This window comes from Mus musculus, chromosome 8 (assembly GCF_000001635.26).
Source record: "Mus musculus strain C57BL/6J chromosome 8, GRCm38.p6 C57BL/6J".
NCBI classification, from domain to species: domain Eukaryota; kingdom Metazoa; phylum Chordata; class Mammalia; order Rodentia; family Muridae; genus Mus; species Mus musculus.
In genome coordinates, this window is record NC_000074.6 from 74,464,371 (window position 1) to 74,608,549 (window position 144,179).

Here is a 144,179-nt window from a genome sequence, read left to right on the forward strand (position 1 = left end):
GAGTGGTTGTACTAGCTTGCAATCCCACCAACAATGGAGGAGTGTTCCTCTTTCTCCACATCCTCGCCAGCATCTGCTGTCACCTGAATTTTTTATCTTAGTCATTCCAACTGGTGTGAGGTGGAATCTCAGGGTTGCTTTGATTTGCATTTCCCGGATGAGTAAGAATGCTGAACATTTTTTCAGGTGATTCTTAGCTATTCGGTATTCCTCAGGTGAGAATTCTTTGTTTAGCTCTGAGCCCCATTTTTTAATGGGGTTATTTGATTTTCTGGAGTCTACCTTCTTGAGTCCTTTATATATATTGGATATTAGTGTAGGGCATGGTGGCACACACCATTAATCCCAGCACTCCAGAGGCAGAGGCAGGTAGATTTCTGAGTTCGAGGCCAGCCTGATCTACAAAGTGAGTTCCAGGACAGCCAGGGCTATACAGAGAAACCCTGTCTCAAAACAACAACAACAACAAAAAAACCAACAACAAAAACAAAAAACCATAAACAACAAAAAAGAGGATATTAGTCCCCTATCTGATTTAGGATTGGTAAAGATACTTTCCCAATCTGTTGGTGGTATTTTTGTCTTATTGACAGTGTCTTTTCCCTTACAGGAGTTTTGCAATTTGATGAGGTCCAATTTGTCAATTCTCAATCTTACACCACAAGCCCTTGCGGTTCTATTCAGGAATTTTTCCCCTGTGCCCATATCTTCAAGGATTTTCCCCACTTTCTCCTCTGTAAGTTTCAGTCTCTGGTTTTATGTGGAGTTCCTTGATCCACTCAGATTTGACCTTAGTAAAAGGAGATAGAAATTGGTCAATTCGCATTCTTATACATGATAACCACCAGTAGTGCCAGCATCATTTGTTGAAAATCCTGTCTTTTTTCCACTGGATGGTTTTAGCTCCCTTGTCAAAGAACAAGTGACCATAGGTGTGTGGGTTCATTTCTGGGTCTTCAATTCCATTCCATTATTCTACTTGTCTGTTGCTATACAAGTGCCATACAGTTTTTATCACAAATGCTCTGTAGTATAGCTTTAGGTCAGGCATGGTAATCCCACCAGAGGTTCTTTTATCATTTTGAAGAGTTTTTGCTATCCTAGGTTTTTTGTTATTCCAGATGAATTTGCAGTTTGCCCTTTCTAATTCGCTGAAGAATTGAGTTGGAATTTTGATGGGGATTGCATTGAATCTGTAGATTGCTTTTGGCAAGATAGCCATTTTTACTAAATTGATCCTGCCAATCCATGAGCATAGGAGATATTTCCATCTTCTGAGATTTTCTTTAATTTCTTTTTTCAGAAACTTGAAATTCTTATCATACAGATTTTTCACTTCCTTAGTTAGAGTCACGCCAAGGTATTTTATTTTATTTGTGACTATTATGAAGGGTATTGTTTCCCTATTTCTCTCTCAGCCTGTTTATCCTTTGTGTAGAGTAAGGGCAGTGACTTGTTTGAGTTAATTTTATATCCATCTACTTCACTGAAGCTGTTTATCAGGTTTAGGATTTCTCTGGTGGAATTTTTTGAGTCACTTATATATACTATCATAGCATCTGCAAAAAGTGATAATTTGACTTCTTCCTTTCCAATGTGTATCCCCTTGATCTCCTTTTGTTGTCAATTTTTCTGGCTAGGACTTCAAGTACTATGTTGAATAGGTAGGGAGAAAGTGGGCAGCTTTGTTTAGTCACTGATTTTAGTGGGATTGCTTCCATCTTCTCACCACTTACTTTGATGTTGGTTACTGGTTTGCTGTAGATTGCTTTTATCATGTTTAGGTATGGACCTCAAATTCCTGATATTTTAAGACTTTTATCATGAACGGGTGTTGGATTTTGTCAAATCCTTTCTCTGCATCTAAGGAGATGATCATGTGGTTTTTGTCTTTGAGTTTGTTTATATAGTGGATTAGTTGATGGATCTCCACATATTAAAGCAACCCTGCATCCCTGGAATGAAACATACTTGGCCAGGATGGATGACTTTTTTGACATGTTCTTGGATTCGGTTAGGAAGAATTTTATTGAGTATTTTTGCATCGATAATCATAAGGGAAATTGGTCTGAAATTATCTTTCTTGGGTCTTTCTGTGGTTTAGGTGTCAGAGTACTTGTGGCTTCATAAGATGAATTGGGTAGAGGACCTTCTGCTTCCATTTTGTGGAATAGTTTGTGAAGAACTGGAATTAGATCTTCTTTGAAGGTCTGATAGGACTCTGCACTAAACCCATCTCGTCCTGGGCTTCTTTTGGTTGGGACACTATTAATGACTGCTCTATTTCTTTAGGGCATAAAGGAATGTTTAGAACATTAATCTGATCCTGATTTAACTTTTGTACCTGGTATCTGTCTAGAAATTTGTCCATTTCATCCAGGTTCTTCAGTTTTGTTGAGTGTAGCCTTTTATAGAAGGATCTGATGGTGTTTTGGACTGCTGCAGGATCTGTTGTTATGTCTCCCTTTTCATTTCTGATTTTGTTAATTAGGATGCTGTCCCTATGCCCTCTAGTGAGTCTGGCTAAGGGTTTATCTATCTTGTTGATTTTCTCAAAGAACCAGATCCTCGATTGGTTGATTCTTTGAATAGTTCTTCTTGTTTCCACTTGGTTGATTTCACCCCTGAGTTTGATTATTTACTGACATCTACTCCTCTTGAGTGAATTTGCTTCCTTTTGTTCTATAGCTTTTAGGTGTGTTGTCAAGCTGCTAGTGTGTGCTCTCTCTGGTTTCTTTTTGAAGGCACTCAGAGCTATGTGTTTTCCTCGTAGAAATACTTTCATTGTGTCCCATAAGTTTGGGTATGTTGTGGCTTAATTTTCCTTAAACTCTAAAAAGTCTTTAATTTCTTTCTGTATTTCTTCCTTGTCCAAGGTATCATTGAGTAGAGTGTTGTTCACCTTCTATGTGAATGTTGGCTTTCTATTATTTATGTTGTTATTGAAGATCAGGCTTAGTCCATGGTGATCTGACAGGATGCATGGGACAATTTCAATATTTTTGTATCTGTTGAGGCCTGTTTTGTGACCGATTATATGGTCAATTTTGGAGAAGGTACCATGAGGTGCTGAGAAGAAGGTATATCCTTTTGTTTTAGGATAAAATGTCCTGTAGATATCTGTTAAGTCCATTTGTTTCATAACTTCTGTTAGTTTCACTGTGTCTCTGTTTAGTTGCTGTTTCCACGATCTGTCCCTTGATGTAAGTGGGGTGTTGAAGAATCCCACTATTATTGTGTGAGGTGCAATGTGTGCTTTGAACTTTACTAAAGTTTCTTTAATGAATGTGGCTGCCCTTGCATTTGGAGCATAGATATTCAGAATTGAGAGTTCCTCTTGGAAGATTTTATCTTTGATGAGTATGAAGTGCCCCTCCTTGTCTTTTTTGATAACTTTGGGATAGATGTCAATTTTATTCGATATTAGAATGGCTACTCCAGCTTGTTTTTCAGACCGTTTGCTTGGAAAATTGTTTTCCAGCCTTTTACTCTAAGGTAGGGTCTGTCTTTTTCCCTCAGATGTGTTTCCTGGAAGCAGCAAAATGTTGGGTCCTCTTTGTGTAGCCAGTCTGTTAGTCCTGGTCTTTTTATTGGGGTATTGAGTCCATTGATATTAAGAGATATTAAGGAAGAGTAATTGTTCCTTCCTATTATTTTTGTTGTTAGAGTTGGCATTCTGTTCTTGTGGCTCTCTTCTCTTAGGTTTGTTGAAGGATTACTTTCTTGCTTTTTCTAGGGCATAGTTTCCATCCTTGTATTTTTTTTTCTGTTATCATCCTTTGAAGGACTGGATTCATGAAAAGATATTCTGTGAATTTGGTTTTGTCATTGAATACTTTGGTTTCTCCATCTATGGTAATTGAAAGTTTGGCTGGGTATAGTAGCCTGGGCTGGCATTTGTGTTCTCTTAGTGTCTGTGTAACATCTGTCCAGGCTCTTCTGGCTTTCATAGTCTCTGGTGAAAAGTCTGGTGTAATTCTATTAGGCCTGCCTTTATATGTTACTTGACCTTTTTCCCTTACTGCTTTTAATATTCTATCTTTATTTAGTGCATTTGTTGTTCTGATTATTATGTGTTGGGAGGAATTTCTTTTCTTGTCCAGTCTATTTGTAGTTCTGTAGGCTTCTTGTATGTTCACGGGCATCTCTTTCTTTAGGTTTGGGGAGTTTTCTTCTATAATATTGTTGAAGATATTTGCTGGCCCTTTAAGTTGAAAATCTTCATTCTCATGTACTCCTTTATCCGTAGGCTTGGTCTTCTCATTGTGTCTTGGATTTCCTGGAAGTTTTGACCTAGGATCTTTTTGCATTTTCCATTTTCTTTGATTGCTGTGCCGATGTTCTCTGTGGAATCTTCTGCATCTGAGATTCTCTCTTCCATCTCTTGTATTCTGTTGCTGATGCTCGAATTTATGGTTCTAGATTTCTTTCCTAGGTTTTCTATCTCCAGAGTTGCCTCACTTTGGGTTTTTTATTGTGTCTACTTCTCGTTTTAGGTCTAGTATTGTTTTGTTTATTTTCATCACCTGTTTGGATGTGTTTTCCTGTTTTTCTTTAAGGACTTCTACCTGTTTGATTGTGTTTTCCTGTTTTTCTTTAAGGACTTGTATCTCTTTAGCAGTGTTCTCCTGTATTTCTTTAAGTGAGTTATTAAAGTCCTTCTTGATGTCCTCTACCATCATCATGAGATATGCTTTTAAATCTGGGTCTAGCTTATTGGGTGTGTTGGGTTGCCCAGGACTGGCTGAGGTGAGAGTGCTGTGTTCTGATGATGGTGAGTTATCTTGGTTTCTGTTAGTAAGATTCTTACATTTGCCTTTAGCCATCTGGTAATCTCTGGAGTTAGTTGTTATAGTTGTCTCTGGTTAGAGCTTGTTCCTGTTAGCTTGTTCCTGATTCTGTTAGCCTCTATCAGCAGACCTAGGAGACTATCTCTCTCCTGAGTTTCAGTGATCAGAGTACTCTCTGCAGGCAAACTCTCCTCTTGCAGGGAATGTGCACAGATATCTGACGTTCAGGCCTGCCTCCTGGCAGAAGAACTTTGGGAACATCCCCATCCCCTGAGCTCTGCTGTTGAATTGAAGTGTGTTCCTGCACGACCTAGTTTTAGAGGTCCTGGCCATTTTCAAAGCAGTTTTATTGATTTAGTGCTAGCTGGGCAAGCTTTGACCCTAGCTCATCTTCAAAATTTTTTAAATGTGAGTCATTCATTCCTCAATTCGAAGGATTTAATGTCAAGTACAAATGCATAAACATTTATGGTATATGTTTCCTGTTTATAGAAATTATCAAGGACCCTAATCTCACCATTAGGAAACTAGTTAGCTTACTCATCAGCTCTGTATACTGGGACTCAGCTAGTCTTCACAAAGCATCTAAGGGGGGAGGGGGCAGAAAAGGTGTCTCTCTTGGAATGAAATATAAATGTTCCCACCCTGGTCAGGTTAGTCTATACCATCAACAAGCACTGCCTAAACCTGAACCCCAGCTCACCCTTCATCCAGGTGCCCTGAGTAGTTACAATCTGAAACTGTAAGTGGTGATCTCAAACCTACTGTTTTTACCTTAAATAATGTTAATGATATTTTCTCCATGCATGTGACATATGGTCTATATATATAAATATAAAGTATTTCTCAAAAAGGGGGGGGGGCTCATTTTTCTACTTTTCAAAGGCATTTATTGCTCTAGTTCCTGGGCATAGTTTAAGCAATTGTGATCATATCATATACACAATCTATAAATCTCCTCTTTACATAAGGACATAACATTAGTTCTTTCCATTTTCTTTGAGGGTCTTTATCAATGCTATGTCATAGGGCTTATCCATAAGTATTACCCAGAAAAATAGATCACCAAATATTAGGGGACACAGAGGCTGGCTAAAGTCCACTGAAAATGATAACTCTAGAGACTATATTCCTGGAAAAGGATTATGAGAAAAAAATACACAGATGGAAGCTTTGAATTTTATATTTTGGCATGTATTTTCTTAGGCAGAGTTCAAGTCCTGAAGGGAATGAGGAATCAAGTTCTCAACACGGTCCAGTGCTTCCTCCCAGAAGAAAGCTGGATCAAAAAGCTCCCTGCCAGACCAATTGCTGCCAGCATCTCAAAGCCAAGGACAGCAACTTATTCAAATATTTTGCTTTAAAGTCAAGTGAAAGTCAAGCTTTAAAAATAGCATGAGGCATTTTGCAAACCTAATTAGGCTCCTCTAAGATGCTCAGAGGCACACTGAGTACCATGAGCCAGATTTGGGCAGACGGGAAGTAGGAGCAGGAGTAAAATAATCCACCTGTGAAGTTCCAAGCAGTAGAAAACTGAGCTTTGATGGGTCTCAGTGGGACAAGGGATAGTCTTCTGACTACCAACTCACCAGCCTGAAGGAAAGCAGAGGTGAGGCTCAGGGACAGCCTTTGGCAAGAGATGTTACCCGCAGAAAGTGTGTGCTGTGTTCTGCCTCTGTTAGTCTCCACACTTTAGCAAAAATAAAAATAAAAGTAAAGTAAAATCTCCCTTCTCCTCCTCTCTCTTTCAAGAGCAGTCCTGTAGACTACCATATCTTACTGCTTCTTTTTTATCAGAGGCAAGACTCATGAAAACCTCAGCAATGTTACTACAAGTCTGTGTTATTGAATGAATTCTAGCCAGATGCAGAAATCCTTCTGGAAAGAGACTGCCTCGCAGTGACTCTCCTCTAGCAGTCTTTGTTACATATTTATTTCAGTGTTTCTCAGTTCTTCATTCTGAAAAAGCTCTGCAGCAGATTTCACAACACACACATTCAACACTTTTATACAACACCCTTTAAGAGATGCAAGACAAGAGACTAGAGAGATAAGAGTGTTTGCACAAACATGAAGAGTTGAGTTTGAATCTCTGTTCCACACATAAAAAGCCATATATTGATGTATATGTCTGTAATCCTAGAATTGAGAGTCAAAGATTGGTGGATAATAGCTTGCTGGCCAGCCTGACCATTGAAATATCAAGCTTAGATTCAAGTTCAGTGAGAGATCTTGTGTCAAGGGAATAAAGCAGAGAGCAATAAAGAAGTCATCCTGTATCCTACTCTGGCTTCTGCATGCAGTCATACATCATCATACTCATGTCCATATACCACAAACACCATGCACACACATACTACACAAGATTAATTTTATAGTAAAATGTGTTAAATGATTTGGCACCATAACTTAGCATATATATTTCCTAAGTGGAAAAGGAACTCAAACATCATAAAACTTCCTGCTGAATCACAACAACTAAATCACATGTAATATAGCATGACAAACATGAATAAAGAAATGACTATTTGTAAATGTGTGGAAAGGGTTAAAGGAATACACAATCAACAGCAATACACCTTGAGGCTGTTAGATGAAAAGCAATGGTTGTCCCTGGAAGTAGTGAGACATGTGGCTAGTTAGAGCAAGATGTTTCCATTGGAGACATTTATTAAGGGAAAGCAGCCATTGACAGACTATGACCTCAAAGAAAAACAGGATGCTAAATAGGCAAAGATGATAAATATTCCAGCTCTCTCACCTCCTACCTTCCAGTCTTCTGTCAATAACTGCCATTGCCTGAACCCAAAAGGAATCCAACAAGACCTAGAAGTTAACATCATGGTTCACAGAAAAACGATGGAAGAGTGAGGAGTGTATCTGATGAAACAAAGCAAGAAAGTACAATCCATTCACCCACCATCCTCACCTTGTCCCTACTTCATTTGGTTTTTACATTCTTGTGATTGAGATGGAAAACCTGTGTTCTGACCTGACACAAGACACCAAATTCCATATTATAGAGTCAGTGACAATGCCCATTCAGTCATATTCCCACCTTAAAACTAAAATATAATTCCAACAGTATACTTCCTATAAAGTAGTAGGAGAAGGATGAACTCAAAGAAATAATTAACTCACCTACATGTTTGTTGTTATACTTCACAGTTCTATAATTTCACCAAGAATAAATTGATAACCACTTCTTCCTTCTCCCAATATTAATATCACACTTACTATCTGAAGACTATCTCCTATATGTTCAACAAATAGGAAGACTTAAACCCTCATCCTCTAGGACAGTGGTTCTCAGCTTTCCTAATGCTGTAACCTTTTAACAGAGTTCTTTATGTGGTGGTGACCTCTCCCCAAGCATAAAATTAATTTCATTGTTACTTCATAACTTTAATTTGCTACTGTTATGAATTGTAATGTAAATACCTTATAAACAGGATATCTGATATGTGACCCCTGTGAAAGGGTCATTTCACACACACATACACACAGCCAAAGGGGTTGTGACCCACAAGTTGGGAATCACTGCTCTAGGACCTTAGTCAGTAATCATCTTGATTTATCTAACTTCAATTGCTTTTCCATTGCTCAAGCCTTTTGGACAAGGCCATACTAAGAGGGTGTCAGAAAGTTACCTTGAGTCTTAAAGTATCTCTAATTTAGTTCTTTTGGGTAGTGGGGCACAATGGATGTATGCTTGCTACTTTGTTTGTTTCATCATGTGTTGTATGTGTATGAAGTTGCCAGAGAAGCTAGAGAAGATCATCAGATTCTCTGGAACTAGAGTTAGAGACCACATGGGTTCTGGGAAACCAACCTGGGTTCTCTGTAAAAGTAGTGAGCACCTTTAACTGCTGAGTATCAGACTTAACTGCTAATATCTGAGAGAGCTCTGCCTGCTTTTGGTACTTTTGCCCTGGCTAAGCTTGATGTGTTAGGAGGATCCTGCCAAAAAGGCCAGTCAATAAAGAAGCACATGGGATAACCAAGGTCTCTAGTCATACACACATAAAACTGCTGAATCCCACATGAGCAAACTTACAAGAGAATCCTTTCCCAGCTGGGTCTTCAGATGAGGTTCCCACTCCAACATATAGTGATTATGGCTTCAGGAGAGTCCCAGAAACAGAGTTGACTGATAAATGCTTGTGGTTTCAAATTACAAAGGTTCACCTTAACCTACTATATAGTAACAGATAAATCAAAGACAAACTATAGCCACTTGAGTGATAGATGACACAGGAAAACTAGGTAGTTGATGCTGGAAGATGTTCTAGAAGATTTTAGAAATGAAACATTTTTAAAGGTCCTTGGGTAATGGAGAATATGCCCTCATAGGAAACTTTGTAACTCCACCATGTATGTGTTCCTGGCTATAACTCTCTTACATACTCTTTATTATAGTCTTTTGCCATGATGTACCTCCATGGAGGTACAAATGCCAGGGCTTCCTGATTCTAGATTTGAAATTCCAGAGCTAAGAATCAAAATAAATATCTGATTGCTTCATTATTAGCATTCATAGGGTATTTCTTCATATTGATGCAAAGCTGACTAACATGGGCATACACTCACTCCATTCCATTCATCTTGACTCACACATTTGAGCTTGTGGAAGAAGGCAGTACTATAAAGATTTACAACATATGTTGCTTCCTGTAAGTTCAAATCTCATAGGATCTTTTCTTAGTTTGCACCTAAAGTGATATGTGTTGAACAGCCATTTTATCAAGGAAGTTTCTCCTCACAGAAAGAGCCCAAAGAGTGCAAACCCAAAGATATATTTATTTTATCATAAAATTAGCTCTTCATTCTGAGGCACGAAGTATGGGCCACCACGGCAATCAACAGTGCAAGACAATTCAAATGGTTGAAAGAACCTAGTAATTTGTAACTAAAAAGAGAACTTCAAACAACAGGGAACTGTGTTCTACTTCTCAAGAACCCTTCATTGTGTTGGTGATACACTTCAGTGTTATGATTCTTACCTGGCTCACATATGCCTCTGCAATCAATATCCAGACTTAAATATTAAAAGCACCCTACCTTTTTTGTTACATGCATTTTACATCTTCAGTCCTAGCAATTGCATCTGATATCTCCCCTGTCTCTTATCTGCTGATTTCTGCCAGCAGCCAGAATAACTAGCTCTGTCCAGTTAGATTTCTTTTGCTGTGAGAAAGACTAGGCAAACACCAAGGGAAAAGGAAGCAAAGGGCTTATTTCCTCTGACAAATATAGTGATAATTTAGTCTTGATATGAGTCCATATTACAGGAGGATGTCAGGGCAGGATCTCAGGCAAAGCACCTAGAGGCAAGAACTGAAGCAGAGACTGTGGAGAAATACTCTTTATGGGCTTACTCCCCTTGGCTTGCTCATTCTGCTTTCTTTTACAGCACAGAACCACATGCTCATTATTGGCACTGCCTACAGTGGGTACAAGCCTCCCACATCAATTGTTTATAGAGAGTACCACAGGACCTCCAATCCATTGGGGGCATTTTCTAACTTGTGTCAAGTTGACAAATAGCTTACTATTGTAATCTCTAGGCACTAAAACTGCTCAGTGATTAGGTTAGGGTCATCAGATAATGTCCTTCTCTATCTTCACCCTGTGAGAATAGATTGAACCTTGGATCTGGTATACACTAAGTAGTGCTTCACCACTGAGCTATAGCCCCAGTCTATTTTTACTTTTATTTTGGGACAGTATCTCATTAAGTTTCCAAGTCAGCTTTGAGCTCAATCTATAGTCATGCTGGCCTTGACTTTATAATCCCCCTTTCATATACTCCTAAGTAGCTGAGATAATACTAGTTCCTATACCCCAATCTTGTGCAAGATAATGTTTGAATGATTGTGGTCCCTATAAGTTTATATGTTTAAATACTTGGTTCCCAGTTGCTGGAACTCTTTGGGAAGAAGTAGAAGGCATGAGGTTGTTGGAGGAAGTGTGTCACTGGGTGGGCTTTCAGGTTTTAAAAGAGTCCTGCAATTCCCAGTGTTTTCTCTCTTTGCCTTGTGCTTGTGGATCATGATGTGATCTCTCAGTTTTTAATTTGTAGCACCAACATGGACTCTAATCCTTTGAACTGTAAGCCCAATTAACTTCTTACTTAACTTTCTTGTATAAGTTGCCTCTGTCCTGGTGTTTTATCACAGCAATACAAAAGTAACAGCGGTACTGTAAATTCAAGAGTAGACAACAAACATTTTGGAAGTACTGCTCATAACCATAGATATATCAAAAAAAAGGAAAAAATATAAAAAACAAGCAAAGGTTAAAAAAAACACAATGAGAATAATAGAATAAAAGTTCAGGGTCTTGCCAAGCATTTGACCATCTGTATTGTGCACTCCATTATGTAAAGATTTGGAACAGGGCTCTGGACAGGACAAGGAATGGGCCTTAATCAGGTCCTCAGTCTCACTAATATAGCCAGTTCAGGTGTGGCATGGAGAAAATTATGGGAAAAAAATAAGATTTGGGTCTGAATCATACTAGAGAATTTATGTGGACTCTTTCCAGCATGGCCCGCCTTTTCCACATGTTCTGAGCCACTAGAGGCTGACATTTGTGGACAGTATCCTCCTGACTCCCTGCCTCTGACTTCCCAATGACTTTGGTCAGTTGTAAACACTGGCAGGGGATGGATGCATTTCAAGAGAAACATTAGATCATTGATTTCCTGTAATTCCTCCAAACTTGATCTCTACTTAGCAGCACCTTTGTATATCTCTACTAGTTGACTAAGACTTTCCTATGGTTTCAACTCTTGCCAGCTCTGGTATTTTTTCTCATATTTTCCTTTCTCTACCCCAGAAGTGATTACAACTTACTGCCCTGAGTAGTCTTAGGTGTTTCATCCTCTTTTGTAGATGCTCTATATCTCTGTTTAAGTATTTGTAGATGATTTCTTCTTTAAACTTTTGGTCAGGTCTCTCACTGATTCTGTACCTGTACTATAGCCTGTCAAATCGTACTAATAGGTTGGATAGCTTACATATCTCATGAGTATACTGAAGTCATCGTGGCTTCATATAGAACCCATAGCTTTTTTGTCCTTTGTGCTAGATAAGAGCATAGGAAGACAGAGAAAGGCACTGAGACATATGGCAAAGGAATTGTTGACTGACCTAGCTGAAGACTTGCCCTCTCTGAGAGGCCACCTTCCCACTATATGAGATACTTCAAATAATGAGTTCCTGGGCTGTCATTCTTTTTAAACCTCTTCTTGTGTTCCTGATTAAGTCCAGACTGCCATTCTTGTCACCCCAAATCCTCCCAGTATCAACCTCAGGGCAAAGCTATAGTCTAGGCTCAGACCTCTCTTTTTTCAGGGATTGTGCTCTTAACAACCAGAAAAGACAGTGGGTAAGGCCTACCTACCACCCATAATTAACATCTAACTGTTGTGTTCATAATTCCTACTTTTTCTGAGAGCCATAGACTTCAGAGCTTTCCCTTCCCATCTCCCATTTATAATGAAACTCTTTTGACAGGTATCAGTGATCTCTCTCTCTCTCTCTCTCTCTCTCTCTCTCTCTCTCTCTCTCTCTCACACACACACACACACACACACAAACACACACACACCTCATCTCCCTGTCTTTACTTCCACAGGCTAGGATTACATCCACACACTACCATGACCTACTTTTTTTTTTTTTACAAGGACTTAGATCCACATACTTACAAAGCAAATAATTTATCAGATGAGCCATTTCTCCAGCCAGTATGCTGGAGGCTCAACTTATAGTCTCTTATATTCCAGGCAGTCTGCCTCTGAACATGAATCACGGAGACCATGGTAAGAAAAATCACCCTGCCAAACAATTAGTTGCTTCATTAACCACAACCAGGTTGAATCAAGGAAGTTAATTAAAGATGGTGGCCTTACACTTTTAGAAAGGAACTGCAAAGGCCACAAGTTATAGTCATAAGCAAGACACAGTTAAGTAACCAGCCTATGCCCTGTGCGTTCTCACTCATCCCCAGAAGCCTGATACGTCTTAAAGGGGAAGAACTTGCTTTGATTTGAAATGTCCACCTCTGGTACTCACAAAACCTGAGTGTTATCTGAAAGGAAACGAAATAGAGGAGACATTAACTGTGTGGGTGTGAGTATGTATATGTGCATATGTCACATAAGTGGACCCAAGGAAGCATATGACTATGTGCAGAACAGATACTAGTGAGCATCGAGCATTAGCCTGCAGTCAAAGCAAGCTTCACTCGATTTTTTCTCAGGACTGATGAACAGATTGGATACTTCAAGGTCCCCTGTGGCCACAAATTATACTGTGCAATTTTGACTTGATTTAAAATCACATGGGAGTGGGTGTGTTTACAGGAGAGTGGTTAGTTCTGCAAAACAAAAACAAAAAATGCACATATGAACACATACAATAACACAATAGCACCTGCTCGTTCCTAAACTACCAGCTCATCCCAAAACACCCATGTTGATCACCATCTTGTTATTGTCTTCATTTACTCTCTTAACATGATCCATTTTCAGACTCTGGCACTCTAAAAGATCTTTTCTAAAACTTTTTATTTGAATCCAAATGAATTCAAGTTCTAATAAATTTCACCTCCCAGCTAAATAAGGGCATCTTCTGCCTTTCCTCTCTGCAGGGCTCATTGGGACTCCTTGCAAGGAGTAGACCATAGGCAACGGTACCATTGTGGTTGCCACCCCCCCATCTCTCACAGACCTGGGCCTGCAGGCTTAGAATCAGCCCCTTTCTCCCTACACTCACTAGGCCCATTCTCAGGATACTTCAGAGAAATCAAAAATAACTCCTCATCAGAAAAAGAGTGCAGGCCCCCTGCATGAATGTGGGAACCTTTGAGAATGGCCTTTACAGCTTCAAAGCCCCCATGGTGAGTAAAGCCTCAAAGCGGGGCATGTCAGCCTTTGAAGATTTGATGTTTTTAAAGCAGTGGTCTTAACCTTTTTCTAGGTCATAGACCCCTCTGGAAACCTAATGAAAGCTATGGTGTAACATGCCATTTAAATCCACAAACTTAATGAATGAGTCACCAGCAATTGCAGGGGTCCATAGACCCAAGAACAAGAATGTCTCCCTCTAGTGTCACATTTTTCCAAGTCTTCTCTGAAAGACCCCAATGAGTATTGATCCATTTGATCTTGTTTCTGAATATTTTCCTGCTCCCATTTCTTAGGACTATGCTATATCCATCCATCCACATAAAGCTGACATTTAGCAAGAGGTTATGATTTTGGCTAGTTGCTGCAGTCATTTAATCTTTGAAAATTTCATATGTAGATACTAAATTTGAGGCATTTTCACCAACTTTTTTTTCTTTTATCATCCCATCCCACTGAACCTTCTTCCTCCACAACAAACTTCTTCCTGTATTAATCTATATATCCTTTTTGATTCATAGAACTTCAGTGACAGGTGTGGCTTCACAGTCCTAGGGATGATGATAAGGGGTAATGGACCCCTTCCATGCAGGTCTTGTGCTGGCAACCAAAGCATTATTGGTTCATGTGTATAATAACTATTCATGTCTCAAAGACACTATATTATAGCACTCATCCACAGCCTCTGGCTCTTTTGCCACTTCTAGGATAGTCCCTGAGACTTTGGAGGTGAGGGTGTGAAAGAGATGTCCCACTTAGGGCTGAGCACTCGACAGACACTCAGTCTCTGTGTTTTTACCAGTTTGGTTTTTGTATTAACCACTGCTTATTATAAAAAGAATCTTCTCTGATAAAGGCTGAGAGTGGCACTAAGCAATGGCTTTAAAGTATTTAAAAGGTAATTTGACACCATATCTATTTAGTAAAACAACAGCAATAGGTTCTTCAGCCAAGTCTTTGAACTCCCCAGCCACAAGTTTTTGGCCAGGTTTACCACAAAAGGGAATTCACCGGGTAAAGTAGAGGCCTTTCTACTGCTGATGTATTTTTTATAGTAGCCATTTATTCTCATTAGTAGTTGCTCTTGTCCTATAAGTGTATTTTGAATATTATCCCCACATGTATCACTTATTTATTTGTCTATAAATCATTCCACCCAACTACTCATTCATTTTCCAACCTGCCATTTTTTTCCATTTTCTATTAGCTCATTTACATTTCCAATGCTATACCAAAAGTCCCCCATACCCACCCACCCCCACTCCCCTACCCACCCACTCCCCCTTTTTGGCCCTGACATTCCCCTGTACTGGGGCATATAAAGTTTGCAAGTCCAATGGGCCTCTCTTTGCAGTGATGGCCGACTAGGCCATCTTTTGATACATATGCAGCTAGAGACAAGAGCTCCGGGGTACTGCTTAGTTCATATTGTTGTTCCACCTATAGGGTTGCAGTTCCCTTTAGTTCCTTGGGTGCTTTCTCTAGTTCCTCCATTAAGGGCCCTGTGGTCCATTCAATAGCTGACTGTGAGCATCCACTTCTGTGTTTGCTAGGCCCTAGCATAGTCTCACAAGAGACAGCTATATCTGGGTCCTTTCAGCAAAATCTTGCTAGTATATGCAATGGTGCGTTTGGAAGCTGATCATGGGATGGATCTCTGGATATGGCAATCACTAGATGGTCCATCCTTTCGTCACACTTCCAAATTTTGTCTCTGTAACTCCTTCCATGGGTGTTTTGTTTCCTATTCTAAGAAGGGGCAAAGTGTCCACACTTTGGTCTTCGTTCTCTTGAGTTTAATGTTTTTAGCAAATTGTATCTTATATCTTGGGTATCCTAAGTTTCTGGGCTAATATCCACTTATCAGTGAGTACATATTGTGAGAGTTCTTTTGTGATTGGGTTACCTCACTCAAGATGATGCCCTCCAGGTCTATCCATTTGGCTAGGAATTTCATGAATTCATTCTTTTTAATAGCTGAGTTGTACTCCATTGTGTAAATGTACCACATTTTCTGTATCCATTACTCTGTTGAGGGGCATCTGGGTTCTTTCCAGCTTCTGGCTATTATAAATAAGGCTGTTATGAACATAGTGGAGCATGTGTCCTTCTTACCGGTTGGGGCATCTTCTGGATATATGCCCAGAAGAGGTATTGCTGGATCTTCCGGTAGTACTATGTCCAATTTTCTGAGGAACCGCCAGACTGATTTCCAGAGTGGTTGTACAAGCTTGCAATCCCACCAACAATGGATGAGTGTTCCTCTTTCTCCACATCCTCGCCAGCATCTGCTGTCACATGAGTTTTTGATCTTAGCCATCTGACTGGTGTGAGGTGGAATCTCAGGGTTGTTTTGATTTGCATTTCCCTGATGATTAAGGATGTTGAACATTTTTTCAGGTGCTTCTCTGCCAATCGGTATTCCTCAGGTGAGAAATCTTTGTTCAGTTCTGAGCCCCATTTTTTAATGGGGTTATTTGATTTTATGGAGTCTACCTTCTTGAGTTCTTTATATATATTGGATATTAGTCCCCTGTCCGATTTGGGATAGGTAAAGATGCTTTCCCAATCTGTTGGTGGTCGTTTTGTCTTATTTACGGTGTCTTTTGCCTTGCAGAAGCTTTGCAATTTTATGAGGTCCCATTTATCGATTCTCGATCTTACAGCACAAGCCATTGCTGTTCTATTCAGGAATTTTTCCCCTGTACCCATATCTTCGAGGCTTTTCCCTACTTTCTCCTCTATAAGTTTCAGTGTCTCTGGTTTTATGTGGAGATCCTTAATCTACTTAGATTTGACCTTAGTACAAGGAGATAGTACTGGATCAATTCGAAATCTTCTACATGATAACAGCTAGTTGTGCCAGCACCATTTGTTGAAAATGCTATCTTTTTTCACTGGATGGTTTTGGCTCCCTTGTCAAAGATCAAGTGACCATAGGTGTGTGGGTTCATCTCTGGGTCTTCAATTCTGTTCCATTGGTCTACTTGTCTGTCACTATACCAGTACCACGCAGTTTTTATCACAATTTCTCTGTAGTACATCTTTCGGTCAGGCATGGTGATTCCACCAGAGGTTCTTTTATCCTTGAGAAGAGTTTTTGCTATCCTAGGTTTTTTGTTATTCCAGATGAATATGCAGATTGCCCTTTCTAATTCGTTAAAGAATTGAGTTGGAATTTTGATGGGGATTGCATTGAATCTGTAGATTGCTTTTGGCAAGATAGCCATTTTTACTATATTGATCCTGCCGATCCATGAGCATGGGAGATCTTTCCATCTTCTGAGATCTTCTCGTTAGATGCTGAGAAAGCATTTGACAAAATCCAACACCCATTAATGATAAAAGTCCTGGAAAGATCAGGAATTCAAGGCCCATACCTAAACATGATAAAAGCAATCTACAGCAAACCAGTAGCCAGCATCAAAGTAAATGGTGAGAAGCTTGAAGCAATCCCACTAAAATCAGGGACTAGACAAGGCTGTCCACTCTCTCACTACCTATTCAACATTGTACTTGAAGTCCTAGCCAGAGCAATTAGACAACAAAAGGAGATCAAGGGGATACAAATTGGAAAGGAAGAAGTCAAATTATCACTTTTTGCAGATGATATGATAGTATATATAAGTGACCCTAAAAATTCCACCAGAGAACTCCTAAGCCTGATAAACAGCTTCAGTGAAGTACATGGATATAAAATTAACTCAAACAAGTCAATGGCCTTTCTCTACACAAAGGACAAACAGGCTGAGAAAGAAATTAGGGAAACAACACCCTTCTCAATAGCCACAAATAATATAAAATACCTAGGCGTGACTCTAACTAAGGAAGTGAAAGAACTGTATGACACAAACTTCAAGTCTCTGAAGAAAGAAATTAAAGAAGATCTCAGAAGATGGAAAGATCTCCCAACCTGTCATTTTTTAAGCTTTCGATGACCTGAGAACTCTCCCATGCCCCAGGGTCTGGGTAGAAGCAGGAAACAAGCCAAAGATTCCCTGCCCATGTGTCATTCTATTTGAGCTTACAGTGCACAAATAAAATAGCAAGTATGATATGATGGACTCAAAACTGTTTAGGAAAAGACTAACAAACCTTCTGAAAGCATGCAGAAAGAATATCAATCCCAGACTTGGGAGGAAGAGCTAAAGAGTACTTTCTGAAGGTACTGGGAAAAAAGAATGAGTAGGAGTTACTTAACGCAGATGGTGAAGAATATACAGCTGTCCAGCAGCTTGGCATTATCCTGAAAGTAAAGATTAACTTTGGACATTAAGAACAGTTATAGTGGCACCGCCAGCTCCAGGCCACCTTGGGCATGAACTCAGCAGACCGTCCCAAGGTCTGCAGAAGACTCTTCACGCCACAGGCACACTAGCAAGCCCAGGATCTTGGAATCACTGGTGAGTGGAACACAACATCTGTTCCACACCAGTCATAATGGGCCTGTGACAGCAGGAACAAGGACATGGGAGCACTGCCTGACCAGCACCTCTATCTAGTTCCTACTGATCAGTGCTGGTATACCTTGGTTTAAAACACACCACACAGCCCCACTGTCCCCAGAAGAGACACCACTTCCATGAGCTGTAACATGCCCAGAATCTTAGGATTCCAGGATACCAGGAACTTGGTCACACCAGGAACTCAGGACCTCAGAGGAAGCCTGACTACCAAGAACTCTGACACACCCAGAATCTCAGGTTCACAGGATCCCAGAATCACAGGATCACAGAGAAAGCTGGACTTTGAGGAGTCCTAAATCAACTGGGATTATAGGAAGGACAGGGTCCACTCAGATATATTGAGGGTAGCAAGCATGTGAGGTAATCAGATGGCAGGAGGCAAAGATAAGAACAGAAGCAACAGAAACCAAGGTCACTTGGCATCATCAGACCCAAACTCTCCCAACATGGCAAGTCCTGGATACACCATCACACAAGAAAAGCAAGATATGGATCTGAAGTCACTTCTCATGATAATGATGGAGGACTTTGAGAAGGAAATAAATAATTCCATTAAAAAAATACAGGATAACACAGGTAAACAACTAGAAGCCCTTAAAGGGGAAACACAAAAATTCCTTAAAAAGAGTTACAGGAAAACACTACCAAATGAGTGAAAGAATTGAACAAAACCATCCAGGATCTAAAAATGAAAGGAGAAACAATAAAGAAATCACAAAAGGAGACAACTCTGGAGATAGAAATCCTAGGAAAAAAATCAGGAACCATGGATGCGAGCATCAGCGACAGAATACAAGAGATGAAAGAGTGAATCAAGGTGCAGAAGATTCCATAGAAAACATGGAAACAACAATCAAAGAAAATGCATAAAGATCCTAAGTCAAAACATCCAAGAAATCCAGGACACAATGAGAAGACCAAACCTATAGATAATAAATATAGACTTAAAGGGCCAGTGAATATCTTCAACAAAATTATAGAAGAAAACTTCCCTAACCTAAAGAGAGAGATGCCCATGAAAATACAAGAAGCCTAGAGAACTCCAAATAGACTGAACCACAAAAGGAATTCCTCCCAACACATAAAAATCAGAACAACAAATGCACTAAATAAAGATTGAATATTAAAAGCAGTAAAGGAAAAAGGTCGAGTAACATATAAAGTTAGACCTATCAGAATTACACCAGACTTCTCAACGAAGGCTATGAAAGCCAGAAGATCCTGGACAGATGTTATACAGACCTTAAGAGAACACAAATGCCAGCCCAGGCTACTATACCCAGCAAAACTCTCAATTACCATAGATGGAGAAACCAAAGTATTCCATAACAAAACCAAATTCACACAATATCTTTCCATGAATCCAGCCCTTCAAATGATAATAAAGGGAAAACTCTAACTCAAAGACAGAAATGACACCCTAGAAAAAACAAGAAAATAATCCTTCAACAAACCTAAAAGAAGATAGCTGCAAGAAGAGAATCACAACTCTAACAACAAAAATAACAGGAAGCAACAATTACTTTTCCTTAATATCAATGGACTCAATTCCCCAATAAAAGGACATATACTGGCTACATAAACAGGACCCAACATTTTACTGCATACAGGAAACCCACCTCAAGGAAAAAGACAGTCATTACCTCAGAGTAAAGACTGGAAAACAATTTTCCAAGCAAAAGATATCTACAGAACATTTTATTCTAAAACAAAAGGATATACCTTCTTCTAAACACCTCATGGTACCTTCTCCAAAACTGACCATATAATTGGTCACAAAACAGGCCTCAACAGATACAAAAATATTGAAATTATCCAATGATTCCTATCAGATCACCACACACTAAAGCTGATCTTCAATAACAACATAAATAATAAAAAAAAAAAAACATATTCCTGGAAGCTGAACAACACTCTACTCAATGATGTCTTGATCGAGGGAGAAATAAGAAAAAATTAAAGACTTTTTAAAGTTTAATGAAAATGAAGCCACAACATACCCAAACTTATGAGACATATGAAAGCAGTCCTAAGAGGAAAACTCATAGCTCTGAGTGCCGCCAATAAGAAGCCAGAGAGAGCACAAACTAGCAGCTTGACAGCACACCTAGAAGCTCTAGAACAAAAGGAAGCAAATTCACCCAAGAGGAGTAGACGACAGGAAATAGTCAAGCTAAGGGCTGAAATCAAACAAGTAGAAACAAAAAGAACTATACAAAGAATCAACCAAACGAGGAGCTGGTTCTTTGAGAAAATCAACGAGATAGATAAACCCTTAGCCAGACTAACTAGAGGGTACAGGGACAGTATCCTAATTAACAAAATCAGAAATGAAAAGGGAGACATGTCCGCCTGGCTTGGGAGGAGGCCTCAGCCTCAGGAGCAGCGGTCACCACCTGGGTTCCGGGACTCCGCGGGACCTAGGAAATTAGTCTGAACAGGTTAGAGGGTGCGCCAGAGAACCGGACAGCTTCTGGGACGGGCGGAAGCAAAGAGCCGCTGAGGCAGCACCCTTGGCGGGCCGCAGACAGCCGGCCACCATCCGGACCAGAGGACAGGTGTCCGCCTGGCTCAGGAGGCGGCCTCAGCCTCAGGAGCAGCGGTCACCATCTGGGTTCCGGGACTCCCTGGAACTTAGGAATTTAGTCTGCACAGGTGAGAGTCTGCACCACAGAAGCTGACAGCTTCTGGGAACTGCCAAAGCAACACAGCTTCTGAGAGAGGCCCTGTTTTGGGCCTTCTTCTTCGACCAGGAGGAGGTCCAAAAACAAGATATCTGAGCACCTTCCCTGTAAGAGAGCTTGCCAGCAGAGAGTGCTCTGAGCACTGAAACTCAGAGGAGAGAATCTGTCTCCCAGGTCTGCTGAGAGACGGTAACAGAGTCAACTATAACTACTAACTCCAGAGATTACCAGATGGCGAAAGGTAAACGTAGGAATCCTACTAACAGGAACCAAGACCACTCACCATCATCAGAACCCAGCACTCCCACTTCGCCCAGTCCAGGGCACCCCAACACACCCGAAAACCTAGACCTAGATTTAAAAGCATATCTCATGATGATGGTAGAGGACATCAAGAAGGACTTTAATAAATCACTTAAAGAAATACAGGAGAACACTCCTAAAGAGTTACAAGTCCTTAAAGAAAAACAGGAAAACACAATCAAACAGGTAGAAGTCCTTACAGAAAAAGAGGAAAAAACATACAAACAGGTGATGGAAATGAACAAAACCATACTAGACCTAAAAAGGGAAGTAGACACAATAAAGAAAACTCAAAGTGAGGCAACACTGGAGATAGAAACCCTAGGAAAGAAATCTGGAACCATAGATTTGAGCATCAGCAACAGAATACAAGAGATGGAAGAGAGAATCTCAGGTGCAGAAGATTCCATAGAGAACATCGGCACAACAATCAAAGAAAATGGAAAATGCAAAAAGATCCTAACTCAAAATATCCAGGAAATCCAGGACACAATGAGAAGACCAAACCTACGGATAATAGGAGTGGATGAGAATGAAGATTTTCAACTCAAAGGACCAGCAAACATCTTCAACAAAATTATTGAAGAAAACTTCCCAAATATAAAGAAAGAGATACCTATGAACATACAAGAAGCCTACAGAACTCCAAATAGACTGGACCAGAAAAGAAATTCCTCCCAACACATAATAATCAGAACAACAAATGCACTAAATAAAGATAGAATACTAAAAGCAGTAAGGGAAAAAGGTCCATACAAAGTACCATACAAAGGCAAGCCTATCAGAATTACACCAGATTTTTCACCAGAGACTATGAAGGCCAGAAGAGCCTGGACAGATGTTATACAGACACTAAGAGAACACAAATTCCAGCCCAGGCTACTATACCCAGCCAAACTCTCAATTACCATAGATGGAGAAACCAAAGTATTCCACGACAAAACCAAATTCACACATTATCTCTCCACGAATCCAGCCCTTCAAAGGTTAATAACAGAAAAAAACCAATACAAGAATGGGAACAATGCCCTAGAAAAAACAAGAAGGTAATCCCTCAACAAACCTAAAAGAAGACAGCCACAAGAACAGAATGCCAACTTTAACAACAAAAATAACAGGAAGCAACAATTACTTTTCCTTAATATCTCTTAACATCAATGGTCTCAACTCCCCAATAAAAAGACATAGACTAACAAACTGGCTACACAAACAAGACCCAACATTTTGCTGTTTACAGGAGACACATCTCAGAGAAAAAGATAGACACTACCTCAGAATAAAAGGCTGGAAAACAATTTTCCAAGCAAATGGTATGAAGAAACAAGCTGGAGTAGCCATCCTAATATCTGATAAGATTGACTTCCAACCCAAAGTCATCAAAAAAGACAAGGAGGGGCACTTCGTTCTCATCAAAGGTAAAATCCTCCAAGAGGAACTCTCAATTCTGAATATCTATGCTCCAAATACAAGGGCAGCCACATTCATTAAAGAAACTTTAGTAAAGCTCAAAGCACACATTGCACCTCACACAATAATAGTGGGAGACTTCAACACACCACTTTCACCAATGGACAGATCATGGAAACAGAAACTAAACAGGGACACACTGAAACTAACAGAAGTGATGAAACAAATGGATCTGACAGATATCTACAGAACATTTTATCCTAAAACAAAAGGATATACCTTCTTCTCAGCACCTCATGGTACCTTCTCCAAAATTGACCACATAATAGGTCACAAAACAGGCCTCAACAGATTCAAAAATATTGAAATTGTCCCATGTATCCTATCAGATCACCATGCACTAAGGCTGATCTTCAACAACAAAAAAAATAACAGAAAGCCAACACTCACGTGGAAACTGAACAACACTCTTCTCAATGATACCTTGGTAAAGGAAGGAATAAAGAAAGAAATTAAAGACTTTTTAGAGTTTAATGAAAATGAAGCCACAACGTACCCAAACCTTTGGGACACAATGAAAGCATTTCTAAGAGGGAAACTCATAGCTCTGAGTGCCTCCATGAAGAAACGGGAGAGAGCACATACTAGCAGCTTGACAACACATCTAAAAGCTCTAGAAAAAAAGGAAGCAAATTCACCCAAGAGGAGTAGACGGCAGGAAATAATCAAACTCAGAGGTGAAATCAACCAAGTGGAAACAAGAAGAACTATTCAAAGAATAAACCAAACGAGGAGTTGGTTCTTTGAGAAAATCAACAAGATAGATAAACCATAAGCTAGACTCACTAGAGGGCACAGAGACAAAATCCTAATTAACAAAATCAGAACTGAAAAGGGAGACATAACAACAGATCCTGAAGAAATCCAAAACACCATCAGATCCTTCTACAAAAGGCTATACTCAACAAAACTGGAAAACCTGGACGAAATGGACAAATTTCTGGACAGATACCAGGTACCAAAGTTGAATCAGGATCAAGTTGACCTTCTAAACAGTCCCATATCCCCTAAAGAAATAGAAGCAGTTATAAATAGTCTCCCAGCCAAAAAAAGCCCAGGACCAGACGGGTTTAGTGCAGAGTTCTATCAGACCTTCAAAGAAGATCTAATTCCAGTTCTGCACAAACTTTTTCACAAGATAGAAGTAGAAAGTACTCTACCCAACTCATTTTATGAAGCCACTATTACTCTGATACCTAAACCACAGAAAGATCCAACAAAGATAGAGAACTTCAGACCAATTTCTCTTATGAATATCGAAGCAAAAATCCTCAATAAAATTCACGCTAACCGAATCCAAGAACACATTAAAGCAATCATCCATCCTGACCAAGTAGGTTTTATTCCAGGAATGCAGGGATGGTTTAATATACGAAAATCCATCAATGTAATCCACTATATAAACAAACTCAAAGACAAAAACCACATGATCATCTCGTTAGATGCAGAAAAAGCATTTGACAAGATCCAACACCCATTCATGATAAAAGTTCTGGAAAGATCAGGAATTCAAGGCCCATACCTAAACATGATAAAAGCAATCTACAGCAAACCAGGAGCCACCATCAAAGTAAATGGAGAGAAGCTGGAAGCAATCCCACTAAAATCAGGGACTAGACAAGGCTGCCCACTTTCTCCCTACCTTTTCAACATAGTACTTGAAGTATTAGCCAGAGCAATTCGACAACAAAAGGAGATCAAGGGGATACAAATTGGAAAGGAGGAAGTCAAAATATCACTTTTTGCAGATGATATGATAGTATATATAAGTGACCCTAAAAATTCCACCAGAGAACTCCTAAACCTGATAAACAGCTTCGGTGAAGTAGCTGGATATAAAATTAACTCAAACAAGTCAATGGCCTTTCTCTACACAAAGAATAAACAGGCTGAGAAAGAAATTAGGGAAACAACACCCTTCTCAATAGTTACAAATAATATAAAATATCTCGGAGTGACTCTAACTAAGGAAGTGAAAGATCTGTATGATAAAAACTTCAAGTCTCTGAAGAAAGAAATTAAAGAAGATCTCAGAAGATGGAAAGATCTCCCATGCTCATGGATTGGCAGGATCAACATTGTAAAAATGGCTATCTTGCCAAAAGCAATCTACAGATTCAATGCAATCCCCATCAAAATTCCAACTCAATTCTTCAACGAATTAGAAGGAGCAATTTGCAAATTCATCTGGAATAACAAAAAACCTAGGATAGCAAAAACTCTTCTCAAGGATAAAAGAACCTCTGGTGGAATCACCATGCCTGACCTAAAGCTTTACTACAGAGCAATTGTGGTAAAAACTGCATGGTACTGGTATAGAGACAGACAAGTAGACCAATGGAATAGAATTGAAGACCCAGAAATGAACCCACACACCTATGGTCACTTGATCTTCGACAAGGGAGCTAAAACCATCCAGTGGAAGAAAGACAGCATTTTCAACAATTGGTGCTGGCACAACTGGTTGTTATCATGTAGAAGAATGCGAATCGATCCATACTTATCTCCTTGTACTAAGGTCAAATCTAAATGGATCAAAGAACTTCACATAAAACCAGAGACACTGAAACTTATAGAGGAGAAAGTGGGGAAAAGCCTTGAAGATATGGGCACAGGGGAAAAATTCCTGAACAGAACAGCAATGGCTTGTGCTGTAAGATCGAGAATTGACAAATGGGACCTAATGAAACTCCAAAGTTTCTGCAAGGCAAAAGACACCGTCAATAAGACAAAGAGACCACCAACAGATTGGGAAAGGATCTTTACCTATCCTAAATCAGATAGGGGACTAATATCCAACATATATAAAGAAGTCAAGAAGGTGGACTTCAGAAAATCAAATAACCCCATTAAAAAATGGGGCTCAGAACTGAACAAAGAATTCTCACCTGAGGAATACCGAATGGCAGAGAAGCACCTGAAAAAATGTTCAACATCCTTAATCATCAGAGAAATGCAAATCAAAACAACCCTGAGATTCCACCTCACACCAGTCAGAATGTCTAAGATCAAAAATTCAGGTGACAGCAGATGCTGGTGAGGATGTGGAGAAAGAGGAACACTCCTCCATTGTTGGTGGGATTGCAGGCTTGTACAACCACTCTGGAAATCCGTCTGGTGGTTCCTCAGAAAATTGGACATAGTACTACCGGAGGATCCAGCAATACCTCTCCTGGGCATATATCCAGAAGATGCCCCAACTGGTAAGAAGGACACATGCTCCACTATGTTCATAGCAGCCTTATTTATTATAGCCAGAAGCTGGAAAGAACCCAGATGCCCCTCAACAGAGGAATGGATACAAAAAATGTGGTACATCTACACAATGGAGTACTACTCAGCTATTAAAAAGAATGAATTTATGAAATTCCTAGCCAAATGGATGGACCTGGAGGGCATCATCCTGAGTGAGGTAACACATTCACAAAGGAACTCACACAATATGTACTCAATGATATGTGGATATTAGCCCAAAACCTAGGATACCCAAGATATAAGATACAATTTCCTAAACACATGAAACTCAAGAAAAATGAAGACTGAAGTGTGGACACTATACCCCTCCTTAGAACTGGGAACAAAACACCCTTGGAAGGAGTTACAGAGACAAAGTTTGGAGCTGAGATGAAAGGATGGACCATGTAGAGACTGCCTTATCCAGGGATCCACCCCATAATCAGCATCCAAACGCTGACACCATTGCATACACTAGCAAGATTTTATTGAAAGGACCCAGATGTAGCTGTCTCTTGTGAGACTATGCCGCGGCCTAGCAAACACAGAAGTGGATGCCCACAGTCAGCTAATGGATGGATCACAGGGCTCCCAATGGAGGAGCTAGAGAAAGTACCCAAGGAGCTAAAGGGATCTGCAACCCTATAGGTGGATCAACATTATGAACTAACCAGTACCCCGGAGCTCTTGACTCTAGCTGCATATGTATCAAAGGATGGCCTAGTCGGCCATCACTGGAAAGAAAGGCCCATTGGACACACACACTTTATATGCCCCAGAACAGGGGAACGCCAGGGCCAAAAAGGGGGAGTGGGCGGGTAGGGGAGTGGGGTTGGATGGGTATCGGGGACTTTTGGTATAGCATTGGAAATGTAAATGAGCTAAATACCTAATAAAAAATGGAAAGAAAAAAAAAAAAGAAAAGGGAGACATAACAACAGAACCTGAGGAAATCCAAAACATCCTTATATCCTTCTACAAAAGATTATACTCAAAAAAAAAAAAAAAAAAAAAGATTATACTCAACAAAACTGGAGAATCTGGATGAAATGGACAAATTTCAAGACAGATTCCAGTAACCAAATTTAAATCAGAATCAGATTAATGACCTAAACTGTCCCATATCCCCTAAATAAATAGAAGCAGTTATTAATAGTCTCCCAACCAAAAAAAAAAAAAAAAAAGGCTAGGACCAGATGGGTTTAGTGCAGAGTTCTATCAGACCTTCAAAGAAGACCTAATTCCAATTCTCCTCATACTAATCCACATAATAGAAACAGAAAGTACTATACCCAATTCATTCTATGAAGCCACAATTACTCTGATACCTAAACCACAGAAAGACCCAACAAAGAAAAAACTTCAGATCAATTTCCCTTATGAATATTGATGCAAAAATACTCAATAAAATTTTCACTAACCAAATCCAAGAACACATCAAAATGATCATACATCTTGATCAAGTAGGCTTTATTCCACGGGTGCAGGGATGGTTTAATATATGGCAATCCATCAACTAATCCACTATATAAGCAAACTCAAAGACAAAAGCCACATAATCATTTCCTTAGATGCTGAGGAAGCATTTGCCAAAATCCAACACCCATTCATGATAAAAGTCTTGGAAAGATCAGGAATTCAAGGCCCATACCTAAACATAATAAAAGCAATCTACAGCGAACCAATAGCCAACATCAAAGTAAATGGAGAGAAGCTGGAAACAATCCCACTAAAATCAGGGACTAGACATGGCTGCCTACTTTCTCCCTACCTATTCAATATAGTACTTGAAGTCCTAGCCAGAGCAATTAAACAACAAAAGGAGATCAAGGGGGTACAAATTGGAAAGGAAGAAGTCAACATAACACTTTTTCCCGATGATATGATAGTGTATATAAGTGACCCTAAATATTCCACCAGAGAACTCCTAAACCTGATAAACAGCTTCAGTGAAGTAGATGGATATAAAATTAACTCGAACAAATCAGTTGCCTTTCTCTACACAAAGGATAAACAGGCTGAGAAAGAAATTAGGGAAACAACACCCTTCACAATAGTCACAATTAATATAAAATACCTTGGAGTGGGGAGGGGATAGGGGATTTTCAGAGAGAAAACTAGGAAAGGAAATCACATTTGAAATGTAAACAAAGGAAATATCTAATGAAAAAGAAAAAAAAAAAAGAATGGTTATAATGTTCACATTTGAGTTTCCCTGACCTCATTTCAGCTGTCTACAGGATACAATGTATTGGAGGAATCAGGACTCAAGATAAAAAACTAGTGAGAAGTTGACACAGTGGTCCACAGGGTGGCCTATATTTGAATAAAGGCAGCAGGGCTGCAGGAGCTTAGGTACCTTGAGAAGATGTTGAAGATAGGTATGATAATGTGTGATTGACTAAGCTATATTCGAGGTTGAGGAGTGATACTTTATTTTGTGGTTTAGACAAGTGTCTAAGGGCATGATTTGAAGATAATAGAAAAGAATAAAATCTGCCAAGGAGGCAGTGAAAGAGATGAATGCAGCTTGGATGTGATGAGCTTGAGAGGGTTGCCTGAAAGATATTCAAGCAAAAGTTTCACAATTAATTATGTCTAAAATGCAAGAAAGACCCTCTAAAATCACAGACTAGGGGATCTGCTTTTAGCTCATAATCATTAAAGCCAGTAATAGAGGAGTCTTGGCATAAGTTTTAAGAAGGGGATTGCCTTTTATGCTCCTTTGGGAGCATTTTGAACATTCAGTTAAGTATTTTTCTGCTGTCACTGGATTGGAACCTGTATCTGGGTACAAGCTAGAGGGACAACAATTCTGGACATATCTGGGTACAAGCTAGGGGGACAACAATTCTGGACATATTCCCAAATGATTCTGTTTGTAGATATGCATTGTTACTTAACTTCATTGTGCAAACACCAGAGAATATTAATTAGAATGGCAATGACATAACAAGACAATAGCACCCAATGGGGCATCAACTGCCACTGGCCCATGCTTAATTTTACATTGCACAATTGTTCATTGGATTCTCTAGGACTGCAATCACAAATCTATAGATCTATAGATCTACAAAGGTAACTCTATAAACATAGTTCACACATACCCCAGAGTGGACTTCTATGAAGTCTTGGATTCCATTTATTCAACTTCTCTCCCTGATATCTCAAAAGCAGCTCAAAGTTAAATTGTCTGAAACTTCCCTTCCTCTCAACAGCTAAATGCTCAATGGCTCCCGCCTACAAGGATAGCAATTTGGTGCCACAGCTTCCCAGATATCCTCAGATTTTCACACACACGTATGTGCACGTGTGTGTGTGTGTGTGTGTGTGTGTGTGTGTATTTCACAACTTAATTTTTATATACATCAGGAATCTTTATGGCTCTACCATTAAAATACCTATACAATTTGGCCACATCTTCCTGACTTCATTCATCATATGTTCTAAACCAGACCAGTTCTCTGGCAGCTTGTTGATATCAACAATGACAATAAATGCTCTTATCATTCAAGGTCCTGTCTCTCCCAGGACTTTAAATCAGTACATTTGTAGTAAGAAGGGGAAAGGAATCTAGAAAGTACACAATGAATTGGGGGATCCAAAACAGTGACTTGAGTCTCCAAACACCTCTGTACTTCTAGGAGCAATTGTAAATTTTGGGACAGTCTCTGCATATGCCTAGTCTTACTCACGTTAACCTTTTTCATTGACCTTGGTTCCACTTTCTAAAATATAAACAATCAATGCTTCCCTTGCTTACACACATGGTCTCAAAGCTGATTTTCAGTCCTCAATCGCTATACTTCCTCTTGCTGACTCATCTCTTTCATTTTCTCATTGGAATAATGTCCTGACTCTTTATCTCTTCCTTCTATGACATAGACATAAACCCTTTCTGCATCAGCTCAGGCCCATACATCTTACAGCACAGATCCTAAAATATACATACAATTCTGAGTGCCGCATCTCTGAGTGGGAGTCAAACACTGCCTGGAGTCTTGTGCATTTCTCTGTCTTCTCATGTTCCATAAGACTGAGTGCTAGCCTTTCAGCAATGTGAAGTCAGGGCTGGAAAGGCCACAGAGCTTTCCAAATGACAGGCTGAGCTAGCAGAGTTGAAAGAAATGCAAAGAGTCTGAGACTAGAGCAGGAAGCTGTGCAGTGAATAGAGCAGAGCCCACTGTAGCTCATCTGAGACCCCCATCCAAAGCAGGTTAACCCACATTCAGTTGAAGCTGCCTTACTTTCTACACATTTGAACTTGGATCCAAGTGAGGACTCAGGAGGAGTCCTTCAGTTATTCATTTAGATTAAACTAAAATCCTCCTATTTGTACATCTATAACACACTTACAGTTTTTTAAATTAAAAAATTATACAATATATTTTGCTTGCTCTCTCTCTCACACACACACACACAAACAAACAAACATAAACACATACATAAACACACACTTAAAAATGATAATAAATAATAAACCAATAAGACAAAAATGCTGTTTTACTTACAAATTCTTACTTGGCACTTTTTCCTGTGTGTTCAATTTAATTGTTTAGGTTTTCTCCCACTGCTGCCTTCAGGGAGCCATCAAAGAGACTCAAAACTTATTTCCTTCCATATCTACCATAGCACAGAACTCAGTGCTTTCAACTTGTTCACCTCCTCTTATCAGTTGTATTAAGCTGAAACAAGTGGTACTGAATTAAAAGGCACTGTTAAAATGCAAATAATGTACCTGGGCTTTGCAAGACATTAAGGCCCCCATTAAAATCTTGGCACAGGGTAATTTATTGGATCAGCTAAGAACCACTCAGGAAGCGCTGAAGAGTTGAAACATGGTAGACATACTGCAGACTCCAGAACACCTCAAGAGAGAGGAAGAGGAATGGAGGATTTGGAATGTACACATAAATCCAAACCACCATGCTAAGGAATGAGCAGTGCTGGCCCTGATCTAATAATAATTAAGGGAACATGAACTTGGAAGCCAAATAAACTGAGTTCTAGTTTTAGTTCTTCCTTTACTGGTTCTGTGACCTTGGGATAGTGAATTGAACCCCTGAACCATCATTTCTCCTAAAGGGTTGAATGGGTCTGTAGCTTAGCTTTCCCTAACCCAAGACTTTTTATTGTGATCAGCCTCACGTGCTTCTAAACATTGTATAGACTGGTGCCATGGAGAAAGAAGACTCTTTGAGCCTTAGCCAATGAATGAAAGCAATAATGAGGCACTAGCCTGATGGGTGCATGAAAGTCAGCTGACTCATTCTCCACCATTGGGTGTGTGTGCTCACAGATATATGAATGCAGCCTACTGAGACTCTTTTTGTTGTTCACAGGTATATGGTTTCAGAGCTGATCTTTTTTTTTTTATTGGGTAACCATTTAGGGTGTTCATCCCTGGGAGAGCCAATTCCCCCTCTCTCAGCAGTCGTTAGGTACCTGTATTTCTTTACCTAAGGGTGTGACCCCATTATATTACCTCCTTTTGAAAACTCTCTACAATCTTTCTACAATGAGTACTTCCACTCACAGTGCCTTAATGTCTAAATATGTGGAATAGGACTGAGGATATCACTAAGTCAGTAAAGTCCTGTGCCACAAACATATGGAACTGAATTTTATCTCCAGAACCTACATTAAAAAGTCTTTTGAAAAGCCAGGCAAAATGTCAAATTTGCAAACCCAGCACTGGGGAGGTGGAGACAGACAGACATGTGGGACTGACTCTCCAGCTGCTTTAGTCAAATCAGTTAAGTTTCAGGCCAAGAGACCCTGTCTCAAAAAAACAAAGACAGACAACAACTGAGGAATGACATTTATTGTTGTCTTCTGACCTCCACATCCATAACATGCACACACACACACACACACACACACACACACACACACGCACACGCACACGCACACGCACACGCACATGCACACACTCATGCATGCACCCATGAGATGGATATTTCATGCCCCCTCTCCACTTACAGCTGAGATTAACAGAAAACATGCAAGCACCTTGCACATCTGAATCAGATCTTCCCATTTCCTGTTGCTAAGACACCTAATGCCACTTTCACAGACTTTTGCCCAGAAAAGAAATCACTTGGCATCTAGCCTTCACTGAAATTTTCCTTTCCAGATGAATTTCTCACCCAGTGAGACATGAATTGTTTTAGATGAACTCTTTCTTACTCTGCATATGGACTTGAAGGGAGGTCTGCTTTATGCACTCAGGCACCCCTGTTTGGTTCTTTCCTCTAAAGAAAGAGATAAAATGCTTGCATGAGCTCATACATCTCTGTAAGCTGCAGTAATAAACAGTCCTAGCCAAGGGCTAGGCCCTGGCCCTGGGAGGTGTGCATGCGGCCCCCACAGACCAACTTTTCAACTAGACATAGTATTATTTTCTTTATAATGTTTTTCTGGATTCATGGGGAAGGAAGAGCTGTGACTCAATGGAAATGTGACAGCAGTTACAGTTCAAGCTATAAGGTATGTCTGTTGTCTCCCCAAAAGCTTGTCTGACTGTATAGTTTTACAAAGCAAATGTCCTCAATAATGACTGATGGGTGGTTTCTCTTGCTTGAATGAATGGGCAGATTTGATGACAGCCTTGTAAATGTACACTGACTGTATATATACACTCACTATTGTGTCAGACCAGTCTGAATTGCATGTGGCCCAACTGCCAGCCTCTGAGCCCTGTTGACTCTCTCCTTAAATACATCCCCTGATATATTACTCTTTTAAAGCAAGTCTTCACTCCTACCAGCTGGAACAAACAGCTATAGCAGCACAGCTTGCCTTGCATCTTGAATCAAAGATGGGTGGAGAAGAGACTGGAAGCACAATGTGGGAAGGTATCTGCTTGGAGAGAGGAGGGAGAGAAACCAGAGCATGTGGTACCAAGGACTGGCTGGGATGCAGGGGGAGATGACATTAAAAACATAGATTACAGTCAAGTTGTTGAGAAACACAGTTGCCCACTGATGTGGGTTATTCCTTTTCGTTTTCTTTTTTTCTTTTCTTTTCTTCATTTTATTAGGACAACCACTGAAGGTGTGAGAGGAAAGAAATTTGTCATCAGTGTGGTTTCTGTGCAAAAGACAGATTAGAACACAGACTAAAAGCTGTGGGAGTGCTTACATGTGCTCAGTTTCTTACTCGAAAGAAACAGAAAGAATGTAAATCAGCCCAACATGGTTGTGCCTACTATGTGATGGGCATTGTGCTGATGGCCTGCAAATATAGGTGAATTGTGTTGAGTTTTTAACCCTAGGAAGCAAAATGCAATAGAAATTCTTATTCAATAGACACAATTATACACTTAAACTCTCAATTAAAAGTGCTTTTAAAAACAAAGGACAGAACTTACAAATGACAGTGCTTGCTAAGTACTTTAACTGGCCAGAAAACACAGAATCTACATAGTGTTACTGTACTGATTTGTCATCCAATGGCTACAAGACAGATTCTGCAACTCCAGATGCTACATAAAGCCAACCAAAGACCACATGCATCCCACTGGTCTTTTCCTAGTTCCATGGGCATCCCTGTTTGTTAGTATGACTAGAGCATGAATATCTAGTTTCCCTAGCCTACAAACCAAAAGGAATTCCAATGAAAAAAAAAGGTAGAGGGAAGGGCTTCCATACAGTCTTACTTGTAAGCACTTCCCTGACCAATTTTGTCTCATAATATTGATCAATTGATAGAATAAAAAGTGTTTTCTTAGCATGAAAAGAGCTGTGGGTTTGATCCCCAGAACTGTATATAGTACAGTAGAATATTGTCTATCTCTATCAGCATCTGATTCTCTATCTTGGGGGATCAGAAGGCCAAGGCCATCTCAGTCACATAGTGAATTCAAGGGCCAGTCTGCGGCACATGAAATCTGTCTCAAGTGAAATTAAATTCTCCACTGTAAAGTGGGAATCATTTCCAAATTTATGGACAATAAAACTGAACCATGGAATTGTATAACTTGTGCAATGAGACTTGAATTTGAGAAATAGACATAAACACACCCCAACTAATTCTATATTAAACTGCATTTGCCTGAGGGGAATGAGGTAGGCAAAGAGCTACAGAAACCTAGAGAAAGAAACCAAGCAGGGTTGTAAGCGAGGTCCGGCAAGCAAAGAGTAGAGCAAGGACATGCTGAATATGTGGTCCAAAGCCCTGAAAATCTGAGCTGTTCTATTATTGGGGAAAAACAAGAAACCAGATGGTAAATGCAGGGTATCTTTCAAGAAACTGGATAAGATCAAGGCATTTATTACACTTGAAGTGGTGTCCCAAAGCTGCCTACTTTCCTATCTTAAAAGAAGCCAGGTTCACCCCAAAAATTTGCAGTTATACATAGTGAAAGGATTATTGTCTACCTAATTAAGGTCATGAGTAGAGTCTTATGCAACCGTTGGTAAAAAAATTGTATGTGTCTCCTTCCTGAAGGGCTCTAGTAGGCCCAAGCATGGCAAACATGGCTCAGATAGACCTTTCTCTTCCTCAAAATCTGTCTGCCTTGCTAAACTGTTAAATTAGATTTCTAAAGGTAACCAGAAAGGTCTATTCCCTTATTTAGCCACTTCCTTCTCTTGAAGCTGACCACCAAGGTCCAGCTATCTGAGTACTTAAGTCCTGCAACCAAAAACCCCTTTTGGCTACCCTAACTAACACGCTCAATCAAAATAAACCAACTCATCCTAACAGGTTTCCCTGTTTCCCTTTATGAACTACTATTTGTCTATGGGTCATATCTGCTTCTTCCCTATTCAAAGGCAGTCCTCTGTCCTTCCAAGGCCAATATCCTTGCCCGTTTCCCTTGCCCCATTTCCCTTCTCCCTCATCCTGTCTTTTCTCTTTGTCCTCTATTCCCTGCCCTTTTGTTCCTCTGGGGCAAATAAGTCTTCTTTGTTCTGAAGACTTGGTCTTGGTGTATCCTGTGTTGAGGCCTGTCCTTTCACCTCCAAAAGGGTGTGCTGAAAGCCCTTATGAAATAAATCCTAGGTCCAGGGTACATTATGTCAGGATCACTGTGGATACATGGATGGCTTCCATAGCTCCCTGGTATCACAGCCTACCCAGAGCTATACCTCCCATGCTAGGGTACACTAGTCATTTGTTTATTGCTGTGCCAAAATGTCTGACAAAGTCACTACAGGGAGGAACAGTTTGGGACTCATGGTTTGAGGAGACACAGTCCATCAAGGCAGAGCAGGTCTGGCCACAGGGACATGAGACAGCTACAATTAGGAAGCACACGGAAAAGAAAGCTTGAGCATCAAAAGCTTTCACCTTTACATTCATCCAGGATAGCAGCAAGAGGGGTGGTACCACTCATGTTCAGGGTTAAGCCTTCCTTTCTCAGTTAAATCTCTACAGAAAGCCCTCACAGGCAAAACCAAATGGTTGTTTCCTAGGTGATTCTAAATCTACCAAACTGAAAAACAACATTAAGCATAACCTGTGGGTAACTTCTAATGAGTAGCAAGATTGCCACTCAATATAATTACTGCATAGTTAGAGGCTGGAACTCCCAGTCAGTCAGAAACCTGCCACTGACTATTTTGTTATGGTTTTCATACTTACAGCCTTTGTAGCCTTCTTAAGCCCCATGTATAAACCTAGACAACATCTTCAGTAGGAAAACATCCAATCCCACGAGCATTAGGCAAGCCTAATTGGAATACCCAGGCTTCCTGACACCCTTCATATCTGGACATTGTTTCCAGTAGGTTACATGTACAAAGGCTCCTTCATAACCTAAAAATAAAAATAAAATAAAATGAAGCTCCTCCCTCATAATAAATTGCTGTATTTAATATTGAACCAAGTGTAATGAGCAAAATATATGATGTCCTTAGAGATGCTTTCAAATCATTATTCAAAACAACATCTGGTGACTATGCACATGTATCAAATAACAACCATGAATTTGTGAGAAACTAGATCTATATGTTCAATAGATAATCCTAAATCATTCAAGGCTGTGAGAATCCCCTTTTAAAAAGATATTTGTAGGTTCCAAGCAATGCCTGACCTCCAGTTGGAAACCACAGCATTAAAATATCTTTACAACCTCCATAGCAATGAAATCTCTAATTTTTATGGTATAGCTCATGCAGTAAAGCTTTATGGACATGGGTCTTCAGAGTAAGAAGACTGTTTACAGAGTCTTCAGTGAACCAAGATCTGTGTCTCATAGGAAAAGCAGGGAAGCTCACGCCAGGACTTGAACAGCAAGAAATTTTGATTTTAAGCCATGTCCAGGAACTAGCATGGCTTGAGAATCTTTTCCTTCCTCTAGCAGCTGAGCTCTTAGCCCACCGACTGAGTGATGCTTAACCCCCCATGCTCCTCACCCCCCACTGCTTTACTTTTGACCCTTTCCCAGCCCATATGCTCCACCTGGCACAAGATTTCAGGTTCCAGGGTAAGGGGTGATTTGTCTTTCTACAAAACAAATACACTCAAAGGGAGAAGAGAAGCAAGTAATAAATAATCTCAAAGTGGAAAGCTACTGTGGAAGTTTGGAGCCAAGAGAGAAAAACAAAAACAAACCCCCAAGAAAACATAAAAGTTCAGGATGATTTATTTCATAATTTAAAACCCAAAACCGCCTTTGGGTGGTAGGACTTGTTTGCTCAGTTTTACCCTGGAGTGGATCATATATAGCTAAGTTATATACCCTTGGAAAAAGCTGGGCTTTTTCTAGTGGGAGCACTAAGATGTCATTAAGCCCAGCACTGTGTGGCTGTGCCAGAATCAAATGTCCTTTGAAATTGAGAGCAGCAGCAAGAAAGCCTCAGGGCTATGCTAAGATTCCCACAGTCTTACCGAGGAGGTGGCAGGGAAAAAAAAAATGGAAGGTGAGGAAATCACTTTGAGCTTAGGAGCAGAGCACAAGAGAGATAAGGACAAAGATTATAAGTTGAGGGTTTGCTGGGCAATGGGACAGAGGAGTACAATACTTATGGTATTGAATAAATTGAATTTTGTTTTCCAGTGTGATACATACTGAGTGCAACCACAACAAGCCCAAACATGTATCAGTTATCCACAGGCACAACAACACAACATAACAAACAGCTCCAAACATGAGGGACAAAGAGATAGTAAACAGCGTGTGTTTGTTTGTTTGTTTGTTTGTTTGTTTGTTCATCTTACAAGTCTAGAAGTCTGTTTGGGCTGTGCTTAGCTGGTTTTCCCTTCATGTCTTGGTCCTGTGGTGAGTCACTGGGGATTGGCGATCTACAAAACTTTCATTCACATTGTTTGGACATTGGCTTGCTACCAATGCAGGAGGGTTTCCTGGGCTTGTAAGGCAGTGATGGCAATATTCCCAGAATATAGTGGAAATAGAAAAAGCTGAGTCTGATGGCCAGCCTGGATTCAAACAACAGAAAAATAGGTCCTATCTCTTGTCAAGAGGAGATGAAGAGGCAGTTGGCCATAGACACAGGTGTAGAGAGAACTCAGGGACGGGGGTGCATTTTCCCATCAATATCCCAAAAGAACAGCCTAACTGTCATTGACACAGAGGAGAAGAGACCTTTCTTTATCTGTGGATCACAGGTTGAAGGTGAAGATCTGTTTATTAGAAGGCAGAGACCATCTCACAAGAAAAGAATGAAACAGTCCAAGCTGTCCATTGATAAAGTGGTTAATAACCAATATTTTGACATAATAATAACTACTAATGTTAATTGGCTGCTTGTAATGCTGCTGGAGATTACAGAAACTGATCATCCCAACAATGCTTGGAAGTTCCCAGTAAGCATGTGGTACTGAGAAAAGCTGCCTGGCTGAGAGCACAGTACTTCCAAATTGTGAGCCCAGGTATTCAGCCAGTACCAACTGGAGCATGAAATGTTGTTTTCTAGTTTTCCATCACACCAAATCAGGTGATGGAAAAACTAGCAATAATCTTGTCTAATTATGGGGTTGGTTAGTTCTGACTTCCACAGGAATAAACACACTAAGGACTGAGGGAGTTTGTGTAAATGACCTGCAAAACTCAGATTTTGAGTAAAATACAGATTTGAAGGCCACTTTAGTCCACAGTCCACACCCAGGACCATACATGATCGTGCCTCATTTGATCCATAAGAGTCCTACTAGAAAGAAGGTAGCATTTCTATCCCACGGATGAGATATCCAAACTCAAAAAAGTTAAGGAATTTGGTGAGAGACTTTAACATGCCAGCACTAAGAAACATTTAGTGTCCTTTCACCTCAAACATCTATAAATTGAACAGGCTGAAATGTCCTCCAAGCCAACTATTCGTGATGTGACCAACCCCCAGTGGTCCGAAGTAAGATAAAGCATTCACATGGTTTTCTGGGTGAAAATAAGGCTCTAAAGCCGGGAAAGATCTGGATAGGACATTTAGATTTCTCTTTCATTATTTCCATGATGCAGACTGGAGACTTCTAAAGAGCAGCAGAGTCTAACCAGGGAGCCTGATGTAAAACATGGGCTCTGGAATGCACTCTTCTTTTTGAGAGCTGTTAAAGGCCTGCTGTATACACAGGCTATGGGATGTATTCTCTTTCCTGGGGAGACAGGGACCTTCTCAAATCTGTTGCACCATTCTGTTGACCTCCCAAAGGGATTCTATAGAACAGTGGTTCTAAACCTTCCTAATATTGCAACCCTTTAACATTGTTCGTCATGTTTGCGGTGACCTTCAACCATAAAATTATTTTCAGTGCTACTTCATAACTGTAATTTTTCAACTTTTGTGACTTGTAATGTAAATGTCTTTGTTTCCTGATGGCCTTAGATGACCCCTGTGAACAGATTGTTCAACACCCCAAGAGTCTAAACCCACAGGCTGAGAAGCACTACTACAGAAGATAATTTAAAACAAAATGCCCATTTGACAAGAAGAATCAGGTGGAAAAGGCACCTGCCATAAAGTCTAATGAACTGAGTTCTATCTTCAGAATACATGTAAAGGAGAAAGGAGGAACCAATTCCACTGAGATGTTCTCTGGCCTCCACAGATAAATAGATAGATAGATAGATAGATAGATAGATAGATAGATAGATAGATAGATAGAAATTTTAAATATCCATTTCTACGTGTTAGACTCTCCAACATGAACCTGGAAGACTCAGATTAACAGAGGAAAGAATGAGCCAACAAAGGCCAGTTTTTCCAGAAGTAACACCATCCACATCATTGAATCTACTGTCAACTCTTGTTAAATCTGACATGGCAGCCAGAAACTCCAGTGAAGTTTGGCATCTAACTCATCCCTGCTCCACCATACACCTGCTTCTGCTCTGGGTATATCAAATACAATGTAACCAATGATGTTCCAAGTCCCAGGCTATCAACCAACTGCACCACTGGCCAGATGAGAGCTAAGACCTCTATCTATAATTGGTTTTCTCCATCATAAAGTAAGAAAATGCCATCTCCCAGGACCATATTAAGAATCTAATGACCAAAATCAGAGGGTACAAAATTTCACTTAAAAAATTGTCTTTGAGAATCATTACATTGAAAACTATATTTAATAATGATGTAACACACATTTCACAATTGCTAAGAGATATTTTTAATGTTCACACTACAAAAAGTAAGTGCGTGAAGATGTGAAGTGCATGAAGTGATCATTAATTTGATTTAATCACTAATCTCTGTACATATCAAAGCACACTGTGAAAACACAAATATGTATAGTCAATATTTGTCACTTGAAATTTAAGGAAGTTTAAAATTATGAGATGATGCAGTAAAAATGTGCTGGCAATTAGTAAACATACCCTTAATTTACATCTCCAGTCTGAGCCTTCCCCCTCCCCCAATTTGAATATATCCACATCCCAACCTAGGCTCACACCAGCCAGCTATACACTCATCTTTTCTGCTGGAGGCTGAATGGGCAGCTTCAAAATAATGTGTCCAGCCAAATTGGAGTGGCACACACCTAACACCTTGTAACTGGGGAGGTAGAGACAGGAAGGACAGCAGTTCAAGGCCAGCCCTGACACATAGTGAACTTGAGATCATCAAAGGCTTCACGAGAACTTGTCTTTTAAAAATAAACAAAAAAGAAAAACCAAACAACCCCCAACTAAATAGTGATTCCCACTGTTGTCCCAAGGCTTTCCCAGTCCCACTGGATGATAAGACCAGCTTTTCTTGGTCTCAGATTAAAATCCTGACTTTTAGCCTACAGTGTGGCTCAGTGGGTAAGTGTACCTGATCTGTAAGCAGAAGGATCTGAGTTCGAATCCACAGCTCTCATGTAAAATATTGGGTGTGTCTGTACATTCCCTTAACCCCAGCACTGACATTGTCCCCAGACCAGAGGATCCCAAAAGCACACTAGCCAGACAGCCTAGATGAAATAAGCTTCCAGTCCAGTGAAAAACTGTCTCAAGGGAATCAGAGAGAAAGAGAGTGCACAATATAGCAAGACTCCTGATGTACTATTCTAACTACCACATATGCATAAACTGTGCACATTCATAAGCATGCACCAAATATCACACACACACACACACACACACACACACACACACACACACACACACACACAACACACTGAACTCACATAAGCTGCCCCAAAAGGACAGCCCCTCTTGTCACATACAGAGAGCAAATTGCCTCTGACATGTAATTTAAAACCTGAGACACCTGGATATAAAGTCTTACTCAAGTAAATGGGATCAAACATCAGGGCATTTCCACTCTAGCAAATGGATATTCTGGGTTTGCTACAGACTCACAGCCCATTCCAGTCCTCTCAGACAGTCGCCCTAGGGGGAGAAGACAGGTAAATTTGAAATAGTTGCTATCCAGAAGGTAATGACCTTACTTCAGGCAGGCGACCACCAATCCTATCAGTATCTCACTTTAATATCTAATCAGTGAGAAATTTGCCTCCAATATTCCATTCTGAGTCACTTCTATCCAAAGGAGTTACAATCTTCTTATGATACCCTTACTCTTGCAAATGTGAATTCCACCTGAGCTCACAAGGCTGCTAGACTTCTGGGGTTAATTATATCCGTGAAGCAGTGGATAAGGACTGCCTTTGATGTGAATTTCCAGTTGACTAATTAGTCTCCATGTGACCTTGAACAAGTTTGTTAGACTGTTGTAGTCTGAAGGTGGTGTATATTCCCTTTAGGCTCCTGTATTCAAACATTTGCTTCCCAGCTGGAGGTGATATTTGGGGAGATCATGGAGCCTTGTGGGTAGAATGTAAAGCTTATGGAGGTGGGTGACAGAGAATAGAGTCACTGCAGTCCTGTCCTACCTGCAGCTCAACCTTTCTTCTTCCTGCTCAGCACCATGTAGGAAGCCATCACTCCCAGTTCCTGCCAACATACAGTGAGCTGCCTCAGCCGTCATAACTACTTTACCCTGACGAACTCTATGTTCTGAAAAATGAGCAAAAATAAACTCCACCCTCTGCTAGGTATTCTGCCACAGCTATGAAAAAGTAACTAAAACATAACTTTTACTCAGGTCCATTTCCCATCTGTAAACCGAGTATATCAAAACCTGGTATACATCATGTCTGCACATTCTAGGTAGATGCCCTTTGGCTAGCAAACCTGACTTCTCTAGTATGGAGGTCTTTCCCCTATTCTTTCATTTATGCTTTTTCCAAGATCTCCAAGGTATCAAAAGAGAAGCATTTAAGCACAGTACCTAGCACACAAGAGCTCACATAATAATAAGCTATAATGATGTAATATGATCAATGCTAAAAGAGGTGGTGACCAAGCACCCTGAAAAGACAAAGGAGGAAGTCACTGAGCATAGAGCCTGGGGAGATGACAAGTAGATGTGACTTGTGAATACTTCTGATTAGTAATTTGGTTGGGGTCAAACAAGGGGCTAGGAGAAAGGATATTCAAGATGTCCTGTGATATTATGGTGTCTTATGCCCATTATGATTATAACTCTTTAGCCTTCAGCACTGAAATCCAAGAGATGTTCTAAGCTTACACATGTGAAGTAAGCAAATGTGCTTTAAGGGCTCCAGGTCACCATCATGGGCTATCTATCCTAGCATACCAGAAGTTTGTTTTGATTCACATTCAACTTTTTGGAAGATTTTCACTGGAGTTGCCTGTGACTGTTTTCTCATTCTTTGTGAAATAATTTAAGATTTAAGAAGGCATTCATTAAAAACAAGGGATGACATTTGCATAAGCAATGAATTCTCTTGTTTCTGAAAAGATGGTGTTATTTTCATCTACACATATGGCCTTAAAACCTTGCTGTTTTAATGCTACCTTCTCTGACCAACCTAATCTGGCAAGGTAAAGCTTAGTAGTCAAAGTTAGATATTAGAGAAACATACGAACTGGCTTCTAAAGAAATAATAGACTGACTTACAAAATCTCTAAAATTCCTGTGTTGATGCCCTCTTCCCAAAAATGGAGGTCTAGATACTATCACAGGAATTGAGCCCCTAAACTTCAAGTAATGTCTCTATAATAGAGACTAGAACAGAGCTCTTGCATGATACACACACACACACACACACACACACACACACACACACTCACAAACACCTATATATGGAGATATATGTCTATCTCTCTGTCTCTTTCTCAGTCTCTCTCTGATTCTGTGTCTCCTCACCTTCCATCCTCTCCCTCCCCCCTTTTAAAAGTTGTAGCAAGAGGACCCTTATCTGCAATGAGTAAAAGGGACTCTCTACATAAAACTGAATGGGCCAGCACCTTGACCTTGAAATTCCCAGCATCTGGAATTATAAGAAATAATAGCTGCTGTGTAAGCTATCAATCCAGGGTATTTTGTTCTTGCAGCTTGCGTTAAGCCAATTATGTTTGCAAAGACACAAGCGCCTGCCCCGCCCTTTTCCATCAAGAAATACTGAGGATGTCTCAGATCTTCTGGGAAGATAAATCTGTGAAGATAAAACCATTTTATTTCTTGTATTTTTTTCATGCTTGGTCACTAGGCTACTAGGTGGCCTTAACTTCTAAGTGGTCCTAGGAAAGAACTGGTCTGTAAGCTATCAATGCACCCTCAAAATGAAGGTACATCCCCTTACTAGAATGCAAGGAAATGGCCTGGCCAGAAAAAAAGGTTCTCTAGGGACAGAGAAGAGATCTGGACCAGCTGTCATGGGAGATGCCTAGTTAGAAAAAAAGTATGAATAGCTAAAACTTCATTTAATAAAAGAAAAAAGTTTAACTTAGTCAAAGCTCTCTTTCTCTCTCTCTCTCTCTCTCTCTCTCTCTCCCTCTCTCTCTCTCTCTCTCTCTCTCCCTCTGTGTGTGTGTGTGTGTGTGTGTGTGTGTGTGTGTGTGTGTGTGTGTGTGAGCATTTGTACGAGAGAGTCAGAAAGAGAAAGAGACTTACACATGGAGGTGAGGCATATACACAGAGACACAGAAATAGAGAGAGATAAGGGTGACAGGAGAAGGGCTTGGACTTGGTCACCTGCAAGGGGAAGGACCGGATCACAGGGTTTGTAGTATAAGTAGATTCAGAAGAAGTGAACATTTCCAGGAAAACATTCAAGAGTCCTTTCTTCTACTGGTTCTCAATCCTCCTAATGTTGTGTCCCTTTAATACCATTCCTCGTGCTGTACTATCAACCATAAAATTATTTTCCTTGCTACTTTATAACTGTAATTTTGCCACTGTTATGAATTGTAATTAGGTAACTCTGGTTTTGGTGGTTTTAGGGCCTGTGAAGGGGTTGTTTGTTGCTTCCCTCCCTCCAAAGACTTCACCACCCATAGGTTGAGAAGCACTGCTCTAGAATACCTTTAACTTGATTAAACTGTTTTCCCACTAAAACCAAGAAAGTACTGAAACTTGTGTTGGGGATATAAAGGTATTCTACTAAATACAACACGGTTCATCAATCACTGAATTAAGTAATCATCTTACTAATGTCATTTTCAAGGTCAAGCCGTCTTTTCTGGTATTAAAAACGCTAATCTACATGTACATAAACTAGTCCTCTATTGGAAATAAATGCTGTTAATTGTGGCTTGCCAATATTGGGGGCTTGGGATGACAAATTAAGGTTTATTTTCCTTTAGAAGCTGTCTGTCAGAACTTCCTCTGCCAGTCAGTCGTCATCCAGGGAGTAATATCAGATGGAAGAGTCGGGAGGGGACAGTTCTGACCAGACAATCACAGAATGCAATGTCATTGCAGGAACTCCCTAACAGGGATGTGGGTTAAAGCCTGGGTGTGTGTCCAGGACAAGGAGGACCATAAAACAGAGAAGGTCAGAGGAAGCTTAGAGAAAATCAGCCATATCAAGTGTAGACTGAAACATTCCTGTGATTTTCAAGCGTCCTTGAACTGAATAAGTAAATGGTTGACGAATTTAATATGCAGATAAATGGATGTGAGCCTGGAAATGAGAGGAGGAAGTGCTCATCCTGACATCCTCGAAGCTAAGTAACCATATATAGCAAGCTTGAGATGGTCCTGCATGACTAAATATCTTGAGAGTTTCTGACCATCCAGAAGTATGGCTAGGAGTTGGTACTTGAACCTCAAGGCCAGGTTGAAAGAAGGGGGTAAGGTGTTGAGAAAATTTAACCCAGGAGCCAGGACCACTGTATTTTTAGAAATGGTGAACCTCATAGAAACTAGTTTCCATGGCCATTAGGAACACTGAAGCCCTACCTAGGAACTGCATTTTATCTTAGAATTAAAAAAAAAAAAAGATAAAATAAAATTAAATTAACTTTTCAAGTGTGTGTGAGCTCATGTGCATACTCAAAAGTGTGTGTGTGTGTGTGTGTGTGTGTGTGTGTGTGTGTGTGTGTGTGTGTGTGTATGTGTGTGTGTGTACATGCAGATGGACACCAGGAGACAGTTCTAGGTGTCATTCCTTAGTTACTACTACCATTCCCTCTTTGAGACGTTTCTTATTGGCCTGAAGCTCATTGATCCAGCTAGGCTGACTGACTGGCAAGCCTCAAGGATCCTCTTGTCCTCACCTCCCAAACACTGGAATTACAAGTGTTTCTCCCTTTGTTTTTATATGGGTCCTAGGAATTGAATTCAGGTCCTCATGCTTACAAGGCAAGAACATTACAAACTGTGCTCTCTCCCCAGCCTCTAAAAACAAACAAACAAATCTTTCTTTCTAAGAGAACTTTTAGAATAGAATGGATTGCCTGGCTAGGAAATAAGTGACCAGTAGGTGGAGGATTCCAGAGCACTACGTGATTACAAAGTTGATCTGCATTTTCTTTTTTTTTTTTTTTTCAGTTTTCAATATGGAAATTTTATTCTGTAGAATGAATAATGAAGGGTAGACAAAATATAGAATATATAACATATACATTAAGTTAAGTGTATATAATTGACAGAAACTTAATGTATTTACAATGAGTAAAAGTGAAATTTGTGCATGTTCTCACTATTCCATAAAAGGAAGGAGCCTGTCATGGAAAGGAATGACGCATACCCACTTCCAGGCTTGTTTACCTCTTTTTTTTTAATTAATTTTTTTTTACATATTTTCCTCAATTACATTTCCAATGCTATCCCAAAAGTCCCCCATACCCTCCCCCCCCCACTTCCCTCCCCACTAATTCCCTTTTTTTTTTTTTTTTTTTTTTTTTTTTGGGCCCTGGAGTTCCCCTGTACTGGGGCATATAAAGTTTGCAAGTCCAATGGGCCTCTCTTTCCAGGGATGGCCGACTAGGCCATCTTTTGATATATATGCAGCTAGAGTCAAGAGCTCTGGGGTACTGGTTAGTTCATAATGTTGTTCCACCTATAGGGTTGCAGATCCCTTTAGCTCCTTGGCTACTTTCTCTAGCTCCTCCATTGGGAGCACTGTGATCCATCCAATAGCTGACTGTGAGCATCCACTTCTGTGTTTGCTAGGCCCCAGCATAGTCTCACAAGAGACAGCTACATCTGGGTCCTTTCGATAAAATCTTGCTAGTGTATGCAATGGTGTCAGCGTTTGGATGCTGATTATGGGGTGGATCCCTGGAAATGGCAGTCTCTAGATGGTCCATCCTTTCGTCTCAGCTACAAATTCTGTCTCTGTAACTCCTTCCATGGGTGTTTTGTTCCCAATTCTAAGGAGGGGCATAGTGTCCACACTTCAGTCTTCATTCTTCTTGGTTTCATGTGTTTAACAAATTGTATCTTATATCTTGGGTATCCTAGGTTTTGGGCTAATATCCACTTATCAGTAAGTATATATTGTGTGAGTTCCTTTGTGAATGTGTTACCTCACTCAGGATGATGCCCTCCAGGTCCATCCATTTGGCTAGGAATTTCATAAATTCATTCTTTTTAATAGCTGAGTTGTACTCCATTGTGTAAATGTACCACATTTTCTGTATCCATTACTCTGTTGAGGGGCATCTGGGTTCTTTCCAGCTTCTGGCTATTATAAATAAGGCTGCTATGAACATAGTGGAGCATGTGTCCTTCTTACCGGTTGGGACATCTTCTGGATATATGCCCAGGAGAGGTATTGCTGGATCTTCCGGTAGTACTATATCCAATTTTCTGAGGAACCGCCAGACTGATTTCCAGAGTGGTTGTACAAGCCTGCAATCCCACCAACAATGGATGAGTGTTCCTCTTTCTCCACATCCTAGCCAGCATCTGCTGTCACCTGAATTTTTGATCTTAGCCATTCTGACTGGTGTGAGGTGGAATCTCAGGGTTGTTTTGATTTCCATTTCCCTGATGATTAATGATGTTGAACACTTTTTCAGGTGCTTCTCTGCCATTCTGGTATTCCTGAGAATTCTTTATTCAGTTCTGAGCCCCATTTTTTAATGGGGTTATTTGATTTTCTGAAGTCCACCTTCTTGACTTCTTTACATATATTGGATATTAGTCCCCTATCTGATTTAGGATAGGTAAAGTTCCTTTCCCAATCTGTTGGTGGTCTTTTTGTCTTATTGACGGTGTCTTTTGCCTTGCAGAAACTTTGGAGTTTCACGAGGTCCCATTTGTCAATTCTCGATCTTACAGCACAAGCCATTGCTGTTCTATTCAGGAATTTTTCCCCTGTGCCCATATCTTCGAGGCTTTTACCCACTTTCTCCTCTATAAGTTTCAGTGTCTCTGGTTTTATGTGAAGTTCCTTGATCGACTTAGATTTGACCTTAGTATGGATCGATTAGTATGGATCAATTCGCATTCGTCTACATGATATCAACCAGTTATGCCAGCACCAATTGTTGAAAATGCTGTATTTCTTCCACTGGATGGTTTTAGCTCCCTTGTCAAAGATCAAGTGACGATAGGTGTGTGGGTTCATTTCTGGGTCTTCAATTCTATTCCATTGGTCTACTTGTCTGTCAGTATACCAGTACCATGCAGTTTTTATCACAATTGCTCTGTAGTAAAGCTTTAGGTCAGGCATGGTGATTCTACCAGAGGTTCTTTTATCCTTGAGAAGAGTTTTTGCTATCCTAGGTTTTTGTTATTCCAGATGAATTTGCAGATTGCTCTTTCTAATTCGTTGAAGAATTGAGTTGGAATTTTGATGGGGATTGCATTGAAACTGTAGATTGCTTTTGGCAAGATAGCCATTTTTACAATGTTGATCCTGCCAATCCATGAGCATGGGAGATCTTTCCATCTTCTGAGATCTTCTTTAATTCCTTTCACCAGAGATTTGAAGTTTTTATCATACAGATCTTTCACTTCCTTAGTTAGAGACACGCCAAGATATTTTATACTATTTGTGACTATTGAGAAGGGTGTTGTTTCCCTAATTTCTTTATCAGCCTGTTTATTCTTTGTGTAGAGAAAGGCCATTGACTTGTTTGAGTTTATTTTATATCCAGCTACTTCACCGAAGCTGTTTATCAGGTTTAGGAGTTCTCTGGTGGAATTTTTAGGGTCACTTATATATACTATCATATCATCTGCAAAAAGTGATATTTTGACTTCCTCTTTTCCAATTTGTATCCCCTTGATCTCCTTTTGTTGTCGAATTGCTCTGGCTAATACTTCAAGTACTATGTTGAAAAGGTAGGGAGAAAGTGGGCAGCCTTGTCTAGTCCCTGATTTTAGTGGGATTGCTTCCAGCTTCTCTCCATTTACTTTGATGTTGGCTACTGGTTTGCTGTAGATTGCTTTTATCATGTTTATGTATGGGCCTTGAATTCCTGATCTTTCCAAGACTTTTATCATGAATGGTTGTTGGATCTTGTCAAATGCTTTTTCTTCATCTAACAAGATGATCATGTGGTTTTTGTCTTTGAGTTTGTTTATATAATGGATTACATTGATGGATACTCGTATATTAAACCATCTCTGCATCCCTGGAATAAAACCTACTTGGTCAGGATGGATGATTGCTTTAATGTGTTTTTTGATTCGGTTAGCGAGAATTTTATTGAGTATTTTTGCATCGATATTCATAAGATAAATTGGTCTGAAGTTCTCTATCTTTGTTGGATCTTTCTGTGGTTTAGGTATAAGAGTAATTGTGGCTTTATAAAATGAGTTGGGTAGAGTACCTTCTACTTCTATTTTGTGAAATAGTTTGTGCAGAACTGGAATTAGATCTTCTTTGAAGGTCTGATAGAACTCTGCACTAAACCCGTCTGGTCCTGGGCTTTTTTTGGTTGGGAGACTATTAATAACTGCTTCTATTTCTTTAGGTGATATGGGACTGTTTAGATCGTTAACTTGATCCTAATTTAACTTTGGTACCTGGTATCTGTATAGAAATTTGTCCATTTCGTCCAGGTTTTCCAGTTTTGTTGAGTATAGCCTTTTGTAGAAGGATCTGATGGTGTTTGGATTTCTTCAGGATCTGTTGTTATGTCTCCCTTTTCATTTCTGATTTTGTTAATTAGGATTTTGTCCCTTTGCCCTCTAGTGAGTCTAGCTAAGGGTTTATCTATCCTGTTGATTTTCTCGAAGAACCAACTCCTCGTTTGGTTAATTCTTTGAATAGTTCTTCTTGTTTCCACTTGGTTGATTTCACCCCTGAGTTTGATTATTTCCTGCCGTCTACTCCTCTTGGGTGAATTTGCTTCCTTTTTTTCTAGAGCTTTTAGATGTGTTGTCAAGCTGCTAGTATGTGCTCTCTCCCATTTCTTCTTGGAGGCACTCAGAGCTATGAGTTTCCCTCTTAGAAATGCTTTCATTGTGTCCCATAGGTTTGGGTATGTTGTGGCTTCATTTTCATTAAACTCTAAAAAGTCTTTAATTTCTTTCTTTATTCCATCCCTGACCAAGGTATCATTGAGAAGAGTGTTATTCAGTTTCCATGTGAAAGTTGGCTTTCCATTATTTATGTTGTTATTGAAGATCAGCCTTAGTCCATGGTGGTCTGATAGGATGCATGGGACAATTTCAATATTTTTGTATCTGTTGAGGCCTGTTTTATGACCAATTATATGGTCAATTTTGGAGAAGGTCCCATGAGGTGCTGAGAAGAAGGTATATGCTTTTGCTTTAGGATAAAATGTTCTGTAGATATCTGTTAAGTCCATTTGTTTCATCACTTCTGTTAGTTTCAGTGTGTCTCTGTTTAATTTCTGTTTCCATGATCTGTCTATTGATGAAAGTGGTGTGTTGAAGTCTCCCACTATTATTGTGTGAGATGCAATGTGTGCTTTGAGATTTACTAAGGTGTCTTTAATGAATGTGGCTGCCCTTGCATTTGGTGCATAGATATTCAGAATTGAGAGTTCCTCTTGGAGGATTTTACCTTTGATGAGTATGAAGTGCCCCTCCTTGTCTTTTTTGATAACTTTGGGTTGGAAGTCGATTTTATTCGATATCAAAATGGCTACTCCAGCTTGTTTCTTCAGACCATTTGCTTGGAAAATTGTTTTCCAGCCTTTCACTCTGAGGTAGTGTCTGTCTTTTTCCCTTAGATGGGTTACCTGTAAGCAGCAGAGTGTTGGGTCCTGTTTGTGTAGCCAGTCTGTTAGTCTATGTCTTTTTATTGGGGAATTGAGTCCATTATATTAAGAAATATTAAGGAAAAGTAATTGTTGCTTCCTTTTATTTTTGTTGTTAGAGTTGGCATTCTTTTCTTGTGGCAGTCTTCTTTTTGGTTCATTGAGGGATTACTTTCTTGCTTTTTCTAAGGCATGATTTCTGTCCTTGTATTGTTTTTTTTCTGTTATTATCCTTTGAAGCGCTGGATTCTTGGAAAGATAATGTGTGAATTTGGTTTTGTTGTGGAATACTTTGGTTTCTCCATCTATAATAATTGAGAGTTTGGCCGGGTATAGTAGCCTGGGCTGACATTTGTGATCGCTTAGTGTCTGTATAACATCTGTCCAGGCTCTTCTGGCTTTCATAGTCTCTGGTGAAAGGTCTGGTGTAATTCTGATAGGCCTGCCTTTATATGTTACTCGACCTTTCTCCCTTATTGCTTTTAATATTCTATCTTTATTTAGTGCATTTGTTGTTCTGATTATTATGTGTCTGGAGGAATTTCTTTACTGGTCTACTCTATTTGGAGTTCTGTAGGCTTCTTTTATGATCATGGGCATCTTTTTCTTTATGTTTGGTAAGTTTTCTTCTATTATTTTGTTGAAGATATTCGCTGGCCCTTTAAGTTGAAAATCTTCATTCTCATCAACTCCTATTATCCGTAGGTTTGGACTTCTCATTGTGTCCTGGATTTCCTGGATGTTTTGAGTCAGGATCCTTCTGCATTTTGTATTTTATTTGATTGTTGTGCTGATGTTCTCTATGGAATCTTCTGCACCTGAGATTCTCTCTTCCATTTCTTGTATTCTGTTGCTGATGCTCGCATCTATGGTTCCAGATCTCTTTCCTAGGGTTTCTATCTCCAGCTTTGCCTTGCTTTGGGTTTTCTTTATTGTGTCTACTTCCCTTTTTAGTTCTAGTATGGTTTTGTTCATTTCCATCACCTGTTTGGATGTGTTTTCCTGTTAGAACTTCTAACTGCTTGGTTGTGTTTTCCTGTTTTTTTTAAGGACCTGTAACTCTTTAGCAGTGCTCTCCTGTATTTCTTTAAGTGAGTTATGAAAGTCCTTCTTGATGTCCTTTTCCATCATCATGAGAAGTGTTTTTAAATCTGGGTCTAGATTTTCGGTTGTGTTGGTGTGCCCAGGACTAGGTGAGGTGGGAGTGCTGCGTTCTGATGATGGTGAGTTGTCTTGGTTTCTGTTAGTAGGATTCTTTTTTTTTTTTTTTCCATTTTTTATTAGGTATTTAACTCATTTACATTTCCAATGCTATACCAAAAGTCCCCCATATCCACCCACCCCCACTCCCCTGCCCACCCACTCCCCCTTTTTGGCCCTGGTATTCCCCTGTACTGGGGCATATAAAGTTTGCAAGTCCAATGGGCCTCTCTTTCCAGTGATGGCCGACTAGGCCATCTTTTGATATATATGCAGCTAGAGTCAAGAGCTCCGGGGTACTGGTTAGCTCATAATGTTGTTCCACCTATAGGGTTGCAGATCCCTTTAGCTCCTTGGCTACTTTCTCTAGCTCCTCCATTGGGAGCCCTATGATCCATCCATTAGCTGACTGTGAGCATCCACTTCTGTGTTTGCTGGGCCCCGGCATAGTCTCACAAGAGACAGCTACATCTGCGTCCTTTCAATAAAATCTTGCTAGTGTATGCAATGGTGTCAGCGTTTGGATGCTGATTATGGGGTGGATCCCTGGCTATGGCAGTCTCTACATGGTCCATCCTTTCATCTCAGCTCCAAACTCCGTCTCTGTAACTCCTTCCATGGGTGTTTTGTTCCCAAATCTAAGGAGGGGCATAGTGTCCACACTTCAGTCTTCATTCTCCTTGAGTTTCATGTGTTTAGCAAATTATATCTTATATCTTGGGTATCCTAGGTTTGGGGCTAATATCCACTTATCAGTGAATACATATTGTGTGAGTTTCTTTGTGAATGTGTTACCTCACTCAGGATGATGCCCTCCAGGTCCATCCATTTGGCTAGGAATTTCATAAATTCATTCTTTTTAATAGCTGAGTAGTACTCCATTGTGTAGATGTACCACATTTTCTGTATCCATTCCTCTGTTGAGGGGCATCTAGGTTCTTTCCAGCTTCTGGCTATTATAAATAAGGCTGCTATGAACATAGTGGAGCATGTGTCCTTCTTACCTGTTGGGGCATCTTCTGGATATATGCCCAGGAGAGGTATTGCTGGATCCTCCGGTAGTACTATGTCCAGTTTTCTGAGGAACCGCCAGACTGATTTCCAGAGTGGTTGTACAAGCCTGCACTCCCACCAACAATGGAGGAGTGTTCCTCTTTCTCCACATCCTCGCCAGCATCTGCTGTCACCTGAATTTTTGATCTTAGCCATTCTGACTGGTGTGAGGTGGAATCTCAGGGTTGTTTTGATTTGCATTTCCCTGATGATTAAGGATGTTGAACATTTTTTCAAGTGCTCCTCTGCCATTCGGTATTCCTCAGGTGAGAATTCTTTGTTCAGTTCTGAGCCCCATTTTTTAATGGGGTTATTTGATTTTCTGAAGTCCACCTTCTTGAGTTCTTTATATATGTTGGATATTAGTCCCCTATCTGATTTAGGATAGGTAAAGATCCTTTCCCAATCTGTTGGTGGTCTTTTTGTCTTATTGACGGTGTCTTTTGCCTTGCAGAAACTTTGGAGTTTCATTAGGTCCCATTTGTCGATTCTCGATCTTACAGCACAAGCCATTGCTGTTCTGTTCAGGAATTTTTCCCCTGTGCCCATATCTTCAAGGCTTTTCCCCACTTTCTCCTCTATAAGTTTCAGTGTCTCTGGTTTTATGTGAAGTTCCTTGATCCACTTAGATTTGACCTTAGTACAAGGAGATAAGTATGGATCGATTCGCATTCTTCTACACGATAACAACCAGTTGTGCCAGCACCAATTGTTGAAAATGCTGTCTTTCTTCCACTGGATGGTTTTAGCTCCCTTGTCGAAGATCAAGTGACCATAGGTGTGTGGGTTCATTTCTGGATCTTCAATTCTATTCCATTGGTCTACTTGAATGTCTCTATACCAGTACCATGCAGTTTTTATCACAATTGCTCTGTAGTAAAGCTTTAGGTCTGGCATGGTGATTCCGCCAGAAGTTCTTTTATCCTTGAGAAGACTTTTTGCTATCCTAGGTTTTTTGTTATTCCAGACAAATTTGCAAATTGCTCCTTCCAATTCGTTGAAGAATTGAGTTGGAATTTTGATGGGGATTGCATTGAATCTGTAGATTGCTTTTGGCAAGATAGCCATTTTTACAATGTTGATCCTGCCAATCCATGAGCATGGGAGATCTTTCCATCTTCTGAGATCTTCTTTAATTTCTTTCTTCAGAGATTTGAAGTTTTTATCATACAGATCTTTCACCTCCTTAGTTAGAGTCACGCCAAGATATTTTATATTATTTGTGACTATTGAGAAGGGTGTTGTTTCCCTAATTTCTTTCTCAGCCTGTTTATTCTTTGTATAGAGAAAGGCCATTGACTTGTTTGAGTTTATTTTATATCCAGCTACTTCACCGAAGCTGTTTATCAGGTTTAGGAGTTCTCTGGTAGAATTTTTAGGGTCACTTATATATACTATCATATCATCTGCAAAAAGTGATATTTTGACTTCCTCTTTTCCAATTTGTATCCCCTTGATCTCCTTTTGTTGTCGAATTGCTCTGGCTAATACTTCAAGTACTATGTTGAAAAGGTAGGGAGAAAGTGGGCAGCCTTGTCTAGTCCCTGATTTTAGTGGGATTGCTTCCAGCTTCTCTCCATTTACTTTGATGTTGGCTACTGGTTTGCTGTAGATTGTTTTTATCATGTTTAGGTATGGGCCTTGAATTCCTGATCTTTCCAAAACTTTTATCATGAATGGGTGTTGGATCTTGTCAAATGCTTTTTCTGCATCTAACGAGATGATCATGTGGTTTTTGTCTTTGAGTTTGTTTATATAATGGATTACATTGATGGATTTTCGTATATTAAACCATCCCTGCATCCCTGGAATAAAACCTACTTGGTCAGGATGGATGATTGCTTTAATGTGTTTTTTGATTCGGTTAGCGAGAATTTTATTGAGGATTTTTGCATCGATATTCATAAGATAAATTGGTCTGAAGTTCTCTATCTTTGTTGGATCTTTCTGTGGTTTAGGTATCAGAGTAATAGTGGCTTCATAAAATGAGTTGGGTAGAGTACCTTCTACTTCTATTTTGTGAAATAGTTTGTGCAGAATTGGAATTAGATCTTCTTTGAAGGTCTGATAGAACTCTGCACTAAACCCATCTGGTCCTGGGCTTTTTTTGGTTGGGAGACTATTAATAACTGCTTCTATTTCTTTAGGTGATATGGGACTGTTTAGATGGTCAACTTGATCCTGATTCAACTTTGGTACCTGGTATCTGTCCAGAAATTTGTCCATTTCGTCCAGGTTTTCCAGTTTTGTTGAGTATAGCCTTTTGTAGAAGGATCTGATGGTGTTTTGGATTTCTTCAGGATCTGTTGTTATGTCTCCCTTTTCAGTTCTGATTTTGTTAATTAGGATTTTGTCCCTGTGCCCTTTAGTGAGTCTAGCTAAGGGTTTATCTATCTTGTTGATTTTCTCAAAGAACCAACTCCTCGTTTGGTTAATTCTTTGAATAGTTCTTCTTGTTTCCACTTGGTTGATTTCACCCCTGAGTTTGATTATTTCCTGCCGTCTACTCCTCTTGGGTGAATTTGCTTCCTTTTTTTCTAGGGCTTTTAGATGTGTTGTCAAGCTGGAACTTGTTGTCGCGTGGAACTTGAGACTGCGGTACATAGGGAAGCAGGCTACCCGGGCTTGATCTGGGGCACAAACCCCTTCCACTCCACTCGAGCCCCGGCTACCTTGCCAGCTGAATCGCCTGACACCCGCAAGGGCCCACACAGGATTCCACACGTGATCCTAAGACCTCTAGTGAGTGGAACACAACTTCTGCCAGGAGTCTGGTTCGAACACCAGATATCTGGGTACCTGCCTTGCAAGAAGAGAGCTTGCCTGCAGAGAATACTCTGCCCACTGAAACTAAGGAGAGTGCTACCCTCCAGGTCTGCTCATAGAGGCTAACAGAGTCACCTGAAGAACAAGCTCTTAACAGTGACAACTAAAACAGCTAGCTTCAGAGATTACCAGATGGCGAAAGGCAAACGTAAGAATCCTACTAACAGAAATCAAGACCACTCACCATCATCAGAACGCAGCACTCCCACCCCACCTAGTCCTGGGCACCCCAACACAACCGAAAATCTAGACCCAGATTTAAAAACATTTCTCATGATGATGATAGAGGACATCAAGAAGGACTTTCATAAGTCACTTAAAGATTTACAGGAGAGCACTGCTAAAGAGTTACAGGCTGTTAGTAGGATTCTTACGTTTGCCTTTCGCCATCTGGTAATCTCTGAAGCTAGCTGTTTTAGTTTTCTCTTGTTAGAGCTTGTTCCTCAGGTGACTCTGTTAGCCTCTATAAGCAGACCTGGGAGGCTAGCTCTCTCCTTACTTTCAGTGGTCAGAGTATTCTCTGCAGGCAAACTCTCTTCTTGCAGGGAAAGTGCCCAGATATCTGGTGTTCAAACCTGCCTCCTGGCACAAGTTGTGTTCCACTCACCAGAGGTCTTAGGATCCCATGGGGCATCCTAATGGGCCCTTGCGGGTGTCAGGCAACTCCGCTGGCAAGGCACCCCATGCTCGAGTGGAGGGGAAGGGACTTGTGCCCCAGGTCAGGCCCGGGTAGTCTGCTTCCCTCGTTACCACAGTCTCAGGTTCCGGGCGATTGGATTGGGGCAGACCCTGTACTCCACTCACCAGAGGTCTTAGGATCCCGTGGGGCATCCTAATGGGCCCTTGCGGGTGTCGGGAGACTCTGCTGGCAAGGCACCCCGTGCTTGAGTGGAGCGGAAGGGACTTGTGCCCCAGGTCAGGCCCAGGTAGTCTGCTTCCCTAGTTACCACAGTCTCAGGTTCCGGGAGATTGGATTGGGGCAGACGCTGTGTTCCACCCACCAGAGGTCTTAGGATCCCGTGGGGCATCCTAATGGGCCCTTGCGGGTGTCGGGAGACTCTGCTGGCAAGGCACCCCGTGCTTGAGTGGAGCGGAAGGGACTTGTGCCCCAGGTCAGGCCCAGGTAGTCTGCTTCCCTAGTTACCACAGTCTCAGGTTCCGGGAGATTGGATTGGGGCAGACGCTGTGTTCCACCCACCAGAGGTCTTAGGATCCCGCAGGGAATCCTATGTGGGCCCTGCGGGTGTTTGGAGACTCCGCTGGCAAGGCACCCCGGTGCTCCTGCATTTTCTTGAAAAGCATATGGGTCTTTGATGCTATGAAATAAGGAAAATCATATTCATAAGGAAGTCTAGACTGCCATAAAAAAAGATAAAGTTAAAAAAATTAGTCACTTAAAAAGCAGTGAAATTGGTGACTTTTCTAGAATAGTGAATGGCACCTGAGAAATGTCTAAGTATTACAATTTGGGGGAACTATACAATGGCTCATCAGGTAAAAGCCACCAAGCTTAACAACCTGAGCTCAATACCAGAGCCTACATGGTTGAAGGAAAGAACTGACTCCCTGTAAAGTTGTCCTCCAAACTATACCCCCCCACACACACACAACAAGTAAGTAAATAAACAAACAAACAAACAAACAACTGACAGACAGACAGGCAGGCAGGCAGGCAGGCAGGCTTGGGGCAAGAGGAGTGATATGGCTCTGCCCTTAGCATAATTTTCCCAAGACATCTCCAGACAATAGATATATCCAACCAGGGGAGAGAAATGGTAATGTCTAGAAGACATAGTAATTTTCAAATGAATTTTAATTACTTTATTTATTTATTTATTTATTTATTTATTTATTTATTTTTGCGGGATAAAGTCATGTCTGCCATAACACATGCTATTGTATGTGGAATCAGAAGACAACTAAGGTCACCAGGAGGCTGTGGTGGGTTTCTTCACTCACTGAGCCATCTTCTGTCCCCCAATATTTGTTATTAACTAAGAAGTACAAAAGTAACAGCCATGAATTTCATTCCAGTTTCTCAGTGTAGTTGGTCTCATGTCCACACTTCACTGCAAAGGATACAGGGAAATATATTCTACACCGAACAGAATCAGAAACAGGGAAATTGATGAGAACACCAGCATATGTGACCACAATCAGTCATCTTCTATTTTGTTTTTCTGTTAACATTTTATTAACTTATTAATACATTAATCATTGTGAGCTGCATTAATATTAGCATGCAATTAAAAATGTTGCTTTGGAGGAAGTTTATCTGATTCTGACCCCCAACATCTAGCATTTAGTTGTGGGCCTGGGCAAGTTAACCTCTATATGACCTGCAAATATTAAGACTACTCACTTCAAAGAGTATTGTGGGAATTCCAGGAAGTACAGTTCAGTACCTGGCAAATAGCAGGAGCACAGGATTATTGTCTGTTATTATGTAAATATAGAAAGGAGAAAACATTTTTCACATTAGAGCTGGAGAAACAGACTCCTCCAATTGTGTGAGCAGAGCCTGAAGTAATTCCTTGGTCTGCAAACAAAAGAAACAAATAAGCTTTTCTTTCATTCAAAAGTGGAGCCATGCCACCATCTGGTCTCTGTTTATGTATCAACTGGAGTGAAATGGTCGCTTTGCACCATTTCCATCTCATCCATTTTCCTGAGTGCTTTGGAAGGAGAACAGATGAGAAAAACCGTACTGTGCCATCCCTAACTGTTCTATAACATAATTAGATTCTGAGCAACTAAGCACACTCCACTTGCTGGATGGGTACCAGAGAGCTACTGGAAGAAAGATGGATCATTGAAAGGACATCAGCTCACAAATAAATAAATAAAACTGTCACCCCAACCTGGGCACCAGCTCACATCAGCAAATGGATAATCAGGAGTTTCAAACAGAAACTTTGCTGAATCAGTTTAGATTTTATGTTGAACTCTGTGATGCCTGAGGCTCCCATACACGAGTCTGGAAGACCTCCTCTGATTAATGGAGCCCAGTATCTCCTCTGAGAAGTTCAGGTTGCTTAAAAATTTAACCTACTAATTAGCTAAAGTCCTGGCTGCCTGGCTTGGTTTAAGTTCTATGGAAAGTTATGGAGTTGGCTTTGTAGGCGAGTCATGCTAGAAGCTGTGGAACCTTAGAGAGAGGGAAATGTTGTGAATGGGAACAGTTTGAGAGGAAGGAGGCTCTAATTTATTTTGAGCACCTCTTCATGTTCTAAGCAGTTTCAGTGGAATTTTACTTAAGTTTCTTTAATCCTCAAAGGAACCATACAAGGAACATGTTTTCTTCCGAATTTTATGGAAGACACTGAGGTCCAACAAAGCTAAGTGATGGGCCCAAGTGCCTAGCTGGTGATAAGGGAAAGCCAGAAATAAGATTCATGTCTGTTTGCCTTCCAAATCTAAGAGCTGCTTTTAAATGCCTTTCTGCAATTTTGATGTGAATTAGACCTGGTCCTGGAGAAACTTGTAAGGGATCAAGTGAATCACCTGAGAGGCTGAGACAATCTCAGGCAGCAGACCAAAAGTAGAGTGTAGGCAATAAGGGCCAGACAGGACCCAAGAAGGGACACTACAAGGTCCCACAGGAAGTAAGAAGCAAAGATAGAGCTAAATTTTTTTTTAATTTAAAAAACATGATATTTGGAAGACTGAGACAGCTGTCCTGTTGCAGAAGTGAGAATTTGACTGAGCTGAAGGTGTGTACACCCCTGAGTAAAGGAGCAGCACACGAGCTTGATTGGTGGAACCCAAGAAAATCACATGAGGAGGTGACAGTCTCTTTCCACATACCAGAATGTTTTTTGTCCTACCATGGACACCAACTCATTCTCCTTTCTTTCATCATCTGTCTGCTGGCTTTCCCTCCACTTCTTCTCCATGCTTTTGCCTATACTAATGCCTTCCCTTAGAAAGCCGACAAAACTCAACCGTCCTCCAAGTTCAGATGAAGGTCACTTGCTTGGACCCCTGCATCACCCATTCATTGAACATAATTACTATGAGTGGCAGGTGCTGGGGACTTAATGGTGTTCAATATCCAAACTCTGCCTGATGGAGCTTACATTCTAGTTTGAAAAGACAGAAAGAAGTCAGATATAAATTAACACTCTTCTACGTCAAATGGTTGTACATGCTACAAAGAGAAATAAGTCAGCTAATAGAGGCAGGGAGAAATAGGATAACTTAAGACCCAGTGGCCAGGGAAGGCTTCTTTGATTATAGTAGCCATGTTAGAGGGGACACATGATGGAAGTGGAATAGTGATCTATGTAGACATTATGGAAATTAATACCATCAGATGTATTCAAGAAACAAACAGGATATAGCACATGTGGAGAAAGTAGGAAGAAATGATGGTTGAAAGCACAAGGATTTTGCTGTCCTAAACCAGATTGTGTGAGTCTTCACCTTTTATATTCTCCCAATACCCTTCAGGAAGTTTGTCTTTGTATGCCCCTGCTGGGATTCAAGTTGCACTCTAGTCTAGACTAAATATGTCTGTTCTCAAAGAGGCCAAGGGTCTTAATTTATTCACCACTGTCTCATTAGTGCTCACTCACTCAATGGCAATAAGAGACAAGTTTGGAGGCCTTGGGGACAAAGCACATGAGAAATTCAGTAGCACCCTTCTGTTGTATATAGAAAGAAACAGTCTTAGTGGGCATGAGGCATGATGTCAGGTGTCCATCATAACATCCTGCAAGAGTCAGACATCACAGCATCCTGTATCTAACAAACCTGATCTACAGGAGCTCAACAGCCTCCTGCAGAGGGGTAGGCCCTGTGTATATGTGATATTCAAATTCTAATCGTATTCCAGCTTCTAGGTTCATGTTAATCATGAGCAAGAGTACCCACAGTGGGACTAAGACTCCAGGGGGATGGTAAGGTGTAGGTGAAGACTTAGTAAACTAAGACTAAGGAAAGTGGTGTGTTGAACAGAAATGAGTTATCGCATAAACTGAACAAATGCAGCTGGGTGTAAGAAAAACTGTAATTTCGTGTCCTGGTACACTCCTTCTCTCGGGTACATCTTATCCCAAACATGAGGCTACTACAATGACAGAGGCATCAGTCTTTCTGAATTGATTCAGGTCTAGGAATTACATCTGCCCAGCAGTGATGAGGATATACTGGCTTCTGGCTGCATTAAACATCCAGCAACTATAGTATAGCCTCAGGCCAGGAACTTTTTCAGCTAAGACTAAAGTACCACTCTCTTGTCTACTGGCATCTTGTACTCGGATCCTTCCTGTCCATCTCTGTGAGCTGTTAGAAGTCTCTGTCTAGGAATCTGGGCGTTGGTGGTGGATTAGACCTCATATCCAACCAATTCTGAGCCTGCAAAGCAATGTATAGCTACAAACATGAAACTGCCATCATGAGCGGAGGCCCTGCATCTCAATCTCCCTGTAGAGACCAATCACAGAATTCGTTTGGATTCTTCTTGGGCTCTCAGATCACTGCCAAGCCCCAGAGAAAGCAAGAAGGAATGTCGACTGGAGCAGGGAGTGGGAGATTCTCCTCTCTGCTCTCTGCAATGTCCCCAGAAGTATGCAGAATAGGTCTGGATCTCAAACATGAGCCTCTGAGTGCTTAGACAGCAGAAAAAAATGAAGACACCATATAGATTTTTCCTTGAAGTTCTATATGGGCAGGAGCTTAGAATAGGAGGTGATAACAGCGATGAACCTGGTAGTCATTCCTCTTTTCAGGAAGAACTCCTTTGACTCCCTATTCCCCAGTTCCTACTAGGACATCTCATGAAACAGAGACCTATCATCAAAAGTAAATCAGTTTTGATGTGGTTTAGGAGGCCTCAAGGACAGTAGATGCCATGTGAGTTGAGTCTTGAATGACACAAATGAGGTAGCCATAAAGAGGCCTGTGACAGAAATAACTCTAGGAAGATGGCCCTTCAAATACAAAAGTTCTGGGTCAGAATCCAATCATATTGACTCAAGAACATAAGAAAGCTGTCCAATATAAATGTCATTGTTGTAGGCCAACATTGGTTACTTTTCACTTCCTCCACATGTGCTATATCCTGTGCTATATACTTTTCACTATGAAGTTCTGTTACCTTCATAACTAATGACCACTGAAAATGCCTCTTGTATATAGCTCTTCATTGCTCTGTGACTATAGTATGTGGCTACATGTTACATGTAGTACATGTATCTTGGACCATAATGTAAAGTTAAACTTCAATGTATAAGAGAAAAATGTGGATGAAGCACTACATGAGTTCTATACTGGCACCCATCACTCCACTGCAAGCAGAGTGGACATTAAATGCAATGGGCCTGATGGGAGAAGGCAGGGCCTTGTATGAATTTCAGGTATACAAGTAGAAATATGTGAATGGATACAGAATGGGTTTTGGTTGCAGAGCCTTTGTGACCTAAAATAGGAGACTTAATGTGGGAAAAGCAAGAAAGGGAATAGCCAAGTGCACAGTCTCCAGGACAGAATGCTTCCCCAAAATCAGATTTTTAGCATCTTAACTGGGTTTACTATTACTATTGAATCTCCTGTGACAAATATCATTCCCTGTCTAGAAAACAGAAGTCTTCTCTCTTGTCTTTACTTAAAGCATCAGAGAAGGATTCTGGTTGTTTTGTTTTGAACATATCCCTAGCCCTCAAACAAGAAGTTTAGGGAACTATGATTTGTTTGTTTGTTTGTTTGTTTATTGGCTAGGTTACCTGGTGGAGGAAGACTGATTGGCTACTCCCAGAAACTTGCAGAATTGACTTTTACCACAGGAAGGTTGAGGGAAGCTATATTAGAGAAGGAAGGGAATGGATGCTTGGTAACAACAGATGCCAACTGCTAGTGCCACATCCTTGCCCTTAAGATGAAATACAAGCACTTTCACATGACACACAACAGCTCTTACCATCTGGCTCGGCTCCTGCCCTGCTTCATCCTTTGCAATTTTCACTAATTGTTCCCTGGTGGTACTAAACAGCCTGCTGTTTGCACTCTGTCCTGCTTGTGACTCTCCCATTGAACCCCCAGCAAGTACCCCCACTTGCTTATTAACACAAATGCCATTGAAGTAAAAATTTATGTTTGGAGAGAATGTTCTCCCTGACAGTCTGGCATCCATGGGCATGACACTTCCATTCCTTATCCATCAGATCATTTCTTTCACCTGATGTGGCCATTGTGAGCTTCTCAGGAAAACTGTGCCTTTTGTCTCTATTCCCAGCCACATTGTATGTAGCTTTGCTTGCCCCATTAACAAGTAAGAAAAAGGAAGGGAATTGGAAAGAGGAGAAAAGGAGTGGCAGGGTAAAGGGAAGAGGAAGGAATATCAATGAACAATGTATCTTTAAGATACAAAAAAAAAAAATACAGAGCCTGGAGACAATCAATGAGATAGCACACATTTCTTATTTTAAGCTTCAACTAGACTAATGTAGGTGGAAGTTGGAGATGTGTCAACTGAGGTATACACGTGGATTATTTAGTCAGCACATATTTTTTGCCACCTCCAGATGTTTCCTTTTGCCTGCACACTGATTTGGGGGTCTTTGAGATGATGCTCTAGGGACCAATTTGTTAACACATTACAAAACTGAAGACAATCCCACAATCTAGTGATTTCACTCACCCATGTAGAAAGTCTCTCACACACCTGGGGACATGTACACGGTCATAACTGCAACATAATTCATAAATAAAAAATACATATACTCTGACCAAGTTTCTCTTTACAGGAAAAGTAATAAATAAGTCATAAAATATTCATTTATGGGAATTGAACGCCAGAGACAAAAGCAGTGAGGTGGTTTTACCTATGTCAAAAGGGATGTGTCTCAAAATATGCAGAGTAGGATGGGAAGCTGTAGAAAGATACATAAACTACAATGTGAACAACACTTGCAAAACACAACACCTTATTTATAAATATGTAAATATAGAGCACAAGACTAAAATTTTTCATGGAAATGTTAAACTATGCTCAAAAGAGTGGTTATGCCTATTACAGAAGGGACATGCCATGAAAGGCAGCCTGGTTCCCAGTTGACCTAAGGCTAAAAACCCTGGCGACTCTAAAGGGACTGCAGGCATTTTACCTGGTTCCTGGACACTAGACTTCTGGCGCAAGACCGCATTAAATCTATGGATTTGTGGCCTTCAGTCATGTAATGGCAACACATGTAGCCTCAAGACAGATCTCCATTTTAATGAGGTATCTAAAGGCCTGGAGGACTTAGCCAATAAATTCTCCTTTCCAGACACTCCTCCCTGCAAAAAGTATTTAACCTCAGGCCCACCCTGAGAAAGGAGGCACAGTTTTACTCATCCACTTTCCACCATGACAATTAATGCCTTAAAACTTTTCACAAGGATCTGCTGTGGGGAGCCATGGAGGCAGTCTAATCTCCAGTAGAAGGCTTCTCTGCACTTTCAGCCTGGCCATGACCAAGCCAAGGACACTATCCCTGTGGGATCCAACCTGAGCTCCCCTCTTTTCCCCCTCTGCCCCAGGCTAGATCCAGTCCATGGGCCCCCATTCCTTTCTCAGCTCTTCTGCAGCATCCAGGAGCATCCAGAGTGTCCAAAAGCCTGAGAACCAGACGGCGGGCCTCCTTACATACCCGGGACACCCAAGCCAGCTCTGGCTATCCTCGGGACCCTTAGACTGCGCTTCCCCACCCTGGAGCTGATGCAGGACCTCATCAACCCTAAAATAGAGCACAAGTCTAAAACCATTCATAGAAATCTTAAACTATGTTCAAAAGGGTGGTTATGCCTGTTACAGAAGGTACATAGTGAGATAGGGTGGGGAAAGCACTTAGTGTTGCAGGGAAACTAAACTGCACCTACAATGCTTTGCCTCCCTGAAAAATTCTGAAATATACACTGAAAAGTCCTGGTAAAACTTTTATACATCTGGGCAGTAAACATAGGAGATTTTTATACTAAGCTTTAAGTGATAGTATTAGTAGACACGTGTAGCTAAATTCAATTTAAACTTAAATTAATTTAAATAGACTATAATTAAAAGTTCAGTGTCTTGGTCAAGTGAAACACAATTCTTGTGTTCAAACAGACTCATGAGACTTGTAGTCTTGCTTAGGGCCAGAGCACATTATACAAGTTCCATCACCGCAGAACATTCTAGAAAACAGCCCTGATTGCACAATTGAATATCTTATACATAAAAGATTGAGGCTAATTTGACTAAAGCGTTTAGTACTATCAGCTGTCTCAATGACACAGAAAGTCATTAAAAGCAATTGTAAAATATCTACCTTAAATAATGCCATCTTTTAATTAATGAAGGTAGCCTCTCTTAGGAGGATTACTGACTTCATAGAAGTGTAGTTAGCTGAATTTTTAACTAGCAAGCACAAAGAAAAGGCATGAGAGTATATGATGAGGCTAGGAATGTCTCACATTCTACAAACATGAAGCCATATACAATAAAACTAAACCTTTATCTTATACCATACATAAAAGTCAACTCAATGGATTACATATTTAAATATAAGACCTGAAAGCATGAAATAACTACAAGAAAAACATGAAGGTAAAGTTCTGTGCCATAGGGTTTAGCAATTGGTTGTGGTCTCAGTTCTCTGCCATAGTATTTAGCAATTGGGTGTGGTCTCAAAGTCACAAATGACAAAAACAGAGATAGACAAGTGGGATAACATCACACTCCAAAGCTTCTGTACAACAGATGAGAGGCACAGCCCATCAAGGGTGAGACAGTAGATACAAACAGAGGAAATGATAATGAGCTAGTATCCAGAATACAGACGAGCCTCCCACAACTTCATAGGAATGAACTATCAATCAACTTTTTTTTTTTAATTAGGGAAAGAAAATAAGTATCCCACCCCCAGAAAACATACAAATGGCTAGCAGTCATGTGAAAAGTCATTCAACATCACTAATCATCACAGAAATGTACATCAAAAGACAGGTCCCAAACTGGTTAGAGACAACTATCAACACAATAGAAGAAAACAAGTGTTGGCGAGGATGTAGAGAAGAGAGCATACTAGCTGTTAATGGGAAATGGTATGTGGGAAAATTATATAGTAGATCCCAAAACACTAAAATCTCAGTTACCATTTGATACAGCAATTTCACTCCTATGTGTGGAAATGATAACAGCACAGTTAAGAGATAGCTGTATTCATAGATAATAGAAATCTCTCCTTTCCTTTCCTTTCCTCTCCTCTCCTCTCCTCTCCTCCCCTCCCCTCCCCTCCCCTCCCCTCCCCCCTCTCTCTCTCCCTCTCTCTCTCTCTGTATGAGAGAGAGGAGAGAAACAGAGAGTGAGAGAGTCAGAGACAGAGAGAGAGAGAGAGAGAGAGAGAGAGAGACTAGCCTTGTAAAAGAAAGAAATTCTGTCACTTGTGACATGATGGATCAACCTGTGCTACATGCTAGGTGAGATTAACAGGGCATAAAATGACAAGAACAATATGGTCTCATTTATATTTGGAATCTAAAAATAATGGGTAAAAGAGTGAGGTGCTTGTTACCTGGAACTCGGAGAGGGGGATGTTAATCCAAAGAAACAAAAACTCATATACACAGGAGGAGTAAGTTGCTAAGACCTGTTGTATACACAATGACTACGGCTAATAACTATCCATTCTACTCAAAAATGACTGGAAGAAGTCTTCATTACAAAAAAAATGTATTTGAAGCAATGCACATAAGTTAAATAAATTGAGTTAGTCATTCCAATACATAAATGTGCCGAAGTATAGTGATGCATGTCATAAATTTATAAAGGTTTTAATTGTCAGTTTTAAAAAGAGGAAAACCAACAAAGATATATTCCATTTCCTTAACACTATCAGGCCAAAAGCTGGGATCACAAACCAGAGACGTCATCATCAAGAATTCCCATGCCAGGAGAAGAAGTAGAATTGAAGAGCTTAATGAGTATACACACACACACACACACACACACACACACACACACACACACGCACACACGCATACAGTTACACATGTGTGCACACCACCTGGGAAAGAGAATGAATCAGAATCACAAGCAATTGCTTGCCTAAATGCATTCTTCCTTTCAGCTTATGATGAAGAAGACTATCCTGTGATGGAGAAGACCAGAGCAGGGATGGGAATAGCAATGGCCAATTACCAAGTGCTTGCAAATTATAACCCCTAAAAGTGAGGCATTTTGGAATTACAAAGTCACTAGATTCTCAGAATTGTCTCTATTAATTAAAAAAAAGTCTAGATTCAAGTCTCTAATCTCAAAGTTCCGTCTTCCTCTAATATCATACTGACTCTGTAGAGCTTGTTATAGAAGAGAATTAAACTCCAAATGAGCCTGTGTTCCTGTTTAGGCAAAGACCAAGCTGTAAACAAATGAACCCCACTTCATCTTCTGAAGGCTAACAGTTGCAAAGCCTTTCTGTATATTCTCCCCCTCTAGAACTCAAATGTGGAGAGTAACATCCTTCTGTTTCATCAGTGATACTGAGACTCAAAAAGAACAAACAAGATACATGAGGACCCCAGCCAATGAAGTTGAGACTCCAGTTCTGCTGTGGATACTGACATTGGAAACATGTTCATTAAGGTTCTCAAATGTGGGACTTTAAAACCTGAAGACTTGAGGGGTTCAATTTCAGAATTCTAATTCATCCAACCGGGAAGGACTTGGGACCTGAAGTTGCTGTGAGCTTCTTCACAAGGAAAACTAAAACTGGAGGTTTCAGGACCATTCTTGAATAAATGTCATGCTCATGTGGTATAGACAATAAGACCCAGTGATCAGTCTGTATAAGAATAGGCACTCTTTCTCACCCACCAGCAGCAATCTGGGACTTTGGAAAAGAATCAAGAAAGTACTAAGAAGTTTCACATCTAATTCTTAGTGATTTGGGAAGGAGAGGAGGGCTTCCAGGTGGGAAGCTATTTCCCTTTATTCTTCCATACTCACTTGAAAGCGTCATTACTGACCTATCAGTCCAATTATGGGCAAATCATTTAAGATCCTACAAAAAGGATACTGAAGCAGGCACCTATGTGATCAAAGTTTCTGTGACACTGTGACAGTTAAGATACACTTATGTCTTGATGTTTTTGCTCCATGGGTGATATTCTTTTAAAGTGTCAATAAACACCAAAGTGTGGCCCTGGATGTCCTGGAACTCACTTTGTAGCCCAGGCTGGCCTCGAACTCAGAAATCCGCCTGCCTCTGCCTCCCAAGTGCTGCTATTAAAGGTGTGCACCACCACTGCCTGGCTTAGAATATATTTTAAATGCATATGTTTAACTGAAACTTTATATTTCTATGAACTACAAATATTCTCTTTTGCCTTAAAGCATCTTCATTGACTCAAATTATCAAGTAGTAAAAACCACATATACAATTATTAGTAAAGTTTCATGTTGTTAAACTCAATAAGGATGATGCTATCTTTGTCATATCCTCTTAAGATATGGGTTATTCTATGGGAAAACGTTTCTTTTCTGTTGAGTTTTCTAACACCAGGTTTTTATTAGATTCTAGATCCTCAAATTCTCATAGCTAGGAAAAGTGACAGCAACTTCATAATAAATGAATGTAGGAATGAGATAAAATAAACCTATGGATGAATGAAGCATTCAAACGCTTCTAAAATAAGAGCTTCACAGAGTTAAAAATTGTGGGGGCAGAGAAGGCATCAACATAGGCAGCCCAGAGATACAGCAGAGCCATGCCAGGCTCATGGCAATGCTATGACCATCTCCCTCACTATAGCAGCTTTAATGACCTATTTTTACTGGAATCAAAAGATATTATAATAAGAAATTGTAGGTAGGCAATAGGGTAGAGTGTGTAAACAGTAACCACAAAAGAAATTTTATTTTTATTGTGATGAGAGAGGCTCACTGAAAGCTCCTTTGTGTCCATAGGCAGTTCTCAAAGGGGATTGGACAGTCATTAATGAGAGTCAGAAAATTACATTGGGATAGTATGAACCATTAATGGTAGGGGGCACATTAAATATTTTGAATAAAGGATTTGACTAAATCTGATTTGTATCTTAGAAATAGACTCCTGACTGATGTGGGATTAGTTATCTCCAGGGAAATGAGATAGACAGGATTTGAGTCATACAGCCAAGAAATGGCGAATTTAAGGGTACTTCAGAGGGAGAATTTACAGGACATGTGGCTAATTGTGCATGAAGATGAAAGAAAAGAAGGCTAAGAGTGATTGCTGTGTTTTGTGCTTGGTTGACAAGTAAATCGGTAGCATCACTGAAATGAGAAATGTACAAGGCAGAACCAATTTAGTGAGAAAGACATGAGTTAATTTATGACATGTTGCATTTTAGACGCATAATTTTCACAGGTGTTGGTTATTAATAAGAAGGTTATTTTCTAGATCTCCAAATCCCGAGCATGACTATGAGGAAAGTCAAAAGATAAGGGAGTCATCAGCATGGAGATGGGGGTGAGAACTGGCGAAAGGCACAGGGATGGGATAACCTAAGCAGCAATGCTGGAAATGGAGATGGGGGTGAGCACTGGCAAAAGGGGGTGAGATGGAGTAACCTAAGCAGCAATTCAGGAAACTTAATCTTTCGTTTCATCTCTTGATAGCATTGGAAGTGGAACCTTTGGGAGAAATGAGGTTGGATGAGGTCATGAGGGTATAGTCCTAATAACAGGATGAGAAGAGAGACCCAAGCTCGTACAGGCTTGTTTTTTCTAGTGTCCTCTGCCAAGTTTTGTGTGACTTGAAGACCCTTCACCAGATAGACATTATGCTTGTGGATTTCCAGCCCCTAAAGCTTGTAGAAAATAGTCTATGTTCTTTATAAATCATCTCATTTAAGGTATTCTCGTATAAGAGCAAAAAATAGACTATCAAATCCCCCAAAATGAGAATAACTGATTGATCTGAGTTTAAAATACTTAATGGGTAGAATCACTGGATAGTGACATATCACACTCAGAGGTATTTCCAAGCTTCCTAGCTCTGTACAGTCAGAAGATTATATTAAAATAACCATTTCTCAGACCTTGTACCATTCTCAGGATATCAGAAAGTGTTAGCCAATTCATGTTTTTGTATTAAAAAGATCTTAAAGGCTCCTCAACACATTTATTTCAGAGTTTATGCAGCATGTCTCTTGCATCAGAGGGAATTTCTGCTCTATATCATGATATCTGTAGGACCCAAGGTTCACACTGGATTGCATGAAGTCACATAACTTTAACTCATTTCAGAGGGTTAAGGTATGAAGTCCTATTAAGTTACTATAAGAAAAAAAGAACTATAAACAAAGTAAGACAAAGAAATGGATTTGGGATAACATTGGCTACTTCTCTGCTGTAACAAAATACATATCAGCATAGATACAAGAAACGAATTATTTGTTTGGGCTCACAGTTTCAGGGGCTTTAGTTCATAGCTGTGTTGACTCAGGTCTCATGGTGAGAAAGAATATTATGGCAGAGTAGAAGAAAGAAAGCAGATAAAGGGATGTTATTTCCAAAGGATATATTCCCAGTGATTTACTTGTTCCAGCTAGTCCCTGAAGGGACTCTAGCCAGTCCAGGCGTAGCAAGCATGGCTCTGGAACGCTTTACCCTTCTCCCATTCCCTCTGCCTTGCTGAAACCATTAGATTACATTGCTAAAGCTAGCCATGAAGGCCTATTCCCTTATTTGTCCACTTCATCCACCTGAGGCCAACAGCCAAGGTCCAGCTATTACAGTGTTGAAGTCCTGCAATCAAAAGCTCCCTTTTGGCTCACCTTAATTAACATACCCAATTGAGAAAGAAACCAACTCATCCTACCACAGATTTCCCTGTTTTCCTTTATAAACTGCCATTTATCAATGAGCCACACCTGCCTCTCTATCTAGAGGCAGTCCTTTGTCCCATTCTGGAACAAATACCCCTCCTCCCTTTCTTGCTTCCTTTACCTTTTCCTTCATCCTCTATATCCATCCTTATTTCTTATTCTGGTCCTCTGTCCCTCTGGGGAAAATAAATATCCTTTGTTCTGAGAACATGGTTGTTAGGGTCCTAACCAAAACATTTCCGGTCACACTTGACACTTCTTGGGTAGCCAAGAACCAGAATCTAGATAGTACAGAGATGTAGAGTCTCTTGTCTAAAAGAAATCAGTAAAATGATTTCTAATAATATTCCACTATAATCATAGATCAGCACTTTATCCAGTCATCATCAGAAATATCTGGGAGCAGATAGGAACAAATGCAGAAACCCACAGCCAGACATTATGTTGAGAGAGTGTCTAAATGAAGGTTTCCATTAAATTCCTCTCCTCCAAGCTCAGGGAATCACACAGACGCAGCAGGAGAAAGATTGTAAGAGCCAGATGGGATAGAGGACATCAGGAGAACAAAGTCCTCTGAATCAATTAAATAGGATGCATATGACCTCCCAGAGACTGACACGGAAAGCATGGGGCCTACCCAGGTCATCTCCACATACATTATATCTTTTATCTTACTATGCGACTCCTGACTGTATCTCTGGCTTTTGTCTCTGTTCCTGTGACTCTTTTCCTCCAGTTGGGTTGCCATGTCCAACTTTGATATGGTAGTTTTTGCTTCACCTTACTATATTTTTATTTTGTCATGTTTGGTTATCATCTCTTAAGATTTCTCTTTTCTAATGAGAAACAGAAAGGGAGTAGATCCATGGGGGAAGGAATGCGGGCAGGAACTGGGAGGAGAAGACAGAGGGAAAACTATAATTGGGATATATTGTATGAGAAAATAATCTATTTAAAGAACAAAAACACCATGGTCAGAAGTAACATGGAAAAAAAAGGTTTATTTGGCTTACACTACATGGTCATAGTTTATCAAAGGGAAGTCAAGCCAGGAAATTAGGAACTTGAAACAGAAATTATGAAGTTGCTTACTGACTCAATCCCAGGTTTATGTTAGCTAGTTTTTTTCTAGATCCTAGAAATACCTAGGTAGGGAATAGTATCACCCACAGTGGGCTGGCCCCTCTTACAAAAATAAATAATCAAGGCAGTGTTCCTCGGACATGCTCAGAACTCTGAAACTGACTTAGCCTGCATCAGTTGATGATTATAGATAATTAGGGCATATTATTCTCTGACTCCTAGAAGGTCATGCCCATCTCATAATGCAAACTTCATTCAGTTCATCTCCATAATTCCCTAGCAATTGTTACACTGTGTAAAATCCTAAAATCAAATTCTTCTCTGTGACTCAAACCAACTTTTTAAATTTTTTAATTACTTTTTTATTAGATATTTTCTTTATTTACATTTCAAATGTTATTCTCTTTCCTAGTTAGCGCTCAGAAAATCACATGTACCCTCTCCCATCCTCTGCCCAACCCACCCACTCCAACTTCCTGGTTCTGGCATTCTCTATAATGGGGCATAGATTCTTCCCAAGACCAAGGGCCTCTCATTCCATTGATGACCGACTAGGCCATCCTCTGATAAATATGCATCTAGAGACACAAGTCCCAGCATGTGTTTTCTTTGATTGGTGGTTTAGTCCCCAGGAGCTCTAAGGGTACTGGTTAGTTCATATTGTTGTTCCTATGATAGGACTGCGAACCACTTCAGCTCCTTGGTTACTTTCTCTAGCTCCTGGACTGGGGACACTGTGCTTCGTGCAATGGATGACTTTGAGCATCCACTTCTGTATTTGCCAGGCACTGGCAGACACTCTCAGAAGACAGCTATATCAGGCTCCTGTCAGCAAGCACTTGTTGGCATCTGCAACAGTGTCTGAGTTTGGTGCTGGTTTATGGGATGGATTCTCAAGTGGGGTAATATCTGGAGGGTCATTCCTTCAGTCTCTTGCTCCGAACATTGTCTCTGTAACTCCTTCCATGGATATTTTGTTCCCCATTCTAAGAAGGAACAAAGTATCCACACTTTGATCTTCCTTCTTCTTGAGTTTCATATGTTTTGGAAATTGTATGTTGGAAATTCTAAGTTTCTAGGCTAATATTCACTTATTAGTGAGTGCATATCATATGTGTTCTATTGTGATTGGGTCATCTCACTCAGGATGATATCCTCAAGATCCATTCATTTGCCTAAGATTTTCATAAATTCATTTTTTAATGGCTGAGTAGTACTCCATTATGTAAATGTACCACATTTCCTATATCCAGTCCTCTGTTGAGGGACATCTGGGTTCTTTCCAGCTTCTGGCTATTATAAATATGGCTGCTATGAAAATAGTGGAGCATGTGTCCTATTACAAGTTGAAACATTTTCTGGGGATATGCCCAGGAGTGGTATTGCTGGATCTTCCAGTAGTACTATGTCCAATTTTCTGAGGAACCGCCACACTGGTTTCCAGAGTGGTTCTACCAGCTTGCAATTCTACCAACAATGGAGGAGTGTTCCTCTTTCCTCACATCCTTGCCAGCATGAGCTGTCACCTGAGTTTTTTATCTTAGCCATCCTGACTGGTGTGAGGTTGTTTTGATTTACATTTCCCTGATGATTAAGGATGTTGAACATTTTTTCAGGTGCTTCTCATCCATTCTGTATTCCTCAGTTGAGAATTCTTTGTTTATCTCTGTACCTCATTTTTAAATAGGCTTATTTGGTTTTCTGGAGACCAACTTTTTGAGTTCTTTATACCTATTGGATATTAGCCCCCTATCTGATTTAGGGTTGGTAAAGATGCTATCCCAATCTATGGTGGACTTTTTGTCTTATTGACAGTGTCCTTTTCCTTACAGAAGCTTTGCAATTTTATGAGGTCCCATTTGTCGATTCTCAATCTCACAGCACAAGCCATTGCTGTTCTGTTTAGGAATTTTTCCCCTGTGCCCATATCTTCAAGGCTCTTCACAATTTCTCCTCTATAAGTTTCAGTATCTCTGGTTTTATGAGGAGTTCCTTGATCCACTTAGACTTGAGTTTTGTACAAGGAGATAGGAATGGGTCAAATTGCATTCTTCTACATGCTAACCTCCAGTTGAACCAGCATCGTTTGTTGAAAATGCTGCCTTTTTTCCACAGGATGGTTTTAACTCCTTTGTCAAAGATCAAGTGACCACAGGTGTGTGAGTTCATTTCTAGGTCTTCATTTCTACTCCATTGAACTACCTGTCTGTTGCTGTATCAGTACCATGAAGTTTTTATCACAATTGCTCTGTAGTACAGCTTGAGGTCAAGCATGGTGATTCCCCCAGAAGTTCTTTTATTGTTGAGAATAGATTTTGCTATCCTGTTTTTTTGTTTTTAATTCCAGATGAATTTGCAAATTGCCCTTTCTAAATCTGCGAAGAATTGAGTTGAAGTTTTGATGGGGATTGCATTGAATATGTAGATAGCTCTCAGCAAGATAGCAATTTTTACTATATTAATCCTGCCAATCCATGAGCATGGGAGATCTTTCCATCTTCTGAGATTTTCTTCAATTTCTTTCTTCAGAGACTTGATGTTCTTATCATACAGGTCTTTTACTTCCTTAGTCAGAGTCACACCAAGGTATTTTATATTATTTGTGACTATTGTGAAGGGTGTTGTTTCCCTAATTTCTTTCTCAGCCTGTTTATCTTTTGTGTAGAGAAAGGCCACTGATTTGTTTGAGTTAATTTTATATCCAGCTACTGCACTGAAGTTGTTTATCAGATTTAAGAGTTCTCTGGTGGAATTTCTGGGATCACTTATATATACTATCATGTCATCTACAAATAGTGAAATTTTGACTTCTTTTTTCCTTTTTGTTCCCCTTTGATCTCCTTTTGTTGTCTAAATGCTCTGGCTAGGACTTCAATTACTATACTGAATAGGTAGGGAAAAAGTGGGCAGCCTGGTCTAGTCCTTGATTTTGATGGGATTGCTTCAAGTTTCTCTCCATTTAGTTTGATGTTGGCTACTGGTTTGCTGTATATTGCTTCCACTATGTTTAGGTATAGGCCTTGAATTCCTAATCTTTCCAAGACTTTTATCATGAAGGGGTGTTGGATTTTGTCAAATACTTTCTTAGCATCTAATGAGATGATCATGTGGTTTTTGTCTTTGAGTTTGTTTATATAGTAGACTGTGTTGAACCATTTCTGCATCCCTGAGATGAAGCCTACTTGACTGTGATGGACAATTGTTTTGATGTGTTTTTGGATTCTATTTGCAAGAATATTATTGAATATTTTTGTATCAATATTCAAAAGGGAAATTGTTCTAAAGTACTCTTTCTTTGTTGGGTCTTTGTGTGGTTTAGGTATCAGAGTAATTGTGGCTTCATAGAATGAATTGGGTAGAGTACCTTCTGTATCTATTTTGTGGAGTAGTTTGAGAACAATTGGAATTAGGTCTTCTTTGAAGATCTAATAGAACTCTGCACTGGTCCTGGACTTTTTTTGGTTAGGAGACTATTATTGACTGTTTCAATTTCTTTAGGGGATATGGAACTGTTTAGATCATTAATCTGATCCTGAAATAACTTTGGTACCTGTATCTGTCTAGAAAATTGTCCATTTCATCCAGGTTTTCCAGTTTTTTTGAGTATAGACTTTTGTAGTAGGATCTGATGATTTTTGGATTTCCTCAGATTCTGTTATTATTCTGCCTTTTCATTTCTGATTTTGTTAATTAAGATATTGTCCCTGGGCCCTCTAGTTAGTCCGGGCTAAGGGATTATCTATCTTGTTGATTTTCTCAAAGAACCAGCTCCTGGTTTGGTTGATTCTTTGTATAGTTCTTTTTGTTTCCACTTGGTTGATTTCAGCTCTGGGTTTGATTATTTCCTGCTCTCTACTCCTCTTCGTGAATTTGCTTCCTTTTGTTCTAGAGCATTTAGGTGTGCTGTCAAACTACTATTTTATGCTCTCTCCAGTTTCTTTTGGAGGATCTCATAACTTTGAGTTTTCCTCTTAGCACTGCTTTCATTGTGTCCCATGAGTTTGGGTATGTTGTGGCTTCATTTTCATTAAACTCTTAAAAAGTCCTTAGTTTCTTTCTTATTTCTTCCTTGACAAAGTTATCATTGAGCAGAGTGTTGTTTAATCTTCCACATGTATTTTGCCTTTCTATAATTTATGTTGTTATTGAAGATCAGCCTTAGTCTATGGTGATCTGATAGGATGCATGGGATAATTTCAATATTTTTGTATCTGTTGAGGCCTGTTTTGTGACCGATTATATGGTCAATTTTGGAGAAGGTACCATGAGGTGCTGAGAAGAAGGTATATCCTTTTGTTTTAGGATAAAATGTCCTGTAGATATCTGTTAAATCCATTTGTTTCATAACTTCTGTTAGTTTCACTGTGTCTCTGTTTAGTTTCTGTTTCCAGGATCTATCCATTGATGACAGTGGGGTGTTGAAGTCTCCCACTATTATTGTGTGTGGTACAATGTGTGTTTTGAGCTTTACTAAAGTGTCTTTAATGAATGTGGCTGCCCTTGCATTTGGAGCATACATATTCAGAATTGAGAGTTCTTCTTGGAAGATTTTACCTTTAATGAGTATGAATTGCCCCTCCTTGTCCTTTTTGAGAACTTTAGGTTGAAAGCCGGTTTTATTCAATATTATAATGGCTACTCCAGCTTGTTTCTTAGGACCATTTGCCTGGAAAATTGTTTTCTAGCCTTTCACTCTGAGGAAGTATCTGTCTTTGTCCCTAAGGTGGGTTTCTTGTATGCAGAAAAATGTTGGATCCTGTTTACGTAGCCAGTCTGTTGGTCTATGTCTTTTTATTGGGGAATTGAGTCTATTGATATTAAGAGATATTAGCGAAAAGTAATTGTTACTTGCTGTTATTTTTGTTGTTAGAGTTGGAATTTTGTTCTTGTGACTATCTTCTTTTAGATTTGGTGAAGGATTACTTTCTTGCATTATCTAGGGCATAGTTTCCCTCCTTGTGTTGGAGTTCACCCTTTATTATCTTTTGTAGGGCTGGGTTCATGGAAAGATATTTTGTGAATTTGGTTTTGTTATGGAATACTTTGGTTTCTCCATCTATAGTAATTGAGAGTTTTGCTGGGTATAGTAGCCTGGGCTGGCATTTGTGTTCTCTTAGGGACTGTATAACATCTGTTCAGGATCTTCTGGCTTTCATAGTATCTGTTGAGAAGTCTGGTGTAATTCTAATACATCTGCCTATATATGTTACTTGACCTTTTTCCTTACTGCTTTTAGTGTTCTTTCTTTATTTAGTGCATTTAATGTCGGGAAGAATTTCTTTTGTGGTCCAATCTATTTGGAGTTCTGTAGGGAGCTTGTATATTCATGAGCATCTCTTTCTTCAGGTTAGGGAAATTTTCTCCTATAATTTTGTTGAAGACATTTACTGTCCCTTTAAGTTGATGATCATCATTCTCATCTCTACCTATCATCCTTAGGTTTGGTCTTCTCATTGTTTCCTGGATTTCCTGGATGTTTGAGTTAGGATTGTTTAGCATTTCGTACTTTCTTGGATTGTAGTGTCTATGTTTTCTATGATATGTTCTGCCCCTGAGATTCTGCCTTCTATCTCTTTTATTCTGTTGGTGATGCTTGCATCTATGACTTCTGATTTCTTTCCTAGGATTTCTATCTCCAGATTTGTTTCCCTTTCTGTTTTCTTTATTTCTACTTCCATTTTTAGATCTGGATGTTTTTGTTCAATTCCTTCACCTGTTTGGTTGTGTTTTCCTGTAATTCTTTAAGGGATTTTTGTGTTTCCTCTTTAAGGACTTCACCTGTTTACCTGTGTTCTCCTGTATTTAAGGGAGTTATTAATTTCCTTCTTAAAATCCTTTACCAGAACCATGAGATATGATTTTAAATCTGAATCTTGCTTTTCTGGTGTGTTGGAGTATCCAGGACTCACTGTGTTGGTAATACTGGGTTCCAATGATGCCATGAATTCTTTGTTTCTGTGGGTAAGATTCTTTCTTTTTTTTCATTTTTTATTAGGTATTTAGCTCATTTACATTTCCAATGCTATACCAAAAGTCCCCCATACCCACCCACCCCCACTCCCCTGCCCACCCACTCCCCCTTTTTGGCCCTGGCGTTCCCCTGTACTGGGGCATATAAAGTTTGCAAGTCCAATGGGCCTCTCTTTCCAGGGATGGCTGACTAGGCCATCTTTTGATATATATGCAGCTAGAGTCAAGAGCTCCGGGGTACTGGTTAGTTCATAATGTTGTTCCACCTATAGGGTTGCAGCTCCCTTTAGCTCCTTGGGTACTTTCTCTAGCTCCTCCATTGGGAGCCCTGTGATCCATCCATTAGCTGACTGTGAGCATCCACTTCTGTGTTTGCTAGGCCCCGGCATAGTCTCACAAGAGACAGCTACATCTGGGTCCTTTCAATAAAATCTTGCTAGTGTATGCAATGGTGTCAGCGTTTGGATGTTGATTATGGGGTGGATCCCTGGATATGGCAGTCTCTACATGGTCCATCCTTTCATCTCAGCTCCAAACTTTGTCTCTGTAATTCCTTCCATGGGTGTTTTGTTCCCAGTTCTAAGGAGGGGCATAGTGTCCACACTTCAGTCTTCATTCTTCTTGAGTTTCATGTGTTTAGCAAATTATATCTTATATCTTGGGTATCCTAGGTTTGGGGCTAATATCCACTTATCAGTGAGTACATATTGTGTGAGTTTCTTTGTGAATGTGTTACCTCACTCAGGATGATGCCCTCCAGGTCCATCCATTTGGCTAGGAATTTCATAAATTCATTCTTTTTAATAGCTGAGTAGTACTCCATTGTGTAGATGTGCAACATTTTCTGTATCCATTCCTCTGTTAAGGGGCATCTGGGTTCTTTCCAGCTTCTGGCTATTATAAATAAGGCTACTATGAACATAGTGGAGCATGTGTCCTTCTTACCCATTGGGGCATCTTCTGCATATATGCCCAGGAGAGGTATTGCTGGATCCTCCGGTAGTACTATGTCCAGTTTTCTGAGGAACCGCCAGACTGATTTCCAGAGTGGTTGTACAAGCCTGCAATCCCACCAACAATGGAGGAGTGTTCCTCTTTCTCCACATCCACGCCAGCATCAGCTGTCACCTGAATTTTTGATCTTAGACATTCTGACTGGTGTGAGGTGGAATCTCAGGGTTGTTTTGATTTGCATTTCCCTGATGATTAAGGATATTGAACATTTTTTTAGGTGTTTCTCTGCCATTCGGTATTCCTCAGGTGAGAATTCTTTGTTCAGTTCTGAGCCCCATTTTTTAATGGGGTTATTTGATTTTCTGAAGTCCACCTTCTTGAGTTCTTTATATATGTTGGATATTAGTCCCCTATCTGATTTAGGGTAGGTAATGATCCTTTCCCAATCTGTTGGTGGTCTTTTTGTCTTACTGACGGTGTCTTTTGCCTTGCAGAAACTTTGGAGTTTCATTAGGTCCCATTTGTCAATTCTCGATCTTACATTACAAGCCATTACTGTTCTGTTCAGGAATTTTTCCCCTGTGCCCATATCTTCAAGGCTTTTCCCCACTTTCTCCTCTATAAGTTTCAGTGTCTCTGGTTTTAGGTGAAGTTCCTTGATCCACTTAGATTTGACCTTAGTACAAGGAGATAAGTATGGATCTACTCGCATTCTTCTACACGATAACAACCACTTGTGCCAGCACCAATTGTTGAAAATGCTGTCTTTCTTCCACTGGATGGTTTTAGCTCCCTTGTCGAAGATCAAGTGACCATAGGTGTGTGGGTTCATTTCTGGATCTTCAATTCTATTCCATTGGTCTACTTGTCTGTCTCTATACCAGTACCATGCAGTTTTTATCACAATTGCTCTGTAGTAAAGCTTTAGGTCTGGCATGGTGATTCCGCCAGAAGTTCTTTTATCCTTGAGAAGACTTTTTGCTATCCTAGGTTTTTTGTTATTCCAGATGAATTTGCAAATTGCTCCTTCTAATTCGTTGAAGAATTGAGTTGGAATTTTGATGGGGATTGCATTGAATCTGTAGATTGCTTTTGGCAAGATAGCCATTTTTACAATGTTGATCCTGCCAATCCATGAGCATGGGAGATCTTTCCATCTTCTGAGATCTTCTTTAATTTCTTTCTTCAGAGATTTGAAGTTTTTATCATACAGAACTTTCACTTCCTTAGGTAGAGTCACGCCAAGGTATATTATATTGTTTGTGACTATTGAGAAGGGTGTTGTTTCCCTAATTTCATTCTCAGCCTGTTTATTCTTTGTATAGAGAAAGGCCATTGACTTGTTTGAGTTTATTTTATATCCAGCTACTTCACCGAAGCTGTTTATCAGGTTTAGGAGTTCTCTGGTAGAATTTTTAGGGTCACTTATATATACTATCATATCATCTGCAAAAAGTGATATTTTGACTTCCTCTTTTCCAATTTGTATCCCCTTGATCTCCTTTTGTTGTCGAATTGCTCTGGCTAATACTTCAAGTACTATGTTGAAAAGGTAGGGAGAAAGTGGGCAGCCTTGTCTAGTCCCTGATTTTAGTGGGATTGCTTCCAGCTTCTCTCCATTTACTTTGATGTTGGCTACTGGTTTGCTGTAGATTGCTTTTATCATGTTTAGGTATGTGCCTTGAATTCCTGATCTTTCCAAAACTTTTATCATGAATGGGTGTTGGATCTTGTCAAATGCTTTTTCTTCATCTAACGAGATGATCATGTGGTTTTTGTCTTTGAGTTTGTTTATATAATGGATTACATTGATGGATTTTCGTATATTAAACCATCCCTGCATCCCTGGAATAAAACCTACTTGGTCAGGATGGATGATTGCTTTAATATGTTCTTGGATTCGGTTAGCGAGAATTTTTTTGAGGATTTTTGCATCGATATTCATAAGAGAAATTGGTCTGAAGTTCTCTATCTTTTTTGGGTCTTTCTGTGGTTTAGGTATCAGAGTAATAGTGGCTTCATAAAATGAGTTGGGTAGAGTACCTTCTACTTCTATTTTGTGAAATAGTTTGTGCAGAACTAGAATTAGATCTTCTTTGAAGGTCTGATAGAACTCTGCACTGAACCCGTCTGGTCGTGGGCTTTTTTTGGCTGGGAGACTATTAATAACTACTTCTATTTCTTTAGGTGATATGGGACTGTTCAGATGGTCAACTTGATCCTGATTCAACTTTGGTACCTGGTATCTGTCCAGAAATTTGTCCATTTTGTCCAGGTTTTCCAGTTTTGTTGAGTATAGCCTTTTGTAGAAGGATCTGATGGTGTTTTGGATTTCTTCAGGATCTGTTGTTATGTCTCCCTTTTCAGTTCTGATTTTGTTAATTAGGATTTTGTCCCTGTGCCCTTTAGTGAGTCTAGCTAAGGGTTTATCTATCTTGTTGATTTTCTCAAAGAACCAACTCTTCGTTTGGTTCTTTGAATAGTTCTTCTTGTTTCCACTTGGTTGATTTCACCCCTGAGTTTGATTATTTCCTGCCGTCTACTCCTCTTGGGTGAATTTGCTTCCTTTTTTCTAGAGCTTTTAGATGTGTTGTCAAGCTGCTAGTATGTGCTCTCTCCCGTTTCTTCTTGGAGGCACTCAGAGCTATGAGTTTCCCTCTTAGAAATGCTTTCATTGTGTCCCATAGGTTTGGGTACGTTGTGGCTTCATTTTCATTAAACTCTAAAAAGTCTTTAATTTCTTTCTTTTTCCTTCCTTGACCAAGGTATCATTGAGAAGAGTGTTGTTCAGTTTCCACGTGAATGTTGGCTTTCCGTTATTTATGTTGTTATTGTAAATCAGTCTTAGGCCATGGTGGTCTGATAGGATACATGGGACAATTTCAATATTTTTGTATCTTTTGAGGCCTGTTTTGTGACCAATTATATGGTCAATTTTGGAGAAGGTCCCGTGAGGTGCTGAGAAGAAGGTATATCCTTTTGTTTTAGGATAAAATGTTCTGGAGATATCTGTCAGGTCCATTTGTTTCATAACTTCTGTTAGTTTCACTGTGTCCCTGTTTAGTTTCTGTTTCCACGATCTGTCCATTGATGAAAGTGGTGTGTTGAAGTCTCCCACTATTATTGTGTGAGGTACAACGTGTGCTTTGAGCTTTACTAAGGTGTCTTTAATGAATGTGGCTGCTCTTGCATTTGCAGCGTAGATATTCAGAATTGTGAGTTCCTCTTGGAGGATTTTACCTTTGATGAGTATGAAGTGTCCTTCCTTGTCTTTTTTGATAACTTTGGGTTGGAAGTCGATTTTATCCGATATTAAAATGGCTACTCCAGCTTGTTTCTTCAGACCATTTGCTTGGAAAATTGTTTTCCAGCCTTTCACTCTGAGGTAGTGTCTGTCTTTTTCCCTGAGATGGGTTTCCTGTAAGCAGCAGAATGTTGGGTCCTGTTTGTGTAGCCAGTCTGTTAGTCTATGTCTTTTTATTGTGGAGTTGAGACCATTGATATTAAGAGATATTAAGGAAAAGTAATTGTTGCTTCCTGTTATTTTTGTTGTTAAAGTTGGCATTCTTTTCTTGTGGCTGTCTTCTTTTAGTTTTGTTGAGGGATTATCTTCTTGTTTTTTCAAGGGCGTGGTTCCCATCCTTGTATAAGTTTTTATCTGTTATTATCCTTTGAAGGGCTGGATTCGTGGAGAGATAATGGGTGAATTTAGTTTTGTCGTGGAATACTTTGGTTTCTCCCTCTATGGTAATTGGGAGTTTGGTTGGGTATAGTAGCCTGGGCTGGAATTTGTGTTTTCTTAGTATCTGTATAACATCTGTCCAGGCTCTTCTGGCTTTCATAGTCTCTGGTGAAAAATCTGGTGTAATTCTGATAGGCTTGCCTTTATATGTTACTTGACCTTTTTCCCTTACTGCTTTTAGTATTCTATCTTTATTTAGTGCATTTGATGTTCTGATTATTATGTGTCGGGAGGAATTTCTTTTCTGGTCCAGTCTATTTGGAGTTCTGTAGGCTTCTTGTATGTTCATGGCCATCTCTTTCTTTAGATTTGGGAAGTTTTCTTCAATAATTTTGTTGAAGATGTTTGCTGGTCCTTTGAGTTGAAAATCTCCATTCTCATCCACTCCTATTATGCGTAGGTTTGGTCTTCTCATTGTGTCCTGGATTTCCTGGATGTTTTGAGTTAGGATCTTTTTGCATTTTCCATTTTCTTTGATTGTTGTGCCAATGTTCTCTATGGAATATTCTGCACCTGAGATTCTCTCTTCCATCTCTTGTATTCTGTTGCTGATGCTGGCATCTATGGTTCCAGATTTCTTTCCTAGGGTTTCTATCTCCAGTGTTGCCTCACTTTGGGTTTTCTTTATTGTGTCTACTTCCCTTTTTAGGTCTAGTATGGTTTTGTTCATTTCTATCACCTGTTTCGATGTGTTTTCCTGTTTTTCTATAAGGACTTCTACCTGTTTGGTTGTGTTTTCCTGTTTTTCTTTAAGGACTTGTAACTCTTTAGCAGTGTTCTCCTATATTTCCTTAAGTGAGTTATTAAATTCCTTCTTTATGTCCTCTACCATCATCATGAGAAATGCTTTTAAATCCAGGTCTACCTTTTCAGGTGTGTTAGGATGTCCTGGACTGGGCGAAGTGGGAGTGCTGGGTTCTGATGATGGTGAGTGGTCTTGGTTCCTTTTAGTAGGATTCTTACGTTTACCTTTCGCCATCTGGCAATCTCTGGAGTTAGTTGTTATAGTTGTCTTTGTTTAGAGATTGTTCCTCTGTTGATTTTGTTACCCTCTATTAGCAGACGTGGGAGACTAGCTCTCTCCTCTGAGTTTCACTGGTCAGAGCAGTCTCTGCAGGCAAGCTCTCCTCTTTCAGGGAAGGTGCTCAGTTATCTGGTGTTTGGACCTCCTCCTGGCTGAAGATGAAGGCCCAAAACAGGATCTTTCCCAGAAGCTGTGTTGCTTTGGCCAGGAAGGTGGCCAGTTTTCTGGAGCCGAAGATGGCGCCACCTCAGAAGCTCTGTGGCTCTCGCCAGGCTGGTGGTCAGTTGTCTGGAGCCGAAGGTGGCGCTGCCTCAGAAGCTCTGTGGCTCTCGCCAGGATGGTGGCCGGTTGTCTGGAGCCGAAGATGGCGCCGCCTCAGAAGCTCTCTGGCTCTACCCTTTTCCAGAAACGGCTGGCCTCTGTATTCCACACCGTCACCGTGCAGCCTGCCCTCCGCAGAGTCCCGGAGCCAAGGCTCCTGCTGCCAGGGCCTGAGGCACAAACCTCTCGGGCTGGCAGATCCCTGTGCACTTAGCAGGAAGGTGGCCGGTTGTCTGGAGCCGAAGATGGCGCCGCCTCCTGTGGGTAAGATTCTTAAGTTTACCTTTTGCCATCTGGTAATCTCTGGTGTTATATGTTCTAGCTGTCTCTGGCTGGAGCTTTTACCTCCTGTGTGTCTGTTAGCCTGTGTCAGCACTCCTAAGAGACCAGCTCTCTCCTGGGAAGACCAGTGCAGAGGGCTATGGAACAGCCCCACCTCCTAGCTGCAGATGTAGGCTGGTAGGACCCTGTTCCAGAGGAACAGGTTGCCTGTGATCTCCTGTGAGGACCCACCTCAGAGAGTCACTGGAGAGAAAATTGCAATCTCACCTGAGTTCAGGAGTCAGAGCACTCCTTAGAGGCAAGCTCTCCTCTGGCAGGGGAGGTGCAGAGAGGACTGAGTGTCAGCTCCACTCTGAGGATGAAGTTCTGTAGGGACCTTGTTCAAGAAGCTCTGTTCCTTCTGTGGCCCCCACTTTCCTGCGTGGACCCACCTCAGAGACACACAGGAGAGAAAAATCTCAAAGCAACTCTTAGCGATGAAAAATAAGAAAAATTTTAGGCTATGTACTTCCAACATACATCGCACAGGATAGTTATTTCCATTACAAAAATGAGTGGAACAAGAGATAATAGGGAAGGATTGCACCAAAGTAATACTAAATCCCAGCAGGAAAAAATATTAAATCCTGCTACTATGTGTCTGGGGCACTAGGCATATGCCAGGATGCATGGTACCATAACTGAGCTCCAATGAACATGAAGACCCCCACCAGATGACCTTGCTATTTGGAGCCAATATGGCCTTTCTTCACAGATGTTCCAAATTCCCAACATCTCTAGTAGCCTTGGGTCTCTAATGTAACTTATGCCTCATCTCCAAACCTTCAATGCTGTTCCCTTTCATAGGACATCTGCAAAGACTCTGACATGTGTTGCCTGGGTTTCTAGGTCTTCCTTTGAAATCTAGGTGGCTAGCTCTAAAATCCTATAGGTCTTACATTCTGTATGGCTATATAATCAGGATTTTTGTTTTGTACAATGCCCAGGTCAGACATCAACACCTGGCCCTGGGACAAGGAGTACTGTATCCTCTGAATACCTGTACATCTGAACTAGAGAAAACACTTTTCTAGGCCATCCTATGCATTCTATGCATTTCTTCTTAAAGGAAAACCTTTCCAATTAGTTTTAAATTTTACATTTGATGAATTAAATTTAAATATTAAATTTAATTTTACCAGTGATGAATGGTATCTGGCCAATTTCTGAAATGTCCCACAAACATATTTGGTGCAAGTTACTATATTTTCTTTTAATTTAATTTCTTTTAAAACCATGACCTCTTTTTATGAAACTTTAAATGCAACCCTTTTCTATCCAAATTGCATACTGAGAATCTTTCTACTCACCATTTGTTCCTAATTCTCACTACAAACCTAGTGAAAAGCAACTAGTTATAACTATACCATAATCTGAATTCTAATCTGTCCTGAAACTGCTTATACCAAATTGATTGCTTCATTTCTCCTAAATTCATGCTCACTCAAAGTCTTAGTTTATAAACAAAATGCATAGAAAATATTAGCAAGGATGTAATGGGAGTATTCTCTAGTTCAATTCCTAGTAGACTCATTTCCACTTGAGAATGTAAATTTTCCACATTCTTTACTCTATATACTTTACATACTTGCCGTCTGGTCTGTGATCCATACAGACTTGCACATTAAGCTCTGCTTAGAGTATCCTGTGTCTATTCTAGGCTGCTTTTCCAACCTATTGTGGACTCTTCCAACAGATAAGTCCCAGAGAGTTACAAACAATATGATCAGGTAATCAGAACAATGACCATATTTCTCTGGTGCTGAGTTTCTATATTTCTAAGTTTTGTGTGGCTATAGCCAAAATATCTGACAGAAGCAACTTATTTGAGCTCATTGTCATTGTTTGTCATAAACTTCTATAACAACACACTGTTCAAAACCAACTTAGAAGGAAATGGTTTATTTAGCGTACATGTACAGATCATAGTCCATCATTAAGGGAAGCTAGGGTAGGAACTAAAACAGAAACCATGAAATAATGTTTCTTTCTGGCTGGTTCACCATGGCTTACTCAAATACTTTTGTTATGCAATCCATATCCACCTGCCAGAGGTGGCATAACCTGGAGCAATGTTAACAGTACTATATCAGTCATTAATCAAGGAAATGTCCCACAAACTTGCTTTCAGATCAATCTGATTGAGACAATTCCTCAATTGACATTCTCTCTTCACAGATGATTCCAGTGTGTGTCAAGTTGACAAACCAAACCAACCCAAACCAAAACCAAAACAAACAAACAAACAAACAGAAAGAAAGAAAAACAAAAAAAAAAAAACCACTAACCAGCACACTCATAATTTCAGAGGTTCAGTTTGTGGTTGAGTAGCCTCATGTGGTTGGCAGAACATCATAGTAGCAGAAGCATGTAGCAGAGCAGCCTGTTTGACTTATAGCAGACAAGAAGCAGACATGTATAGGTAGAGGCCAAAAAGAGTTTCCCCTAAGGAGATATCTTCAGTGACTTATGTCTTCTAGCTAGGCCCTACTCCTAAGGTTTCCAGGATCCAAGACTCCACTACCAGCTGAGGACAAACCCCTACAATGCATGAACCTTTCCAAGGAACAGCATTATAGCAAGTCTACAACAGAAGAGACATGCACCACCCAGCTCAAATGTGAGCCAAGTTTGTACAAGGTGTGTACTATGGTATAAACACAGTGACTTCATGCATGTGAAGTGACAATTTCCACATCTTCCTTTCTTCTGGGAGTTCATTGAATGGGGATGAATAGCAGAGAAATATTCAGGCCCATCTAGTCCTGAATAACATCATGTACTAGCAAAATTTCAAATACTATACAAGAAAAAAACTGTAATAAAACCAGCATTGTGTGTTTAGCATACATAGAAAAGAATGTGAATAAGGTTAGCTAGAGTTTGAAGAAAAGCAAATAAAAGTCAAATCATAAAACAAAGGGGCAGGCAGCAGGCAGAAAAGAGAGTTTGTATGGCTTTGAATGACACTAAGAAATGGGATTAAGCCCCTAGATGCAGTCACAGACTAGACAAGGCTGCCCACTCTATCCATACCTATTCAATATAGTATTTGAAGAACTAGCATTTAGACAACAAAAAGAGATCAAAGGAATACAAATAGGAAAAGGAGAAGATGTAATATCACTATTTGCAGAGGATATAATAGTATACTTAAGTAACCCCAAAAATTTCAACAGAGAACTCCTAAACCTGATAATCAATTTCAGTGAAGTATCTGGATATAAAATTAACTCAAACAAATCAGTGGCCTTTCTCTACATAAAAGATAAACAGGCTGAGAAAGAAATTAGGGAAACAACACCCTTCACAATAGTCACAAATAATATAAAATACCTTGGTGTGACTCTAACTAAGGAAGTAAAAGACCTGTATGATAAGAACCTCAAGTCTCTGAAGAAAGAAATTGAAGAAAATCTCAGAAGATGGAAAGATCTCCCATGCTCATGGATTGGCACGATTAATATAGTAAAAATGACTATCTTGCTGAAAGCTATCTACATATTCAATCCAATCCCCATCAAAACTTCAACTCAATTCTTCACAGATTTAGAAAAGGCAATTTGCAAATTCATCTGAAATTTACAAAAACAAAAACAAAAAACAAAAAAACAGGATAGCAAAATCTATTCTCAACAATAAAAGAACTTCTGGGGGAATCACCATGTCTGACCTCAAGCTGTACTACAGAGCAATTGTGATAAAAACTGCATGGTACTGGTACAGCAACAGACAGGTAGTTCAATGGAATAGAGATGAAGACCCAGGCATGAATCCACACACCTGTGGTCACTTGATCTTTGACAAAGAAGCTAAAACCATACAGTGGAAAAACGGCAGCACTTTCAACAAATGGTGCTGGCTCAACTGGCAGTTATCATGTAGAAGAATGTGAATTGATCCAGTCTTATCTCCTTCTACAAAGATCAAGTCTTTTTGTTTGTTTGTTTTTTTTTTTTTTTTATTAGGTATTTATTTCATTTACATTTTCAATGCTATCCCAAAAGTCCCCCCACGCTCCCCCACCCACCCATTCCCACTTCTTGGCCCTGTTGTTCCCCTGTACTGAGGCAGATAAAGTTTGCACGACCAATGGGCCTCTCTTTCCACTGATGGCCCACTAGGCCATCTTCTGATACATATGCAGCTAGAGACATGAGCTCTGTGGGGTACTGGGTAGTTCATAGTGTTGTTCCACCTATAGGGTTGCAGCTCCCTTTAGCTCCTTGGTTACTTTCTCTAGCTCCTCCATTGGGGGCCCTGTGATCCATCCAATAGCTGACTGTGAGCATCCACTTCTGTGTTTGCTAGGCCCCGGCATAGTCTCACAAGAGACAGCTATATCTGGGTCATTTTCAGCAAAATCTTGCTAGTGTATGCAATGGTGTCAGCGTTTGGAGGCTGATTATGGGATGGATCCCTGGATATGGCAGTCTCTAGATGGTCCATCCTTTCGTCTCAGCTCCAAACTGTGTCTCTGTAACTCCTTCCATGGGTGTTTTGTTCCCAATTCTAAGAAGGGGCAAGTCTTAAGTGGATCAAGGAACACATAAAACCAAAGACACTGAAACTTATAGAGGAAAAATTGTGAAGAGCCTCGAAGATATGGGCACAGGGGGAAAATTCCTGAACAGAATGCCAATGGCTTGATCTGTAAGATCAAGCATCGACAAATGGGACCTCATAAAATTGCAAAGCTTCTATAAGGAAAAGGACACTGTCAATAAGACAAAAAGGTAAAAGAAATTGGAAACAAATTGGAAAAAGATCTTTACCAATCCTAAATTGATAGGGGGTTAATATCCAATATATATAAAGAACTCAAAAAGTTGGTCTCCAGAAAACCAGATACCCCTATTAAAAAATGAGGTAGAGAGATAAACAAAGAATTTTCAACTGAGGAATACTGAATGGCTGAGAAGCGCCTGAAAAAATGTTCAACATCCTTAATTGTCAGGGAAATGTAAATCAAAACAACCCTGAGATTCCACCTCACACCAGTCAGAATGGCTAGGATCAAAAACTGAGGTGACAGCAGATGCTGGCGAGGATGTGGAGAAAGAGGAACACTCCTCCATTGTTGGTGGGATTGCAAGCTGGTAGAACCACTCTGGAAATCAGTCTGGCAGTTCCTCAGAAAATTGGACATAGTACTACTGGAAGATCCATCAATACCACTCCTGGGCATATACCCAGAAGTTGTCCTAACTTGTAATAAGGACACATGCTCCACTATTTTCATAGCAGCCTTGTGTCTCTAGCTGCATATGTAGCAAAGGATGGCCTAATCAGTCATCAATGGGAGGATAGGCCCTTGGTCTTGGGAAGATTGTATGCCCATTATAGGGGGATTCCAGAACCAGGAAGTGGGAGTGGGTTGGTTGGGGAGCTGGGGGAGTGGGAAGGGATATGAGATTTTCAGAGGAGAAACTTGGATAGGGGATAATATTTGAAATGTAGATAAAGTAAATAATAAAAAAGAGAGAGAGAGAAAAGGCACACTTGGAATATTATGACACAAATTAGAGGCTGGTCTTCTGAATATTGATGTTGCTTGTAGGAAGCGACCCACATTTTCCTTAGGACATGTTCTTTACCCCCAGCCTCAGTCCATCCACTTCTGTTCCTCTCATTGTGCGCTTCTATCCTTCCTTACACTTACTTCCCATTTATTTGATGTCTCCTTTATTTTTCCAGTTTCATTTCAATTAAAGGTTGTCTCTTTCTATTTCATCCTAAACTGCCACTTTGAGACGTTTCTTCGTAACCTTATGGCTGAACACTACATATTTAGTTCTCTCCCTCTCTGTCTCTCTGTCTTTCTGTCTCTCTGTCTCTGTCTCTGTCTCTCTCTCTCTCTGTCTCTCTCTCTCTCTCTGTCTCTCTCTCTCTGTCTCTCTCTCTCTCTCTCTCTCTCTCTCTCTCTCTCTCTCTCTCTCTCTCTCTCTCCCCACCCCCCAGACTCTTATAGCTAATGCTGTCTTCATTATGTAACTGAGAAAGGTTGACTTTGGACTTCTAATCTCCTGCCTCCATTTCTCCAGGTCTTTTGTTTAAGGCCTGTGCTACCAAGCACAGTGTTTTGTGGTGATTCAAAGCCAATGTTTCACAGGGGCTATGCAAGTGTTCTACTGACTGAGCCACACTGAAGCCCCCTGCTACACCTCTTAAAAAAAAACCCAATGACCTAAAAGTCTAATTTTAAAAGACAGCAGCATGGTTAACAAACACATTTTTCTCTAATGAAAAGGAAAAGGTCTGCAGAAGCAAGGTTGCTGCTTTTTTCTAATTTTCTTCCAATCTTGTTGTCAGCACCACCTCTGTCTCTGTTTACAAAAGTTGCCTTTCTTCTGTCTTTCCCAGAAACTGTTTGTATAGTGAATTTCCAGGAGGAAATCAAGTCTTACCTGTCAGTTCAGGACAATAAATATATAAGTTGATAGATAGGTGACAAATATACAAGTGAGTAGATAGATGATAGGCAAACAATAAATATGTTGATAAACAAATAGTAGGCGAACAGACAGATGGATATTAGGCTGAAATAATAAAGAACTGCCATAAACTGTGATGTATATAGAGTCTGGGAGTAAATATTTTCATCTTCATTTCTGCTTTATTCATGCAGAATCTGAAACTCAAAGTCAAATAACTCACAAGAGGTCCTACCAGGCATGCCTCAGATTTCATCCATTTGCTTAATTCTAAAATATCATAAGAGTGTATCCTTAACTCTCTCTGCTCTCTGGTGTTGTTATTCATGAAAATAATATTTTGAACAGAAAACATGTTTTATCAACATATGTGCACAGTTACATAGCATTCTCACACAGAACACACATATGCACAGGAGCATGCACACACACACACACACACACACACACACACACACACACACACAATGACCTTTCCACAAAGATTCTCAGAGTCCCCTCCTCTTCTTTTGTTGTGTATCTTCATATTTCCTTTGTAATTACATGTTACTGTTGGTGGCTCATTTCCCACTTCACACCATAGTGTTGCCTTTTAGGTTTCTACATCATTACCATCACTTTGTAAAAACCACATACTGTTTCCACAAGTAAACGTTACCAACACAGGAAGTCATTTACAGTGCAACATATCACAGACAACTCTGCCCAGCCATCCCTGACTCACCAGGAGCTCTTCTTTCTCATTAGATTATTTCTCCATTTCCATCCTGATGTCCCCATTGTTGAGCCCTCAGACAAGAAGCAGCTGATGGCTCTGGACATGCCCTGCCAAACTGCCCCTTAATGGTGTTTTACTAATTTTCCCTGCTGCACACATTCTCTGAGTACACTGTTCACAAAGCTATCTAGACAGTTTGGTTCACTGAATTACCTCCATATCTCACTATCAATAGAGATAAACTGAAAAGTTTGTCTTTTTTTTCTATGAACTGGATAGATCAAATACTTTCTGTTCACACCATTTAGGGGCTATAGATGGTGGGTACTAAAGAAAAGATTGAGGGTGGACTGGAATATAGGCCTATTTCAAGAGTAGGCCTATGTAAAGTGAAAACTGCTTCCCTTAAGCCTTGGCTTTTAAGTCCTGTGAACATGTTTTCAACACCCGGTAGTGTAGCCAGAGATGTGAGGGTCTTTATGGGGCTGTTAAAGGAAATGTTTTTACTGAGATTTATTTGGCTCATTCCAGACTGTAAATTCATTTCTTGTTCGAGTTTTATCATGTACAGTAAATAAATGGAGTTGTGTCAGCAAGGCACATGAACCAATAGAAATTAGACTTAAAACATACTAATAACCTGATGCATTTGCTTGACTTTTAAATATGCTGCACCAATCACTTTGAAACCTAGACACACACACACACCACTATAATAACACCATGGTTGTTTAAGAGACAGAACCTCATAGGGTTTTTCTAAATATGAGCAGATGGAAAAAGATGTCAGCAGATAAATAACCACTAGGAAAAAAATTAATATTGGCCTTCAACAGTTTTTAGCTCTAGCAGTGTTTCTTGGGAGACATCTGAGAAAATAAAAGAACCAAAGTCACAGGAGCTTGCTCTCAGTTTTCAACTGTTGCCAATATTCTCCAGTGAGGAAGCAGTGGAATCTAATTGGATGGCCATGGAAAGTAAACAATGACATCTATGACCAACATCAAGGGGAGAGCCAGACAGCCGGAGGATTTTAGTGGCTAGAGTTCACAGTTGTCTTCAAAAGCAGCCCCGCTCCACCCAATTCTAAACAGTTTACAACAGAACAATGACCCAGACACTTCCACATGTGGCACCACTGACAACACAAGCTTAAGCAGCTATTTATTTTAAATGATGTGCACACCCTGCTCAGTGGCTCTCATAATGAGACTTTCCCTTGGAATACCCTAGCATCTGGCTGACAGTGCCCTGTCTTGTGCTGTTGTAGCAGCCATCATATCCCTATCTTGATTTGCAATGCTTTTCCTCATGCAGTTTTACTAGATTCAATTCAATAAGTACTGAGGGTGGGGCTCCTATGTGCAAGGCATTGTTCTGGAAACCCGGAGGAGGGCACAGAGAGTGTCCTCCTGTTCAAATGAACACAACTCGTTGGTCACAGTTTCACATTGGGGTAGATGAGAGATTAATATCTCAGTCACCTTGGGTACACAATACTATTTGCTAAGTATAATCTTATTCCAATCAAGCCTGAGATGGGCATGATGAGCCAACAACACCTCCAGCTTCTAGGATAAGCAAGAGTGTGCATGTATGCCAAGTAAATGGCTCCTGCATGGAGCACCAAGAATGCCTGCTCTAGAGTCCATCATCCCTTAAAGTATGCATTTGTGATGAGATGGTAGCTAGGGATTATGTGGAAAGGGCGTCCATGTAAGAACCACCCGATGCTGTGTGATCATGCATAAGCAACTCTCCTTCTCTAATACCTCTAGCCTCTTGCTGTGTGAGTTGTAAAATCCTTTTCTCTCTCTACATTTCTGACATGAATCCTAAATTTCTATGGAGATTACAGCTTGGGAAATAGATTTGTCTTAGCCATATTGGAGCTCAGAAGTGGAGAAAATCTAGGAGTATAGTATAAACAGAGAGGTGCGGTCACAGGCTGCTGACTGCAAGGATATCTGGGACAGCCTTTGACCTTCATCTCAACTCCAGTGCTCAGCAAACACCTGGCATTTAAAGTCCCTAGGAAGAAAAGAGCTGTAGAGAAAGAAGATAGAGAGATGGAGAAACTAGACAAATATTTGTGCAACACTATGGTTTTTATTTCATTTTGATTCCTCAAATTTCCTAATGTTCAGGAGCAATATGGATGCAAAAGGAAGAAGCATAAATTGATGGATGAAGGGCCAGTGGAAATGGCTTAGTCAGTAAAGTGCTTGTTCTATGTCTTAATGTTCTCCTGCTATGAAGAGATACCATGACCATGGCAACTCTTATAAAGGAAAGCATTTAAATTGGGACTGGCTCAGGGACTTAGTCCACTATCATCATGTCAAGAAGCATGATAGCAGGCAAGCAGACATGGTGCTGGAGAAGGAGCTTAAGAGTTCTAGATCTGTATCTTCAGGCAGATAGGAAAAGAGAGTAACATTGGACCTGCCTTAGACATTAGAAACCCCAAAGCCCAGTGACAAACTTCCTCCAACAGGGCATACCTACACCAATAAGGCCACATGTCCTAATGCCACTCCCTAAGCATTCAAATATGATTATGGGTGCCATTCTTTTCCAAACCACCACATCCTATAAGCAGAGAACCTGACGTCAGCTCCTCAACACTCATGAAATCAGGTGTAGTGGCACATCTCCAACTCTAGGCCCAAGGGAAAGGAAACAAGCAGATTCTGGAGCTCATGGACCAGCACCAGCAAATAAATGAGCTCTAGATTCTCAAAACATAAGGTGGAGAGCAACTGAGGAAGATACCTTGTCGTTGTCCTCTGGCCTCCACATACATGCACAGACACAAGACACACAGAGAGATTACTAAACAGAAATAGTTAAAGAATGCAGTCAGAGATGCAGGAGGCAAACAAACCCAAGAAAACTATGATGTCAGCCATTCCTGGACAAAAGGGTGAGTCTAGTCATGTCAGGAAGTCAAGCAGCAAAGAACAAAAGAGATCCTAGAGGCTTGACTGAAAAGGAGGTATTTGGCAGTTCCTTTCCCCTTGCAAAGTCAGTTTTTGATTCCACCCACTCCCATTCATTCTTGTGATGGAGTCCTCCCTGGAGAGGTCTGGCAGGCATAGAGGATGAGAGCAGAAGTGTGAGGCTTGAGGAAAGTACTAGGATCATCCATGCATTCCCCACATGGGTAAGGGAATTTGCTAAACCAGCCCTATCCCCTCCCTCAACAGGTTGGACACTAAAGCTAATGGTAAAAACATTCCATGTGCTCCTATTAGCTGAAACCTCATTATCATGCTTTGCCTTACAATGCAGCCCTCCAGTTAATGAAATTCAGTGTTGGAGCAAACTGTCTATGTGGGAATTAGGTCTCTGGTGGTGGTGGCTGCATTTCCGGATTTGAGGATTATTTTTTCACATTATACTCTTTCCCTACCCCAAGCCTGAGAGTGTGAGGGGTAGGGGGCCATAAAACAACCAAAAGAAAAAGAGGAGAAAAAAAAGACAGGATTTCAAACAGTGCCCAAACCCAAACAACAAAAACAGCAATCGCTGTATTTCAAAGCCAGTACAAATTAGACTAAACGGCTGGGGAAGCCAAATGGAAATCGTAATTCTTCCAGTCCTTGCAGTTCAGACACATGTAATAGGCTTGGCAAGAAGTCAAGAAAAACAGGGGCCAAGTCTCGGCATTTTTTTAAAGAATCTAAGGCTGTTGGCTATGGGGAATCTAGATTTCTGTACAGCTCAAGGTAGAACAGCTATCCAGTCTTGCTGGTCTGGTCCTATTACTGGTTGAAGCAGGACCCTGGATAGTAGAAAGCCCTAGACAGGACAGATTTGTCAGTGAGAACTGGTGTCCTACAGATGCAGGGAAGAACTTGGGTAGGGATGCCTGCAAACCAAGGACCAGGAGACACCCCCCCCCCACCCTCAACAGCCTCCTTTAGGGCAATAGAAAGCAGTATGAGGAGGGTGCCAGGGAACCACCTGATTATGTATATAGAGAGCCATAAGAGGGAAGAACCTCTGTTCAGAACTTCTGCTGGCTATTCTCCTTCACTTCTCTGATCAGTGTTCAGGCTGCCTGCTTCTCAGAAGAACAAAATGTCTGCAGGCTCAAAAGGTTTGCCACTGTCACATGAGCAAAAGGTGAGAGTCTGAACTTGAATCTGATAATGCTTACTGCAAAGCTAGTGCTTTCTCAGCTAACTTAGGGGTTATCAAGCTTTCTATGAAGTGACAGATGGCAAATATATTATCAATTTTTTAACACAAAAGCTTTTCTTCATTGTGCTCTTTTAGCCCAAAAGTAGCATAGAGCCACAAGTGATATGAAATCAGATAAATGTGGCTATGTTCCAATAAAACTTTATTTACAAAAATAAGTGATGGGATTATTTTAGTTCACAACCATACTTTGGCCGTTATTACACATATATGTGTATACATATACATATGTACAAATATACATTTTATTTTTGCAAATGAAAGAGAATATGGCCTAGGCACATAGCTCAGAGAGTAAATCACTTGCTATGCAAACCTGGGGACCTGAGTTCCCACAGCACTTATATAAATGTTGTAGGGACAAAAAAAAAAAATTGTAGGGACATAGGATCTGAAACCCCAGAACTTGGCAGAAACAGAGACAACTAGATCCTGAGGCCTCACTGGCTAATCGGTTTAGATAAAACAGTGAATTCTAGATTTAGTGAGAGACTCTATCTGAAAAAAAAAAAAGAGGTAGAAAGTCTTCACCTTTACAGTGAGCACACACACATATAAATCTGTCACAGACATACTTACACATATACACATACATATATACACATATAAGTGCATGCACACACACACATGTGTTACACACATGCACACAAAGAATCTGGCAATTTACTAGCATAGGGACCACAATATGTCAGAAGAGTTAAAGCACGGGTTTTGTGTTAGACGGTCCTGAGTAGAGGTCTGACATTGTAGCCTACCCTGTCTGGATATCCAGGGTAAATACTCTAACCTTTTTCAGTTTCTGTCACCTTTGTATTAAATAAAGACAAAGCAAAATCTGCCTCTGCTATTACTACAAGAATTATATTAGAGCATTTATTTTCATAGTGTAGACCTTGAGTTATACTAAGCATTTAGTAAATATTATCTACAACTATTTCAATAGATATTCAATCGTCAATAGTTTTGCAAGGTAAACTTTGTTACCTGTACAGCGTGGAAGTGGACAAAATCTCAGAAAGCTGAAGGTGAGGCCAGTGATCATAGTGCTGAATACAGGAAATGGGTTGAAAGCTGGATTCTCTGAATAGAAAACTGATTATACCCCACCCCAATGCGGAACTAAAGAAATGCCCAAAGACTTGTAAAGACAGCATAAACAAAAAGACATGATAGCCAATACCAGAGAATAGATATAACCCTGAGCCACCATAGGGTTACCTGATATCATGATTGAGATTGTCAACTTGATAGGAGCAATGAGAGAAATCCTTGGGTATAGTGTGAAGGATTGTCTAAATAGATAAATCAGCATAGACTCACCTTACCTGTGGGTGGCATCCACATGGGCTAGTGTCTTGGACTAAATAAAGAGAAGAAAGCAAGCTGAGCATTAGAACTCACTGCTCTGTGTTTCCTGATTGTGGATGCAGGATGAACAGCCCCTCAAGCTAATCCCTGCAGAGCTTCCCTGCTATATGGACTGAGAGCCAAAATGAACCCTTCTGGCCTTGCCTGGTTTTGTGGTTGTCTTTTATCACACTTAGCCAGAGTAACTAAGCCACCTACCAATCCATGAGGCTCATTCCCCAGGACTCTTGTCTGTTTGGGGGTCAGTCTCACAAGGCAACTTCCTATAGATCATACCCTTCATTGTGACACTCTTAAAATTGCAGTCTCTACGAGGAAGCTGAAAGTGTTCATAGCTGCAAAGTGTGTCTCTCTTCCTGTGGGAATGCATGTCATTGGACTTAGAACCCAGCTGGTACACAGTAACCTTTTCCTAAATATTCACATACTTGATGGTTAGGTATTAGGACATAGACATGCCCTTTTTGAATTATAGGAGACTTAGTCAGCCTACTATAGAACCAAAAATATGGGCTAGGGAGACGGTCCAGCCATAGAGTAATTGTGATACAAGGGAGAAGACCTTAAAAGTTTCACTTAAATGTGAAATGTAGGAACATGCATCTGGAACCCCAGTTCTCCTACAATGAGATAGAAGGCAGAGACAGAAAAAAAATAAAATAAAAAATAAAAACCATGAAGCCCATGGTCCACCTAACCTGGAATACTCCGAGGCAAAAAACAAGAGCTTCAAATAAGGCATTAAAAACCAAGGCTGTCCTCTGACTTCAGGGTGAGTATGTGGTACAAACTGGGAGGGACAAGGAATGAAGCACGGAGAGCTCCTGAGTATCAGAGCAGGACTGGGCAACTACTCTGTGCCCCTCTGCTCACTTTCATTCTTCCCATGAGAAATTAAGCAATTCACTTACAGTTTCTAAACTCAAAGCAGCAGAGCTGAGCCTTCAATATAATCCTCCCATCCTGGCTATTTCTTGTATTTATCCAATCCTCCTTCTATCAAAGTAAGCACATTGCTAATTCTCTACTCCCTATGTTCCTGCCTGGTCTGATTGGAGCAGCCCCAGCCAGCCGCATGAGGTTGTGCTTTTACAAATTATATCATGCTGTCATGGAGAGCACAGCATTCAGAGAACATAATCTTGGCTAATGTCATTAATTTTGCTTCCTCCACCCTCTCTGCTCTGGTGCCAGCTTTTGGGGCTTCCAAATAGACACAAAAAAGCTTGACTTGAACCTAACTTCTGTGGCTGAGGAAAAAAGAGAAAGTCCTTTGGCCCTTTGTATTCCAAGGGGCAATTTGCCAACAGCGACAATGGCACGAAAGAAAGAAAGAAAGAAAGAAAGAAAGAAAGAAAGAAAGAAAGAAAGAAAGAAAGAAAGAAAGAAAGAAAGGAAGGAAGGAAGGAAGGAAGGAAGGAAGGAAGGAAGGAAGGAAGGAAGGAAGGAAAGAAGGAAAGAAGGAAAGAAGGAAAGAAGGAAAGAAGGAAAGAAGAAGGGAAGAAGGGAAGAAAGGAAGAAAGAGGGAAGGAAGGCGGGAAGGGAGGGAGGGAGAGAGGAAGGAAGGAAGGAAGGAAGGAAGGAAGGGAGGGAGGGAGGGAGGGAGGGAGGGAAACGGAAAAGGAAAAAAAAATAAGAGCAAGAGGGGGCAAAATAATTCACTGTCAAACCCCTGGAGTTTTACAGGAATTGATGTTTTGTGTGTTGTGTTACAAACCCTATGAGAGCACATACTAATGAGAAAATAAAGGGTCAGTCAATAAATATCTGAGCACCTGTTATGCATTCCTGACTGTGTAAGTGAAGTTGATAGCTGGAGGTTTAGTTGGCATTTCTTTGTTCATCTACCAGCCATGATGACACTGTGGTCTGGAATGAATTAAAATGAGCTCAATACTACAAAAACCTTCATTATCCTTTCAAAGATTGGACCACACTGCCATAAGCATGCACATTGAGGTTTCTAGCTGTAAAATCTCAATGAGGCCTTGCAATTTACTCTTGAAAAAGCTGTACTCTACCTATGTCATTGGTGTGTATATAGTTTATTTTTGCTGTGATTACAGAGAAATTCTCATTGCCTACATGCAGTGAAGTATTTAATGAAGCCACTTACTTAATGGACAGAATGTATGTGTCATGGTATGTTCTTTTAATTAAACTTTTAGTTGTTGGTTCACAGTGATCTAAGGAAAGGCAATTAAAAGCTAAGTGATTAATACAGTGCCAGATATTTAGAAGCTTTGCATATGTGACAACCAGTACTTTTAAGCAGACCCAGCATGTAATGCTGCTGTTTAAAGCTGTAATAATTCATCTTTGACAAGTTGACTCAAGTCAGAATCACTGAGGAGGCATGCTTCAGGGTTTGTCAGTGAGGGGCTTATAAAGAGGGTTAACTAGGGAGAGAAGAGCCACCCTGAATGTGATGGCAGCATCCCATGGGTTGAGAACCTAGGCTGAAGAAACTGGGAAAAAAAGGAGAAATCAAACTAGCAACATTCATCTCTTTCTCTGCTTCCCAATTGTTGACACAATGTGACCAGACGCCTCCTTCTCCTTCTGTTATGTCTTCCTGATCATTATGGACCATAACTCCTCAACTATAAACCAAAATAAACCCTCTCATAAGGTTTTTTTCAGGTATTTGGTTTTAACAAAAATAGCTAATGCAGATTATAACTTTGTGGCAAGATGTACTTAGATGTTAAATTCAAAAACATGACAGGTGTGATGTGCTAACTCTCCTATCTCAATTCAACATAGTTCTTGAAATTCAATCATGAGACACTCTTAGTCCATGAAATTCAATCATGAGACACTCTTAGTCCATCTTAGACACATCACCATGGTCAACAGATCCAGGTCCAAAGAGCCCCATAGTGTGAATGTTGCACCTCCTGCCTGAGCTTTGGAGTTTTCATCAAAGAAAGGAAGTTTGTGAGCCAACTTGTCTCTACAGTTCATGCTTGTGTGCATAAATGTCAATGATTCAATGACTCCTTGTTCAAATTCATAAATCTTGTTAAATTACACTGAAGTTGGAGTCATCATGCTGGGCTCATGGGACTATTTAGAGATTAATTTGATCCTTGGCTCCAAAGTGCTTCTCAGTCTAATGAAGGAAAAGGGGACCTACCCATAAAGGGGGGGAAATAAAACATAACTGAAGAGTTAAATGATTACACATTGCTTCATGACTCTATAAGAAATTGCTTTTCACAAATAAATAAATGGTCCAGATCATGGGGCATTGAATAACTAACCACACAGAAACCAGAGTCATCCTATCAGCTTATTATATGGGTACATTATTATAGGAACATGGCCATCCCATTACTGAAGAATGTCTGTGGTTATCTTCAGGCTATAGCAGCTCTGTTGAACAGTGTTAAAAGAGGTCATTTAGTTTGTAAGGCCAAAACATTTTTTCTCATCTTTGCCTCTGTAGACAAGTATAACAAGCCCCAGTCTAGATGAAAAGATGTATCCTACATTTCACAGAGTCTCAGCAGTATGGGAAGGCATCCTAGAAGACAGTGATTAGACATAGGACATAAGTATTAACCAGGTAATGGGAAGGCACAAAAGAGAAAAGGTCTAATTGTTATAGAGTCCCAGAGCTAGAAAAAACTTCACAAGCAACTTGCTATCAAGATGGAATCTTCTTTGGCTCATACATGAATGGCAGACAAAGTTTATTCTCAAAGAAACAGCAAATATTTGTGCTATATTCCATCAGTATCATGATGGTCCATCCTAGCCATGGGACTGCGGAAGTAGAAAGTGTTTCCTTTCAGGGAACTGAAATCCTCTTCTCTGGTAACCTCTGTTTGTTGCTCTTCAGATTTTTGGAAACAAAAGACAATTTTCAATCTCATCACTTTATAAGACAAAATTTCATGTAGAACACTTCTCCTGAATCATTATAAGACACTTGGGCATCCTTGCTGGCCTCCTCTAGACATACTCTTTCTATTTAAGACATCTATCTTCAGGATAGCCCCACAAGCCAGCCTTGTTGCCATGGGAGTTTATCTTCAGTGGCTCCATCATATTTCTGAAATATTTCCTTCTACTGTGATCAGTTTGTTAGAATCCTGGTTTGAACTCAAATAGCCATTCACAGAACTTCTAGAGCCTCTTTTTTTATACCTCTTATTACTTCTATACAGTCTGCAGGACTGAAGTGAGAACTGGAGATAATGGTTGCAAAGAGCTGAAGACATAGTTGACTTCTCAGTTTAGTTTTCCTGCTAGGTAGTCACTTCTGCTGATGAAGTTTGACAACACAGGAAAATTGGTCCACAATGTAAGCTTTATTCTTTGCCAAACTTCCATGTGTTTTTCTCTTTAAAAAACAAAAAACAAAAAACACTACCACCAACAAAGAAAACTACAATCTCTCTCTCTCTCTCTCTCTCTCTCTCTCTCTCTCTCTCTCTCTCTCTCTCTCTCTCTCTCTCTCTCTCTCTCTCTCTGAAAAGTCAATTCCTAACCTGCCTTGCAGAACATCCTGAATCCAACTGAAAGCTGCCCCCTCTGTGTTTCATGGCTCCCTCTGTGTTCATTCTCTGGTGCATACAAACAATGCTGCCTGCTTGTCCCCATTTCTCTCACCTGGTCATTACTCTTGACTTCCTGTGCCTTCCTATCTCATCAGAACAGTACAGAAGACTCTGGCCCTAAAGTTATCCTGCTGGACCATTAACCCAGCAGTACTCCATAGCCAGGATACCCTGTGGGCTCACAGGTTCTAGGAGTCCACACCTCCATTTTTATGGTCTATTTGGCATTAACACTTAATATTGCATAATCTTATTGAATCACAAAATACTAGTCTTGAATTTCTTCAGCCACTTAAAATGTTAAAACATTCCTATATGGGCCATATAAAAACAAGATATTTGGTTCCATAGGTTACTTTCTTGTTGCTGTGGCAAAAACTTGATGAAAGCAATGTAAGGTGAAAGGATATATTCTGACTCATACTCATATCCATCCTGATGTACACATCATGGCAGCAGGAGCATGATGAAGCTGGTCACATTACATCTTCAGTCAGGTAGCAGAGAGAGATGAACTTTGGTCTCTACTCAGTCCAGGCTCCCAGCACACAGAATGGTGCAGTCCACATTTGAGGGTCTATATATGTCAATTAACTTAATCTAGAAAATCTCTCACAGACATGCTCAGAGATCCTTTTCCATGGTTATTCTAAAGTCCTTCAAGTTGGCCATTTAAACTAATCATCAGGGAAACAACACCCTTCTCAATTGTCACAAATAATATAAAATACCTTGGCGTGACTCTAACTAAGGAAGTGAAAGATCTGTATGATAAGAACTTCAAGTCTCTAAAGAAAGAAATTAAAGAAGATCTCAGAAGATGGAAAGATCTCCCATGCTCATGGATTGGCAGGATCAACATTGTAAAAATGGCTATCTTGCCAAAAGCAATCTACAGATTCAATGCAATCCCCATCAAAATTCCAACTCAATTCTTCAACGAATTAGAAAGGGCAATCGGCAGATTCATCTGGAATAACAAAAAACCGAGGATAGCAAAAACTCTTCTCAAGGATAAAAGAACCTCTGGTGGAATCACCATGCCAGACCTAAAACTGTACTACAGAGCAATTGTGATCAAAACTGCATGGTACTGGTATAGTGACAGACAAGTAGACCAATGGAACAGAATTGAAGACCCAGAGATGAACCCACACACCTATGGTCACTTGATCTTTGACAAGGGAGCTAAAACCATCCAGTGGAAAAAAGACAGCATTTTCAACAAATGGTGCTGGCACAACTGGTGGTTATCATGTAGAAGAATGTGAATTGATCCATTTCTATCTCCTTGTACTAAGGTCAAATCTAAGTGGATTAAGGAACTCCACATAAAACCAGAGACACTGAAACTTATAGAGGAGAAAGTAGGGAAAAGCCTCGAAGATATGGGTACAGAGGAAAAATTCCTGAATAGAACAGCAATGGCTTGTGCTGTAAGATCAAGAATCGATAAATGGGACCTCATAAAATTGCAAAGCTTCTGCAAAGCAAAAGACACCGTCAATGAGACAAAAAGGCCACCAACAGATTGGGAAAGGATCTTTACCTATCCCAAATCGGATAGGGGACTAATATCCAATATATATATAAAGAACTCAAGAAGGTGGACTCGAGAAAATCAAATAACCCCATTAAAAAATGGGGCTCAGAGCTGAACAAAGAATTCTCACCTGAGGAATACCGAATGGCAGAGAAGCACCTGAAAAAATGTTCAACATCCTTAATCATCAGGGAAATGCAAATCAAAACAACACCGAGATTCCACTTCACTCCAGTCAGAATGACAAAGATCAAAAACTCAGGTGACAGCAGATGCTGGCGAGGATGTGGAGAAAGGGGAACACTCCTCCATTGTTGGTGGGATTGCAAGCTTGTACAACCACTCTGGAAATCAGTCTGGCGGTTCCTCAGAAAATTGGACATAGTACTACCGGAGGATCCCGCAATACCTCTCCTGGGCATATATCCAGAAGATGTCCCAACCGGTAAGAAGAACACATGCTCCAGTATGTTCATAGCAGCCTTGTTTATAATAGCCAGAAGCTGGAAAGAACCCAGATGCCCCTCAACAGAGGAATGGATACAGAAAATGTGGCACATTTACACAATGGAATACTACTCAGCTATTAAAAAGAATGAATTTATGAAATTCCTAGGCAAATGGATGGACCTGGAGGGTATCATCCTGAGTGAAGTAATCCAATCACAAAGGAACTCACACAATATGTACTCACTGATAAGTGGATATTAGCCCAGAAACTTAGGATACCCAAGATATAAGATACAACTTGCCAAACGCATGAAATTCAAGAAGAACGAAGACCAAAGTGTGGACACTTTACCCTTTCTTAGAAATGGGAACAAAACACCCATAGAAGGAGTTACAGAGACAAAATTTGGAGCTGTGACGAAAGGATGGACCATCTAGTGATTGCCATATGCAGGGATCCATCCCATAATCAGCTTCCAAATGCTGACACCATTGCATACACTAGCAAGATTTTGCTGTAAGGACCCAGATATAGCAATCTCTTGTGAGACTATGCCGGGGCCTAGCAAACACAGAAGTGGATGATCACAGTCAGCTATAGGATGGGTCACACGGCCCCCAATGGAGGAGCTAGAGAAATTACGCAAGGAGCTAAAGGAAACTGCAACCCTATAGTTGGAACAACAATATGAACTAACCAGTACCCGGGAGCTCTTGTCTTTAGCTGCATATGTATCAAAAGATGGCCTAGTTGGCCATCACTGCAAAGAGAGGCCCACTGGACTTTCAAACTTTATATGCCCCAGTACAGGGGAACGCCAGGGCCAAAAAGTGGGAGTGGATGGGTAGGGGATTGCGGGAGGTGGGTATGGGGGACCTTTGGGATAGCATTGAAAATGTAAACGAGGAAAATACCTAATTAAAAAAAAATTAAAAAAAGAAACTAATCATCATATACTTCTATCCTTGATAACTCTACCAAAAAAAAAAAAAAACCCAATTCTTGATGCAGAGCTGAAGACAGAGTATTAATAGAAGCATGTATATGAGTTTCGATGTGGGTTGCAGAAATGTCCATCAATCACTTAGTGTCAAAGTCATAGTAGTGGAAACCAAAAAATATACAGCTCTGTACCCCAGAGTCTGTGACTTCATGTGATAAAAAAGATTCAGCACATGCGATTAAGTTAAGGAGAATGTTTCAGAACATGTGAATGGGCCAGTGCAATTGCACTTTAAAAGTAGATCCTTAAAAGAAGAAAAGAAAATTGAAAGCAGATGGTGCAATGGAGAAAGTGGTTCTGAACAAGAAAATGGGACCAGGATGGAAGGTTCTAGAATTAGAAAGATCCTGCAATGTCCAGCAGGAACCCTTCAGGTGCTCTGGTTTCAGTCAAGGGAAACCTAAGTCAGACTTTTAACTCATAGAATTCTAATCTAATAAACTGATACTGTTTTTGAGGCAATATTTGTGTGACTGTAATAAACTCACACACTCAAGAAAAAGAAACAGGAAACAAGAAGACCTGGAAGAAACGATTGTCAAGACAACCCATGGAGAGTGGGAGTTTTAAGAAGTAGAAGAAAACAAGAGCTACAGGGTCAAAGGAGATGCAAAGTCAAAGTCCTGGTTTTCTTATGCCTGGGTACTAATCACACTCCTATTGCACAGCCCCACCACCGATGATAAAAGATGATAGCCACCAAGGTGATAGTTCTAAAAGATACAGAACCACATAGCTCTCCAGCTTTAAATTCTCTCCCAACTCACCATGACAATAAGTCCAAAACTGTTTATGTATAGTCTGCCAAGAAACAACTCTCCAAAATTATGCCCCACCCTCTCCATAGTTCAAAACACCCCCATTACTTTGAGCAGGCTGACTCACCAACAGGCCATTCAGCAATAGGATACTTACAGGCTCATATGCCCTTAACAGAAGATGCTCTCTTGGCTTCCCCTGGATCAGCCTTCATCCCCCACAGTGTTCCTTATGACCCAGCTCCCAGCCTCCCTGGGGTATTCTCTCTAATGAACCTTCCATTCTTGGTCCTTTATGCTACCCAACTCTTGACAGTAGTAACCCAACCCCATTCCTTAGGTAAGTGTAAGATCCAATTGTAAGCTGGGCCAACATTATCTCTAATAGCCAAAGTTATAACATAACTGGCCTATGGATAACTGAACAACACAGGAAGAGTCAAGTTCCCAACTAGACAGCAGGAGTTTGTGTGGCCATAGAAATGTGCTGTCCATTTTGCCATGGATAGATCTGAATTACTTACAATATTGATCCCTTCACTTAAGATACCTAACTTTGGATTCTATTGAAATGTACTTAGTTTTAGTTAATATTTAAATAGGCATAGGTATTAAGTAGCTGATTAGAACATGTAGAAAGTAAAAAGGCATGGTAAATAGTAAGACAGATAAGCATTAAAGCCAAAGTGGCATGGGTTATCAATTTGGAAAACACAATGCATTGACTAATATTAACTAGTTAAGGTCAAAGGTTACAGACTAGAGAGAAGAACGCTAAAAAAAGGGTCTATGTGGTATCAGGACAGTGTTCAGTACATGATTATTAACTCATAATTACCTCATATAAATAAAGTTGATTCTATATGTTTATGGATATGCATATATACCTAGATTAGTATATATACATGCAATGCATCTCTTTGGTTTGCCAACTCTTCAGACCTATATCAGCAAGCAAGTAATGAAGAGCACATGTAATACCCTTATATTGGTCATTCTGCAATAAAAGGAGCCGGAGCTCCTTAACAAAATAACTAATGCTGAAGTGAAAAATGGAGAATGTACAAGACAGGTCTAGAGCACCTGGTAGTCTCAGGAAGCAAAGAATAGAAAAATACACACATGCACGTGTATACACACATATACACATATATACACATGAACACATATGCGCGCGCACACACACACACACACACATATATATGTACATGTATGTGTATGTGTATATATATATATATATATATATATATATATACACACACACACACATACACACACAGATGTGCTTGTGTCTATATGCTGGAAGGATAAAGTTCTCTTTGCCATGTAAAGCATGTGTAAGAGTTTCTGAAAGCTCCCTGACTTTTCTGCTCCTTCTCTGAACAGTAGCAAAATTGAAAGTAAACATACATACACACACACACACACACACACACACGTTACACCTTAAGTAAGTTATAGGGGAGACTGGTTTCCCTTTCCAGAGATTCATGTGGCCACAGATTTTGAAGTGGCAGTCCCCAATCATCCATGTCAAAGGGATAAACATCCCTTTATCCCTCTATTCAACTGGGACAGCAACTTCTTTTATTTTTATGAGAGATTGGCTAGGAAAACAACATACTTAACGTTTCCAAGGTGCTGAGCAAAAGCTAAGATCTGTAAAGAGAGAAGGCTCACATCCCTTTCACACAAATAACTTGTGGCATTATCTTAGTTCCTCAAGTCAGAACTTCTTCAGTAAATAATTCACAGTAATAGACCATGAGCCAGCCATGAGAGGAAGTGGTAAATTATTTACAACAGTGGTGAAATATGAAACCTAACACAATCTGGTTGGAGAATTAGGGATGTGTTAGGGATAAATGAGATCAAGGCCTATCTGAGAAAAGAAGCATAAACCATAATGAACAAATTCACGTCTCATACAGCTAAGACCTGCTGGGTGTGGCCACTTAAACAATGATGACAGTTAAATGCTGATTTTAAGCAGCTGAAAATTTTTCCAGGTAATCTTTGGTTGTATGTCTCAATGCCCTTGTAAGGCTCTTATAACTTCAATATATACAATAGGTGTGTCTAGTTTTGGGTCATGTGAGAAGAAAGAGACCAACTTGTTCGAAGTTAGAATTCCTTTTAGTACAGGGAGAGAAAGGTAGAAAATCCAGAATATTTAATAACTTGTCATTCCACAGTGTAATAGTTTAAGTCTGTGGTATTCTTACTTTCACTCAACTTATTCCATATAATTCCACCATAGTGACAATTATATTGATCAGGTCTTATCAACCCTCTCATTGCATATGAATGAGTCACATTGCTGTGATAAAATGTCATGAATAAAAGTGACTCAAGGAAGAAAGAGTTTATTTTGGCTTACAGTTTGAGAAGAATAAGAATCGGTCATGGCAGAGCGGCATGGCAGCAAAAACAGGAAGCTGAGCAATCACATTCAACCACCATCCTGAAGCAGAAAGGATGAATTGGAGATGGCTTGAGGCTTTAAAGGCTTGAAGCATATACCCAGTTGTGTACTCACTGAACCTCCCTATGGAGAGTGATGGTTTTTTGATTCCCATTATTACCTCACAAAACTGTTTAATGACATGATTTCTGACTATTTTTATAAAATTAAAATGATAAACTTCAAGCTTTATTGATAATCACTTTGATACTAGTAATGTCATGAAACTGACAGTCTGAAATTATTGTTCTTGGATTTAGATTGTTTTCAAATTTAGCATTCATTCCTTCACTCTACAAACATTCACTTACCATGTAACACAGATCAATATATTGGCTGCATACATATAAAGGAGGAGAAACACATCTCCTAGCTTCAGGACACTTTCAGTACATAAAGTGAGAGAATGAAAAGTCCATCAGACATAGCATAATGAGTTATACCTTGTCAGTTTGCACAAGACATTGTGGGAATAAAAAAGTCAAATAGGATGGTTTTTGCAGAGGTGCTGGCACGTATGTGAAGCTGAAGAAAAGAATGGCTGTTTTTCAGGCAAACATCTGGAAAACGAAGAGGGAGATCCAGTCTTCCAGGTCAAGGGATGGGTGTGCAAGAAAGAACAGTGAAGACAGTAGGGCTCCTGCTCTACAGAGGGTCTACCAACATTTCAAACAGGAAGTGGAAGTCATCCCTCAGTATAGACCCAGATCTAGTCCTCAGGTTGAATGATTGCCTAATCACCCAGCATGTGCTGGGCTTTACACATGCCAGCTGCTAGGAGCTCAGAGATGATTAAGCCAGTGACTTTCTTCCAGGTCATGGTCCCACTAAGTGTGTTGGAAGTCTAGCAGCTTAGAACATACAACTTTTTTTCTGTTTGATCAATCAGAGATAATTCTCTCCTCCATTTCAGGTTGTCGCTAGGCAACTGATTTATTCCTTATAGTTTTACATTCACTCTATCTTCAAAATATGGGCTAATATATGAGGGGCAATGGGCACCGGGGAAATAAAGGGAGTGGGGAAAAACCTGCATCCCGCCAGAGTTCCGGTGCTCTGGACGGGTGGACATGGAAGGACTGCCACACACTTTCCATGCAGCCCCTGATGGGCATCCGGCCGCGGGAAGCCAAGGAATCTCAGCTCACTGGGGTGTGGGCAAGGGGCAGTCCTAGATAACAGGTTCTCAGTCTACAGCATCCTACGCTGGATATTGCAGAAGAGCAGAAAACAGAATGGGGCTCCTGGGGGCGGCTTGTCGGCCCCCCGGGCTGAAGGGAGAAAAGGGCAGGAGGAGAGAGGGGCGCTGGTGGGAAGTTAGACACAGCTCGTTAGGGGAAAGCCTATCCCATCATTCAAGCACTGGGAGCCTTGATGAGCAAAGACAGACTGTGGTTTTAGAGCTTTATAGTAGAGAGGCAGAGGGGAAGGAGAGAAGATAGAAAGAGAGAGGCCAGCCATGGCCATCTGCAGAGAGGGGGTAAGGGAAAGAAAGAAGGAGGGCTAGAGAGGAGAGTAGGAAAGGTAAAAGCTTAAAGAGAGCTAGGAGGGACCAAGCAGTCCCTTTTATAGTGGGCTGTGCTATCAGGTAACTGTGGGGGTGGAGTCTAGCCAAAATGCCAGAAGCTTGGGACATTGTCTGCATGACTGATAGTCACTCACCTCTCTGCAGGGGGGCTGTGGGAGGCTGTAGCTGTGTTACAGGACCCAGGTGCCCAGGAAGCATGGCCAAACTCCTGCCATCCCATGCAGGTGGAAATCTCCACCCACTGGGGCTCCGGGATTCAAGGCCTATGCTCAACTGGAGACCAGGCTGTCTTTGTGCAGCCCACTGCCCTACAAATATATACATTACCAAAGTGAGAAAATACCGGTCTAGAGAGATGGCTTAGAGGCTAAGGTCACTTGTCAGTCTTCCAGGGGACCCAACTTTGGATCCCAGCATCGATGTAGGAAAGTTCATAACCACCTTTAATTCTAGCTCCAGGGGACTCAATACTCTTTTCTGACTCTGCAGGCATTCACAGGCACATGAAAGCACGCGCGTGCGCGCGCGCACACACACACACACACACACACACACACACACACACACACACATGAGAGAGAGAGAGAGAGAGAGAGAGAGAGAGAGAGAGAGCGCTGTGGAAAGACAGAGATAGAGAGACAGGGACAGAGACAGAGAACAAAATATACTTAAAATTATCCAGTTGTCCAGCCTCCAGAGAGAAGCACAACAAGTATTGATTATGTATATATTTTAGAGAAGTGTTTCCATTCTTAACTGTTAGCAAAGAGAATAACCTAGTGTATTCTAAGTTGGAAACACAGCAGTAATAATCCCATTAGCAATCTTCAGTCCGGTCCTGCGGTTCTTTCAATGGCTGCTCACTTGAGAGTGGTCTCATATATTGAGTTATCTAGCCCTCATACCATTTGCTTCAAGACCATGTACTGTGTGCTTCAGAATCAACTGTACTAAAAGACAGGATAAACATTCAGGTCTAGATTTCTTTGCTGGATATTTGTAGTTTAACTTGAAAAACTTGGTTCACTTTGGTGAGGAGTCTTTCCTTCTTCCAGATGGTATTGGAGGTTGTCAGTCACAGAGCTGTCCTTCATTCTGGTTCTCTCATTTTTTCAGCACTGAAAGACAAGGTTTGAGAGAAGGCAGAGAAATTCGCAGCTCTTTAAGAAAAGAAATATGAATCTTAAGCAGAGATCCACCAAGCAAGAAGATGCTTGCTTTTGGTCATTGGGTAGAAATGACCCACAGAATGGCTTCATGCATTTCTAGAGATGAGTTATGAAATGTCCTGATGTGTTTTGGTCCTTGTTGTTTCTGCCAGGTAGTGGTCCAACAAATATTGCCACTCAAGGAGATATTCAATAGCCTAAGTGTCCTTCTGTTACTTAACCAATGGCTTTATCTACAATGGAAAAAAATGAGTTTTAGTTCAATGACTAAATCTACAATACATAGCTTCATACGGCTTCCTGGTCCTTTATCAAAGAGGTACCACAAAACAAAATAATGGCCAAACACCCAAGTTATCCAATGTGTTCCTTTGTCAATGTAGCAAAGAAATTGGTACATATGAAGGATGTATGCACTCTATCCAGCATCCCTAGCAACGCTTTGTCATCCTCTTTATATCTATGGGGTTTTTATTTGTTTGTTTTGGGTTTTTTGTTGTTGTTGTTGTTTTGTTTTGTTTTTTTTATTTTTCAAGACAGGATTTCTCTGTAGCTTTGGCTGTCCTGGAACCTGGAACTCACTCTGTAGACCAGGCTGGCCTCGAACTCAGAAGTCTGCCTTCCTTTGCCTCCCAAGTGCTGGGATTAAAGGCATGCGCCACCACACCTGGCTTATATCTATGTTTTCAAGTGAGAAGTGTATCAGTCTAGTTATGGAAGGTATAGAACAGTGGAGGGAGCCTCCTGAGACAAAATGAAAAAAAAAAAAAAGAAAGAAAAGAGAGAGGGAGATGCATGTGTCTCGCCAAAGTAATCAAATGGCCTTTGCAACTTTCCAAACGCAGTCTGAGCCATCTAATTATCAATTACTAGGCTATTGAACCACAAAAGCTACCTACTTTCCTACCCTAGCTGCCTGTATTAAGAAAAGAGAAAAAGAGAGCATTCTAGAGCCAGCGCTCCCCAATCATGACATTCAAGATTAACTTAGTTAAGACTCCAGGCCACCTTTCCAAAGGTCTTGGTATAATCCTTGATGCTAACTAGGAAGGACATCCTTAAAAGATGTCACATTTACACACTTCTCAAATTAGTGAGAATCAGAAGAAAAGAAAGGAGTGGGATCCCAGAAGCCAAGCAAGCTGTGCTCTTGATCATCACCTTCCTATCACAAAGGGAGGATGTCATAGCTGAAGTGCTGGGGTTGGGTCATACAAGCCTGGTCTTAAACCAACTGCTGTAACAGAGTGACAGGATGCTGAAGTAGATGTCTTTAGCTTGGGGCTAGTACACAAAATCCATTCCCACTGCCTCTGGTCCTTCCTTTTTAGCAGAGAATCCAGGTGGTACATGGGAAATATATGGAAATGGTTTGGTGTATCAATGATAGGAACTCGAAGTTTGAGGTATTGGGAAGCATACAAGTTTCACATTAGCTCCAAACAATAAGATCTGCCTATAACCCTCAAAACCTCCAGACATCCTGGCAGGCAGTTCTGTAGAAAATTAAAAAGAAAAAAAAAAAAAAGCTTCTAATTACTTGAGGTGAGAAGCTTTCTGAGCTGTACATAAAAACACCAAATAATTTTCACCCTGTGTTTGCAGTGATCTAGCTGGAGAAACAATCTCCATGTAAATGAAGGGAATGGTTCGAGGGTTTTAGGTAAAGCTTTTTGGCAGTGACAGCTATCCGTACACTCCCCCCATGTCAGGATGGCCAGCAGCAGCTGAGTAGCATTGATCAAACAGTATCCCTGAACATGAGACCCTCCAGTTCATGGTGATTTTATGACACAAGCACCTGACTGCTTCTTATCTTCTGCTTTAGAGTTACCTGGTATATTTTTGTGTTATTAAAAATTAAAGCCATTAATATGTTTTTTGACTATATCTTTACTTTTATTCTCCAACAGTTTATAATTAAGGGACATTTGCTACTTTGAATTTTGTATTGAAGTAGGTATAATATCAATAAATTTTATATAATAATAACATAATAAAATATTTATAATATGAAAGTGTCTACAGTTAAATTTCTTATGAAACAGACCTAAGATAACCATGCACATGTAGGAAACATTGAAAGGTTTTGTTGCCATCAACTGTAGGGGACCAGAGAAGTAGAGGGCCTCTGAAGATGCTCAGTTGTAATTCAGTCTTGACCCCATTGGCCTCAGCTCTTCTCTCAGGGAATGCTGGTGCTCAGATGGTCTTTCAGAGTATTTCTAATTTAAGGCAAGGTCTCCAAACCTTTTTATATCTATGTCTGCTGGTCATTGGATACAGGATGTTCCTATGATAGGCATGTACTTAGATAAGGATGTGAACTTCTGTGGAGAGGAGTTCTAGAAGACATGGCATGTCCTGAGCTAGTATCTCGCCGGCAAGAATTCACTCGGACAACCGGATTCTTCTATGGCAAAGCTTTATTGCTTCATCAGAAGGAAGACCCGGAACCCGGAAAATGGAGCTGCTTATATACCCCTCCGTGTGACGTGTCAGCACCTGGTTTGCTGCTCACTCATCACCCCACTGCTACGCCCCGAGATGGGCAGTGACTTGGCACGAATTTACTTCAGCACCTGCGCACATTACTTGTTTACCAGTTAGGCACTGCGGAAGCCAGCGCCATCTTGTAATGGCGATTGCTCACGGCTTTCCACAATGGCAGAATGTTCTATATGGTTCTTAAGGAATTAAAGCCTCTGTCGTGAAGAAAAACGCCTGTACAGCCCATTATAGTATCCAGTAGAGTCCACCCTTGCTCTATCCTGATACACAGGCTTCATATATTGAATTTCAGGAGCAGCCACCATGTGACTACAGTTGGCCTCTTTGCCTGGAAAAACTTCAAAGAAGAGAACTAGCCTGCTCAGGATATGACAACAAAATACCAGAGCCTACTGGCTTAAAAAAACAGAACTTTTTCTCCAGATAGGGTAGCTAGCACATATTTGTAATTCCCACACTCCTATGGTGAATGGAAGGCAGAGGCAGGACAATTCCTTGAAACTTGTGTACAAGCTTGCCTGCCATACTCAATAGTGAAAACAATTCTCAGGCTTAAACAAGGTGGAAAGGTGAAGACCATGGCCCAAGACTGCCCTTTGACCTTCACATGAAACTCTCACTCTCTGTCTCTTTCTCTTTCTCTCTCTCTCTCTCTGTCTCTCTCTGTCTCTCTCTCTCTCTGTCTCTGTCTCTCTGTCTCTCTGTCTCTGTCTCTCTCTCTCTCTGTCACACACACACACACACACACACACACACACACATACACACACACTTACATGATTTTTTTTAAATCTCCAGATAAAGAGAACCAGCCCTCAAAGTCTCCTCTAGAAATGGTGGTATGGCTAGCATTGACTGTAAATGGAGTGAATGTGATAGCACCTAGCTTAGCCTGTATATTTGGATGGGAAATATTTTAAATCAGAATTCCCAACAGTGAAACACACCATCAATGCAAACCACAAAGTCCTGCCAGGCATTGTACCCTCTCTCTAGAAAAGAGAAAGACAAAATGCAATCATTTGTTTTTTTACTTTGAAGGAGTTGTCCTCTACATTCTAGATCATTCAGTGCTTAAGAAGTTTAATGACAGCAAGAGTGCCTTGAACCTTAGCTGGGCTATAATCAAGTATTAAGGTTTAAATAAGAACTGTTTTCCACAGGCTAGAATATTAAAGTCTTGGTACCCAGCTGATAGCACTGTTGAGAAGAGATTGAATCGGGAGAGAACCACTAATGAATTCAAGCTTTAATGGCATTAGTGGAGATGGTGAGCACTATGAAGTAAGGCTTAGTTGAATGAAGTCAGTAACTATGGGTAGTTCTGTCCCCACCACTTCTTGTTTTCTCCTAAGAAAACTCCTGCTGCTTCTAGGCCACCATCAAGTGAGCAACTTCTATCACTGTGATTTTCTGCCTCACTTTGAACCCAAAACAATGGATTCAGGTGACCTTGAAACAAATGCTCTAAAACCCTGACCCAAAATAAATCCTCTTCTTCAAGTTGCTTTTTTCAGGTTTATCATCAAAATGAAGAGAAACCAGCATAGTGGAGCCAATTGGCGTTAGGTTTTTCTATATATTGGAACAATGTGATGTTCTGCAGGGGGTCTCACCTAAGTAATCTTGGAATTCACTCTTCCCTCCTAGAGCCTAGCCTGGGCATGACAGACTTGCCTAGAATGAGAATATAATCTCCTCTGGGGTTCTACTTTTCTTATAACTCATATCCAGGCTCGATCATTATCATTTTCCTGCAGGGGATAGGGGTTGTGTCTTCCCAAGCTGCTTAAAAAGCCATCTGACTTCACCCTAAGGTGATGTTTGGTCACCCTATCTAGATGTTATCTAGAAGTAGATAGGTGATGTTATCTAGAAGTAGAAATAGAGTGTTGAGCTGTCGGTCTAAGTAAAAAAGATAAAATAAGCATATCTGAGGAAAAATGTAATGATAAAATAAGTATTTGTTAAGAAGCACTGAAGCCAGACACATAATGCTCTTGTGTCATTTGTTCCTCACAAAGATCCCATAAGGTCATAATTATCATTCCTAATAAAACATGGAAGCTGGAGCCCAGAGGGACCAGGTAAGAAACTCAAGGTTATAAGAATTCCAGAGCTAACAACAGTGAGATCATCCAAGTCCAAAGCTCCAATTCTTTGAAGTACAGGACTTCAGCCTAAGCATGCAATTTAGGAACAGCTTCCCAGAGGTGCATATGAATAGGCCTTGAAAGATGAATAGAGACTCTAAAGATGAAAGACTCACAGCATACTCAAATCCAAAAGCACAAAAGATTGGGACACCAGTATGACACGTAGATGGAGCACAGGAAGGTACAAAAACCAGTAATGCCAAAGAGATGAACTGAGGACCCCAGCACATATGTAGTAGATTTGCAGCTCAGTCTTCTCATGGGTCCCCCAACAACGAGAGCAGAGCTGTCCCTAAAGCTGATGTTTCTCTGTGGAATCTGTTCTCCTAATTGGGCTTCCTTATCTGGCCTCAGTGGGAGAGGATGTGCCTAGCCCTGCAGAGACTTGATGTGCCAGGGTGGGAGGATACCCAGGGGTGCTCTCACCCTCTCAGATGAGAAGAGGATGGGGTGTAAGAAAAGGGACTTTGTGAAGAGACCAGGAGGAGAGGCAATAATTGGGATGCAAAACAAATAAGCAAATAAATTAATGGAGGAAGAAAACAAAACAGTGATGCCTACATTAAATCAGGCTGGACAGATGCCAGAATTTTAACCTGTGTATTAAAGTCTGCCTCTATTTCGTTTACATTCCAGTGTAGAACTTGTAAGGCCTATTATGTCTCCAGAACTGAAGAACATCTTCATGGAGGATCCCACACTGATGACACTCTATCATTACCAGCTCCTTGTGTTGAATTAGTCATTCCCACACAATTTTGTTTCTTCACCAGAAAAATAGAAATGCTAATACCTACATGAAGCTATCAGACATATGCTTTGTAAGTCAATCTATTATCTCACAATCCTAGTTGAATGGTTCACTAACCTCCATTTTAAAGACAAGCTTATACCCCAAAACATTAAACTCCCCAAGGTCATGCAAATATTAGCTAGGGTATCATATATGGGATCCTGGTGCTTTCTGATGCCAAAAGCTAGTGATACCTGTGACTTTTGTGGGACCCTTGAACTGTGGCAGATTGTAAACATCATATCAAAGAATTCCTGTAGGTCATGGTACAAGAAGACTGTGGTGTTTTTTAATGAAGATTCCAGAAAGGGACATAGAAACCACTCAGACAATCTGGGGTGTTAGCACACTCATGAGGAAAGGCTGGCAGTGCAGCTGTTGTGACTTCATGGGCCTCACGGGTGTTTGAAAAGTTCCATTAGTACAGTTATGTGTGCAGAAATGTCCATTCATGGCTCTCAATTTACCTAATTTATCTTGTGAACCAGAAAACCACTCATGTTCCCACTGAGATACAAGACATGTAACAGATGGCAGTGTTCAAGCTGGGGAATAAGTTGCATGTTTCTACCAATAAAACTAGCCAAAAAGAGTCATCACCTGTGGGAAAATTATTTTAGTGTCCTTGGGCTCCTATACACCATGGAGCCCAGACAGCAACCATTATTCCCAACAGTGGTTTTGGGAGGCCTTAACAATCTCTTATGAGTATGAGACCGAAAGTTCAATAAGAACTACTGACAATCACAGCCTTGCTCAGCAGACATAGACCTTGTGTGCTGATGACCAGATGCATGACACCCATGAAGAAAAATGAAAGCAGCTTTGTAGAATAACAGAAAACACTTCAAATTGCTGACTTACCTACTAAGTCCTTTGCTCACCCTGCAGGCTCAACAGAGCAGTGAGTAACTAACTCTATTCACAGCCAATGGCAACAGAGCAAAGAAGTCAGGCAATAGGACTGAAATATATCTCAAACTATTTCATTCTTTTCCAAAGCATCACACACTTTTAGAGGCTCTATCTTCTATAGCTCACAGCTTAGCAAATGAGTAAAACATATTCATATTCCACAAAAGATGACTTATATCATCTAAGTAAATTTGCAATGGGCAAGTTGGCCTAATATTGTATGCTAAAAGTATTTAAAAGATTTCTTACATCTTGCATCCACCATACAGCTTCGAGACACGGCTATAGGAAAGCCAACCTGAAATTGGGGTGAAAGATTCCACCCTGTGAGCTAGCTTTCACATTGCCAAAAGGTGCTATATACGATGCTGGAGAAGAAAGAGGTAAAAACCAACAAACAAATTATAATTGGCCAGGGCATCCACTAAATAAAGCAACTGATGCTCAGCTTCCATGGCCACACAAGTAAAAGGCAGGATTTTATGAGAGTTGTTGGAAATTCAACACCAGAAATAGCCTACACCAGAAAAAGTAAAGGTCATAGCATAGCAGCAGCCTCAGCTTAATGGGCATATGTATCTGGGTGCAAAATCTAATGGGCAGAGGAAGGCAAGAAGCCCCTCTGGACTTGCTTTTCAATGATGTGCTAGAAATGCCTAACGACCATGAATTCCAATTTGGCTTAGTAATCCTGTTCAAAGCAGAACCTAATATGAGAATAATCAGGACATCAGACTTCAACAAACTTTAGAAAAATATGAGGGCATTTTCTTGAGGCTGGTCAATAAATGGCCAGTGGTGGATGTTTTGGTCACATCCAACATCCTCCCATCCTGAAATGAGCTAGACTATCAGTAATAAAGAGAAAATGTAGTCTGGGAGCAAGCCCAAGAAAAGACAAACAAAGTCAGAGAGTATGTAATGAATAGGGAGTGCTGAGGGCGTCGTTCTTTACAGTTATTAACATTATCAGCACCCTTATTTTATAATCTCAAATGAGCCAATACATTCCAAGCCCGATTGGACTGAAAAGTACAGATGCTGGTGAGTTTCAATTTAATTCCAAGCTTGGTGCCTGCCAGAGTCTGAGGACCCCTCTTCTGTTCTTTCCCTCGTAAATCTGTCTCAACCCCACTCTTTGCCTAGAAAAGCTGCTTTCTTTTAGCTCTCTGGCTAAGTATTATCAGGTTCTCTAGCATTCTTCTTCCAAAATTCTCTATTTAAGTATGGAAAAAATCTAATTGGTAGGTATCTCCAGACAGTTTATCTTCCCCAACCCACATGCCCCTTCTGTCTGTCTCTCTGTCTCTCTGTCTCTCTGTCTCTCTGTCTGTCTGTCTGTCTGTCTGTCTGTCTGTCTCTCTCTCTCTCTCTCTCTCTCTCTCTCTCTCTCATGTGTGTGTGTGCACAACTTTCAGGAGTTGCTTTGCTTTTGCCCTCATTGAGGCAGGGTCTACCTCTCTTGATTCTGCCACTGCACTACCTGCTCCACACTCCTATTTTGCGTCTTATTTCACTGTGGGGTGCTGGGATTTCAGGTGCACACTATTGCACCTGACTCTTTACACTGATTTGGGGAACTGAACTTAGGGCATCAGGCTTGGACTGCAAGTACCATGTTGGATTGCAAGTAGCCATGTTGCTATCCCCATTTTTCTTTGTTATATATTTTGATTTAGTCTTATAATTCATCATATATAAACACAGATATGTGTGTGTATTATCTATAAAAGCATATGCATGCATGTATATAGATACAGAGATAAGCTGATATAATATAGATAATATTAGGTAAAAACTAGTGAAATAAAAATTAAATGTGAAATTTAGTCAGCAATACTGTCCAGTTGTGGTTCTTTTTCATTGTAACAAATGTACTATAAGAGGTCAATGTGGGGCAAGACAGATATGGATATCTGAAGACTCTACTCTGCAAATTTTCTTTACAATCAAAGTTATTAGAAAATAGCTCATTTTAACAAAAAAAGAATACTCTAGTTGATCAGTAGGTATCTCCAGACAGAGTGGAAAATCTAAATCATTATAATAATAATTAACACTTTCGGGGCTGAGGAGATGGATCTGTGGGAAAGTACTTGCCTTGCAATTATGTAGACAGGAGTTCAGATGCCCAAAACTCACAGGAATGCTTGATAAGTGTGGTAGCCCACCAGTGATTCCAGCCTTGGGATGCAGACACGGGACATCCACAGAGCAATCTATCTTAGCAAGGCTAGCCATGTAGGTAAGCTCAGATTTGATTGAGAGGTCCTGCCTCATTGAATAAGGTAAAAGAGGTATGGAGGACTATTTGAGACTTCAAACTCCTATCTCCACGTGCACATGCACACACAGATGAACAAGCACCTGTGTGCATATGCACACACAAGCACACACCCACACACACCCACACACACACACAGGGAAGACGGAAAAATTCGTGTTTATTGAGTACTGCTTAGACCCAGAAATCAAAATCAACTTGTTACTGGCTCTATTTTCTTTAATCATCCTAGTTGTCGTATGTGGTGAAGCAGTTATATTCCAGCTAAAAGAACCTTTTCTGAAGAAATGTATTTATATTCACATTATGTTTCCTTATTTTTAGGGCACTAGCTTGGAAACCAATTATTTTCCTCTTGGGAGAAAAAGAAACCATATTTTAAGAGAGGGTTACTATGGGAATCATAAAGTAAGATGGACTGGGAAATTACTTCTAGAGAAAAGAGAAAGGTCAAAGAACAAACACTGACTGGATTGGCTGGAATCACACTGCTTCAGTGGCATCTGCTTCGGAGAGAGAATTAAAGGCAAGAAGGCATAACTGCAGAGGCTTGGGAGACGAGCTCTCAGAACTATTCCCAGGGAAGCAGAGAGAAGACAGTTTGCTGCTTAAGTATCTGTGTGGAAAAACTAAAGAGCCTTCTTTAAAGTGAAAAGTCCAAGGCCAACGCCACAGGTGGGTGTTGGATCTGAGCCAATAGAAAGGTAAGTACCAAAAAAGAAAAGAGAAAAAGAAAAGTACAAGATAAAAGAAGCAGATGGAAATAAACAAAGTTTCAGAATTCAGACATTTTCTATGGAGAAAATCAAGATCACTCATAATCACAAAACTAGGCCTAATTAGTTTTCCTCAGTGTTTCTGGAGGTAAGGTCAATGTGCAAAAATAGAATTCCTGTGCTTAGTTGGAGGAAAAAAAACCAAAAAACTGCCAGAATACATTCCAATGCGGCTGAACCACTTCCCATCGGTAGTGGCTTCACACTTCTTTCTCTGCAGCCTAGATGCATTTGATTTTGTCATTTCATATTCAAAGTCATTCCCACAGGTGTTCGGTGATATTCTGTTGCAGTGTTCATGTTCCCTTGTAGGAAAAGGTTGATAGACAACTCATGTGCCTATTCTCTCTTTCTCTCTCTCTCTCTGCTGTCTTTTACCATTTTCCTAGTTGTTACTCTGGTTTTTCTGTGTTCTTCACAGAACATCCTCTCCTGGATGTGCTTTTTCTAAGTACTTTCTCCTACTCCATAATTTATCTTCTCATCATTCCAGTGCAGAACACATTATTTTATTTTGATGCTGTCTAATTTATTATTTTCCCTTCTCTTATAGTTTTTGTGGTTCTAAAAGTTTCTCCACCAAGCCTAGTTGTTTATTTTTATTATTATTAATTATTGTTATTTTTAATTTATCTTTTATTTCTTGAAATTATAGGCCTAGCCTATAAAGATTTTTCTCCCATGTTTTCTCAAAGCTTTGTGGTCTAACACTTAACACTCTAATATATCTTGAGTTAACTTTCGTGTAAGACATGAGGTTTAGACCTATGTGTTAGTCTGAGCACTCCAGAGAAAGAGAACCAACAGAAAATATAAAAGGGGATTTTATTTTACACTGGCTCACATGACAATGAGCTCAATAGTCCCACACTATCTTCAGCAGGTTGGAGAACCAAGGAAAATAGCAGGTTTGGTCTTAGAAGGTCAAGACCTCAGAACAAAAGAAAGGTCAATTATGCAGGCCTGAAAGCCATTGAAAACCACTACTGTAATCACATTTCCAAGAGTGAAGAACCTAGACTCTGCTGTCCCTCATGACAATCAGAGGTAAACACCATTGAAAAGAGTCAAATGTGGAAGGAAGTTGGCATCCTCCCAGTCTCAGCCACCCAAGGTCTCCAGCCTTTGGGACACTATAGCATTCAGGGTGAATTTTCCCACTCAGATGACTCTCTCTCACACCATTCCTCCATGGGCATCCTCACAGGCATGCCCAGGAGTATCCTTTGATTATATTCTGGAACTCCCTCAATCTAGTCAAGTTGTCAATTAAAATTGGCCATCAAAGTCGAGAGAGGAAAGAGTCAGTTTCATTTGGGGTCTATTTGTTTTAGCCAACTACATCAGCAGTACATCTTAAGAAAACTATCAATGAATTGGAAAGACAGAAAGGAGCCAAGCAGAAAAAGCAGTTTTTAAAAGAGAGAAGAAAAAGGACTCACTTCACTCAGTTTCAAGATAGGGTGTTTATTTACAGTAAACAAAGCATTGTTGTCCTTGCAAAGGGAAAGGCACTAAGAGCTATAGGATGTAATAAATGGAATTGTTATAAGGAAGTCTTGCCAACTGATTCTTCACAAAGGTACAAAAGGTATTCAATTCCAAAAGGAAAAGAAAAAATGAGGCTGATCTAAATCCACAATACTCTACAAAAATTAAGTCCAGGTTTAAATGGAAAACAAAAAACTTGCAGAACACTAAGAAAGTCTTCAGGTGTCAGGGCTTGGCTGGGAGCTTGTAAACATGGCATCAAAATAGGAGTACACACAGAAAAACACTGATCAATTTGATCTCATTGAAATTTAAAACCTATATTTGCAATTTGATTCTGGTGTTAACCCAGTTTGGTTCCATGGGACAGGCAAAGAATTGACAGTCCAGAAAAGACAATAGACCTAAATCTAGAGAGCAAAAGTAAAAATATTTTATTGGAACAGGCTGATATCTCTCCTTTGAATGGAAAAGGACCCTGAGTTGGGAGTACATTGAAGTAGAAGAACTAGGCCTGGATCTAGGTTTTTTTATCAGTGCCCTAGGTCCTCCGATTTTTTTATATTCTCATCCAGATGTTTGCCCTCAAACAGGACTTTTCTCCCCCACTTCTTTTTCCATGAGAAATGAAAGCTACACCTTCAAGAATAGCTTTCAGGAAATTGTATAAAAGAAAAAGAAGGTGAACAAGAAAGACAGACAAAAACGAACAAGGTAGTAAACTAATGATGAACAATAGAACAATAGAACAGGTTTCCTCTTATTAAAAAACAAAACAAAACTATTTTAAAGGGCATACCCACGATCTCATTGTCATTGTTTACTTACAAAGTAGAAATAGTTGTTGGGGAAGAAAATGGAATCATGAGTTGTGTTCTTTTAGCCCAAAATTCCTAGCCCTTCTAAGAATCCCAACCCTATTTTCTTCTATCTGCCTTTATCCCTCTAAAATTTCCTCGATGTTTATTTCCTGATGTCTGAAAAGCTTTCGATTGATATGGTAGAAAACATGAAAACTATCTGAGTGCAATAAAGTCTTTCTTATCTTAAGCATAACTTGGGGAAGTTAGAATCAGAAACAATCAATGGCCACCAAACTCAGCCCAGGTCAGTGATTTCTAGGTCCTGAACTGGAGTTTTGTCATACCTTCAGGCATAGCTTTCAGGGAGTTTTATGAAAGGAAAAGAAGGGAACAAGAAAGACAAACAAAAGCAAATGATGAACAACAGAACAGGTTTACTCTTATTTACAAAAAAAAAAAATTTCAAAGGATCTTACACGCGTTCTCGCGACCGGCCAGGAAGAACGCAACAAACCGGAATCTTCTGCGGCAAAGCTTTATTGCTTACATCTTCAGGAGCCAGAGAGCAAGAGAGCAAGAGCTCTATTGCTTACATCTTTAGGAGCCAGAGCGCAAGAGAGCAAGAGCTTTATTGCTTACATCTTCAGGAGCAAGAGGCAAGAGCCGGAGCAAGAGAGAGAATGGCGAAACCCCGTCCCTTTTTAAGGAGAATTATTCTCCGCCTAGGACGTATTACTCCCTGATTGGCTGCAGCCCATCGGCCGAGTTGTCGTCACGGGGAAGGCAGAGCACATGGGGTGGAAAACTACCCTTGGCACATGCGCAGATTATTTGTTTACCACTTAGAACACAGGATGTCAGCGCCATCTTGTAACGGCGAATGTGAGGGCGGCTCCCCACAGATCCCCCTTTTCTTTTAATAAGAGCAATAGGCCACCCATATTAATGAGAGTGGAGATATAGGTCAAATCCCCAGTGTGCAGGTAAAGGAGCCGTACACATAACCTCCTCTCAGGCTCATCACCCAGAGGGGTCCTGGTCTGGTCCCGTGTCGTTTTACCTGGGGAGAAGGACACTTGGACACTCAACCTTCTTGAAAGATGACATGTCTCCCTAGAATAGGCTCATATATGCCGCAGAGCCCTTCTACTGCAGTGCTTAGCTGTGCAACTCTCTCGGGCTGCTGAAGCACACTCACTCTATCCCGTGCAATGAGACTAGCCTCGTGGGGTGCAAGAGCTGAATGGCCAGCGACCTATTGCTTAAGCATAGATATATCAGGGGAAGCACCATGTTCTAGAGCTGCAAGTGCCTGGGCAATAACCACCTTGTCTCTCCTAGTTTGGGCCTTAAGCTTACAGACCAACCAAAGAAGCAACACTAATCCACAGCAAAGTGTATCTCCAAATAATCCCACCCATACCCATTCTTTAAAGAAGGAAAATGCTGAGGAGATCCAATTGGGTAATCCTTTGGTCAGGGACAGGTCCAAGCGCGTGGAGTTGACCTGAAGTCTCAATTCCCGAAGGGTCTGTTCAAATTCAGCCGTCCAATTCTGTAACATATACTGAGAAAGACTTTTTGACAAATTAGCTGCCCTAGTAAATTTCTCATACTGAATGGAAGTAACGCATAATGAGAGGTCCCCCAAGCTCCCGACAAACCCTGAGCCAGTCTTGTAAACCTTTGTTCTTTCTTGGGGCTATGGCCGCTCGGCACTCCTGTGTGGCTTGCTCATAAATGAGCTGTTCTACCAGAGGTGCGGCTTGCTCTGAATCTCCAAAAATACGCTCTGCTGCCTCTGTCATTCTGGCCACAAAATCTGAGAATGACTCCTGAGGTCTCTGGACGATCTTTGTTAGTTGTCCAGTGGCTTCACCTGCTTGGGAGAGCGCCTTCCAGGCCCTAATAGCCTTTTCATCTGATTCAGAACTATTAAGAACTGGCTCCTTTAGCTCATCTAGTGATGAGTATAGGCTCCTTCTCCTAGAGACCTCCGCTGATTGATCTTTTTTCTTTTCTTTTTCCTTCTCCTTCTTTCTAATCTCTCCCCAGGTATTCTTACCTGACCTAAACTTTTCCTCGGGTTCAAGACCCGTGGAAAGGCCTGTATAATTATTTTGTGTACCATATTTCCTCTTTGCTCCTACTCTCTCTCCCCGCTTTACTTCTGATAGATTGCCCTGAATTTCATCCAGAATTTTCAGCCCTGCCTTAACCGCTTGATAACATGTGAAAAGGAACAAAAAGGCTCCTAACACTAGAGAAAGTTCAAGGCCAAACATACCTTGTAAAGCTATTTCCCACTTTACTTCTGATAGACTGTCTTGAATTTCATTAGAAAGTTCAAGACCAGACTTACCTTGTAAAGCTATTTCCCACTTTACTTCTGATAGACTGTCTTCAATTTCGTTAGAAAGTTCAAGGCCAGACTTACCTTGTAAAGCTATTCCCCACTTTACTTCTGATAGACTGTCTTGAATTTCGTTAGAAAGTTCAAGACCAGACTTACCTTGTAAAGCTATACTTAAGGGTACCCTGTTCCCCAGCTGAAGAGTTCTGAATTCACGCAGTTGAATCCTTCTCAACAGTCTGTATTACGGGAACACTTCATTACCACCGTTCCCCAGCTGAAGAGTTCTGAATTCACACAGTTGAATCCTTCTCAACAGTCTGTTTTACGGGAACACTTCATTACCATGACCCGCAGTTCTGGTTCCGGAATGAGGGATCTTCCTTGCGCCGGTGATGGTAACCGTCCAGGGTTTTCTCATCCCGGGATTTCTCGTCCCAGGTCTTCTCGTCCCGGGTCTCAGCACCAACTCTTACACGCATTCACGCGACCGGCCAGGAAGAACGCAACAAACCGGAATCTTCTGCGGCAAAGCTTTATTGCTTACATCTTCAGGAGCCAGAGAGCAAGAGAGCAAGAGCTCTATTGCTTACATCTTTAGGAGCCAGAGCGCAAGAGTGCAAGAGCTTTATTGCTTACATCTTCAGGAGCAAGAGGCAAGAGCCGGAGCAAGAGAGAGAATGGCGAAACCCCGTCCCTTTTTAAGGAGAATTATTCTCCGCCTAGGACGTATTACTCCCTGATTGGCTGCAGCCCATCGGCCGAGTTGTCGTCACGGGGAAGGCAGAGCACATGGGGTGGAAAACTACCCTTGGCACATGCGCAGATTATTTGTTTACCACTTAGAACACAGGATGTCAGCGCCATCTTGTAACGGCGAATGTGAGGGCGGCTCCCCACAAAAGGATGATCTCTAGTTAGAGATACTCTCAGTGTCTATTTACAAAGTAGAAATAGTTGTGGTGGAAGCTAATGGAATCATGAATTATCCCCTTTTAAGCCCAAGATTGACCATTGCTAGGAGTGTACAGGAAGTGCTATGTGAAAGAATGCCAGGTGGTTGACAAACATGCCTGTGGCTGTCCATTACTGGAGATTCACCACAGTAGGAAAGAATCTAGGAAACAAATGATTTTGTTCTGAAAATACAAATTACTATAGTTTGGGAAATTATGATCATCTAACCCAGTAGTCCAGGAAATGAGCCCAGGTTCAACCACTTGCTGGTCTTTCATTGGACATTGAATGTCAATGAGGGTTCTGACACCCATACCATCCTTATCTCTGAATCTTAAGACCGTGGACAGCACCTGGCACCAAATGGGATCTTGACTGTGGAATTGAAGTGTTTGGATCAAAAGAAGAAACTTCTCTTCTACTGTGACATTACTATATTTTTCTCTATTTTCTATATGCCACCTATTGCCTGCAGGAAAGTGACATTTTCCAAACCCATACTTACATGAGAAATAGACCAGATTAACACTTTTATTAGCTTATTGTGCAAAGGAAGTATAACTACAAAGCAGAAAATGACTAAGGGTGTTTTGTAAGCACAACTGTCTTGGAAAGTACAAATGGGTTTTCTTTGAATGCATTTTTCTTTCTTTTTTTTTAAATTTTTATTGGATATTTTCTTAATTTACATTTCAAATGTTATCCCCTTTACCGGTAGAAACCTCCTATCCCATCCTCCCTCCCCCTGCTTCTATGAAGGTGTTCCTCCACCCACATACACACTCCCACCTCCCCCCCTCAGTTCCCCTACACTAGGGCATCTATTGAGCCTTCATAAGACAAAGGACCTCTCCTCCCACTGATACATGGCAAGGCCATCCTCTGAAACATATACAGCTAGAGCCATGTGTACTCCTTCATTGATAGCTTAGTACCTGGGAGCTCTTAAGAGACTGGTTGGTTGATATTGTTCTTCCTGTGGGGTTGGAATCCCCTTCAACTCCTTTGGTCCTTTCTCTAACTCCTCTATTGAGGACCTTAATGGTTGGCTGCAAGCATCCATCTCTTTATTTGTAAGTCTCTGGCAGGAAGTCTCAGGAGACAGCCATATCAAGTTCCTTTCAACATGTACTTCTTGGCATCCACAATACTGTCTGGGTTTGGTAACTGTATATGGGATGAGTCCCCAGATGAGACAGTCTCTGGATAGCCTTTCCTTCAGTCTCTGCTCCACATTTTATCTCCATATTGGCTCCTGTGAATATTTTGTTCTCCTTCTAAAAAGGACCAAAGCACCCACACTTTGAGGTAATGTCTGTCTTTGACCCTGAGGAGTGTTTCCTGTATGCAGCAAAATGTTGGGTCTTGTTTATGTGGCCAGTCTGTTAGTCTATGTCTTTTTATTTGAGAATTGAGTCCATTGATCTTGAGAGATTGTGATGGTTTGTATATCCTTGGACCAGGGAGTGGCACCATCTGAAGGTGTGGTCTTGTTGGAATAGGTGTGACCTGGTTGGAATGGGTGTGTCACTGTGGGTGTGGGTATAAGATCCTCACCCTAGTTGCCTAGAAGTCAGTCTTCCACTAGCAGCCTTTGGATGAAGACATAGAACTCTCAGCTCCTCCTGAGCCATGCCTGCCTGGATACTGTCATGCTCCCACCTTGGTGATAATGGACTGAACCTCTGAACTTGTAAGCCAACCCCAATTAAATGTTTTTTTATAAGACTTGCCTTGTTCATGGTGTTTGTTCACAGCAGTAAAACCCTAACTAAGACAGAGATATATCAAGGAAAAGTTATTGTTACTTCCTGTTATTTTTGTTGTTAGAGGTGGAACTATGTTTATGTGGCTATATTCTTTTAGGTTTGTTGAAAGATTACTTTCTTCCTTTCTCTAGGGTGTAGTTTCCCTCCTTGTATTTGTGTTTTCCATCTACTATCCTTTGTAGGGCTGAATTTGAGGAAAGATATTGTGTAAATTTGGTTTTGTCATGGAATATCTTGGTTTCTCTGTGTGGTAATTGAGAATTTTGCTGGGTATGGCATTTATGTTCTCTTAGGGTCTGTATGACATCTGCCCAGGATCTTCTAGCTTTCATAGTCTCTGGTGAAAAGTTTGGTATTATTCTGATAGGTCTGCCTTTATATGTTACTTGACCTTTTACCCTTACTGCTTTTAATATTTTCTTTGTTTAGTGCTTTTGGTGTTTTGATTATTATGTGACAGGAGGAATTTTTTCTGGTCCAGTCTATTTGAAGTTTTGTAGGCTTCTTATATGTTCATTGTCATCTCTTTCTTTAGGTTAGGGAAGTTTTCTTCTATAATTTTATTGAAGATACTTACTGGCCCTTTAAGTTGGGAATCTTCATTCTCTTCTATACCTATTATCCTTAGGTTTGGTCTTCTCATTGTGTCTTGGATTTCCTAGACATTTTGGGGTTAGGAGCTTTTTGCATTTTGCATTTTCTTTGGCTGTTGTGTCAATGTTTTCTATGGTATCTTCTGTCCCTGAGATTCTCTCTTCTATCTCTTGTATTCTGTTAGTGATGCTTGCATCTGTGACTCCTGATCTCTTTCTTAGATTTTCTATCTCCAGGGTTGTCTCCCTTTGTGATTTCTTTATTTTTTTCTACTTCCATTTTTAGATCTTGGATGGTTTTGTTCATTTCCTTCACTTGTTTAATTGTGTTTTACTGTAATTCTTTAAGGGATTCTGGGTGTTTTAGAGCACCTGGAAGTGCAGCCTCCTTTGGGTGCTCTGGGACTGGCTGTTGAGTAAAATGTTTAAAGAATGAATGAGATATTCCTTACTTGCCTCTCTTCTCATTATATTGCCAGTGTAATATCTCTTCTCATTGTTTTCTTAAATCTTTATACTCAATATTTATTATAATTATTAAAATTTAAAGCTTGTATCTTTCACAAATTGAGATAAAGTCCTAATTATGAACTCTTTAAATATTACTTCTGTGTTTGTCTCTGTTTCCTATTGGTTATATATTGTACCTTTTCCTTTTTTCTGTGGTTTATTGTCTAGTCTAACATCTTTTACTTCTCTTTGTGCATTCTAATCTAGATGGTTTCCTCAGTGTCAACTCCAGTTCATCAATTCTCTCTCTAGCTGAATCTAGTCTATTTATTAGTTTAAATACTCTTTCATCTATGATAATATTTTTCCACTCTTAGAAATTCTATTCTTTTCAAATATTCTAGAATCTTACCTTTAAAATATTTCTTTTTGATCATCATATATTCATCAACATAGACAAAGAAAGAAATACAATCTAAAACTAAAATTATCCAAGTCATTGCATAAAGAATATAGGTTCATCTCAATACACATTAAACAACAATTTAAATGAAATATCAATAAATTATTCAGCAAAGTCAAAAAACAAGAGAATATCCTTAAATAGATAAAATATAATATAAAGGAGTTGAGATGGCTCAGCTATTAAAAGCACTTTCTGGTCTTGCAAAGGACCCAGGTTTGGTTCCGAACATTCACATGGTGGCTCTTAACCATCTCCTTCCCTAGTTTTTGAGAATCTGAGTCTTCTCCTGTCATTTATGAGCACTAGACCTGCACATAGTACACTTAAATACATGTAGGCAAAACACTAATGCATACTCTTGTACATGGTTGTCCAAACTCCTGCCTCGACTTTCTCACAATAGTAGACTATGTAATCTCAAATTATAAGCTTAATAAACTATTTTGCTCAGTTGATTTTATCAATATATTTTATCCCAGTAACAGAACCTAAAATTAAGACATCATCTTACACTGTTAAGTTCAATTTTTTTCACACACATTTGTACTGAGGATACAGATATTTGAATGTTATAGAATTAGAAAATGCCTTATTTCCAGTTAACTTTTATAGAAAAAAATGGTATGTATTTTGCATAGTTATTAAGATCCAACCTCCTTAGTAATGAGGAAAAAAGGACTGTGCCTCTCCACAATTCTCAGTGTCCTCTTCCTTTTGAACCCAGAGATATCATTTACAGTAGGCAGGACTTTCAGGTTGGAAGGAGGGAGAGAGTAAGCAGGAAAGAGTTAGTGGCTTCTGGATTGGGGATAGTGAAAGAGCAAGATGGACCTGCTAGTGTCTCCCAGTTTCACGGCAGATCCTCCAGGATTCGCTACCAGATAAAGTAGATTTAAATTGGCTTACAAGATTAGGATTCTGGTTCTTGCACCTAGAGATTGAGTTACCATTATTTCTGACCTGAGTTTGTGTGGTGTTGTTCTTCTCGTGGCTACTCAACTGGGTTCCAGAGAGAAAGGTCCAGCAACAAAGCGAGGGTTTGCCTGATGTGAACCACAGAGGCCTTAGGGCGTTTGAAGCATGGAGCTGGCATGGTAGCGACCTGCCAGTGGGAACTTAGTGAGTTAGGTGGAGATGTTTCAGGAACCACCAGGCCAGAGAGTCTGACAAGATGAGAACACCCCACTGGTGCTATGTTACCCACCGGTGCCCAGAGTAGTGTGGGAACTTGCCATTCTTTTTAATATTTCTCACAGCAGCCATCTGGATAGAATATGAGGCATGTGTGAAATGAGAGATGGAGCATTTCTATAACCCTTTATATGATTAACAATGTAAGCCATAGCTCATGTTTTAGCCAGAATGAAAGGAAACCATTTATTTACCAGTGTTCTTTTCAAAGCACACACTTCATTTATAATAATGCCTGACCATATATTTGGCACATGTATTGCAGAACCCTCTCTACAAATCTTAAGATGGAAAATGATCATAGTTTATTCAGTAGAAGATAGCAATTTGGAACTAAGAGGCCCCAGAGTGAAGTTCTTACAGGTTAAATGAGTCTCCCACTTGCTTGTTAAGTTGGAGGTTTCAAATAATGCAACAGCTCTTAAACTTTACCATGAGTCAGAATAAACCAGAGTGCTCCTGAAAACATTGCTTGTGAAAATGCATATGGTCAGAAAACAGCTCAGTTATGGGCAGGCCATAGGATACACAGAGGCTCACCAGGAAAGAATTCTCAGGAGAAAGTAGAGATATTGAGCTATTCCCTTGCTTTGCTTGTTTTGCTTTGCTGTTTTATTTTATTTGAAACAGAGTCTCACTATGTCACACAGGCTGCCTCAAGCTTATGCGGATTCTCCTAGCTCAGCTTTCTGAATGATAGGACTACAGGTGTGAACCCCCACATTGCATTACAATTCCTGAACCCTAGTGAAAAATTCAGACCTCCACATGAAATGTGTTGATTCCTTGCAGCATATAAATTATACTGCAATATTTTAAATAACAAGTCAGAAATGCTGACACATGCCTATAATGCTAGTATTTGGGAGGTAGAGGCAGGAAGATCACAAGTTCAAGACCAGATTTGGCTCCACTACAAATTTGAGGCCATCGCACACACACACACACACACACACACACACACACACACACACACACACATTCTGATACATATATAGGCTTCACCCTCCTAGTAGTTCTGGAGAGACTTGAGAACCTCAATTATAATGCAAATGCTGTTGGCCTAGACACATTTTGAGGAGCACTGAGCTGGCTCATGGTGGCTATATTTACTGTTTCCTGCCATGTACCCATAGGACCGTCTTTCTCAGTTGCTTCAGACCCTCTTCAAAAATCCATTTTATTCAAGTGACTTAGAACACTAAGTCACCTGCATGCCTTCGTGACAGAGAGCCCACCACAGATGACTATTTATAGTCAATTGAAAACATTTTTTTTCTGGTAGTTGGAACTATATGCAGGTATTCAGGATCCAAGTGTAGTGCCAAGTATTTAGAGTAAGGGGTTTTTAAAAGCAAAAACCACTCCCAGGTATCTTGCTCAGCATCTGTAAAGGAAGGTTATGTGCAAGCAAGCAGTTTAACAGAAGCTAAGGTAAGTTAGCTGGAGGGGAAAGCTTGAAAAAAGCAGGCAGTTTAATAGAAGCTAAGTTCTCTGGGACACCTTGACCTCATATTGCTAGAATAGAGTTGAATAATTTTTCACAGAATTCTCCATCAAGAAGATAAAATTCTAGTTAAACCTAAAATGGCCCCAGGAGAAGTACAAGATGGAGGAATTTCTGTACTGTCCTGCCCTATTACAACTTTGCAGTTCTGAGAAAATGACATTTTGAAGACATTTCTACCTACATTGACTGAAGTTCCCTTAAAATATAATGGCCCTGGAAAAATCTGACTGAGAACTATTGAGCAAATACATCTAACATTTGTGAATGAGTACTTAGCCATCTTTAAATGGGCAGGCAAGTTGACTGTCATTAAATGAGCCAAGACTCGATGAACTCCTGGAGAGCAAAAATAGACAGATGAGACACAGCAGTTGTTACTTACCATTCTTAGCTCTCATGGGTACTAATGGTATGCACTGGAACTGTCATCTTTGGCTAACTGGGCTTCCTGGTGCTTATTTGTCATCCTGAAAGCATATACAGTCATAGAGTAAAGGAGAAGGTTGAAGACTATGTCCCCCTCCCTCCACATTCTTCTTCTTTGATTTTATCAAGTGAGATATTTGCTACACTGTCCCATCCAGCAGGACTTAGTTGTTCCGTGGGTCGAGGAGGATCAGGGCCTGAAAGAGAAATGAGTGGAGAAAGGGAAGCGAAACCAAGCAAAGAGTTGTCAAGGTCTGTTTAATGAAGGCTAGGAGCCTAATTATAAGCACATAGTGAGAGAAAATAGGGAGGGATCGAGGGGGCATAATAAAATACAGAGAAAGGGATGGACATCTGGGGCGAATGCTGATTACAGGCTTCTTGCAGCTTATCTTGGAATGTCGGCCCTGAAACAGTCCCGGGCACCAAACGGAGACATGGAGGAGGAAGTGAAGTTGCCTTAACCTAAGCAGTTCTAGGCAACAAGTGAAGGAGGGAGTGAAGCTGGCAGTCTCAGGCGCCAGGTGGAGGCAATGAAGGTGGAGGTGACATAATTCCCTTCAAAGGGTCAGCCGGATCTTTAGGATAAAAGTTACTGGCGGGACCTAGTTTCCCACAGTTTGGTCTCTCACACTACACTAAGCCTCAGTTTCCTTAATTGTACAATGGGGCACTAGTCTTAAATTCATACCAGTGGGCCCTGTATCACTCATCTTAGCCACCTCATATTTCCTGTGTTTAACCAGAGAAACCAGAAAAACTGTGTGTATGAACAAAGTCCACAGCCTACTTTAATGTTGCACCTCTGAGGATGGGGCTTAAACCCACACTGGGCTTCCTGATTCCCACCTATGTGGAGTTTGAGAAGGATGCTCCCTTAGCCCAGAGTCAAGTCTTATCCTCTTGCTATCATTGCTTTTCTGGGAAGAGCAGTAGCTCATGCATACTGAATCAATCTCTCTCTTAACTGCATTTCTGAAGCTCTGGGCCTTCTGCAGTGACAGCCGGCTCAGAAGCTTCCTTTCTATCTTAGCCAGGGCTACTACTGTTGTGATAAAGCAATAAACTTAATCAAAAGCAAGTTGGGGAGAAAAGGGTTTATTAGGCCAAGTCACTGTTCATCATTGACAAAAGTCAGAAGCTGGAGGTAAGAGCTGATGCCAAGGATATGGAGGTGTGATGCTTACCAACTGGTTTGCTCCTCATGACTTGCTCAGCCTGCTTTCTTATAGAACTCAAAACTACCAGTCCAGGAGTAACACCATCCACAATGGTCTTCCTCAATCAATCATGAATTAAGTCCTATAGCCATATCTTAAGGAGGCATTTTCTCAATTGAAGTTCTCTCCTCCCAGATGACAATAGCTTGTGTAAAGTTGACATAAAACTAGCATGTTGTGGGTTTCTCTGATGCTGTTTGTATTCTGGTTTTAGTTCCATTTCCTCAAGAGGGGTTGCTCCAACAAGGAGTAGATCACATACTCAGGTAACTTCATGTGAACCTTCTCCCCTCTTTTTCTGATCAAATAAAGGCTAGAGCCTGTGATTGGGCAGTGGAAGGAAAAGTGTGACTGGAGGTTTTAGAGAGTGGGGAAAGAGAGGAAAAAAGAAAAAGGAAATTTGAGGAAGAGAAGGTGGAAGGAAGATGGAACAGAACCACATGGCCTGTAGAAGCCACAAGTAACAAGGGATCTCATAGCTGAGGGATGGAGTAGTGTAACAGTAAATCTGTTCAATCAAGGTGTACAGCTTATTAATGTTGTAACTCAGCTGTGGTTTTGCATGGGCTTTTTGGGATAAGAGATTTACTACAACAAATTGCCACCCAAAGTAGGCTCCAGACTGGCCCTTACCTCTTCTCTGTTTCCAGCTCCCTCAGAGAGCATTTTACTTTTCACAGCCTCCTTTGTTCCCTTAAGCCATAGGGAGGCAAGGAGAAAATCTAATTTTATGTTACAAATAAATCAGGACTCAGTCCAGGTGGGACTTTCTCCTCCCTGAATGTTTTTTCCCAACAAAGCCCACTGTCCCTCATAGTGAGAGAAAAGTCCTCAAGAGAAGGTTGGTTGGATTTGCATTACTGCCAACTCCTCCCTCTGTTTTAATAAATTTTAATAAATTTTCCAGGCTTCCAACCCTTCTTCCCATTCTTGTTTGATGTCACCTCTTCACCTTGTTCCCCTTTTCCAGGACAGGCTTGTTGGTCCACCTAAACCAGACTCCTTCCACTTCTCCATGTGGAAGCTGGGTTTCCTAGACACAATAATATCCAAGTGTAGGATGTGTTGCTACAGGAAGTGCTTTTTAAGAAAGGTAAAGCTAAGGGTTGGAAAGACAGCTTAGTTGGTAAAGTACATGCCATACATAAATGATGGTCTGGGTTCAATCCACAAAACTCAGAGTGGAAGAACCAACTCCAAGTAGTTTTTCTCTGACATCTGCACACATATCATGACATGTGTACACCCACAAAATCTCTCAATCTCTCTCTCCAAATAATAATAATAGTAGTGGTAATAATAGTAATAATAATAAAATTTTAAGCTAAGCATGATGTAACATCCTACTAAACACAGCTCTAGGGAGGCTCTCTGGGGCTCACTGGCCAGCTAGTCTAGCCCACTTAGTGAGTTCTAATGCAAAGAGACCCTGTCTCAAAGACTAAGGGTAGGTGATACCTGAGATTAACCTCAGGCCTCCATGGGTGCACATACACACACATGCATATGTATATACTGTTACACATATACATATAAACATATATGTATAAACACAGAGATAGAGTTTAATTGGGACACTGATATACCTTGCCAGTGGTCTAGACACCTTCACACTCTTGCAACATTTGCTCACTGAAGCTTGCAGACAAATGCTATTCAACCTGTGCCATAATAAGTCGACTCACTCCTTTTTCCATCCCTACATTAAGATGTGCATCTTTGAGCCCTTGATGGTTTTGTTTTTGTTTTTTTGTTTTTTGGTTAATAGTCTGAATCTAAAGTAAGATATGACTTTATTACTTGTCTGATATTTTAAAAATTGTTTCACTTTTTCCTGTCTTCTTGTCAATTAAATAAATGTAACAACAATATCCATTTCATAACCCTAATGAGAATTGATAAATTGTTAAATGAGTTCACTGCAAATTCCTTATCATCTCATTCGTGTTATCATTCCTAGACCCCATCAAATAGAAGTTACTCAATGGAGGTATTCAATATTGAACTACTTTTTCTTGGTTTCTGTCTATAGTCAACAAATCAAGAGACCTTCTGGGATTTGCAGTTTATCTAGTACTAAACTGAGGCCATATTATCTATGATTGGCTACTGTACTCTTCATGTGGAACAACCTTACTCTTACTTAGCATCATCCCTGGCTTCTCACTGCTTCTGAAATAAGATGGACTTTTTATTGTAGCCTGAAAGGTGCATGCATTGTCGTCTCCTTTTCATTCCATTTACCTTCTTTCTCTGCTCAACCTTCTTCGCTTTCTCCCTGATCTTCCAATGGGATGCTGGAAGCCTCAGGCCTGAGCTTAGTTTCTCTGGCTGTCTGGAGGACTGAAAAGATTGTTATTCCTCAGTCCAGTATTGTTACTTTTATTTATTTACAGTCCAGCCATTGTCCCCTCCCGATCCATCATCCTACAGTTCCTTAGCCCAATCTTCCAGTCCCCTGTCTCCAAGAGGATGTTCCCCTCCACCTCCACTAGGCCTCCCCACTCCCTGAAGCCTCAAGTCTTTCGAGGTTAGGTGCATCTTCTCCCACCGGGGCCAGACCAGGCAGTCCTCTGCTGTATATGTGTCTGAGGTCCTCGGACCACTTCGTGTATGCTGCCTGGTTGGTGGTTCAGAGTCTGAGAGATCTCAGGGGACCAGGTTAGTTGAGACTGCTGGTCTTCCTATGGGGTCGCTCTCCTCTTCAGCTTCTTCCAGCCTTCCCCAAATTCAACCACAGGAGTCCCTGCCTTCAGTCTAATGGTTGGGTGTAAGTATCTGCATCTGTCTCAGTCACTTGTTGGGCATCTCAGAGGGCAGCCATGCTAGGCTCCTGTCTGTAAGCACACTATAGCATCAGTAATAGTGTCAGGCCTTGGAGCTTCCCCTTGAGATGGATCCCAGTTTGGGCCAATCACTGGACCCTCTTTCGTCAGTCTCTTTTCCACTTTTGTCCCTGCAGTTCTCTTAGACAGGAACAATTCTGGGTCAGAGTTTTTGACAGTGAGATGACAACCCCATCCCTCTACTTGTTGCCCTGTCTTTCTACTAGATGGATGCTATGAATTTTTTCTCCTCACTGTAGGGTGCTTCATCTAAGGTCCCTCCCTTTGAGTCCTAAGACCTGATAGTCTCTCACCTTCCAGGTCTCCAGTACTTTCTAGAGGGTCCTCCCACCTCCCCCACCCCCAGGTGGCATATTTCCATTCATTCTGCTGGCCCTCAGGGCTTCTCTCCTGTCTCCCCAACTCCCATACTTGATCATGTTTCTCTTTTCCCCTCTCTCTCCCCTCTCCCACTCAGATCCTTCCCTCTGCCTCCCATGATTATTTTCTTCTATCTTCCACGTGGGATTGAAGCATCCTCACTTGGGCTCTTCTGCTTGTTAACCTTCTTGAGGTCTGTGGATTTTATCCTAGGTATTCTGTACTTTTTTGGCTAATATCCCCTTAACAGTGAGTACATGCATTGCATGTCCTTTTGGGTCTGAGTCACCTCACTCAGGATGATATTCTTTAGTTCTCATGATGTTCTCATTCATTTTTAAACCATTTTAAAATTTATGACATTTATTTTCCTTGAATTAATTAATGTGTTATATGTCCATTGAATTTTATGATCCTCTTTGCCTTTTACAAGTGAAGGCATCAAGACAGTTGAGACTTTCTCTGCTTAAAACATAGCTGGATTGTATTGTATTAATAAATTAGATTAATCATATGATTGTGCCTGAACCTTGGTGACCTTTGCAGATTCTCCAACTGGGCAGAAAACATGCATCTTCAGATATTGTGGCCCTATCGCTTTACTTTACCAGAGTTTAGGGGGAAAACAAAACAAATCAAAATTTAAAAAAACAACTTGTAAGGTAGGACCGGGAAAACACTACAATTAATAAAGTACTTATTGGTTTAAGTTGATTTGCCAGCATGAGGACCTCAGTTCAGTCCACAGAGCCCATGTAAAATGATTAGGAATGGTGATGTTTGTTTGAAATGCCAATACTGGGGACATGGAAAATAACAGAACCCTGGGACTTGCTGTCAGCTAGCCTTGCTTATGTGGTGGAGTTTTAGATTGGTGAGAATTCTTGTCTCAAAAAAATAAGTAAATAAAGTTATGGGCCTCCTTCATACATGCACGCACATGTGCATGTGTGTACACATGTGAACCCTTGCAGGTGCACATATTTCACAGACAAAATAAAAATCTACTGTGCTTACTAATATAAGCACTGCTCACCTTGCTTACTAATTCGATCTTTACCTCAGCCCAGGGAAGGTCCAGACTTCTCCCCTTTAGAATAGATATATTCCAGCTGTAGATTAGTGAAAACAGGGGGGGGGATTGTTTTGGGGTTTTTTTTGTTGTGTTTGTTTGTTTGTTTGTTTGTTTGTTTGTTTGTTTCTGGTTTCAGGAATGACTAACTGAAGAAGAGAGAAAAGAGCAAGCAGCACTGGGTGGTCTCCACATGACTGCTGATGAGGACTCAAGAAGTGAGCACAGTAGTGTGGAGGAGGGGAAAGAAGAGAGCAGACTGCTCCTGAAGAAACTGAAGGTCCTGGAGGTAAGCCACCCCACCGTCCACCCACTGAGAGGAAAACCTGCAGCCACTGGCACTGATTGGGAGTCCGTGTCTTCCTCTCTTAGTTCTCCCAGACTGATACAGTCACCAGTTGGCCACTAGAATCCCTTCCTCAACACTGATGTCCTCATTCTTAATAGCTGAATAGTATTCCATTGCGTAAATGAAGCACATTTTCTGTGCCCATTCTTCTATTGTGGGACATCTGAGTTGTTTCTAGTTTCTGCCTATCACTGATAAGGCCTCTAAGACATAGTGGAGCATGTACCCCTGTGGTATGGTGGGGCATCTTTTGGGTATATGTCCTGGCTCCTTCTTAACCTCTGAGTTTCAACTTCAAATCATCCACTCAGTTTAAAGGAAGCCCTTGCTGTTCTTCCACTGTGGCTTCTCCACTTTGAAAATCATATTGACATTGCAGCAGTATTTGAAGAGGATACTGTTAAGGGCTATTCATTCCTTCAGAGAGTACAATGTTGTTCTCAGGAAATCAGGTTCATTCTCTTGAGACTGGGTTAGCTACAACAGAAGTGGGTGGCACAGAGAGTTCATTACTTACATTTTGTTTTTTCTGAATGTTCTCAGTTACCTTTCTACCATGAGGTTTTTCTCAGAGGCCAAATAGATGTCAGACCTTTGCTCATGAACTTCTGAGTCTACAGAACAATAAACAAAAAATTAAACCTTTCCTTTATGTATCACTTAATCCCAAGTCTCCTTCCATTACAACAGGGTATGTATTAAATTGCACTATAACCTTACCTTTGTCTCTTCATAATATCCTATTATGTCAGGTGTCATTTCTGTCTCCCTTCTCCCTTTCCTTCCCTTCTTCTATCTCTATATTGATCTTGATCTTGATTTCTCTCTACCCCCTACTTAAAATAGAAGCTCTGTGAGATCCAGAGCCTCCTGTATCTTGGTCATAGGCTCGGAATAGAAACTGATTTCCAGCTCATAGTAAATGCCCAATAAATATCAGCATCAATGGCAATTTTACTGAGTCACAGTATCTGCTGAGCTCCAGGTTAAACACTAGATTCTCATTATCTTAAGTTGTCAGTGCAGCATTTGTGACAGATAAACATTTTCATCCCAATTTTACAGTTGGAGAAATTGAAACCTAGAGAGGCTGATGCTTTTTGGAAACAGTAAATCTCTGTAGTCAGCAACTGTTCTTTCTTTGCCTTGCACTTCTCAAAATGCTCTTCATTACGTCTCCGTTGTTTGTTTGGTTTGGTTTGTATCTTTGTTGAGCCTTTTAATTGGTGCCTAGTTCTGTGTCTTTGAAGTGTCCAATTTACTGCTGACTGCGGGATATCAACTTCTTACAAGTAGAAATACTGTTGGTGTGCCAGCACCTCAGTCTCTGTTCCACCTCCTCTCTCTAAGCTGAGGCTGCCTGTGAGACCTGGTCACATGTCATAGGATGATGAATATTGGTGTATTTGAAGACACTTCTGACTCAGAGAGGGGAGACTCACTGGAGAGCATACCACTTTTCACAGGTATAAATAAAGAAGCACAAGCAAGACACAGGCAGTGATATGCAACCCATGATATCTGCCACTTCTGGCAGATTACACCAGCAGCCAAGACCATCTGTAGAAGGTTAGTTTTTTTATACTCTTATGACCCTTTCTCATATAAATCAGATATAAGAAATCATAGGACCAAAGGAACCAACATTTTCAGCCATATTATCCCAAATGTGGGCTGATCTCACAAACCTAAGATCAATATTGGGAATCCCCACTCCCAGAAATGGTCTATTTTTCTGAAATTCTTTCTGATATCAAATAATAGGCATTTATGAGAATAGAGTACTTTAAAATGTGTCTGAGTTTTCTTCACATGCAACAGAGATCTTGCCATGTGTGTTTAATGCTCTCTATACAACCCTTTCTTTTGTGGATAGTAGAGCCTCATATTTCATCCTTCTGTCCATCATGTCCATTATGTCCTTAGGTCATAGAAATTCTTCTTTAGTGTTCCTTCCTCCCAACTTTAGCCTCTACACAAAAACTATCATGTACTATGTGTCTCATCATGTAGGATATTCTAGCCATCTCTGTTCTTACCTAGTTTCCTTTATTTGAGAACTTCTTCCATTAATCCCTGATTGGTCCATCTCGGAGTACACAAGTTCTTAACATATAACTATGAAAATACTATTACTATCATTTGCATTCATGATTATTTCCTTAAATTCTATCTCCTTCCTGAAGTTACAAAGACTTGGGTGTGGTAACGATTACTCTTTGGGGCTTTCTGCCATCACTATTCTCCCAAAGTCTTTCTAGTTGGTGTACACAAGAGTTTGATTAGGTTTAATTGAGTGATTGAACAAATGAGTGAGTAGCACTCCTGTTTGAGGCTTTCTAGTCATGATAATCTGTTGTCTTTGTGGCAGATTAACAAGCCCATAAGTATGAAATTTGGCAGACTCCAGAAGGAAGATATTAATGCTCAGTCTTGCCAATGAGATTGTTTTCAATGACTGTAAGAGATGGTTATGACAACTACAGTAGTGATGATATTCATCACACAGACTTTGTGAAGACTAGATGAAGGTGTTGGCCAAATGAGAAGTGTTTCGCAAGTGTCAGCTATTATGCTTACTGTCAGAATGTACCACAGTATCAGAACAAAGAATCATTTTCTAAACATTCATGGACTATTATGGAAATCTTTTTTCTTTTTTTTTTTTTATCTTTTTATATTTTTTTATTTTTTTTCCTTTTCCATTTTTATTAGGTCTTTAGCTCATTTACATTTCCAATGCTATACCAAAAGTCCCGCATACCCACCCACCCCCTTCCCCTACCCACCCACTCCCCCTTTTTGGCCCTGGCATTCCCCTGTACTGGGGCATATAAAGTTTGCGTGTCCAATGGGCCTCTCTTTCCAGTGATGGCCGACTAGGCCATCTTTTGATACATATGCAGCTAGGGTCAAGAGCTCCGGGGTACTGGTTAGTTCATAATGTTGATCCACCTATAGGGTTGCAGATCCCTTTAGTTCCTTGGGTACATTCTCTAGCTCCTCCATTGGGAGCCCTGTGATCCATCCATTAGCTGACTGTGAGCATCCACTTCTGTGTTTGCTAGGCCCTGGCATAGTCTCACAAGAGACAGCTACATCTGGGTCCTTTTGATAAAATCTTGCTAGTGTATGCAATGGTGTCAGCGTTTGGATGCTGATTATGGGGTGGATCCCTGGATATGGCAGTCTCTACATGGACCATCCTTTCATCTCAGCTCCAAACTCCGTCTCTGTAACTCCTTCCAAGGGTGTTTTGTTCCCACTTCTAAGGAGGGGCATAGTGTCCACACTTCAGTCTTCATTTTTCTTGAGTTTCATGTGTTTAGGAAATTGTATCTTATATCTTGGGTATCCTAGGTTTTGTGCTAATATCCACTTATCAGTGAGTACATATTGTGTGAGTTCCTTTGTGAATGTGTTACCTCACTCAGGATGATGCCCTCCAGGTCCATCCATTTGGCTAGGAATTTCATAAATTCATTCTTTTTAATAGCTGAGTAGTACTCCATTGTGTAGATGTACCACATTTTCTGTATCCATTCCTCTGTTGAGGGGCATCTGGGTTCTTTCCAGCTTCTGGCTATTATAAATAAGGCTGCTATGAACATAGTGGAGCATGTGTCCTTCTTACCAGTTGGGGCGTCTTCTGGATATATGCCCAGGAGAGGTATTGCTGGATCCTCCGGTAGTACTATGTCCAATTTTCTGAGGAACCGCCAGACTGATTTCCAGAGTGGTTGTACAAGCCTGCAATCCCACCAACAATGGAGAAGTGTTCCTCTTTCTCCACATCCAAGCCAGCATCTGCTGTCACCTGAATTTTTTATCTTAGCCATTCTGACTGGTGTGAGGTGGAATCTCAGGGTTGTTTTGATGTGCATTTCCCTGATGATTAAGGATGTTGAACATTTTTTCAGGTGCTTCTCTGCCATTCGGTTTTCCTCAGGTGAGAATTCTTTGTTCAGTTCTGAGCCCCATTTTTTAATGGGGTTATTTGATTTTCTGAAGTCCACCTTCTTGAGTTCTTTATATATGTTGGATATTAGTCCCCTATCTGATTTAGGATAGGTAAAGACCCTTTCCCAATCTGTTGGTGGTCTTTTTGTCTTATTGACGGTGTCTTTTGCCTTGCAGAAACTTTGGAGTTTCATTAGGTCCCATTTGTCAATTCTCGATCTTACAGCACAAGCCATTGCTGTTCTGTTCAGGAATTTTTCCCCTGTGCCCATATCTTCAAGGCTTTTCCCCACTTTCTCCTCTATAAGTTTCAGTGTCTCTGGTTTTATGTGAAGTTCCTTGATCCACTTAGATTTGACCTTAGTACAAAGAGATAAGTATGGATCGATTCCCATTCTTCTACATAACAACCAGTTGTGCCAGCACCAATTGTTGAAAATGCTGTCTTTCTTCCACTGGATGGTTTTAGCTCCCTTGTCGAAGATCAAGTGACCATAGGTGTGTGGGTTCATTTCTGGGTCTTCAATTCTATTCCATTGGTCTACTTGTCTGTCTCTATACCAGTACCATGCAGTTTTTATCACAATTGCTCTGTAGTAAAGCTTTAGGTCAGGCATGGTGATTCCACCAGAGGTTCTTTTATCCTTGAGAAGAGTTTTTGCTATCCTAGGTTTTTTGTTATTCCAGATGAATTTGCAAATTGCTCCTTCTAATTCGTTGAAGAATTGAGTTAGAATTTTGATGGGGATTGCATTGAATCTGTAGATTGCTTTTGGCAAGATAGCCATTTTTACAATGTTGATCCTGCCAATCCATGAGCATGGGAGATCTTTCCATCTTCTGAGATCTTCTTTAATTTCTTTCTTCAGAGACTTGAAGTTTTTATCATACAGATCTTTCACTTCCTTAGTTAGAGTCACGCCGAGATATTTTATATTATTTGTGACTATTGAGAAGGGTGTTGTTTCCCCAATTTCTTTCTCAGCCTGTTTATTCTTTGTGTAGAGAAAGGCCATTGACTTGTTTGAGTTAATTTTATATCCAGCTACTTCACCGAAGCTGTTTATCAGGTTTAGGAGTTCTCTGGTGGAATTTTTAGGGTCACTTATGTATACTATCATATCATCTGCAAAAAGTGATATTTGACTTCCTCTTTTCCAATTTGTATCCCCTTGATCTCCTTTTGTTGTCGAATTGCTCTGGCTAATACTTCAAGTACTATGTTGAAAAGGTAGGGAGAAAGTGGGCAGCCTTGTCTAGTCCCTGATTTTAGTGGGATTGCTTCCAGCTTCTCTCCATTTACTTTGATGTTGGCTACTGGTTTGCTGTAGATTGCTTTTATCATGTTTAGGTATGGGCCTTGCTTTCCTGATCTTTCCATAACTTTTATCATGAATGGGTGTTGGATCTTGTCGAGTGCTTTTTCTGCATCTAAGGAGATGATCATATGGTTTTTGTCTTTGAGTTGGAAATCTTTTTTCTAAGTATTGGTTAAACTCTCCACAAGTCCAAGGGTAAAAAGTGCTCAGCTCCCCTTTGAAACCCTGAGAGGCTGACCCATGCTTAATGAGGGATTTGCAATCTTCTCTCACCTTTCATTCTCTCTGTCTGTCATCCCTTACACACCTCTCAGTTCTTGGTATCAACTGAGTTCATCCAGCAAATATGGAGTAAGAAGAAAACCTTCAAGATCATTCCACAGAGCAAAGTCCTTCCCCATGACTCATGACATATCCAATTAAATGCATCCCTTCATATGGCTCTTAGATCCCCCAGAAAAATGGTCATAAGTATCCTTAAAAACTATTCTCATACCACCAAATACAACTAGACTCCCAGGTTCACCTCCTCATCTTCCTACCCATTATACCTCAACGTCACCCACATCATTCCTCTACTGTGTACTTCAGAGTCCCACATCAAGTTAGGATCCTGCACAGGTGCTCTTCACTGAGTGACTCTTCCTCCTTAAAGACCAAGCTTCTCATCTTGAACAGAAGCTTACACACACGCACACACACACACACACACACACACACACACACACAAAGAAGTAAACCTTCTAATAGTGGTCAGAAAAAAAATGAGATTTGATAGAATTAGGTCCCTACTAGATGTTCAAAAAACTATTAATTTCAGTTCCAATTATTTGTGAATATTGTTTAAAGTACAGGTCACTAATTATCTGCAGAGAAACAGAATATCTCAAACAAGGACCCTACTACAGAGTCTGCACAAGTATCAACCAGCAACAGTCCCTGTACAGTTGTCAAATACAGTCTTGGCCTTCCTTCTACAAGGCAACCTAGTAGTATCCAAACTGTGTGCATGATGAGCCTTTCCCCTAACTCCTCTCCTCCCACCAGCTCCAAAAGATGCTTTAGTAAGACTATAATCTTTCCTAGGACAAAACTTTTGCCTGCCTAATTTTAGGCTGACAGGTAGCCAGCCCTCAAAAGGTTGTCTGTGAGCCAGCTACAGGCTGATTGTTTATTCCACATGGTTAGCTAGAATGGATCATGACTCTCACTCCAGCTTTGGCAATTAAGTTGTGTGATTTCCTCCCAAGACAGAAATAGAGAAAGAATCCCTGAGAAAGAATCTTTGTTGTATCATTAGTGAAAATAATAAGGAGATGCTGATAGGGTACAACTTAAGGTCTATGCACAGAAATCTAGTGTTGTTTTCAATATTCAGTATATAACATCCTCATTATAAAATATGTATTCAATTATTTCTCCTATAACCCTTCTATTTCATTTTCATTTAAAATGTGATTTGTAGGTTAAGTAAATGGTTCAGAGGAAAAGTGTTCTCTATGCAAACATCAGACCCAGAGCTCAGATCCCCAATACACACGTAAAAGGCTGAGTGTGACAGCAAGTACCTGTAAACTAGCACTAAAAGGTGAAATAGGAAGATTTGTTGGCTCCCGGCCCATTTAGCCTAGCTGACACATTAAGCCTTGAGTTTACTGAGAGACCCTTTCTCTCTCTCTCTCTCTCTCTCTCTCTCTCTATATATATATATATATATATATATATATATATATATATATATTTACTAGTATCTTTATGTCATATATACATACATGGTCTTCTGTATGTATGTATGTATGTCAAATCTGGGAACCAAAATGAGAGAAAATATACAATATTTGTCTTTTGGGGCTGTATTAACTTCAGCAGCATGTTTTTCTCCCCAAACGGTGACTTTTTTTCCTTACAGTGGAACAAATTTCATTGTGTGTATGTGCTGTGCTGAAGACAAATTAGTGAACAGCTTGTAGGAATTGGCAAGATAATGGTGAAAATATATATATATATATATATATATATATATATATATATATATATATATATATATATTCTAAGGCAGTAGATGTCTACTTGTGGCCTTCACATGCACATGTATTGGCTAGAACATTCATTAGTATACACACATACACACACACACACACACACACACAAATCAGACTTCAGAAGTTCACCTCTGAGTAAATTTTTTAAATAGGTATCTCAATGGAGTAGAATGTCTCTCCTGCAGAGCAGATTCTAGCAGCCAGGATAAGCCACACTGCTCATTAGAATGCAGCTGTGATAAGTTCATACTTGTCAACACTTACTGCATGTTACACATAGTAAAGAATAACA